Here is a 139,451-nt window from a genome sequence, read left to right as displayed (position 1 = left end):
CATTATTACATTACTGTTTTGTCTTTACCTTTGCTAATTATATTTTGTCGTGTTTTGTCTCTCTAAAAACGATACCTGTGAAAAGCAAAACTGGCAGGAGCTGGACCCTGTTTCGTTTCACGTGTTTTGGGACGTTGTTATGAGGAAAAGAAAAAAAAAACAAGAAAAAACCGCAAAAGCGCAGTGGTCAACGGGGTTAGAGACGGGGGTCAGGAGAACGACGTGTCAGGGCAGAGGGGCGCACCCTTGTACTTTGCTTCCTTTTCAGGCTGGCAGTAGCAAGCCGCTGGATGCGGGACACGTGGACGCGTGGCCGCATCGCCGCCCTCGCTCGAGTGCGTCCCCGCGCGGTCCACCCCCTGGGTCGTGGTTCCCGCCTCGTGCATGCGGCCTGCATGGTGCTGTACACGCCTCCTCACGTCCATACGTAGGGCGCAGCGTACGGCAACAGTATGGCTACGGAGTACGTACACGCGTATAGCATGCCCGGTTTTCTTTGTGTTGTCGACGGTGTACTCTGCACGAACCACATGACTGCGTGCTGCGGCGGTGGAAAACATCCTGTTGCGTGGGCCCGGGCCGGGCGGTTGGTTCGCCTTCGCCTGGAACCTGTTGGGTCCACGGTGAATTGATTTCACGTAGGCAAAAGGCGGAAGTGTGGAGTACCATCCTCCAACTCCCCCTGCCACGATGTTTCCCTGTAACGCATAAACAACGAGACAAGATTGCGTCTAGCAACAACACGGTGTTTTTTTTGTTGTTGTGAAAAATGTACATGCTAGATCTCAAGCGACTGATATCGTGAAGATCTTAGGCTTGCTTTAGTGCAGCTTATTTAGCATCCAGATTTAAATTGGTTCTATTGCTTATAATTTCTATTTATTTTGTTCAATGTTTATATAAACAAAATGAATCATTTAAATGCCCAAAACGTTTCTCCAGCTCCATATCCAAAATTTCTTGGAGCTATAGAAATCCGGTTAGTGGTGAATGCTTAATCTCTGACATACAGGACCCATGCGTTGTGCAAGCTTTCTAGAGTAGTGACTTAGCAGGCACTGGAACACAGGATGTTTATGTCGCATCTGCTAGAGATGAAACTAGTACTGATGATCTAAGACTAAGAACAAGTATAGTAATGTATTTGAGGCGGCGAGATGGGGACGGAGATGGAGAAGCAACCTAACGTGTTACTATCTCTAATTCGCGGGGTAATTCTCCACCGTATTCGCAAGCCACGAGATAAAAGGATAGCGATACTTATTTAGGGACAGAGGAAGTAACAAGTTATTATAAGTACCCATAGAAAACAGGTTTCATACCAGTAACTGTGTGAAATTAATTCATTTGTTCTAAATAAATAATGTAAGGATCTAAGGGCACTCCCAATGCAAGACTCTATCATAGAGTCCAAGACAATTAATTACATATTATTTATGGTATTTTGCTGATGTGGCACCATATTTATTGAAGAAAAAGGTAGAAAAACTAAGACTTCAAGTCTTATTTAGACTCCAATTCCACGTTGTTCGAGGTAATAAATAACTTTAGACTCCATGATAGAGTCTGCATTGTGAGTGCCCTAAGGAACCTTTCTTCAAATGCATAGAATTGATCTACGACAACAGCGTAAGGAGTAACTGTTTTGTTGCTTTTTTTGTGTGTGTGTGCAGGAAGCCTTGGACTGTGGTGGTAATCTGTTGTACTTGTACACATATAGTCCCTCCATCCCCTTGAAAAAGTTTGTTTTTATTTTTAGACTTCTTATTTGACCATTCATTTTATTCAAATTTTACGTATAAATATTATTTATTTTTTTATAACTTGTTTTGTGAATTAAAAAATTTAACAATAATTTATTTATTTTATTATTTATATAAAAAATGAATAAGACGCACGATTGAATAAGAAATGTGAGAGTAAAAAATAATATTTTTAATGGGACCGAAGAAGTAGTTGATAGTGCGGTGAATAATTGTATCATATATACATACAAACCGTAGTAAAGCTTCTTTCACAGTTCCACGTATATACGCCTCTTTCTTCCTCCCCTTGTTTATGACGATCGACGAGACTGCTCCTTGAACATACGCTACGACGTTACTACATAGCCTCGTGCGTGACACCATGAGTGCCCCTAGCTGCATGCATTGCTGCGGCGTCGTATGGCGCTATATGCGCGTAGCTTTCTAGCATGCTCCTTTTTTCCCACCCGAAACGTCGTAGCAATGTTGACATGCGGGGACAGGGGTGACTTGAGTGCCATCCATTGCGCTTGCCGCCGGCAACGGCATGCATGCCTGCTCACCTTCTCCTCCGTTGGTCTCGACTCGACAACATGGCATTACTCGACATGTGTAGGACGAGCTAGTAATGTGCAAGGTCGTGAGGATTGCAAAACAGAAGTTTCTCTCTTCGGTTTTGAGCTAGACCATATAGGGCAAGCCTTTTTGCTACAGTGCTGAGCATGTATAATAAGAGGTTATGGATAAAATGTACATTGAGATGGAGGAGAGATTTGAGAAGAGAGCGAAGAAGCAGACCGTAATGTCTAGTGATAAGAATGAAGAAATTTTGTTTGACAAAAAAATAGACAATTAGAGGGCTAGTTACTATATGAGTGAGCTGATAAATTGGCCAGCCGACATCAGCCATGTGACCAACCTTGGTCTAAGAGGGGAAGATGACACGTAGTCGAGTAGTATTCTTAGGCCTTGTTTACATGCACCTAAAAATCTAAAACTTTACAAGATTCTTTATCATATCGAATCTTGCGGCATATGCATGAAACATTAAATATAAATAAAAAAGATGACTAATTGTACAGTTACCTGTAAATAACGAGACGAATTTTTTAATCCTAGTTACTCCATGGTTGGACAATGTTGTCAAATAAAAATAAAAGTGTTACAGTGTCAAAATCTAAAAAATTTTCAAGTCTAAACAAAGCCTTATTTTAGAGGAAAAAAACGGTTGCGCGATGGGTCCTTCCCACAGCCGGTCCCCTACACTGAAACATAGAACCGTAGAGAAAAGTGCAGTAGTATGAATCTGAAATCATATTTGGATGGTCCAGATAAATAATATTGAGTATGTATATAATGCATTGTTTGAATAGGAAGCTCACGCGAGCGTGGTTCCTCCGAAACCGTCTCTCGCCTCCTTCGCGTTCGCGTAGCCGTCAGAGGCTCGATCGACTCGGCTCCCGAGTGCGAGGCCGTGGCCCATACGAGCCGCGCGGCGCAACAGATCGAGCTAAGGGCGCGTGCGCGTCCATGGTGAGAGAGCTTCTGCCATCCGTCCAACAGGCTCGTCCTGGGGCAGCTTCACCAGATCCTCGTCGTCGCTCGTCTCCGCGAACTACCTGTTCACGGTGGGGGCTGTGGTTCGGGAAGACGTACATGGCGCTGCACATGGAGTTCTACGGCGGCCGGACGACGACGACGTACTAGCGGCACACGGCATTGATGTCGCAGCCAGAGAGGAACGCCACGGGATCGGAGCCGCCGGTTTACAGCCGCCTCGATGTCCGCGGGTTCTTCGGCCTTTACTATGAGACCGGCGGCCGGCGAGGGGGTCGAGTGCTCTCGTTCGACACGTTCGTCCACAACCTCACCGGCGTGTTGCGGCGGATGACACTTGACGACGACGGCAAAACCTTCACGCGTGTTCCTATTTTACGTCAAAGTTTTGGTCCCACGTCCGATGACGTGGTGAGCAGTGTGGACCGGAGTGGATGGAACCACTGAACCAGGAGATAGGTCGATTTTGATCGATAGTAAAGGAACGAAAATCCGATGGTTGAAATTCAATCGTGCCTGCCAAAAGCGCAAAAAAAGGCTGGGCTTACCTAAAAGGGCCCTGGGGAGCCTTTAGAGCCATCGTCACGTACAGATTATCAATGCCATGCACGAATCATCAATGTAATGTCGCCATTAATTGGAACTAGGAGTAAGGACCAATAGGTTGGTACGCATATGTTCGTCTCGTCTCGTCACCATGTTTTTGTTGTGTGCGTGGTTCAGGTTGCCCTCGCTACTGGCGCGATCCATGTGCACCGTGGCCGGGGCGCGGCAGAGCGAACGCACAGCACAGCACAGCACAGCGCCTACTATAACCTAGGCGCCAGCCAAGCGGGGGTGTGGAGCAGGAGCAGCGGCAGCGAGGCGGACGACGGGGCAAATGGCTCGGGGCATGTGTCGGCCACTGCACACCCCCGCGCCGCGTAAAGGCTGCCGCCGGAGTAGCGCGGCAGAAGGCAGGAGCCATAGCGCAGCCGGTAGCGCGGCGGGCAGTCCCCAGTCCCAGTCCCAGTCCCAGCAGGCAGCAGCAGTTGCATGCCCTGTTCCGCTAGCTGCGCGCCTGCTGCATGCGCCTCTGCACACTGCACTACTGCCCGGGCCGCCATCAACGCAACGTGAGCCTTTCCTTCGGGCCGCTCCGTATATCTTGGCTTTTCGGTCTCGTCGCTCCTCATCCTCCGGAGTCCGGATCATCTCTCTCCCCGTCCCCCGCTCCCCTAGCTCCATGCATGGCCAGCTCCCGACCATCTCCATTCATGCCTTCTGATCGGTCTTTCGGCGACACGACAGCCCAGGTCGGGCCGCCATAATCACCTACTCCTAGCCAAGCATACCGTACGTACGTGTTGTCGGGGGGAGTTCGGCTCCAACTCCAACTCACTCAAGGCAGTAGTATATATCTACGAGTATAGTATACCAGTATGTACAAAAGCACTGTTGCGTTGTGAGACGATCCATGGTCCATATGGACATGGACTATGCTCTATGCATGCACGCGCGTGGTTATGGGCTTACGGCAGCAAGTAGCGCGCCAGCCAGCCAGCACGCACGCGCGTCGTCACGAGTCGAGTCGACGCGAAATCGGATCTCGCCGTCAGGCGGTCGCATCGGACGGACGGATGCATGGTTCGACGACCCGGCCGGCCGAGATCTGCCGTGCGATTATTGGAGGCGGGGGACTCCACGACCTCGAGGACCGCCGGAGCCCGGACCCGCCCGCCCAGAGGTCCGTCGGCTGCATCGAGGACCACGTCGTACCGCGGAGGCGCGCGGCAGCGGCAGGCAGACATCCCGTCCGGCCGTCCCAATCGCCCCGGATCCGCCCCGCCTGCCTCCCGATCCGCTGACCTTGCGCTGCTACCTCACCTCCGTCCCGTCCCTCCAGACCCAGAGGGCATGCGTGCTCGGGTCGCGCGCGTCGTGCGTGGCGTGGCGCGCCGGCGGACGGGACGGAGGCAGGTGCAGCGCGCTATCGCGCGCGGGCCCGATCGTCATGTCCCCGCTCGTTCCGGACTTTCCGCCGATCGACGGGATTTGAAGGGGATTGACGCGGCACGTCGTAGTACGTGGGTTTTACGTAGCCGTAAACGCGACGAGTCCGCCGGTCGGTTGCACCTTGCCACCTTCCAAGCATGCACACATGGGCGCGGTGGAATAGTGAGTGCCGTATCACCACCAGTCCTAGGATTCGCTGCATGGTAAGGCAGCTACCGACATTGCCTATTGCTGTAACTAGAGGAAAAATAATTTGTACATGCTGCTTGGCTACATTATGGAATATTGAATGCAGTGGGACAGGTGCCGAGATTCAAAATGGGACAATAATGAAACTTGTAGTAAAACACGTGACAGTACGTGTTAAGGCAGACTCAATGGCACAACAAATAAAATACAATAGAACTTGAATGAAATAACCACTCTCAATGTAGTATAGTTTTATTCTAGAGTTTTATAAATATTTAATTACATGACTTATTGCGAGTTGGTAATTGTGCCAGTAGATTTTCATCCTCATCAAACTCATTTTCTTCACTCTTTTCTTAAGTATAGTACCACATTATCAAAAATTGCATATATTACGACTTATTATATACGAACGAAACTAGGATGAGACTCTGACAAACACTGGCCTTAGGGTTCTTTAGGTTCTTGACTGTGATAACCCATCCTGAAAAATATACACGGTAGTATGAATATACATATCTCACATTCAGAAGTACATAGAGCAAAATACAGGGTGGTATAATACTATATGACTATGTAAGTGCTAGGCGCTAGCTAAAATATATAAGAAAAATATGAGGGTGATAGTTGATTTTTGGTTTGGATCAACATGCGTCCAGCCATATCCACACTGTATTTTTTCTCTCGATCAATGCAAAAGATTCGCGTGACTTTATATTAGGGTAGAGAAAAATTTAATACAACAGGCCTTAGGGGCGCCCTAAAGGGGTTAGAAGAATTATATATGAACACTCAGTCTTATCCTAATATACTAAAATCTATGGTGTTATACATTGAGACCGGGGTTACCTTCGTAAGTTTCTTCATATGGCTTGTTGGCTGACATGGACGGAGTTGACTTCCTGCTGGTTACACCATAGAAGCTGTGCGCCGCTAGGATATATAAGGATGTGGAAGAAGCTGTGCGCCGCTATCCGCCCCCTCCTTTTGGAGAGTGCGGGCGGTGGACGTCTATCGGGGGCTGAATCATGCATCTCTGGGCAAATGAAGCACGACAAATGAAGCAATGTCATAGCGCACTTGCTCCCATGCACTACAGATCGTAGTTTTGTATCTCAGCGTTTTCAGAGTGTTCACTCGTGAAAATAGACGACAAATGAAGGACAAGGACATAAAAAAGTTTAAGTGCATTACAAACCATACCACTCACTGCTTCTGGACCACAATGTGAAAGTGAACCATACGGTCTAGTGTAGACGTTTCATACATGTCGCACCAAGAGTGGGGCTGCCGTCCTAAGAATACGTACACAGTGCTACAATACCAGAAACTGAACAAGAACCCGGTATCCACAAGAACCCCACTAGGGCAAGTAGGGAATGTAAAAAGCATCTGCTTGTTTATGTTTCATTTACGCTAGAGATCTGAGCTGTGGATTGTAAACTACTCCTCCGGTCAAGTATGGCCAAGCACTGCACAAAGCCGCCTAGATGAGGTCAATATGAATGTCTTGACGGCATTAAGTAGACTTCGATCCCCTGCAAAATCTATGGCTTTGCCGCCATGGCGTGACCACCAACCTTTATTTGCATGCATGCATGGGCCTTGGCACGAAGGCTTTATATATACTTGGTAGCATGAGAGCTTTGCTTTCTCCAACCTCCTCTTCTTTAATCCACTACTCCCTCCTCTCTTAGCTAGGATGCCACCATCATGAGTGCTGAGCCCTAAAAGCAGGGTACATACACTAGAAGCAAAAGGTGGCTCGTGTCGAGTCGACGCTGTGCTTTTTCTAGGCAATGGGTTGGAGTGGGCATGATGGACTATGGAGTATGTGCATGTATAGTCCCAGAAAATTCATCATAAAGTCGATGGACGCCTATACAGCTTGTAATGTTTGCCTTGTTTGGTCCTACTCTCTTAAAATATCCCTTTGAAAGATATTTCCTGAGTTGTTTTGTCAAAGATCCTGAGTTGTTTTGTCATGGTCATAATGTTGTTCATATAGCAAGCTTGTCACCATGACTGTCGACATGTCAATTCTGTCTAGATATAGGACCTGCTATATTTACCAATAATTTTCGGTACGGTTGATTTGATTCATGTCATTTGATCTCTGCCACAGGTAGATATAGCGCAGATAAAATAAACATCCTAGTCCTAGCTAGGATGCCCAAATGTCTACTGCAGATAAAAAAAAATAACGTACTCCTACACAGTACCGGCCCTGAGTTTTTGGTGGCCCGGGGCAAAACAAAAAAATCTGGGGCCCTTTATACAAATATGTAGGTTTTGTTTAGTCAGGTCTTGTTTGGTTTATCCAAAAACTAAAAAGTTTTTAAGATTTCTCGTCACATTAAATCTTACGGCACATACATATGCACTAAGGCCTTGTTTAGATGGAAAAAGTTTTTGGATTTCGTTACTGTAGCACTTTTGTTTGTTTGTGGCAAATATTATCCAATCATGGACTAATTAGGATCAAAAGATTCATCTCACGATTTACAGGAAAACTGTGCAATTAGTTTTTGTTTTCATCTATATTTAATGCTCCATGCATGTGCCGTAAGATTCGATGTGATGGAGAATCTTAAAAAGTTTTTGGTTTTTGTTGGGAACTAAACAAGGCCTAAATATAGTCAAAACCAAAACTAATAATTATATAGTTTGTCTGTAAATCGCGAGATGAATCTTTTGAACCTAGTTAGTCTATGATCGGACAATAATTGCCAAATAAAAACGAAAATGCTTCATTACCTAAAACCAAAAAATTTTGGGAAGTAAACAAGGCCTAAGGAAAAAATTTTGGTTTTGACTATTGTAGCACTTTCGTTTGTATTTAGCAATTAGTGTCCAATTATAGACTAACTATGCCTAAAAGATTCATCTCGCAAATTACAGGTAAATTGTGTAATTAGTTATTTCTTTTATCTATATTTAATGCTTCATATATGCGTCTAAAAATTCAATGTGACGAGAAATCATAAAAAAATTTAGGAACTAACAAGGTTGTAGTTGTTGTTATTCTAGAATAAGGGTCTGATTGGTTCCCCTTGCTAAATTTTAGTCACTTTAGTAGCTAAACTTCCAAACACACCGACTAAAAAAGAGCTAAAATAATTTAGTTACACTAGTCACTCAAGAGTAGCTAAAATAGTTTTAGCTGGCTAAAATTTAGCAGGAGGAATCAAATAGGGCCTAAATATTCTACGTCGTGACCCAAAACTAAGCAGAAAAAATGCTGAATAGTACTAAACAACATTAAATATCATTCAGTATTACAAAACTGAATAACACTGAAACACAAATACTGAACGATACTGAATTCTGTTCAGTATAATAGTTCGAGGTTTAGAATAGTACATGTATATATATACTTATAAATACTTAACTCTACATGTAAAAACAATATTTATATACAACAATTCATATAAATATACAAATACCTTAAAAATTATTGTATGGTTGTATACTTAGGGGGTGGGGCCTATCTAATTGGGGGCCAGGGCGGCCGCCCCGCTTGCCCGCCTCCAAGGCCGGGCCTGCTCCTACAAGCAAAGCACGCTATTGACAGCCCATCTGCTAAGCTAGCCGTGCTTTGTTTACAGCCTACTGTACACGCCGAGCGCAAGTGCCGTCAAAAGTAGGCTTTGGTTACTCTTTGGTCTCTGACTTCCAAGAAACTGAGAGGAAAACAATGAAGTCCAAGGAGAGTGAGTGGCAGCCAATGAAGTCCAAGGCCGGCAGTGAGTGAGTGAGGTGGACAGTCGGACAACAATGCACATACAGTCGCAAAAAAAAGACTTTTGGGCAGCTTCCAAGGACTTTGGGAACCCAACGCCAACCAAACCACAGGCGTCCAGACCCCGTCATCACGGCTTTCCGATTTCCGCTCTGTTTTTGTCAGCACTTGCTGATGCCGTGACAAAGGATTTAGGATGGAGGATGGAGCAAGATGCCCCTGCTAGCATCCATTCATTAGCAGCAAATTAACGTAGCATCATTAGTATCCTGACAGCACTGGCACGTCTGGAACTGGAATCGGTGCCGGCCATCTGCAGGACGCATAGATCGATGTGGAAACTGAAGCATACTCCGATATCGTAACGGTTAACAGAGATGGAGCAGCGTGCTTGTAAAAGAAATGGTCCTCATGCACGTACGTACGTTCGTCTGGTCATCAACAAGTGCAGGGCCGTGCTGCACAACTTTGGTTGTTGCCGCTCTCGACAAACACAGTTCGTCCCTATACTGTATGCCCAGCCGTGGCCGTCTGCCAAAACAACCAGTAACGTCGTCCGTTGTACACATTGATGAGTCACTGACGCTGCGAGTCACAAGTCTCCCACAACTCGACTCGACAGAGCAGTGTGTAGTACTCCTTACTGCAGCTGAGATCGAGAGCGAAACCTGCTCACTGGCCGGCTGGTACGCACCACAGGCAAAGGTGGTTTTGTACGTGTGGATTCTGCCCTGCGGCATCTGACGGGACACGGGACCGAACGGCCGGCCAGACACGCGCAGGATGAGATCGATCTGTGCCGGCTCGATCTCGATCTCTCTCTGTCAAGAGTCACGAGGCGCGTACGTGGTGTGGGCGACGGCCGGACGGCGAGGAGGGATCTCCCAGCACGTACGTACTAGTATACGTGCTGTGGTGGTGCCAACAAGTGGCCTCCGATCCGATCCCTCCGTGCCCACGCTCGCGCGCGCGATTTGTCTGCGAGACATAGAGCGCGCGCGCGGCGCGGCGGCCTGTGCGTGCAGGTCGGCTCGGCGGTCGTAGGGTAGGCCGCACTCGCAGCCGGGGTAGGAGAGGAGTATATACCTAGGACGGACCGGCCGCGCGTGGGGGTATGCGCAACCGCCACCGCCACCGCCGCCGCGCTCGAGCGTCCTGCCAAGTGCCAACCCCTACTACGACGGCGGGCCGCGCGACCTACGCTACGCCTACACGTACGACGCATGCCGCACGGCGTACGTACGTGACGTGCGCTGCGACGACGCCACCACCTACCGCCGTAGCCGCGCCGTGCAGCAGTTCCTCGTGCCGGCGGACGTACGTCTGGTTGGTTCCTGCGAGCATATGCCTCTGCCGTAGGTAGTGCCGTTCGTTCCTCGTGGATCGTCGATGTTCCTGGTGGATCTTCCTTCAGCAGCTCATTACCTTTTGTTGCGTGCGTTTCTGCAGCAAGCAAAGCATATATTGAGTTGACACACACCCAAGTAACCGCGCGCATGGAATTCAGCAGCTCTCATGCATCATTCATGCATGTCGTTGTCGCGGGTAGATCGATCTATCTCATGCTGTGCTGTGTTGCGCTGCGACTGACTTTCACTCCAAGGTTTTGCCACTTGTTATCGGGGTCGTCCATTTTACTCCGGCTTCGCCACCTGTCAATTGCCATGGTCATGGTCCCTTTTACGTACTACGGTTTTTACCCTGAGCCTGACAAAGGCTCATCAGAAATAAATCCCTAGATGAGACCACACCCTTACGTACCTCGTACTCCTACTGGCTAGCTAGGCGGAAATAATGCATGCATTCATAGCCGTCCATATATATATATATATATATATATATATATATATATATATATATATATATGGACACATCCGGTTTTAGTGTTGCTATAATAAATTTATACGGGATCTCATCGATCTGCCGATCTAAAGATCGATCGGTGTGTAGTGCACGCAGCACTGCAGGCAGATTGGACATGGAAAATGCCAGGAGCTGCCTGTGCCTCACCACGCCCGCGCGGCGTGCGCAGATGGGATGGGCCACGTACTCGTACTGTTGATCCAGCCATGGGGACAAGAGGGACGAGAGAGCTAGCAATTGGCATCATAGGCAGCCACATTGTTCTCACGTCAGCTTGTGGGGTTTCTGTTTCTTGCATGATCTATACGCACTGCATGCTAAGTACGAACACGATCCTTTTTCTTATGTATATGCGCCCGTATAGTTGTGATTGCTTATTGACCTGCGATGAATCTTTTAATTAAGCCAACATCGATACTACTAATAACACTAGTATATTTGGGTATTATTACTCCGAGAATAATATGGTTCCCAAACTCCAAATTAGCAATGATATGATGCCAACTTTGTGCGTTTCAATCATTGAGGCCTGGTTCAGTTCGTGAAATTTTTTGGATTTCGCTAATGTAGCACTTTCGTTTGTTTGTGGCAAATATTGTCCAATCATATACTAACTAGGGTCAAAAGATTTGTCTTGCGATTTACATGCAAACTGTGTAATTTATTTTTATTTTCGTTTATATTTAATGTCTCATGCATGTGCCGTAAAATTCGATGTGACGGAGAATCTTGGAAAATTTTAGGAACTAAACGAGGCCTGAGTTGTGATGAACGGATGAAGGCTTTTAATTAACACCTGGTTGGGCATTTGACTAGCATGCAAGTGGAACACCAGGCACAGGAACCTACAGATGCACTAGATGTCTAGATACTCCAAGTGAAGACACATCCTTATATATATCCTTGCGCCTAGATCTGTACAAACAGGCTGATGGTGTTTTCACAAGGACCGTCTATTTGCGAGCCCTAAACTTTGCATTACTTCTTGTGCCTTGTTTAGTTCACCCCAAAATAAAAAACTTTTCAAGATTTTCTATCACATCGAATCTTGCGGCACATGCATGGAGTATTAAATATAGACGAAAACAAAAACTAATTGCACAGTTTACCTGTAAATCACGAGATGAATCTTTTGAGCCTAGTTAGTCCATGATTGGATAATATTTGTCAAATAAAAACGAAAGACCTTGGATTCACTGCCTCTACCTTTACCTCTGAAAATTTTCATACTTGTTACAGTACAGGATATATGTCAATGGGCGCGCGGTTACGAGTCCAAATTTACAGTGCTTGGTGTACACAGTCTCGTGATGAAAGAACATGCCCGGCCCCGTGTGATGTCTTATTGCTGTGTCCAAACGAGATGGGCTGCAGAGTCCTGGCTTGCTTGACATCAGTGTAACTGCTTGTGAAATGTCAGACGACACTACTGGACTCTGAACAAAGCACGAGGTGTTCCAAGTCAGATCAGATGCGCCTCAGCTCAGCGCTGCAGAAGAAGCACATGAACGTTGTCCAAACTCCTAATGGACGATGTATATAATTCATCATTGGCCATCGGGCTGAGATGAACTGATAAGACCTGCTTGATTAGCAATTACTTTAGCATGCACTTGATTTATTCTGTACAAGCGACCCCGCATAGTACTCTCTGCACCTGGATTTATGTGTACAAACTGGTTCTGATAGTGTTTGCAGTACCGTTTCGTTGCGAGTCTTAAACTTTGCACGCTTCTCCTTGAATTTCTTTTCCGTTCTCTGAAAATATCCTACTTGTTGCACTGTAAAAATGTCAATATGTGCGTGTCAGCAGAAAAAGTAGTAAAAGTCCAGATAAAAATAAATAGTACTATTGCTACTACAACGAAAGAGCATGTCAAGTTAGCACTACTGATGAAACGAGAGAGGCTGCAGAGTCCTGGCCTGCTTGACATCAGTATAACTGCTGATGAAGTGTCACCGTGTCAGATCTTAAACTGGAGCCAAGGCACGAGGAATTGAAGTCAAATGTTGTCACAATGCACGTATACATGACCAGCGAGGCAGTTGCTCACGAGGAATTGAAGTCAAAATGTCGTCGCAATGCACGTATACATGACCAGTGAGGCAGTTGCTCACGAGTAATTGAAGTCAAAATGTCGTCGCAATGCACGTATACATGACCAGTGAGGCAGTTGCTCACGAGTAATTGAAGTCAAAATGTCGTCGCAATGCACGTATACATGACCAGTGAGGCAGTTGCTTGATGTTTTTGATACTGCACTCGTATGCTGTCTGTCACGCTCATGCATGGAGCAGTGCAGTGCAGGCTCGGTAGCATTGTCTCCAAGATCCGGTGACCAGTGAGGCACGCAGTTCCTGCTACAGGCAGGTACAATACTCGTTGAACATTTGTTGTTTTCTTTTTTAAAAAATACATTAGTCGTCATGTTCTTCAGCAGTACTTTTAAGATTCAGAGGGTTTTTGTCTCACAGCAAATCAGCATAAGCATCAGTATAAGTTAAATTATCTCATTTTCTGAAAGAGCATTCGTGGCATTCTATTTAGTACCATCCCTGTTTAATATACAGCACCAGGAAGGGGGAACAAGTAATCAGAGAGTCTGTATGAGCATCATGCTGCATCCAAGATCCAACAGCATCAGTACTTCTCCAACACCCTGCAACCTTGGTCTGCCTGCAAGTGAGACAGCGATCCAGTCCTCCGTATGAAGAGATCACAATTGTATGCTACAGGTGAGTCGAACTGGAGTAGGTTCAATCCTGTGATGCCATTCTTGATACGCCGGTCTGTAAAAATGGCAGCCAGACACCTCCACCCAGTGCCGTCAGCATGCGGAAATTTAACTGCCTCACCGCCTGCTAGTTCGCCGCCTTCTTGGACAGCCACTCTTCAAATATCACTCTCTTTGTTGTCCTCTACTTCTTCCTTCGTCTCCCCTCCCCTGACCCCATTGCCAATACGTTGACCCTTACTGCCTTACAGGAGTTCGACCACAAGACAGGCGACCTTATTAAGCCCCGTTTGGTTGGTCTCGCTAAAGTTTATCGTCCGTCACATCGAATGTTTAGACACATCTGGTACTAAATATAGACTATTTACGAAACTAAAAACACAGATAGAGAGTAATTTGCGAGACGAATCTTTTGAGCCTAATTAGTCCATAATTGGACACTAATTTCTAAATAAAACGAAATGTTACAGTACCTGTTAAATTTTAACACCCCTAGTAAGTAAACAGATAGGTCGAAAAGCACGAACCAACAGATGGCGAAGCAAGTCAACATCTTCATTTTCGAACTAGTAGCCACAGAGTGCAGACCGTACATCGCAGTTCTGAGTAAACTACTTTAACTGAATCTGCATTTCAGCCGTTACGATTCCTAGAGAGCTCACGGCACACGCCACGGTTTTATATATACAGCACACCTCGATTAAGCAGAACATCCATTAACACCAACGGGCCGGTTAATTTGCAGATTCAATGTTCCTTGTGTGAAAGTAAATGGAACGAGATACCTCTCAGGTACTCGGGTACATGTTATATACAGGTAGGGTACAACCTAGATTGTGTTACAAGTAATGAGCCGCAGCCCCTAACTAACCGGCATGCCAACATGCAGCCGTGGACTACAACACAAGAAACAAACAGAAAATGTACATGGACATATCCTACACAACCGAACAAGCTAAGAATGAGTTGGACATATCACCCTTTTAACACTCCCCCTCAATCTCAGCCACTAACAAGGTTGAGATTGGCCCTGAATTCCTTCATCTTGCCAACACTGAGAGGCTTTGTGAACCCATCGGCTACTTGATCACCGGTGTGTATGAATCTGATATCCAAGAGCTTCTGGGCTACACGCTCTCGAATAAAATGAAAATCAATCTCAATGTGTTTTGTACGAGCATGAAACACCGGGTTTGCTGAAAGATAAGTAGCACCAAGGTTGTCACACCAGAGGCGCGCTGCTGGAGGATGGCGAACTCCTAGTTCGGTTAAAAGTTTCTATATCCACATAACTTCAGCAGTTGCATTGGCCAATGCCTTATACTCTGCCTCAGTGCTAGAGCGAGAGACTGTAGACTATTTCCTAGCACTCCACGACACCAAATTGGGTCCAAGAAACACGGCAAAGCCTCCAGTGGATCGCCTGTCATCTACACACCCAGCCCAATCGGCATCGGAGAACGCACTGACCAGAGTTGAGTCTGACCGAACAATCTTCATCCCTGAATTCCAGGTCCCATGAACGAACATCAGAATCCTCTTGACAGCGCTAAAATGGGCTGTAGAGGAAGCATGCAAGAATTGACAGACCTTGTTGACTACAAAACTGATATCTGGTCTTGTCAATGTAAGATACTGTAGTGCTCCAACCAAACTTCTGTACTTGGTTGCATCATCTGAACTGAGCTTCTCTCCCTCCTCAAGACTGAGTTTGGTGGTGATGGACAACGGGGTATCCACAGGTTTACAATTCTTCATCCCAGCCCGAGCCAGAACATCCATGGCATAGCGCCCTTGCGAGAGGACAAGAGCACCAGGTGTACGCTGAACTTCAATGCCCAAAAAGAAATGTAGATCGCCCAGATCCTTGAGTGCAAACTCTGAATGTAGATCAGCAAGAAGAGCAGCCAATGTTTTCCTAAACGCTAAACGGTAAACAGTCGGTCACCTACCGTTTAGCCATTATTCGGGCTAAACAGTCCATTAAACGGGCTGCTGGAGAGGAGCTAGCAACAATTATATCATCAACATAGACTAAAATATACATACACTGCTGCCCCTTTTGATAGAAGAACAGAGAGGTGTCAGTCTTGGATGGACGAAATCCCAGAGCAACCATCTTAGCACACAACCGGGCATACCACGCACGTGGGGCTTGTTTCAAGCCGTATAACGCTTTGTCAAGCTTGCAAACAAAATCAGGGTGACTCTTGCTCTCATATCCAGGAGGTTGTTGCATAAAGATCTCCTCTTCCAAGATGCCATGAAGAAAAGCATTTTGAACATCAAGCTAACGAAGACTCCATCCACGAGAAATTGCAAGAGACAAAATGAGTCGAATAGTAGCAGCTTTAACAACAGGGCTGAAGGTGTCCTCGTAATCAATACCATAGCGCTGTTTGAAACCTTTTGCAACCAGCCGTGCTTTATACCGATCAACGGAGCCATCTGCTTTACGCTTTATTTTGTAAACCCACTTGCAACCAATGATATTTTTGCCCCGTGGCCGCGGGACAAGATGCCAGGTGTTATTGCGCTGCAAGGCATGAAACTCAGCATCCATGGCGCCAACCCAATCTTTGTTACCAAAGGCTTCAGCAATACTGGGTGACTCTTCTGCACTCACATCAGTGGACATGCACCATCTGACCGTGCCATCAGAAAATCGCTTGGGCTTGGAGATACCCTGTTGCAGCCGAGTAACAGGGCCCTGCGGGACAGTAAGCATAGGTGAGGGCACAGGAGTAGGCTCCAGGGAAGCAGATCCGCTGCCAGTCGCCGCGGCAACAGCTTCCCCACCGACGGGATCCAGCTGTGGTGGATGTGTGCTGTCTGGCGAGGGAGAGGCAGACGAGGACGCCACAGAGGATCCAGGGTGCTGTCCGGCGGGTGCTGGCGCGGTGGATGGTGACAGCAGAATCGGATCCGCCACTGATCCCGAGACGGACACGCCGGCGCCTGATGCCGACTGCTGTTCCCGGGGATCAATCTCGACAGCCGTGTTGTCTCCATGCGTGCAGCACATGAAATCACGGATGCTTGCACTCGCGTTACCGCCTCCTGCATCTGCATTTTTTCCTGCAGGGTCACAAGCCAAGCTAGAACTTGGTGAAGCATCAGTTGTACTAGGAAAAACATCAGACCGATCATGCACTAATACATCCCCAAAACTCGATGATGGATTTTGCAAGACATCGGGTAGAAGTGCTAGCTCCGATCGGAGTTGAGCGCCAGCGTTAGGATGGAGGGAGGCAAATGGGAAAATTTTCTCATCAAAGAGGACATCGCGGGAAATATAAACCCGGCCACTAGCAGGGTCTAGACACTTGTACCCTTTATGAAGATTACTGTAGCCAAGGAAGACACATTGTTTGGATCTGAACTGAAGTTTCTTTGTGTTACATGGCCTCAGATTCGGCCAGCAAGCACACCCAAAAGTACAGAGGAATGTGTAGTTTGGCTGAGTATTGAAAAGGCGGAAGAAGGGTGAGTCATTGTTTAGAACTGGAGTGGGCAGTCGATTGATAATGAAGACCGCAGTTAAGAAGGCCTCATCCCAGAATTTCAGGGGTGCAGATGCATGAGCGAGGAGAGAAAGGCCCATCTCAACAATGTGGTGATGCATTCTCTCAGCAGACCCATTTTGCTGATGAGTGTGGGGGCACGAGACTCTATGGCCTATGCCTATGCGCTTAAAAAAGGATTGCAAAGCCTGATACTCGCCTCCCCAGTCGGTTTGGACAGTGAGTATCTTTTTGTTAAGTTGTCGTTCTATGAGTTTCTGGAAATCAGTAAAGCATTGGAAGACTTGCGATTTAAAACGCAGAAGGTAGATCCAAGTGAATTTACTGTAGTCATCAATGAAGCTAACATAATAACAATGACGCCCAACAGAGGTTGGTGCCAGCCCCCACACATCCGAGTGAATGAGATCCAAAGGACCAGAAGAAACACGAGAAGACAATGAATAGGGTAATTGGTGGCTCTTGCCACATTGGCATGCATCGCATACAGTTTTATTCTCCGAATCCCTAACGAATGGTAAATTGTTTCGACTAAGTACATGCTGAACGACTCGAGTGGATGCATGTCCTAGTCTAGAATGCCACAGGGATGTTGACGGCTTCACAACACCATAGGCTTGTTTATTCCTGATTTGATTTGATGAAGACTTCAAGGGGTAAAGACCGCCTTCACATCGGCCTGTGAGAAGTGTTTTCCTCATCTCCAGTTCCTTAACAGAGAAATGGTTTGGATGAAATTCCAAAAAGGCATTGTTATCCTTAGCAATACGATTAACAGATAACAAGTTTTTATGAGCAGAAGGAACATGAAGGATATTATTTAGATGAATATCTCTAGTTTGGGAATGTAAAGTACTGTGACCGATGTGACGAATTTCCATACCAGATCCATTGGCGGCATGAACTTGTTCACCACCATGGTAGCGGTCACGCGTGGAGAGTTTCTCGAGTTCGCCAGTGATGTGATCAGTGGCTCCCGAGTCAAGATACCAATTGGTATCTACACCGTAGGAGGATGTCATCGCGGACGAGGCAGACTTCTGCGAGGGTGGGACGAAGGTGGCATCATACCGTTTGAAGCAGTTGATCATGGTATGACCCTCCTTCTTGCACAGCTGGCAAAAGACCCCAGGCTGGAACGGTGCGGCGGGAGGGCGACTGCCACCACGGCCGCTCTTGCCACCGCGAACGAACCCGCCGCGACCTCCTTTTCCGCGCGGAAAGTTGTTGAAGTTGTTGGTGTTGCCGCCGCGGTTCCCTTTGGCGGCAAGGTTCACGGAGGACTGCTGTCCGCCACCAGATTGCATCTCCAAACGCTGCTCGTGACTGACCAGCTGCGTGTACAACTCAGTCACGGAGATGGGCTCAATGCTGTTTGACACCGCAGTCACCACCGGATTGAAGTTGCTATCTAGCCCGGTGAGAATGTAGGAGATCAGCTCATCATCTTCGAGCCGACGCCCAGCAGATGCCATGTCATCTGTGAGCCCCTTCATCTTGACATAGTAGTCGGCCACAGTGGATGACCCTTTGGAGGTAGTGGCCAGGGCCATCCTGGTGGCGATGATGCGCGCGCGGGACTGCGCGGCGAAGAGGCCCTGGATCGCCGTCTAGGCCCCAGCAGCGGTGACCTCGTCATTAACCTGAGCCAAAATCTCTTTCGACAGATTAGAGAGAATAAAATTCAGGACCATCTGGTCCTTGGCGACCCACTGGTCGTGGTCAGGGTTGGTCACAGACTGCTCCTTATCGTCCTCCTTCTTGACAACGAACTCGGGCGGCGGTTTCACTGCCGGATTGACGTACTTGAAGAGCTGGGCACCTTTCAGGGCAGACACCACTTGCGCCTTCCAGGATGCGAAGTTGGTGCGCGTCAGCTTCTCGCTCACCGGAATGAACCCGGCGAAGGAGGGAACAGCAGGAGCACCGGAGGAGGAAGAAGTAAACGCCATTGCGGAATTCCGTGTGGAGAAAGGCTCTGATTACCATGTGAAAGTAGATGGAACGAGATACCTCTCATAGGTACTCGGGTACATGTTATATACTGGTAGGGTACAACCTAGATTGTGTTACAAGTAATGAGCCGCAGCCCCTAACTAACCGGCATGCCAACATGCAGCCGTGGACTACAATACAAGAAAGAAACAGAAAATGTACATGGACATATCCTACACAACCGAACAAGCTAAGAATGAGGAGTTGGATATATCACCCTTTTAACACCTTGATCAGAAACATGGCTGCTTCAGATTGGGAGGCAATGGAGACCAGTAAGAAAGGTGAACAATCAAGGATAGAGGTGCTATTCGAGTATCTGTAGCAATGGTACTACTATACCTGCCTAGTTCCGTTGTAGATTCAATTGGCAGTTTTTATGTTAGCGAGACCAGCAAAAACCTCAGTAATCGGACCTTCGGTTAGTGACCTAATGGTCTCGACCACAAATTTTGGTTAAGGAAGCATTAGATGTTGTTTTTGTTCAAAATGCCAAAGTAATGGAAGTGACAAGAGGCTGACCTTGAGAGATGGCACTAGTGCATAAATCTCTTCAATGGTCTCAGGCCCAATATTTGCTATCATGCATATCTGTTGCAAGCACACCACAATGGTCGAGTTAGATGAGGCTGGTGTGTGTGATATCGAAAATGTAAGGAAAGGAAGAAGAAACTGAGTAACAAACCTCGCTATCATCGACCCCGCATTTTTTTTAGAGTTCTCCAGCAACTAGCTAAGGAACAGAACTGAATCACTGATACCATGCTTGTTTGAACTCAAAATAGATGCAAGTTCTAATGTATTTAGAATATTAGGATACTCCAGGGCTTGTTTTGAAGAGTTCGCAGTTGTGAAATGTTTTCCATCTTTTGCATATTGGAAAGCTTTGTCAAATGACCTACAAAAGCAACATGATAGAGTAAACTAGCCAAAGAGCTCAGAGATGTGATCATAGCTCAGAAAATGATTAGTAGGGTATAACAAATGATAAATATGAAACATTCTTACTCAGGAATTTTGATCTCGGGGTCCTCTGAAAAGATAGCCATATGCTCATGAATTTCTTGCAAGAGTTCAGCTCCTTCACAGTTCATTAGCATTCTACAATTTGGTGGGATATCTGCAACCAATTATAAGAACAATAAGATTTTTTCCACACATGCCATTGCATGAGAAACTCGCAGGATTAGCTTACATGGTTCAGTTAGAGAAGGGCTCATGGAAATCAGATTGTTGTGCATTTCAGAATTTACACAAAGCATTTTACATAACCATATACCATATACGATGACATTTGAGTGCTAAATACGTGGTGGAACAACACAAATATATAGCAAAATTCTCCTATGTTGTGCATACATCTATCGACAAGCAAGTTGCTAATCAACAACACCCACCCACTATCTGAGGCTTCTGAAATAGATATTTGCAAGAATAAGCTGACTGCAGAAATAAGATCCCATGAATGGCAGAATATCAAACTCTAAGCACGCCCATTAACAAGACGCGAGAATACCATGGTTTAAGTAGCAGGCAAAGTGACCAATTTAAGATCAAGAATCAGATTATATACAAATGGGAGTGGCAAGATTATTTAAGTGGAAAATTATGCGGGAAAAGTCACAAGACCAGTAGAGAAATTAATCCACTAAAGATACATTGGAGGCAGCAAACAAGGACAGATTCCAAATTTCTCATAAACCACTGTCTAGTCCTTGTAGAAACACTGCTTGATTCTAAAGATACAGTGAGGAAAACAGTCTATTCTCAATACAAATTCTCTCTAAGCTTAGTTCTCATGGTGAAGAAAACTGAGCAGAATGATAAAGGACTCCCAAAGCTAAGCAGCATGGGTTCTGTTTTGAGGTCCCAAACTCTCCTGAATGTGTGGAGTCACCAAAATGCACCGGGGAAATTACCACACCACATAAGTTGGCCTTCTTTTCACTAATGGGCTGCTACAGTTTGAGTCTATAATGGACTTCAAGTGAGGTTGAAAATCTTAGCCTCCCATCACCAATAGTCAATTTTAGCATATAGAGCATCAAAATAGCTGCATTTTGAAATTTTCACTGAAGGTTACTGACCCAGCTCCAGCTTCAATTCTGCATCAGATTAGTAGGCAACCCTTTCCACCTTTGTCACCACTATATGCCTTTCCTTTGCTTGCCTCTCCTAAGAAGGGAGATAAATATAGATTAACACTGAGAATATAACAAATCACAGAGATGTAACAACAGCAGAGGTAAATACCCTGATCTCTAGCATGAATATTTAAGTACCTTTTGAAGATGATGATGTGTATTAACATTGTGCATGCATACCTTTAGAAAACGATGAAGCCTTTACACCAGTTTTAGGCTCTCAGATGAAGCCTGCCCATTTGACTTTGAGTGAACTGGAGTAATCTCTTCTATGAATCCTAGAAACAGGAGGCACTATATGAGTGCTGCAGGTTTCAGCCATGCATTACATTCTTCATGTGCAGTAACATTCATCTACATTATAGATTTTAGAATTATCTTGATGTAATGGGGTTCCTTATTTTGCTCTTATCAAAATACTGAAGAAGTACAGCATATATGCATGCGGTTAACAGGAGGCACTATATTTTTCTCTTACCAGATGTAATGCAGTCCAATTGTTATCACGTGGAATCGGTCACACACACACTGATCAATCATGATTCAAGACTCAAAGAGTTTTTTGTAGTATGCTTTCCAATCAAAATGATGCATGTCAACACTTAATTGGTGTCAACGACTAGAGAGTGAATGTGTATACTGCAAAATAAAAACTAAATGGCAGTTAGAAAAATTCATCGGCAACCAGGTTTTCCTTAGTAATATATCAAGTATACCAAGCCTACCAAGAAAGCTGACGGGCACTGCCATGGTATTGGAATAAAAAAAAACAATGATCATTACAATCATGTGAGGTATTTTTTATATCCTGAATGTCCTAGAGAACTCCTTACAGTAATAAATACTAGGCAACAGAACAGTAAACATGTCATACAAGGTATGTCTAAAATGTCAAGAGTTCAATCATAAATGCAGATCGGGAGCATTTTTTGAGTTATAAAATGTCAAAAATTGTATCAACGAAACTGAATGTGCTGTTACCTTCAGATTCAGAATCTGATGAATCAAAGCACAAACTCTTCGGTTGAGAGAACCCTTACGCCCTCCACTTGGTACTCGATCCATTGGCAAACTTGCCAGACTCTTATCCAACAGACTCGCAGCATCTGTAAAATACATGGCTGGCCATCCCCTTTTTTCCGGTAGGCAAATTAAGGCTTTTTTTTAGATTAACCGGAGTTTATATTAGCCATGAGCAAGGTTACAATCATCATCAATGATAACTCGTAAGCCTTGTGGAGCTAACAGCCACTCTTCCACCGGATTGCCACGAGAAACCAATTTAACACACTCATGAGCTAACCTATTACAATTTCTACTAACAAAGCATAAGCAAATTAAGGCTTTATTTAGATGCACTTAAAAACCTAAAAGTTTACAAGATTCATCGTTACATTGAATCTTGTGGCACATAATGAAGCATTAAATATAGATAAAAAAATAACTAATTGCACACTGTACCTGTAAATCGCGAGATGAATCTTTTAAGCCTAATTACTCCGATTAGGTAATGTTTGTCAAATCTATACCTATTTATAAAAGGAGAAAATTTCAATCTGTCTACCTTCTATCCGTCATCCGTCATGTCCGCTTCTTTTGAATCAATCGGCGCTGGTAGATGTAGGAGGAAAAAAAGAATAAAAGTTTTCCTAAGGGTCCCAATATAAAATCTCCTATACACATTAAAGTATATTAAAAATAAAAAGTACAAGGTCCTAAATGCAAATTTGTCAGCACCGACCGCATCAATCGGCCCGTACATATACTATTTCATAATGCAAAATCTCCTATAAAAATTAATAAATATATAATAATTCATAGAAAAATCTAAAAATTATAAAACAAATTTTGTTCAGCTCCACATATTTAGATCCATATAGTAAACAAAAAATATGAAAAATTTTAGTATATTTTTTTTGCTGGTAGATGCTTGCCTATGCTTTTTAGTGTAAAACTAAAATTGTAGTTATCTTGCTCCAATTATTATAAAAATTTTACAATAGCCTATTTAATGTGATGCTTGATTTGTGGTAAATGTTTTAACACAATTCCTGTATATCTCACTGATTTACTAATTTAACTAAATTTATGCTTGAGGATGCTTGCACTACCTTTACATGGTATGTTGTTATGTCATATGAACACTTTATAAGTCCATAAGTTTATAATCTACATACATTTAACCCATGTGTTTATAATCTACATACATTTAACTGATATATCTTATTTCATAGAAATCCTAATCTAAATAAAAAAAATAAAGCTACCAACAAACTTCTCATGTTTTAACATAATACTGTGGTATATTAAGAGGTAATATTAAAGTAAGAGAAGGTTTGACTAATTTCTATTTTTATTATTAAATAAATATCTCTCCGAGCTATATATTATTTTAAATATTAACTATCTAATACTATAGATGTCATGGTTATCAATAAAATAAATTATGGACTTTAAATTTTATAAAAAACATAACTATAAATAGAATGTAATATTATGTTATAACTTTCTATGGTCATTTGATGCTTTTCTCCTGTTGCAACGCACAATAAAAATCAATCTCAATATTTACATAGACTTCGGCTTACCAATAAAAAGTGTATTGTTAGCTTCTTATCTTTTCACGAACAATGCACAAATTGACAGAAACTTATACAATCTATATAAAATCAAAATCAAACTAGAAATTATAATTCAATATTAGGCTCCTTTCAACTAGAGAGTATAAGGTGCCATTGCGCGTGAAATACAAATCCTAAAAAGCCTAAGAGCATGTATATAAACTATATATGGACAGTCTCCTTCAAAGTCAGTTTTAAAAGCTTAAAAATTATCAAATTTAATAAAAAAAGATAAAACACAAAATATAACAGAGTGCTCATTTTCTACAAACATCTATTTGCTCCCGTAGCAACGCACGGGCATATTTTGCTAGTTAAAACAAAAGTGGTAAAGTGTCAAAATTCAAAAAAAAAAAGGATTTAAACAAGGCCTTGTACCATAGCGTCCAGCCATTTCTTGCACCCTTGTAGCCCCTTTTTTCCTTCAACTTGTGACAGGAACAATTAAATTTTGCTGCACCGTGCATCATTCATGTGTCCAATCAAGTGACCGCTCTATTGTTCGTATCATTCACGTCTAGGCATCTGGTGACGAAGAACGCAGCACAAATAACTTGTGTTGTTTTTCGGGCCGACACATATTTTGAAGCCTAAAAAATGACGGACTCAATCAAAATTGATTGAATTAGTGCTGACGTGGTGACTTCCCAAAAAAAAGTCTGAATTAGAGAAGTCTGTTGTGGACCATATCTATTTCAAGAGTATATTATTTTAGACAGCCAGTTTAGAGAGCTAAATTTCCATTAGCTCTTGGAGTTGCTCTAAAACAATAACATTAATAAGTTCTCATATCAATAAACGAGAATAATATTTGTCATCTTATCATTCGAATCATCATTCTCAACATTCTTGTTGCCATAGGTACAATCCACATTGTTACATGAACCATCTTTATAGCAAACAGCGGCTAATAACAGCACGTAACAGCACACGCTAAGTCCATTAAACAAAGACTGGTGTCCGCTTTGAGAAAAAAATCATCAAGTTCAGAGAGATGCCGAGCACCAAATAAACATTTCCAGCCTTCCAGGATATGATGCAGCATAGCATCAAAACTCTGTTAGAAGTGGATGCAAAATCACGTCAAAATATTGGCATGACGAAGAAATATAAGGGCATGCTTGGATAGCGGCACGGGAAAGTTGCCTACACCAGCGGGCGCTCCAGGCCAGGGCTGCATCCAAACACACCCTAAAGGACTGAAAAACAGACCATCCAACAGCTCCTCAGTCCTTAAGTCCTCACTCCTTAATGACCCTGCTAGTAGTTCATACATGAATCCTTTGCTTCCTTTCTAAACCACCAGATTACTGTGGATAGCCAGCACACTTCATTCACCTTGTGTAGTCACCTTCACAATAGTATCAAGTATGAGAACATAGAACAAAGTTTACAATACTAGGATCATCAGGTGGGAAGAAGGACCCAAGAACAAGTTCTTTCTAGATCGACAGTACCACAACGAGATGCCCCAGTCCCAAATATATTGAAGTCCAGTTCAAAGAAACTTTATTTCATCCGTATGGATAACTACTAAGAGAACTAATGCATACTTATTGATAATACTAAAGCATAACAAAACACCAGCAAGAACCAAACAACTACGAGATATTATTAGCAATGCATTCGTGATTACAACCAAGGACACTAGCACTGCGACTGCAGTTCAGCCTGCTATTCTCTATGCATTAGCTCATAGTTTGTTAGCATATACAAAGAACATCACAAACACATCCGCACCCTTTTTCCGCCTTACACGCTTAAATTTCAATGTGTCATGTGGCAAAGCGACTAAAAGATCCTACAGAAAACGTATCTGTTCATACATTCCCAACTGAACTCTAAACTATAGGCCACTAGCCCACTAGCGAATTAAAGTGTAGAACAAGCACTTAACAATATTGCAAGTCCAAAACAAAAAATCATTGGTACTCTTATTTCCCATTCCACTCAAACCAAAAGACATTTACCAAATTACCAAACACTGGATGACCAGATAAGTAAGTTTTCATGCCAAAACAGACTCTGAATCACATGAGCAACTGCCCATTGTCTGCAAACCTTATACAAGAAGCATGGAAAAGTTGGATAGAAAGTTTACCACTTCATATTCTTGGTAGGCACAATGACGGTGGAAAACCAGTGTACTGTTTGGCATATAGAAGGTTCCTGAGGCCACAAATTTTCTCAACCTGCATAGACTCAAACTCAACAGAGAAGTATCCTATGTCAACGCCATGAGTAGAAGGCTCCAGGTGCCAATTCCATGGAATCCCACGAAGAAGCAAGTGCTTATCCGTTGCATCTGCAAAGCTGAAAATATATTGGGACGGCAACCTGACTCTCCTCTCAAGCTGCCAAAGGCTGTTGCCTTCTTCGTGGATTACCCGAACAGCATAAACGAGGTAAGATGCAGCGGAGATCATGCTGTTCTTGAGAGTGAACATTCCAATTCTGCCTTCCGCTGCCTCCACAATGACAGAATCTTGCTGGCCGTGACCAGACGGGATGTCAAAGGAGGAGAACACCATGGAACGCGTGTCGAGCACAAGGAATTTGTTAGTCCCAGTCACCTGCCAGTAGCAGCTGCCGAAAGCGTAGGAGGACCATGAAAAATTGAAAGAGGGGTGCACGCTGAAATCCACGGCCAGACTTCCCCATCGTCCGGTGTCCGAAGAGAAGACGAAGGCGACCAGCTGTCCAGGTTTGCGCTCCACCACGCAGACCACCCTGAACGACGTCTCCGCGTCCTCGTCACTGGCGGGGACGAGGAACGGCTTCAGACGAGCGGCTGGGTGCCCGGGGATATGGGGGAGAAAGAGATATCGCCGGAACACAGGGTCGCACACGGCAAAGTCGCCGCCCATGGCCTCGCGCTCCAGGAGGACGCGGCCGTCGCGGGCGTCGACCGGGATCCAGCGGCCGGCGCAGGGGACGAAGGAGAAGGAGAGGTCGGCGCCCCGCCGCAGAGCTCGCGCATAGGGCGCGGAGGAGTGGGGCGGCTCCGCCGGGTGGACCGATGAGAAGAGCAGTAAGCCGAGGAGGGGCACCGGGTGGACGGAGTGGAGGCGGCGGAGGAAGGTGCGGTCGGTGACGACGCGTCGGAAGGAGGCGCAGGCAGTGGCGGCGCGCCCTACATCGGCGAGGGTGGGCAGGCGGAGGAAGATATCCGCGAGGAGGTCGTCGTTGAGGCGCCAAAGCGGGGACGGCGTCACCGGCGCGTTGATACGCTTGGCACTGGGCTGTTCCGGCGAGGCCATCGCGTATTCGCGTCGCCGCCGGCGTTCCGTGGCCCGTGGATAGGTGGGATGGGGAATTGTCACTTCTCTTTTTTTTTTTTTGACAGGTCATTCCAGCACTTGTTGGTCGCCTCTGACGCTCTCCTAGTCTCCTCCTCTCTTTACCGACAGTGCTACTGCCACTAGATCATCTTGTCCAAAGTGGACCGATGCTAGCAACTCCAACAGTTTTGTCTCAAAACCAATTGTCAAGTGAGGCCTTGTTTAGTTCCGAAAACTGTAGCACTTTCGTTTTTATTTGACAAACATTATTCAATTATAAAGTAACTAAGCTTAAAAAATTCATCTCGTGATTTACGGGTAAACTATGTAACTAGTTTTTATTTTCGTCTATATTTAATACTCCATGCATGTGGCGTAACCTTCGATGTGACGGGGAATCTTGAATAGATTTTGATTTTTAGGTGAACTAAACAAGGCCTGAAAAAAGAAGTCTTCTCCAACAGTTTGCTATTTTGCCTTGGCAAAAGAATTTGGCATCCTAGGGTTTTTACCAAAATCATAAAATTAAGCCTCCAACAAGTTGACAAAACTAGTTGCCAAATTGGGATACACGTGATGCCAAGTGATAGAGGACTTGACATATTTGCCAAGTGAAGTGGAAATTTTGTCAAGCTCACAAAATTGTCAAGTAGTTTTGCCAACTTGTTGGAGGCTGTTTTTTGTGGTTTTAGCAAAAATCATAGGATGCCAAGTACTTTTAGCATACTGTTGGAGTTGATCAACAACATATTTTCCCACTTGATTACTTAATTTGGGGTTAACCTCTAGAAATCATCTTATGACAAAACTTGCAGCTCTGAAGGTTCATTTCGACTGCATATACCGCAGCATCGACACAATGTCAAGCTGCGAGTCCAAAAACTCTTTGTGTTAGTTTTGCTACTCATGCTCTAATTGTTCATCGTTTATGAAGATTCATGTAAAAGTGATATTGCAAACATCTTCTTCTGGAAATGTTATTTTTAAAATAACAATATAAGACATGTTTATACTTATATTATCATGTTATATTATTTTCCCGTTGCAACGCACGGACATTTACCTAGTCTAAATATTAATTCTAAAACATACGCCATTACCCTTGGGTGCCGAGCATTGCAGCACCACTATTGGAATTTAATTTTTCACAAAGGATCACAACCAGAACAACTTAATACCGGTTAATCTGAAGGAACATAGAAACAAGAAGTAAAGAATGGAAGTGCATGCCTTTGAGTGTTATAATGAGTTGAGAAACAACCATGAAATTTAAATTTGAGATCAACTCCTAAATGGAATAAGTAGTATAGAGTGTTTGACAACCATGCATCCATTGAAAAAAAAAATTGAAGCAAAGCACATACAAAATAAGTTAAGAATGGACACTATTGTAGGGAAAATGAGCCTATGGGCCATTAAGTTTGATTTTAGTGTTTGATGGACAAAATGACCATTTGGACTAATTTTGTTTTCTAAGGTATAATTCAAATGGATCAAGGTGGACTTGGCCTTAGGCAAATGATGATCCGGATAATCAAAACACCTTAAGACATTAGAAGACACGCAAGAAGTCCAAGACACAAGGTGGCTCCAACCTAGATGCAAAGACCATCTTGTCAAAAAAAAAAAAGATGCAAAGACCATGAAGAAACAAGTCAAATGAGGAAACTAGTTCAGTGGAGGAACATTGTTTACTTGTTTACGAAACAGTAGAGGAACACATGAAGATGTATAAACTAATTCAATAAACATAACCAAAATGGCGTAATCACCATGACGTGCCAGCCAAGGATGAAACGAAATGAGAAACACCCCTAGACGTACCATGAACGAAATGAGAAACACCCCAGGACGTACCAGGTACCACCCTAGGGCTGAACCGAAATGAGAAACAGGGATGGCACTTAAGTGACTGACAGCCTGAACCCCGCCCATACATACATTAGAGAATCCGAGGCATCAGTTCCCAATAAATACAAAAAAAAAAGAAAAAAATAGCAAATTACAGCAAAATTTAAGCAAGATTAACATAATCAGACCGTCACAGGAAACATTGGCTATCAGGAAAATGCCGCTAAGTTAACCAACTATCAATTCTGATCACAAAGGAATATTTGGTCAGAAGCCCGCAGGAGGCATTAAGTTCAACCTACAGTTCCCCCGACTACCAACTAATATTGGTTAGCAGACTTCTCCCTGTGATCACAAAAATATTCCCTGATACTCTTATGGGGGCCTAGCTAACTGCTTCAGCCATCCACGACCCTTCATTGACAGTAGCTTACAACCAGCATCAACTCTGAAAAAATGGGTGACCCATCCCCTTCCATCTTATAAATAGTGTATGGTCAGATACAGCAAGTAGGAGCAGCATCAGAGGGATGTTTTACAGTACATCAAAAAGGCCGATGGGTGCGAAGAAAGTAATCTGCTTGGTGACTGCACCCGTTGGTAATCTGTCATCAGAAGAGTAGTTCAGAATATTTAGTTCAAGGTTAAGTCTTCAGATCAAAGAACTAGCCAATAACAATATTTACACCTGGACTAGAACAGACTTACCAGGTAACAATAAATTATGTGCCTACATGAAGGCGTCCAACTTTGATCGCTTAAGATGTTGTGGTCTGAAATCAACCAACTTTAAACTTGAAGTTGACTTAACCTCATTCAAGAATGAATCCCCTTTGTCTGATTTTATGGAATCCAGAACTGCACCAAGGATGTCGGCCGCAATACCATCTTGTATTAGGTACCCAGGTTCTTCTCCACCTTCTTGAATCAATTTACCTACCTCTTGCAAAAGCAGTACGCTTTCCTCCACAAACCTTGCAAGAAGTCGTCCAAGGTATTCGGTGGCCCTTGGAGCATCACTTAGAGTATCTTCCAATGAGGCAAGAACAGATGAAAGGCTAAAATAATAATCATTTAGTCAGTAATAATACAGTGCAGACAGAATGGCAATATAGTAGAAAGTATGAGAAAGCACCTACCCATCACTGAGTTGTTGCTTGCTCAACAAATTATGTCGACCACTGCAAAGGCTGACGAGAAGTTTAGCCAACAACTCTCTTTCCATGTCTTTTCTCTCAAAGGAATCATTTACCCAAAGTGATACAACAGAAGGATAAAAACTTGGAGCATTCAACTCCACAATACACAAAGCAACCTCCTTTTCATCTTTTGCACTGCCCAAACAGAAGCATATAATGTTAGAAAGAAAATTGGACAGTGCAGGGTGCTAGAACTACCTCTTTATGACATACAGGAGAATTATAATTATACAATATACTAGATAAAACAAACAGTACAAGGAAAGCCTCAATCCATATATACTAGATAAAACAAACAGTACAAGGAAAGCCTCAAACCATAATATTAATTTCATAAACATAGTCAACGATTGTAGATATCTCTGGAGTAGAACTCTCTCTGGGAGTAGTAACACGTTTCCTCAGCTGTTTCTAAATGTAGTGTACACTCCAATACGTAAGAACAATATGCCCATGGTTTTTGAGTTGTTGCCTAGGCGTTGAGGCATATCCCAGGCGTTGCAGGACGCCACAGGGTTTTAGTTACGCCATGTTGCCTAGGCATCACCTAGAAGGCGCCTAGGCATCCAGGCGTACCCCCAGCGCCACAGGACGCCACAACACCTCAAAACCCATGAATATGCAACCTAATCTCAGGAACATGAGTAAATTAACTCTGGAATTTGTGATAAGAAAACGAAAATGCAGTAATATAAAGACATTTTAACCTAGCATAGTAAAACGTGGGCCTACCTATCAACAGTGAAAAGCTTATGAACTGTAAAAAAATTAGAAGTATTACCTGTAATATTCCCGAATGGCCGAAACAGATTTTTCTCTCAATTCATCCTCAGAATATGATTTACTTCCTGAACGGCCTTCCTGGCTGGCAGGTCTCTGTGAAGGTCCAGCAGATTGACTAGAAGCAGGAGTTCGGCCAGAGGTTCGATCTGGAATTCTTGAGCTAGAATCTTCTCTTCCAGATGATGATGTCCAATCAGCCGCAGAGTTATAACCATTAGAACCAGATACTATCCTCCGGTGGTCAATAACAGAAGGAAGTTCAGTATTTGATACTGGTGGCTGCCCTCTTATAGACATACCCCTAGCAAGGCCACCTTGTGGCCCAAGAGTGATAGCTTCATCCTTGACTGCCCGCTGGGGAAGAACAGTTCTATTGTCAAACTGGTGCCTTTCCTCATATCGGATGTCTTGTGAACCACGTGACTGTGGAGGCATTCCTCGAATGCTCCCTTGATGAGAACTTGGGGATGCTAATGCAGATGATCCACGGGGGCCATAATCCATAGGAGGTGCTCCTCTTCTTGGAACAGAACTAACAGCTGGACCACGCCCTAACCTACTCGACTGAGCATGTCTTTCTTGAGCTGCATCTCTGTGAACCTCCTCAATCTTCTTGGGACCTTCAACTTTACGCCTCTGCTGCCATTTATTTCTCCTGAGGTCAATTGAATCTCTCAGCATAAACCTTACACGAGAAGACAACTTCTGACTAGTTGACATATTCTCCATCCTAGCAAAATAGGCATCCATGTGCTCCTTTGCCTTTACATGATCAATCATCTCACCAATTGTACTCATCAATTTGCATAGTGCTTCAATGTTCTCCTCATCGGGATTATCATGATTTCCAAACAACTTTTTAATGCACTCATGCATAATCCTTTCCGTCAACATTTTCTTTTTGTACAACTCTCCAATTAACCTAATGTTTCCCAGCATGCGCCTTCGAGCACGGATCCTCTTTTCCTCCCGTTCTTCTTTGGTTTGTTTAATCTCACCTTCCTCTTCTGTTTTATCAGCTTCAGCTTCTTCTCTTTCACCCCTCTCAAACTCCTCTTGGCATTTATTCAAAAGCAATCTTTTGAATGTGATCTTTTCATTGTCTTCACTGAAGTCAGGCAAGGCACCAGCCAGATGGGAGCAAAAATTAGCATACATTTCACAGAAAGTTGGTTCCATCAAAGCTTTGTCAAATATCTGTGAAATGACCCCAGTAAGAGTTTCTACACTGTCAATGTTGACTTCCTTAACTTGTTCAAAAAGTTTTTCAAAGTTTTGCGGAGTAAGCTTGTTAAGAATAGCTTTCAACTGCCTCTGCTTCGCCTCTTCCTCATCAGAAACTTTGCCAACAACATACTTCCTCTCTGCTTTGTGCATTGCTTGCATGGGTGTAACAGGAGAAGGCATGAGACCCTTTTGCTGCCATCTATCAGCATCAGAGCCACTGCGAGATACTTGAGGTCCAACAGAATGCATGGGTCCTGCAAGAAGCCCACCACCATACTGATTTGATGGTTGGCCACGTGGATTTCTTAAAACACCATGATTACCTCCTGAGCTACCACGGTAGTTGATAATTGATGGTCCATTTGCCAGGTCCATGTGAACATCACGACCAGGACTGAGAGGAATACCCGCCTTAGTCCACCTGTCGTCAGCCATGGCAGCACCACGGCGGTCACCACGAGAAGTTGGGCGGTCCAAACCCCTTCCAGGACTAGGGTGAGGTTCCCGGTCAACAACATAAGACTTTCCTGCCAAATTATTCATTATTGCATTGACAGCTTCATTCATCTTAAATCCAACAGGAAGACCAGTCCAGTGCTGTTGCAAAGTCAACAGAAAATCCCGTGAGTATTTCTTCCTGCCGTTTGCTTCAGTTGTATCTGAATCTAACACTTGGGTGATGCCAGCCTGGTTTCCAGAATCTGATGGCAGCTTTGGAGTAGACATGTCTGCAGCATCTTCCCAATCATCAGGCTCAACTTTTTTCTTACAATCATCTGCAGCTGTACTTGCATCCCTTTCTGGTTCATCAGGCAGCCCATGAGTTGTATCAACTGTTGAAGAACTATCAGCACCCTCCACAGTACCAACAATTCCGGGCTTCTCTTCTGGTCCTTTGTATGCATTGTAAAGATCTGAAGACCCAGCAGCATCAGCCTTAGCAAGCATTTCCTTTTTCTTCTTCTTCTTCCCAGCTGCGGACTTTGTCCTGGTGATCTCAACACTAGGCTTTTCCCTGGATACTGGTCGAACTGAAATTATTGGTGCAGCAGCCTGTTGATCATCTTCCCTACTCTCAGATTCCGGTTGTCCCTCAGACGAGACTAGAGGAACATTACAAACAGCTAGGTCTGATTCTGGACTAATATCTGAGTCACCTTCATCATTCGAACTTTGAACAGTAGGCTCTGAAGTTCCAGAAGTTGTCACATCTGCAGCATTGCCATCAAGAAAATGTACTGAAGTCTCGGAATCCTTGGATGAGTTATTCATCATAGCTTGTTCCTCAGAAGCAGATGGAGCTGAATCTTTCAGCAACTGCTCCTGATTAGTTACTAGAGGTGCTGCATAAGAATCATCAGTATTAGAAGTCACTGCTGAATCCTGTTCAGTAGGGTCCACTGCACATGTGTCAGGCAATCCATGTTTGGAAGCATCAGAAGAAATAATATCCTGGCTAGGATCTGTTGTAACTTTGTCAGTCCGCTTGCTTTCGTCACATTCAACAGCCGAAACAGCAAAGCTTTCTACTCCTGCAGGCTCACCAGTACCCTCGGAAGATGGACTTCTTGAGCTATTATCTGTCCCAGGAACATCAGCAGCTGCCAAAGTAAATGAGTTAGAAAAAACTAAGAGGCACCCCTGTACAATTCTAAAGATTTAAAAGATCTCACCAGTTACTGCTGTGCTGTCAGCATTTGCTGTATCAGCCCCTGGAATGATCCTCCTTGCTGCCAGTGGAACCGTTGAGACTGAAGATGAGCTGGTCAAATCCAACTCATTGTTCAGGTTCTTAGTTTCCTGGTGATCACCATCTCCAACCTTTACAGTTTGCACCTTATCTTCAACAGATGAAGCCAACTGAAAAAAATACAACATACAAACATGTGAACAAAAGCAAATGCGAAACTAGGAAAAATGCAAACATAGCATGGCAGAAAGAGGCCAACAACAACATACTTTTGGTGGTTCAGATGAATTCCTGACATCCTTTTTAGTGACAATGTTCTTGTTATTATCTTTAAATGATCCAGTCCTTTGAATGGATTCTTCGCTTTTTCCATCAGCTCCAGCCACAGGTGAGACTGAATTCGCAGTAAGAGATGATGTCACTGAAGCTTGTGGTTTTGCACCATGAGTTGGCATTGGCAAGGACGGGCTTATCACAGTGGAGTGCTTCACAGTGACTAAAGGATCACTCCTCTCCTTCTCAAGGGTTGATTTACTAGAAACAATGATCCCAGAAACAACTTCATTATCCTTTTGCCGACTTGACGCAGCATCCTCAGCAGCACGTAACTTAGGTGGCTCAGATTTAGCTGGTGGAGCACTTATTGTGACATGAGATTTTTCAGTCAGCAACCCAACTGGGTGCGGTTTAACTGTATATTGGGACTGACCAGAGACCGGAGGCGCTGCAGATGGACTGATATATGTCATCGCTTGCCCAGACTGAGTGACGGGATAATTAAATCTAGGACCCGAGGATCCAGTAGCAACTTGGTTCACACCAGCTGGAGTAGAGTAATACATTCCTGACTGATTGTAGGAATTCGGTTGCTGATGGAAGAAGCCCATATGAGGAGCATAACTACCAACAGGCTGGGATTGTTGGGTCAAATTCGGTGCAGCTCTCTGCCCAGAAGAGTCCATCCTCTTATCAAGCTTCAACTCTTCATGAGTGTCTGGATGAGTAATTTTTACGGTAGTTTTACGTGTAGCAGCATGCTTGTTTGGCTGTTGCTGAGGATATTGTGATGCCATGCTCATAGGAATGTTGCCCAGCTGTGGGAATTGGTGAGCAACTGAAGGAACATAACCCATACCCTGGCCAGGATGCATCATTGCTTGCTGTTGCAATTGATGATGCTGCAGAGTCGGGGCATACAGCTGCTGTGGGACTTGCGGTGTACTACTGCCTGTCAATCCCATTGACATTTGAAATGAGCTGGGCACGACTTGAGGCTGCAGTTGTGCACCATGACCACCAAACTGCAAGGGAACTTGTGCCGGCGGGTGGTGAAAGGGGATCGGCATCTGAACACCAGGCATTGGTTGAACGGTAGGTCTAAGAGATGTAACATTGGGGACAGAAGAAGATGGGTGCACATCTCTTTTCATTTGTGATGTAATATGGGGATTGAGGGAGTTAGGTTGGCTGGAACCAACAGCTTCCTTTCTTGTCGACTGCTGCTGTGGCTGCTGGGGAACCTGCTGCGGTTGATGCGACAGCTGCTGCTGTTGCTTCTGCTGTGGCTGCGGATGCTGCTGCAACAGCTGCTGTTTCGGAGCTGGTTGCACAGGGGCAGGTGTAACCTTAAGTTCCTCCACAAGTGCCTGAATAAGGCATACAAATAAAATAGAATCTTTTAGAACACTGGCAGATTGAGAACGCGTATCAAATCAATACCAACAACACATGCAAAAGGAATTGGCTGTGTGCTCCGGAAGGCAAATTAGTCATGGGACATCAATATTTGTGCAAGTTCTAGCAGTCCAATAAACAAGCACTGAACCAACAAATAAGAATTAAATACATCAGAATATCAGATAAACAAGAGGAGAAGACAAGATACCTGATTACGTTTTTGTTCATCCAAGTTTGGAGGAGCTGAGCTTGTTCTGGCAGGAAATTGCTGTACAAAATTTTATATTTAATAGTTGTAATGTAAGTAGAAAGCAAAAGGTAATTGCTAATATAGAGCTTCATGTCCCAAGCTGGAGATGAAACAGGGATAACAAAATCGTACCGGTAGCCCATTCATATTTATACTACCAAACTGAAAGTTAAACCCCTTCGATGGTTCTCCTGAAACAAAATAAACAACAAGAAAAATAAGGTGGTTAACCATGCAGTGTACACCCTATCCTATATGGTCTCAATAGCCAGAGCAAAGGTGTGCAATGCCACCATAGATGGTCCCCATGCACATGTAAAAACATGTACCAGCGTATATAACATTGAAGAAAATTGAGGCAAACCTTTCGATCCTCCCTGAGGAAGCGGTGGGTTAGAGCTTTTTGGTGGAGCCCTTGGAGCAGCATGTGTAGCTTTCGGTAATGGCGGATTAGTCTGCTTCTCGCTGGCAGACGATGAAGACGACACTTGTGGATCTGGTGAATCAAAAAAAAAACGTGCAATCAAGCAAAGGAACACATCAGGTCATGTCTGCACCATTACAAACGCAATACAAGATAGCAGAACAGGACACCTCACTCACCTTGGTGCTGCGGCCGTGGCGCGGAGACAGGAACATGCACGGCCGCATTCTGAGGCGCGGGTGGGGGACGCGCAGGAGTTTGGTGGGGGCCAGGCGCGGGTGCAGGCTGGAAACCAGTGGTGTCGGGCTGGTTCACCACCCTCTGGTGCCCGCCGTGGCCATTGCCAGGCTTTCTGAAGCTGCAATCGAGATCCAAGGTTGTCATCAAAACCCTATCATCCCCGGCGAGATCAAACCAATCGTGCGGCGCAGAGACAGAGGGCAATCAGAATCAACGAGGAGTGGCAGCAATTTACCTGCGGTTGGATGAGAGAGGAGGCTGGCCTGAGGAGCCCGCGCCGCCCTTGCCCGCGCCGCCGACTCCGCCTCCGCGGTGGCCGCCGAAGCTGCTGGACCGGCCGGGTCTCCTGGCGTGCCCCTCGCCCCTGTCCCCTCGCTGGGACATAAATCCCCTTGTCTCCTCACCGATCTCCTCCTCCTTCTCCTCCCTACGACAGCCCTGATCCAATCACGCACAGGAACAATAACCAAAACAAAAGAAAAACATAAATCACCCTGAGCAACGAAATCGCAACGAACCCTAGTGCGAATCTCTCAGTCGCTCGGCGCCACGGACGGCGTCGGAACCCCGGCTGCGGATAGGCGAGAGGCGCGTACCTGAGGGCCCCGGGGGCGGCGGCGCCTAGGGTTTGGTCGTGGCCAGTGCGTGTAGGCGACACGGGGGGAATTGTGTTGGGTTTGGGTTGGGGGAAGGGGGAGAAGTGTAAGCGAAGCGAGAGGAAGGGAGAGGGCGTCCCTCTCTAGTAGTATGGCCAGCCAGCCAGCAGCTGCAGCACAGCAACAAATCGAAGGCGGATACGATTACGGAAGGAACAAAGAGCGTAACTAATCGTATCTGAGGTGAGCCTAAGCGGTCAAGGGGGGCGATCGGACGGACGGGGGGCTGGGTGGCTGGCATCCGCTCGCGGGGCCGCGTTGTGCGGCTTGGGCCTAGTTGTTGGAAGCGGGCACGCGCGCGTGCGCTCCCGGGACACTGCCTGGTTTGTGTGGGTTGGGCCGAGAGGGAGTGCACGATGCCAACGCTGCTGGGGGCTGCTTCGTTTGGTTCCGCTTTTTTTTTTTCTCTCTTCCCTCATCTCTTCGTCACAACTAAAAAGACACATTATATTTCAAAAAAAAAGACAATGATAAGACATTGTTTTGGTAGGACAATCTATCGCCTCACCTCATGCCTCTGTCCATGCGATACCCCGCACCGTAAAACAGGAAACCGCCATCACCACTTTAACCTAGCCCAATAGAAAAAGAAAAACAATCCCTCTTGCGATCTCCTCCTTAGAGCAAGTATAACATCAGGGTTATAGCCAAGATAGTCAGTTTTTATGCTGACATGGAGGAGAGAGAAAAAAAAAGAGAAGAGAGTTTAGTTCTTATTCTAGCACCAAGCTAGGCATAAGAGTATAGGCATTTGTTTTTTTTTTTTGCACAGAAGCATAGCCAACTTTATGAAATTAGTTGGTTGTTAGGATAGATTGTGATACCAAAAAAGTTTTTTCTATAAAAAGTCGTATAAACAAAATTTTCATTGAAAAAATTCTAAACTTTTTGTGGGCATACAAAAAAACTAGATACAATGAAGCAGCATAACTATACACAGTAGTGAAATTAGGTTTCTAACGTTTTGAGGTCCAATGAAGAAGCATGAATTGTTCCATACTTTTTCATGTTTGAAATGTTTTGTTATTAGTGTTTTTCGTTGTTAGAGAATCTCTAACAGTCTTTCTAAAACTCTAAATTATCATATGAAGAGTATTTGAGTAAGAATTACTTTTATTTAATAACTTTTTTATATCTTGCGTGTACTCTAGAAAGTCATCCTCACTTTTTATCTTTAGATAGTGAGAAATTCGGAATAGATGATATCTTATATTTGGAGATTTATTTAAAGAAACTATTGGAGGATATTTACCAAAATCTATATTTCTATAAATTAAGAAGGAATGTTTGGTATGGTTTCAACCGATTCTACTGAGAAATGGGACCGATTCAAGTCACCATTAATCACTAGACTCTAGACATAATATAAATTGTTTTGTGGACAAAGGGACATGTATATTTTTTTTCTCATCATCAAAGGTCATAATCAGGGTCAAGTTCATCAAACCAAATTATGAAGTCTAAAACAATTCATCAAGTCAAATTATAAAGTTTTTTAGAGCCATAGCATTCATCATCATAATTGCCATAGTTCTCTTCCTAGTTATGGTTAGGAGTCTTCACCACTACTCCTTTCTGTTACTAAAGTCAGTCGTCTTAAGGTTGTCTTAAGTCAAATATTTAAAATTTTAACTACAAATATGATTAAAGCATCGTCTTTTGATATTATCTCTATTAGCCATATGTATAATTTGACTTCCTAGACTCACATATGGTGTATATCTAGTTTTGTCCTTACAACCAGGTGCTACACACTTGACTGTGTAAGATGACACATACTATAACACAACACTCTTGCAGTTGAACCACGAAGATGTTTACACTCTGTACAAATCAAAGTTACAGCCAAACGAAAATCGGTGCATGATACACGCCCACAAACGCCTTGGAGAAGCAACAAACCAGAACTAGCCCAGCTGAAGTGCAGTGCAACAGCCTTCCTTGTAGAAACGTCAGTAGCAACACACCTAGGCCTGCGTTAAGATGTAGTGAGAAAACAGCAATATCTTTTAGGGCAGAAAATAGTGATATACTCCTACGTTCTGAAACAGTAGTATAATGTATGTTCAGTTGTCCTAGACTCCTAAGCCAAACCATCCTGTGTTTGACCAAATTTAATGAAAATGATAATAATATTTATGATACCAAATAAGCTTCATTAGATACATTATGAAATGTATTGCCTCTTTTGATTTGGTAGAAGTTAACATTATTTACAAAATTGGTCAAACCTAAGTCGATTTGACTTAGGGCAACTGAAAATCTCTTATATTTCAGAACTGAGGGAGTGATGCATTGCAAATACTTGCATTCAGAGACTTACTAAATGCCACTATTCTGTAATCTGAGCCTAAAGTTGGATTTGAATGTTTATAGCTACCTAAAGTTTATAGCTGTGCATCACTAAACAAACACCTCTCCACAAAGTTCTCTTTCAATGATCCAAACATTTTGCTAGGCATAAGCATTAGCATAAATTCAGATGCATAATATGTAAGTTTATTAGTTATAACTGTCTACTTATCGGTTTGTAACTTGTTAAAGGATAGTGCCAATCTCTTAAGATCAACCAATTTAATATATAGTTCAAGTAGGGAAAAACAATTCAATGATATGTTTGCCAATTCATATACAATCATCAAAAAGGTGGCTAAACATAATAGTACTGATTTTGCCCCTAGCCCCCAACGATCCAAGATGCTGCCAGGAATGCATCTATGCATGTTAAACAATCAGAGTGAACCACCACACACATGAAGGCAGTGTTTCAACATTAAAAAAAATAGCCCAAGTTAGGATTATATAAAAAATGGGACTCTGTTCAGTATAAACAGGTGGAACAATCTATAGTAACTACTACATGGACAAAACAGACTACCACTATATACAGGTCCGTATCACAAGCTTGTGCAGGGACCTGCACAGGGCCTCCAAATTTGCTAATGTAAGCCTTTTCCTATTACTAATGTATTCAACTAGTGTACTGATCAGCAGATAGATGATGAATAAAATAGCAATAGAAAAAAAGGTTTTTTATACATCCCCACGGTCCAACATCTAATGAGGCCCATCCAGCTATGCCCATCAATGCTCCCGCTCCCCTACCTCAAGTTAATGTCCAGCCGCCGCACGAACAGCTAAACAGGCACCACAACTCTCACCCCCTTTCATCTTCCCAATCAGTAAGCTCCGTGCCACACCAATGGGAGAAAATTTCTCCCAGGAATTAACTCCCTTCTCAATTCTCTTCGTCCAGCAACAGATCATTCACGATTTTCCCAGAATGAATTCGTTGATGGCAGCGAATAGGTACGGCGATTCTCAGTTCTTTCTCACATATGTTATAGAATTAGTTCATTCTAATTTCTCATCTTCTCAATCCTTACGCCCTGCGCTGTGCATCACAGCATCAGTTGGAGATGGACGCACGACAGGTGGGTGCTGCATCGATTGGTCATTGGCAAAGCAGCTTGCATAGTTGCCGTCCCATCTTGGTTGGAATTGTTTCAACCCTTTTTATCTTTCTCTCTATATTGTGCAGTTTCTAATACATGTTGTCTGTTCCTGTTCTTGCTTATATTTGTGTATCTTGGCATCTTGATGGTGTTTTATTTTTGTGCAATGTCTTTTAGAAATAGATAATATGAATCAGGTTTTATTTTTGAGCAATGTCTTCTTTTTCTCAAGTACGGCACTGACTATAAAGAAGCTCATCATTATCGATTGCATAAATACTCTCGGACATATTTATGAAGACACTTGCACTTTCTACTCTAAACAAAGTTATAAATGAAAAAATGAGAAAGTACAGAAATACTGACTTCTGAGATCAATCTGAAAGGATGTGAGCATGCTCATCAAAGCCACCCATTAAAACTTCTAGAAGACAGATCTAGTTACAAGCAAAGTATTGAAGACCTCTATATGGAGTACATATAGTTTGCCATGTAGAATGCACAAATGTCCTAGTAGTAAATACAAACACCTTGGTCATTGGGGATTAACATTTTTTTTTCTGCAATTTGTATTAGTCTGAAAATGGTATGCATGTTCACGAAATAAGAAAATAAACCCATTTTGCTCTTCTGAGTTTCACAAGCTCTCTGGTGTGAATACATATCAGAATATCACCTAAACACCAAACAGTACAGAACTGCAATGAAGACTGTTTGCAAGATAACTAGAATGGAAAGACACATATGCATCAGACTGATATTTTCATCATAGTGAAATGTCTTATTTTGCGCAAAATACAAGTAAGAAAGACTATGAGCACCACCTTACCATTTCATACACTTGGTGGAGACAAAGATGGTGGGTGACCGGCATACAGTTCAGCATGTAAGATGGAGTGGTTAGTTTGACAGAACAACTCAAGGTGCAGTGTCTTGACGTCCAGCGAAAAACAGGTTAAGTTTGGATTCTTTGGGGGATGCAAAAGAGACACGCCATCTGGAATCCCTTGAAGGAGCAAATATCCCCCAGCTACACCCACAATGTCATAGCGATGGTTCTCAGGCAACAGGAGCACCTCCTCAGGCTGCCATTGGTTTGCGATCTCACCATCATTTTGCAAGATGGCATACGAGAGATGAACCGTGCCATGTGGAAGACTGTAGAGAGAAAGCATCCCAACCTTTCCTTTCCCTGCCTCCACAATGGCAATCTCTCCGGTGTAGTCATGTGGGAGCTCAACAGTAGAGAACTCCATCCCACTTGTGTTGAGCAAAAGCAATTTGTTCCTCCGATGCATCAACCAATAGAAGCATCTGTGGGCATAGTAGCGTTGGGACAACTCTGATCCTGAAGCAGGATTGGCAGTCCCTGTTGAAGCTGGGTTTCCGGTCCCTGTAATCAGAGCACTCCAGTCGTTAAATGTAACAGTATGCCATCGCCCTTCTCCAGATGAGAAGACGAAGAGGACCAGCTTGATTGCGCATTGCGCCAGGCAGATCACCCTGAATGACGAGTCCTTGTCATCCTCAGCAGCAGGGGCAAGGAAGGTCTCGAAATCAACGATGTCTGGCTGATGGACAGCGGCGGTTAGGTCGGCTGGGATGGCCGGTAGCAGGAGGTAGCGCCGGTGCACAGGGTCGCAGACGGCAAGATCCGTGATCCAGAGAAGATCGCCGCGACGGTATCCCCTACCCGTGGGGACCCCGGAGAGGAGGAAGCGGCCGTCGCGGGTGTCGCGGCGGCGCCAGCGGTGCGGAATGGGGAGGAAGGAGAACGAGAAGTCTGCGGCATCGGCTTGCGCGAAGGCTCGGGCGGCGATGGCGGAGGTGTGGGGCGGCTGCGCGGGGATAAAGCCGCTGGCGAGGATGCCGAGGAGCGGCGGCGGGTGGAGGGCGTGGTAGCGGCGGAGGAAACCGTGGTCTGTGATGACGCGACGGAAGCTGGCGCAAGCGAAGGAGGCGCGGGCGAGGTCCAGGGCAGAGTCGAGGTGGAGGAAGATCTCCCCGAGGGCATCGTCGGCGAGGTCCGCAGGGGATTGGAGGCGGCGCGGGGTTGGCTGCGTCGGTGGAGCCATGGGGAATTGGGGTTTTGGCTGAGGACTTGTCCTGCCGAAATGGCTGCAGGATCCAACGAATTTTGTACCCGGTAGCGTTTTCGTGGGACGGGATGAAACTTGGTAAGCATGGGATGAATCCGTTTTGTTTTGACCAGGGACAGTAAAAGCAGGATTAGCTACTACTCCCTCCGTTCCATTAAAAAAGTTGTTTTTGACTTTTAGATTTTTTGTTTCGGCGTTTATCTTAGGCCTTGTTTAGTTCCAAAATTTTTTGCAAAATATGAATAGTAGCACTTTCGTTTGTATTTGACAAATATTGTCCAATCATGAACTAACTAGGCTTAAAAGATTCGTCTCGTCAATTTCGACCAAACTGTGCAATTAGTTTTCATTTTCGTCTATATTTAATACTTCATGCATACGTCTAAAGATTTGATGTGACGAAGAGTCTAAAAAATTTTGCAAAATTTTCTGGGAACTAAACAAGGCCTTATTCAAAATTTTTATATAAATATTATTTATTTTATTATAATTTATTTTATCAGTAAAATTACTTTAACAATATTGGAACATCATTTTGTTCCATTTTGCTTTAGTTCAACCAATAATTCGAACATCACACAATACAATGAAACATAGGACGTCCCAATCTAATTAGTACCCATATACAACACCATCAATACAGAAGAAAATTTTAGGTATTTCAGAAATATACATAACAAAAAATCCCAGACATGCATAATGATAGTTTGAGTAGTGGCACTAACCCATCCCACGACTGCTTACAAGCTGCACAAATTGTAACTATACTGGTTTATGCAGTACAATCGGATATTGTTTCTTAGTTGCTGCCATATCATCTCTCTAACCAACCAGCATGGCTACAGCTGCCGTGGTGGCCATGAGGATGTGGAAATCTAGAACACAATCTAAGAGCTTGTTTGGCACAGCTCAGCTTCAATAGTAAAGCTGTTTTTTTAGAAAATAGCTTCATGAGTGACTTTCTAGATGAAGTTGAGCTGTTTTGGAAAAAGTGTTTGGCAAAATAGCTTCACCAACTACTTCATGCATAGTTGAGAGAGAAAAATGAGGGAGAGAGCTGCAATAAGCTACTTTTTTTCAGCTTCATCCCAACTTATGTCTTTGTGATAGGAGGGGAAAAACAGCTTCACCTATAAACTGTTTTGGAAATAAGCGTTTGGTAAAAAAAAACAGCTCTCTAGGCCTAACAGTTCATACAAGAAGCTCACGCGCAATCATTTGAGCCTTCAGGGCAAGATGCTGTGCTGGCCACGCCTCGTCGGCTCCACAGAAGCTGATACAAAGAAGACAATAAATCAGGGTGATGTATTTCACACATTCATTCAAAATAATAGGAGCAAGCTAGAGCAAACATTATTTGATCTTAAATCAGACTAAGATATTGTAGCTTTCGCCAAAAAAAAAGACTAAGATATAGTAGTACTTTGGCAAATTGATTAGGAGAGAAAAAGAAAATAAGAAAAATAGCTAAAACAGAAAGTTATGGTAAATGCATGTCAAACTTGTATCTCGACAGAAAAAATTAAGCACAAAGAAATGAATCATCAAGAACTCACACGGATTCGTATGATTTTTTTTATATAGTTTAGGATAATGTAGGAAAAGAAACTGATTTCTGTAAAACTCATGTATGACTCCTATGAATTTCTTGTGTTCCAAGGGGTCCTTGGTAGTGCATTCGCTCAATGTAAAGCTTTGTAAGGATCCAGTGCTGTACAATTTTCATTCTTCTAGTTTAGTGAAACGATATGCAGCTCACCTCCATATCCAAGAAAAAAAATCATGAAGTTTTCTTGTTTCATATGGACAAACTGAAAACATCATCTTTGTCTTCAAGAATAGAGTTGAGCGATTCTAACCGCACAACACCAGCTTTTGGAAAAATTACTACACACATCATACCAAAAGAATTCAGAGCAATGTCTTAGTTCCAAGCATTTTCTTATGTAGATTATTTTGATTTTCAAATCAACATCATGAAGTAAATTTGTATACAAGATCATGACAAAAAAAAACTAATAAGTACTATAACGCTTCCTTCTGCAGTAGTTTGATTAAGACGAACAAGTTATTTCTAGGGTGAAATTTTTCCATCTAATTTAAATGATCCCAACATAAAATTAAAATGGCTTCAAAGTTTCAAGCTCTTCTCCAATAGCTAGAACACAAAACACTCCACCAAAATGGTGGCCTTACTAAATGGTAGATATATTACTAATATAAAGTGTAATATGGACGAGTCTGATTCACTTGACTGATGACCATTGAATAGAGATGTTAATGGAACAGTCGAGCAATAAATTACTAAATGTTCCTGCTATGTGGTAACAAAAACTACAAACCACAGAAAGAAACACTACTAAATTTTGAATACACAAGATTGTCACTTACAAATTTACCATGTCAATAGAATTAGCATCAGAAAGAAAAAAAAAAGCTTTGAGATAAATGTTTGTGGAAGAAATTTACCCATTTAGATACTCTGCGGCGACAAGGATGGTGGAAAGTTGGTATATATGTAGGCACGCAAAATGTGGTGCTTCAATTCGCACACTCTCTCAAGCTGCAAAGTCCTGCTGTCCATCGAAAAACATTCCAAGTCTTCAATCTCCGCCGATGAGCTTACATGCACTCCTGCTAAGCTTAGGTGTTCAGGAAACCTTAGCAGGAGCATGTACCTCTCCATAGCACCCCTGATGTAATACCGAAACCCAGGATCCAGCGGGATTGTTTTCTCCACCTGCCACTGGTTGGAACCATCGGCATCGTCTCGCCTTACAGTATAATGGAGGCTAACTGCACCATCTGCAACATGGTCGCGGAGCGCAAACATCCCAACCCTGCCTTCCCCTGCCTCCACAATGGCGATCTGTCGCCTATGGCAGCCAGGTGGGACGTCAGCAATGGATAATTCCATCCTCCCAGCGTCAAGCACGAGAAACTTGTCCCGCCAATCCATAACCCAATAGAAGCAGCCGCGAGCGTACTGGCGCCCGGAGAACGCAGGGCTCCTTGACGACACGCCCAGGCCGGCCATCAGATCGCGCCAGGCCAGGGACGCGACGGCTCGCCATTGCCCAGTGGTGGAAGAGAAGGCGAAGGCGACGAGCTTGGCTTTGCACTGCACCATACAGATCACTCCGAACGAAGTCTCATCCTCTGGGTCCCCGCCGTCGGCACCGCGGGGGGCGAGGAAGGGCTCGCACCAACGGTCGAACTCCAAGCGGAGCGGGTGCTCCACCGCTGTGGCCAGGTCGTCGGGGATCAGGGGGAGAAGGACGCTGCGCCGGTGCAAGGGGTCGCACACCGCTATCTCCGTGAAGACCTGCGGCTTGTCGCCTCCGTCCTCGGGGGTCCGGTCGAGGAGGACGCGGCCGTCGCGGACGTCGCGCACGACCCAGCCGCGGCCCGTGGAGGAGGTGGGGAGGAACGAGAAGGAGAAATCCGCGGCGAGCGAGACGGCTCGCGCAGCGGGGGCGGATGCGTGGGGTGGGAGCGCCGGGTGGAAGCCGTTGTGGTCCAGGAAGCCGAGGAGCGGCGCGGGGTGGAGCGAGCGGAACCGGCAGAGGAACGCGCGGTCGGCGACGAGGCGGCGGAAGGGGACGCAGGCGGCCCCGGCGCGAACGAGGTCGGCCGGCTCCGGAAGACGGAGGAAGATGTCCGACAAGAGGTCGTCGGTGAGCTGCGCCGGCGAGGCCATGTCGTGGCCGGCGGGAGAGAGAGGGGATTTGGGGTTGAGGGTTGCTGGGGAATCGGGATCACCGGTCAAATTTATGGGCTGGTCCGTTGGTCCGAAGTTCGAACAGTTCAACGATGGCGCTCGGTTGGTGGTAGTGAATTGTCGAAAGGGATTGAGAGGGCTATTTGAGCCAGGTCAAATCTCAGCCCACCTGATCTCACTCGACTCGACCTGCTCACTTCTTCTGGACCGAATGGGCCTCAAGGATTTTGGTCCATATCTTACAAGGCCCCATCCCTGATCCAAAGCACTTTTGGGCCTTTTCTGGTCCGGTTTTAGCCTAAAAATGCTTTAAGACTGACTCGCAACTAGCAGTAAGATTTACACAACGTGTTGAAAACAGACTTTTGTACCGTGACGTGTTGGTCAAACTATGGTCTTATGTTGGAGTTACTCCCTCTATCATAAATAAATGCACATCTCGTCTCTCAAGTAATCAAATTTTTTTAAATTTGACCAACTATATATAAAAATATATTAATATCTACCATATATAGCATGTATTATTTGATTAAGCATGAAATATACTTTCATAATATACTTATTCGTAGATACAAATATTAATATTATTTGATATATTTCTAGTCAAATTTTAAAAAGTTTGACTCCTCAGGAAACAAGATGTACATTTATTTGTGGAGGAGGGAGTAGATTGGAAACATGGTCTCATGTTGAATTTGGATTAGAAACATCAGGTTTATGCTTATTAAATAGTTTTAAAATAGTTAAAAGTGTGTAAAAAATAAACCTAAATAAGTCTATGTCTCAGTCATACATGATCGAATGAGTATGACATTTTTAATAACTCTCAAGTATACAATGATTAGTCCACCATAAAAAATCACCATAATATAGGCATAGAAACTGCAGCTATGAATTAATCACAAAAAAAGCATAGATCTAAAGATAGAGCAGAAGTTTTGTACTAAAACATCTCATATCATATATTTAATGTGTAGATGTACTCATTTGAAGTTCAACAAAATTAGTTTTTTCTATTTTGTGATTTTATGTAATTTACCATGTTTTTTTCAAAGATTCAACCAAAATAAATATAAAGAAAAAATAATAAAAACCACCTAAAGAAACAACCAAGGAGGTCATACATTCGGTTTGAAAAGTTGGGGGAGGAGTTATGTTCGGTTTTTCTAGTTTAGAGTTGAAAATATGACTTTTGCGATAGTTGAGGGAGGCAAAGTAGATTTTTTCCTTTTGGTCCCTCTCTTACAAGGCTTCATCCCTGATTGAAAGCACTTTTGTGCCTTTTTTGTCACGTTTAGCCTGAAAATGCTCAAGACTGAGTGACTCACTAGAACTGAGTGAAGAGTAGCTATAAGATTTATGTAACGATCATGCTATATGTTCTAATACATCTTGGAATAGACTCTGTACCGTGGTTAAACATGTTGGTCAAAATATGGTCTTATGTTGGAGTTAGATTGGAAACGTGGTCATACGTTGAATTTGGAGGCTGTTTAGTTCCCAAAAGTTTTGCAATTTTTTTAAGATTTCCTGCTATATCGAATCTTTTGATACATGCATGAAGCATTAAATATAGATAAAAAATAACTAATTGCACAGTTTGTCTGTAATTTATGAGACCAAATTTTTGAGTCTAGTTAATCCATGATTAAACAATAATTGTTAAACACAAACAAAATTGTTGAGTAGCCATTTTACAAATTTTTCATTGACTAAATAGGGTCTTGGATTAGAAACATGTGTGGGCGTCAATAGTTAGATGTAGACGAGGAGAGTGATGTGCATGGAATCACACGAATTTATAACGAGAAATGACTAGAATAAGAAGTGCATTAAAACTTTGTCATTAATATAGACAATACTCCTACTCAAAAGCAACATTATCCATACGAGCAAAAGTATTATTAGTTGGATACGTTGTACATGGGCTACAATACGCTTAGCACAAGTTATTATTTCTATGACTAGAGTTTGTGTGCACCTAAAGAGTTAGGGTGACGACGTGGATAGTCGTCGCATCAGATAGACTATTGTTAATGCGTGTTAGCGGGGGTTTAGTTTATATTTGAGCTTGCAGGCTGCAAATGATTTGCTTGAACGGCCCCTGTGATGCGTCACGCTTGTGTACGCGTAATATAATACACACAGGCAGAGGCAGCACCACTGATGGTGCACGGTGCACGGCTGGGATTGCCGTCCCTTTCCGCCCGCACTTCCTTGTGGGGGCACGACATCCCTTGCTTCATGTATTTTACTAACTTGCCCGCCATTATACCGTGTGAAAGCAAACAACGTCACGAGTTAAAAGAAAACGCGAGCAACAGCACCGTGACTGCTTGCTTGTTTTTAACCATTGCTATGGGTACTTGTAGCTATATATACACCTTGCCACTCAAAATGCAGACATTAAGTTAATCAGACTAAGGAAAATGCTAGTCCCTATATTCTACTTTGTAAGTTCCAAATTATAAGACATTTTGACTTTTCTAGATTCATAATTTTGTTATGCATCTAGATATATTATATCTAAATACATAATAAAAACTATGAATCTAGAAATACCAAAATATCTTATAATTTAAGACGTACGAAGTACTATTTTCTTTCCACAACGTTAGAAAAATATATTCCACAATGCATGTCCATCGACAATATCAATAATGTAGCTATTGATATTTCCACCCTATCCCTGGCTAAATGATTTGAAATAGGAGAAGAAATAGAACAAGATAAGTGGTTTTGTCTATTAAAGGTATAGATGTCCATTCACTTTAATCTTTTATTGCCAAGATATTTCTTTTAGTTAGGTCGAATCATGTGTTAGACAAACATTGCAAAACCACTGGAATAGCATTTTGCAATAAAAGGAAAAAAAAACTACTTTTTAAAATCATGTTAAGGATACACCACCTCATCTAAGAAGGCTCCCGGTTAATGGTAGACAAGTATGTAACATATAATCTTTAAGGTGAGGTTTTATGCACGATTATTCTATTATAGTTTCTTTGTGTTGGCAAAGAAAAACCAATATAAAGGTCAATATATATCACATGATGATTAGCGACACATACTGATATTACCAACTAGGTACCGAAATAGCAAACCAATAAATGCATTGTGCTATGACACAAATGATTATGTTTTTTCCCCTAAAATCATGTGAACACTATGTGACAGTAATAGACCTTACCCCTTCACTCTGAATTTCAAGCCACTTGATATTCATTCAATGTCAAATCTACAAGTCCAAAAAGTTTAGTATCAAAACTTATTCAAAGAGATTTTAGTAAAAAAAAAATTGATCTTATAAAATTGGTCAAAACAAGAAAAATAATTCCGAACAAAGTTAAAGTTTTGAACTATAAGGCACTTTATATTCATCGTAAGTCAAATATCTCTAACTTTGAGCAAAACTTTATTAAAAATATATCAAATCTACATGTGTCAAAAAGTGCATTATCTAATCATATAGAAAATTTAGTTAACTAGTTCGATGTTACAAACTTGGTAAAAAAGGGACTTCAATAAATTTGAAAGGAGCACTATAAACTAGGACCTCCGCGCTGTACAATCTTATTATGGGCATCCAGTTTGGCATCTCTATTTTTTTTCTTGCTCGCCTAAAATGCAAAGAATGAGCGCCGGCCGAATATAGCGTCACCACAGAAACCAAAACCGGCCGAATTTTAGCTGATGCATATGCATGCAAGTTTTCAGGTAGACGTTTGGTGCCCCCGAAGCGGCGGCTGGTCGGCTGCCGCCTCCGCCTGTTCGTCGTGGTTCCGTGGGCCGCGGAGGCGTGTCCGCAGCAGTGGATAGGAACGCAGCCACCTACTCCCGCTGACACATGGCCCCCACCGACCCACCACCAGTCTGGCTGGCGGGCCGTCCCAACCACCTCTAAACAACTCCAATCACGCGCGCGCGGGGGTTATTATTGCAACCGGCGTTCCCACGGGTAATCGCCCGTTTTAACCAGCACCCCTCGCCCCGTCTACCTCTTCTGCCATTACATAACTGATAGATGGGCCCGGAAAACAAACCACGTACCTGGTCCTCGCCATGGACCCACCCGTCGGCGGGTGAGGTCGATTGGGAGCCTTGGTCTTGTATGTCGAAGCGCCCCCCAAGATTTACCGATCCAAATGTGCGCTTCCCTCCCTCTCGTAATCGGAGGCGATTTATTTAGACGTTAAAAACCCGACGCGATACGGAACCCCGCAGCTTAGCGGAAAGCTTCAAAGGGAGGAAGAGGGAGCCTGAGAGGAGGTGGAGGAAATGGCTGCGGCGGCGGATGTGTCGACGGCGGCGAGGACTAGTAGCAGCCCGGCGGCGGAGGAGGGGGGGCAGCGGGGCGAGCACGAGAGCGAGAGCGAGGGGGAGGAGGTGGGTGTGGCGGCCGTGCTGGACTTCGACATGCTGTGCGCGTCCGTGGCGCTGTCGGCGGAGAGGAGGAAAGGCGCCGCCGCGCCGGAGGGGGCGGCTGGCGACTGCGGCGGCGGAGGCGGAGGGGTGCAGAGGATGTGGGAGGGCGACGTCGTGCTGGATTGCTTGGAGGACCGGCGAATCGCGCTCGAGGCGTCCTGGTAGGTGGAACTAACTCTTCTTCCCCGTCGTTTCATACAGCTGTAAGTCTGTAACGGTAGTGTCGGTTGAGGGGGCAGAGCTCGGTTGTTGGGCGTTTCATTGAAGGTGGATTCCTTTTTTTTCTAACGGATGGACTGATTTCGGTGCGGATTTGGGAACGGAGGGGGTTGTTATTCGTCCATAATTTTACCAATGGAGAAATACTGTTTGAAATGGCATCCTTTTTTAGTAATTTGGGCGGGGTTTTCATGCAGAGGAGGCAGCTTCTCCACTGAGATTTGTCAGAATTTTTTGCTGAAAATTTAAGCTGTCTCTTCAAATTGCACCCGCCAGAATTTAGTGAGGAATTGGACTTGACAATTCTATTGCTGCAGTCGTCAATGCAAAAAATCTTCAAATTTTAAAATGAACTGTTGACAACAGGGAACATTCCCCAAAATGGTGTCGTAGCCTCTGCTTTGATACTATTCTAGTGTTTGTGCAAAAATATTCCACCTTTCTTTGTTATACAACATTTTCTTCGTCAACTATGATTAAACTTTGCTATGATTGATGATTCGTTTTAAAGTTGTTGTTTGCCTGCAACTGTTTGCAGCTGCCCATGCTATCGGTTTGGTAAGAACATGCGGAGAGCCAATCTCGGATCTTGCTTCCTTCAGGTACGGATAACCCATTCACCAGAGAATGAGCATATTTCGTCCATTTTCTGCTGTTATTACTTTCTTGTCCATAACGTGTAGTCATATTGCTGTACAGGTATGTTATGTAAGCTGTAAGTGACTATGTTTATTGTTGTGTTCGCCACCATGCTATTTGGACAACCATAGGAAAGCTGCCATTTTCTCAGCCTTGTGCTTATACAATGTAGTGGCTGATGTGTAGCTCGTTTGAATTGACTTGTCAATGTGAACAGCATTTTGGATAATCCCTTATTCCTGTGGCATGTCTTAGACCTGGTCTAGCCTGTCTTTTTTTTATTTTAGCTGCATAGAGTGTATGCTCCAGTAAAATGTGCGCCTATCATTCTAAATATTCTATGTCGGAGGGAATCAGACTGCATCTTGGAAGACCAACTTGATTTTATCTTTAGCTCAGTCAGTGTTTCTTTCATAAAATTGTCGTTGGAGTTTCTTCAGCATCGATTATGTGCAATATTATGTTATTATATGGTCAGTTTGTTATCCTTAACAAAGTGATTAAAGGAGATTATACTCTTCTTCAACATATCTCCTGGCATATATATTAAGGGTGAGGACACTGATTCTCGCCTAAACTAGATGGCTCTAACCTCTCTGTCTGCTATATACATCCATAGTTGCGGTGTTGTGACAATCTTGTTGCCATTGATTTTAAGTTTTTCTTGTTTATTACAACTTTATTTGAGTGTAGCTCCCTCTTATGTTGTTAATTTTAATGTCTTACTCTTATTCACCTTGCTGATGCTAGATGAAATTTCTTTCAGGGAATGGTTTACTGCATTCTGTTAGCTGCTGTCCTGATCAGCCTAATTGCCTTTTCTGTAACAAGGCATCATATATATTTATATATGGGACTTGGCTCTGTCCTCTTGATAGCGATCTATACTGGTTATTTCCGGAGAAGAATCAGGAAGCAATTCAACATTCGGGCAAGTATTTCTTGGGATAGCTATTTTCAGATATAGTATTCAGAAAGTTTTCTGTTTACTGCAAGAGCCAAGATGTAGCAATTATTGCAGTTGCTTCAGTGCTCATCTTTTCTAGAATTGTACCATCATTGATGTCCTTGTGCAATTGCTGTACCATTTTGCAAAGCTAAAAGCCTAAAATGAAAGTAACTGAAACTTGGAGGTATATCGATGGCGAGGTATAATCAAGGTCATACCTATCAACATAAGTATGATGTCAACATTGGAGAAATATTAGTACATGTACTTTAGTTCTAGAACTGCAAACATAAAATTTAGGGAGATGCCATTCACATTGACTTGGAATCTTCATTCTGAAGAAGCTGACTATTCACCGTTTTGCACTTATTACAGGGTACTGAGAGCAGTCTGGACGATTGTGTTCTCCATCTCATATGTCCCTGCTGTACGCTGTGCCAGGTTATATCTACAAAAGCCCATCATCATCCCAATATTACTATCTTCTTATTTTTGGCTTTTGTAAACTCGCATGTAATGTTTTCTGAATTCAGGAGGCTAGAACTTTGGAGATGAACAATGTCCAGTGTGGTGTCTGGCATGGACGAGGTGATACCATTTGTTTAGGGCGCAACGGTGAAGGAAACAAGGCTTTCGCTGCCCTGAACAAGGCCTCTCTTGTGCCTATAAAGTCCCCAGGGTTGTGTGGCATGGATAGAACGTCAAATGCTGCTGACGAGCATGAGCCACTTGTCCCACCAGACCAACTGGAGCAGGTTTAGGTATTCTGTATTGCCACAACCTCTGCACTTTCCCAGAAGGGCTTCGACAGGGCTGAGAAAAAAAATCATTGGTGCTTCAATTCTCTGCCGGCTTATTTAGGTGCCTGCATCCATTGATCCCAAGAACTGGACTTTGCAGCAACCATACATGGGTGATGATGGGCGCAATCGGCCTGCTGCTGCTGTTATAAAATTCAGTGATAGCTTTTTTTTCGCGCAGTCGAATTGTTAAGGTCCAAGACAGTACCTGCATAATGTCCCTACACGTGCTCGGGCCTTTTGCCTGAATCCAACTGTAAATTTCAGATTCAACTTAGCAGTTCGAGTGATACATAGACACGAATGAAATGGTAATGTTCTCATCACCGTCCGTGCTTGTTCCCTATATGTTTCTTAGGCTGTCCCTTGTCATACTTGTTTCCAGGAGCTCGATTAACTCTGTTTCCTTGACGAAATTTCATTTTCTATCACAAATGTGTGCACAAGAACATACTAAACAGGAATTGCCTGCGTTCGTAGCAAAATTACAGGGCTAACAATCTGAATTTTAGACCAGCACAAAAGGCGACCTGAAATTTGATTCCAATTCAGAAGACATTTGCTGGAGATCTCAGAAACATGTGGCTTTATTTATTTTTTGTCAGGATAAGCAGAGGCCTAAGTACAATTATTGAAAGGGATTATCCTGACAAAAGCCTTGCAAAGTTGCAGGCCAGCTGCTTGGTGGGTGTCTCTCTCTGCCTACCCTTCTTTTTTCTCTGTGGGATGGCCTTTTGAGTTGTTAATATTTTTGTGGGATAGTGGGCTGTGGGCGTGGGTCAGCTTCAGCTCAGTCACTGTGTGGGGGATCCGGGCTCTGGATCTGAAGTGTGGTTTTCCTTTTGCTAACCAAACCATTATAGCGTCTCACTCTCACGCTAGAAAGAATACGTTTGCGTGTGCTTCTCTGCGTGTCCACGGACTATTGACATCTTTAGTTCATGTGGGGTGCTTTTCTGAATTATCTTTTGTCTCCTGCAGATCAATCATTATGTCTACTTTGTCATGACCAACCTATTTTGGATTTTTCCACTCTAGCTTTTCCTTTACTTGACTGACACCGATGATTTGAATAAACTAGTGCCACTCCGAGGTAGAACACCGTGAGCGGTTACCTTGCCAAGTTCAAAAAGAAAATGAAAAATATAGATATTAATATTCAATTGAACAGTTATCTTGCCAAATTCCAGAAGAAAATATACCAAGAGTACTGTAGATCGATATTAAAAATTCACTGTGCGATCCTCCTTTGGAATGCAGTTAAAACGTACTGGTCGCTGATAAACTGGTGATAAATTTGCTTCAGACAATTAGACGACGGAGTTAGGACAAAATTGACCCACATCAGGCCATCCGTTTGCATTTCGTACATATTCTGACGCACAAGCTAGGCAAGGTCTCCGCTGATGAACCAAAAGTCCACCTGATGCTTCGTTCATGGCTCCATGCTTATATTCTGATGCAAAGAGACCCTTTAAAACGTTCAGGTGTATGTTGACTTCGAGCACGCGTGCATGTGAAGATAATGCATGCCCCAAGAATCTTTCAACTAATAAAAAAAGCAATTATGCATGTGTTCTTATTAAGCCACGTTTAGCGCGTCCCGTTTGCATATGCATGCACTCCACGAGGCCACACATAATCATGTTAGTTGATTAGGCTAATCAACCAATCATGCTCATCAGTCGTCGTGCATATTCCAGCTTTGGTAAATCGTTCCCGCCAAATTGTCGATCTCAGTGGACGGATGCTAGCTAGTAGAAAGGAGAAAGCCATGCGTCTTGTATACTATTGTTTATCCATCTATCATATAGTTTAATCACAAGATCAGGCGAGTGCTTTTAGGGTTTCCCAAGATCGGGTCCTGCCCAACCCGGTTCCATTTCTTAGCAACGAAGCTTACTATGCATTGTTAGAAGCTGCGGCCGGCCGGCGTAGATAGGCCTCGCTCTTGGCATCACTAGCAGAGAGCTTCCAAATTAAAGCGCCTTTTGTAGATGTGCACTGTGAAAGGCGATAGATGCACACTACTGTCTCTGAACAACCGTACACCACACATATTCATAATTCATGGATAACCATCATGGATAGCAGCAGAAATCTGTACGTACTAGGCCTTTAAAACTTTCATTATTGGGTTAGTTAGCTGCTACGTGTAGGATCGGAGCAGCTGCAGCTCCCCTGCATCAACCTTCAACTTCAATTTGGACAGGTCTGTGTGTCACTCAGCCACTCCACACTCTATCTAAACAAGCACGAAAAAGCAAAACTCATGTGATGAAGCTGTTTACAGCACATCACATCAGTATACAGGACAGTGGACGCACCCATTAACATAGGAACTTGATTTTTTTTAATAGTGAGAGTGTGTGCTTTATCACCCGGTCGTTTCACTTTTACTCTATGCACCAATGATGGTTATACACAATTTTATACAGGCAATGTCATAAGGGGCTTGTCAAGCAATAATTGTTGTGGTATTTTCCTGGCAGTGACTGCATTTTCCTAGTTCAACATAGTAAATTAAACTAGAGAACTAACCTAAAAGAAACAAAGTTTTTATACACTACTATTCTTGACTAAGGTTGGACTACTACGGCATAACCTGTTTTGAATTTTGAATATAAATTGTTCCCCAAATATAAAACCGAAAGGGCCTCTTTGCTTATGTTCCAGGGAAAAGTTGCCTGTGGAACTATGAGCTCTCTCAGACGTCAGATTCTAGACGTCCGATCCAAGGACTAGAGCTAGCTATATATGATCTTTGCCTAGAGCTGTTGTTGCCTAGCTAAGCAAACAGCTCCAATTTGACACATGCAAGATAACTCTAGCCTGAACCATGTATGTGTTATGTACTTATGTGTACCATTGCACGCTCCACTACACCATGGCCCAAAACAATCACATATGTTTTTTTAGGGGACAGGAGGGGTTTTACCCCCTACTGGATTTTATTAAAACAATAAATAAATAAATAGTACAGAGAGTTACAAGTCTCGTTTAGGAGACGAAGAAAGAGTAGAAAAAGATAAATAAATTATACATAAGCTTGTAGCCATGTCGTCAACATTGGTTTCATATCAATTTTTGCTCTTAGGATAACCTGAGCAAACTCTTTTTTAAAGATCTCCTTGCAGCGGCGAATAGAATTGTCAAAGCCTCTGAAAATCTTGTCATTGCGCGAGGACCAGATTGCTCAACACATTGTTATAATTACGTCCATGAAAAAAGGTGCAGGAAGCTGAGATTTAATACTTTCCATAATTTGGAAAACATTCGTACTGTTTGGCACTGTTACCTGAAGACAACAATCACATATGTTACATACATAAGGACATAAGAGCCACTTATTAACGGCGCTTCAGTCAAAAAAACTTATTAACGCCGCACAGAAAATGGATTGGGAGATTATTGTGAGATTACAAAGTTCTGGCGTTCCGGGTTTTTTTATCTGGTTTGTATTGAGTGTGGTCGATGGACTTTCAACCGAACTTCAGGGCGATTTCCTTCGTTCAACATCACATATATATACTTTCACTCAACATTTCCATGTGAAGTATATAAAGCAGACGCAATAGGAATAGGGAGTGCAAAGCACCAATAATCATTCATGAGTTCCTCGAAAGTAGCTCGTTCTCGAGAGCAGATACACTTTTCATATTGCAAAGCTCACCAAAGTTTCATTGCCACTACTAGTAGCTTTTCATGCCGGGTGGCTGGATGCTACACGTATACTCGAATGCGTAATTATGCATCATGGGATTTGTTGGCGCCCACAATTGTTCTTACATAATTATAACTGCTTAGCCTTTTGAAGCTAATTTTCTTTTCTGAAAGCTAAGTTTCATTGCAGTAATTGGATGGAAGTAAATAAATAAAGTTAACACATGACTTTTACTTTTCAACCTTTTTTTGGCATTAGCACAAATATCATGCTGTGTAAACTGCCTTTGCATCTCTATAATTACATAAACAAAGAGGGTATTAAATGATATTTTGTTATTTTGGAGCAATCTAACATTCGAATTTTTCTACTAATCCCTCCGACACGGACAAGATTAAAGTGTCGGGTTTGGGACTTAACGTTTGGTCTGTGGATTAACTTCGTCTGGTTTAGGTTCACTCTGCATATGCAGAATCAGATTGTGTGCCATTTTTTTTTAACGAATGGACCATTTCTGAGATTGTCTTGCAGAAGTTACTAAATAGAATCACTTGGTGACCAACGATATAGATTGATAACATGAACCAAACAAACATGATAGGTTTGGTCTTAGGATTGTATTATTCTGAATCCAACGATTTGCTAAACCAAACATGCTATTAGCCGAGTCTGTTGAGTTGAATTTAGAGGGACCATAGTGCTAATGTCAAGCACAGGGGTCATAGGCGGTAGTGCCGAGGAGGAGGGGCGACAAGGGCGATGGGTACAATAGGGGTTGGGTGGGTGAGGACCGAGGAAAGAAGTGTAATAAGATAAGGTAGAGTGAGATTTGATCTGAATCTTTCATTTCAGATATAAGAGTTGAAAAATCAAGCGATAATTATCCTTGATCATTCAATTATTCACAACAAAATATCATACTATACATACTATTTTTGCATTTTTGTATATAATACAAGTGTGGTCACATTTGTCATTGATTTACAAGTACATAAACCCTTGGGCAAAAAATAATTAGTGAGTACTGCAAAACTATTCCTTCTCATCCAAACAAAAAGAATCAGTGATTCCTCAAAAAAGAAAAAAGGATTAGCAGGAACGAAACAACGGGTATCATCGCTTCACTTGTTGCGGTTCCTCACCGAGGACCCCTCCATAACCACCTTCCTCTTCGCCGTCTCCTCTTCCTCTGCCTCGCTTGCCGACGACGCGGCGTCGCACTCCAGCGAGTCGACGGCGCCCTTCTTCTCCTTACGCGTCGTCGTCGCGGGCCGCCACCGCCGCGGGAAGAGGTAGAGCGCCGTGGACGTGAGCAGCGTGGCCCCGACGCGGCCGCAGAACACCACCATGAGGAGGCACAGCACCACGGCAGCCGCGCCCGCCACCGGGGACGACGACGCGGGCCTCTTATTATTACTCGCCTGCCGCTTGACCGCCGGCGGGTAAAGCACCCCCGAGACCGACGGCGAGGACGAGGCCGTGGAGGAGCAAGACGACGCCGACGACGCCGATGATGTGTTCGAGTCCAGCGACGACGCGGAGCTCAGCAGCGCCGAGGACGCCACCGACGACGCCCTGGACACGCCGTAGACGACGTCGTCTGCTGCGTCCATCCCCCGCTTCTTTGAGGACGCCGCCGACGGTTTCTTCTCGTTGCCTCCCTGCTTGTTGTTATTACCGGGCAAGAACTTTCCCCGGAACGACAGGCTACGGCGGCCACGACGACGCTGCCCCTCCTGCATGTGTCTGGCCGCCACCTCGGCCGCTTCGTCGTCGATCACGGCCGCCGCCGCGCCGCCGAAGCACATGAAGAGCTTCATGATGGCGCGCTCACGGGAGAGGAGACGAATCGATGGATCGATCGGAAGGTCTCGATCGGTCGGCGTAGTAACTGTAACTCACGGCAGTGGGGGTGTTCTGCTCGTGTGCTGTGGGTGGATGTCTGGAAAATATGGATCGACGGATATATAGCAGGATCGCCGATCGCGCGCGGTCGCGGCGTGTCGAGACTCGAGCGTCCGCCAGGCCGTGTCTGCTTCAGATCGGAAGCGGCGCGCCGCTGGATATATAGGCGCGCGTCCGTCAGCGTGCGTTTTAGTGCGTGTGGACACTGGACACTCTCTGTTTGTGTTTGATGCGGGAATAGGAATGGAAGCCGAGGGGGGGCCACACGGTACTGACTGACTTTGACTCATGTCTTGGACACAATCACAAAATAGCTGGTGATATCGATTTTCCGAGATATCAATTTTCCGAGGAGTTCATTTCGTCAAATTTGAATAGATTTATAAAAATAATATCAACATTTTTTTTTCTCAAATACACAAAAAGATTGTGTATCTTTGTATTAAAAATAGGAAAAAGGTCTTACAGACACGCAATAGCGCTGGACAGGGAAGGATCTAATATGTATTATAAGAAACAAAATCTCTCCTGTCTTGTGTTTCAAGCCTATTACTCACGAATAAGACAATCCAAATAGTATCAACATTTGTATTTTCTAATATTTATTATAAATATATACTTAATCCGCATGCATGATAAGTAAAAATATTTTTATATGTATTTGACTAATTTCAAAATGTTGAATTCATCGGAAGAAAACGAGATGTACAGTTATTTGGGACGAGAGTATTTGCCAGCTGCACTAATGATGCACTGCCAATTGATAACCATCTGAAAAACTTTTCTTTTGCATTGGAAGTAATAAAAGTCTCGTATGGCTTTATCCGGCTCTTTGCTACAGGCCTACAGTGCACGAAAGAAGAACAGGTGTTATCAGCTCATAGTTCATTCTTTAAGGGGAAAAAGATAAACATCTCTTTCCTACATCCCTTGTTTGGCTTGGAGATGAAAATTTTTTGGGTGTCACATCGGATGTGTCGAAAGAATGTCGGTAGGGGGTTTTTAAAAACTAATAAAAAAACAAATTTCATACCTCGTCTGGAAACTACAAGATAAATCTATTAAGCATAATTAATTTGTCATTAGCACATGTGGGTTACTGTAGCACTTAAGGCTAATCATAGACTAACTAGACTTAAAAGATTCGTCTCGCGATTTTCAACCAAACTGTATAATTAGTTTATTTTTTATCTACATTTAATGTTTCATGCATGTGTCCAAAGATTCGATGAGATAGATGAAAAAATTTTGGGTAGGGAACTAAACAGGGCCTAAGAAAACAGTCGATGCTGATTTGTTTTAAAAGAAAAAATACTAGTATTTCGAAAAATAATATGACTGATAAATTCAAGTGAACAGGGGTGATTATGGCTACAATGCACAAAGAAATGAGTAGAAGAAAGCCACCAAAGCTGTACCAACCGAATATGTCGAGTGAGAGCCTACAACAGTTTGCAGAACAACAACAGAGGTAATCAAAGTCTAGGCCTTGTTTAGTTCCCCAAAAATTTTGCAATTTTTTCAGATTCCCCGTCACATCGAATCTTTAGACGTATGCATGGAGTATTAAATATAGATGAAAATAAAAACTAATTGCACAGTTTGGTCGAAATTGACGAGACGAATCTTTTGAGCCTAGTTAGTCTATAATTGGACAATATTTGTCAAATACAAACGAAAGTGCTACTATTCCTATTTTGCAAAATTTTTTGGAAGTAAACAAGGCCTAGAGCTACCCTACTGTCCAAAAAAAACTAATATTATTAAACTTATTTATTATTTTTTATATCTCTAGGTAAAATTACTATAAAAATATATTTCACAATTAATCTTATATATACTTATTTGATACTACAAATACTGGTGTTTTATCAATGTTTATATAGATTTGATTAAAATTATAGTCGTTTGACTCCTTGAACGAGAATTATACGACAGAAAGCAATAAAATTAACCCGGCCGGGCAAACTGCACGCCCCACACAGCCACACCCTGGTATGGCAGTCTCACTCTCCAATGATCGCTTCCGCTTCGTTACTCGGTTAGCTCGCGACAATTAACTAGGTCTTGTCAGTATCACCAATATCACGTGGTCGAATCCATTGGGCCTGGGGACAGTGACAGGCTCACTCTCAACTCACTCATAATAATTCAAAAAAGCTAGCAGCATAAAGCATCTGTCGTCCAAGCTTTTCAGACTTTCGTTTACTTGTTCTCAATTCTAATTGGCCTCGTTTAGTTGGCAAAAATTTTAGATTTTGAATACTGTAGCATTTTCGTTTGTTTGTGGCAAATATTATCTAATCATAGACTAATTAGGATCAAAAGATTCATCTCGCGATTACAGGCAAACTGTGTAATGCATGTGCCACAAAATTCGATATGACGGGGAATTTTAAAATTATTTGTGAACTAAACAAGGCCTAAAGCAGCAGCTGCCGCGCAACGTATTCGGCACGCACCGCGATAATGACAATGTATAAATGCATCTTCTCTCTTTTAGAAAACGTTGAAGTGAAGAGATTATTCGGTCAAATTGTACCTCAAGATATATTTGCATTGGTACGTATGGAGGGGATCCGGAACGGTCCTGTGTATAGCAGTTTCGTGTTTGACGGTTACGGCGACTCCACTATACTACGAACATAATACAGAGAGATCTGAGTCAGTACGTGTGTGTTCCAAGTTCAATTCCCGTCGTCCATGGCTTTTATGTTTCGTCTAAGATTCCGACGCTTTTGAAACCTCTAGGTAATTACACTCGCTTTGCATTGCATGTAGAAAGGCGGCTCCGAGACCTCATGGTCATGGACTTAAGGCGCCCAAAATTATTGTGATTAGCTAGTAGTCACGGACGTGCATTATGCATGCAGCTGCTTTACTCTACCTGCATGCAGGTTAGGTCAGCTAGGAAAAACGATACAAGGATCACCCTGATGAGTAGCATGGACGCTCGTGAATTGAAGTCGTCGCGTCCGTGTGTTTTCCTATTTCTAAGCCACGTTTAGCGCGTCATGCGTGATGCACCCACGAGCTAGCCACATAATAACAACACCCTACTTCTTTTATTTTAATAGACTTTTAGGACCGGCCTAGTGGCGGATATAAGGCTAGGGCCAATATGGCCGTGGCCCTAGGTGTGGGAAAAATACTAGAGTATTTTCTTTGTTTTTTTTCAGTTAAATCTATATATTAGCATTACTTCTATCCATTAGCATGTGATCCGATGTTGGTGGTTCATAGTATTGGCCCTAGTCGTGAAAGTTCTCCAGCTTCTTCTAAGTCCACCAGAGTTGGAGAATAAGAGAGGTAGAGAATGAGAAGACAAAAAAAAAATCACGTATTCCAACACGAGTGCTGTATAGTATTTCTCAAATTTTGTGTTTTTCTTCTCGATGAAAAGTGTGCTGAGAAACAGTTGTGTTAGAAAGATATTAACTGTAAGTAATAAGTTCATGCACGGTGCTATATATGTATATTTTTTTTGAATAATTCGCTATGTAGTATAAATTATATATATAACCAATCATATATTGTGGACAGTGAGACGGGCTTGAAAAGCTAGAAAATGTCAGGCGTCTTTTTCAATATAGCTTAGTACTCCCTAGAGGAGATAATGTCTAGGGCTTTTACGTTTTTTAATAAATAATGCTTTTTGTTATGGTGTGCCAAGATTGGCCCCAGCTCCATTTCTTAGTACCGAAGCTATGCATGGTTAGAAGCTGCGTATAGGCCTCTTGCCTCTTGGCATCATTACCCAAGCTTCATCTAAATTAAAGCGTCTTTTTCTTTTCCAGTTGCCAGGCTGCCAGTAGGAACGATGTCCCCTGTAGGCTTGTACACTTTTCTTTGGGCTAGGCGGCGGCTAGCTTCGACCTTTGGACAGGTTGTGTCAAGAGCCTCTTCTGCAGAGACGTGTTGCATGCAGATAGGATCAATGCATATATATGCATCTGAGTGAAATGGTCGTGTGCCGAAACCACCACCTGAAGGCTGGACGAAGCTAAGCCAAATCGTGTCCATGAGGCTGTTTACATTACATTAGGACAGTGGACGCCCCCATTAATCAAAAAGCTGAGATTAAGTTAACGAGCACTGCTTTTATATGTACGTCCTTGTACATCACTGGAACTATTAGGGACAGGATGTTTGACACTTCTACGGTATTCTCTTCTTTATAAGTAATCACTCTTCAGGCCTGATAAGGGCACTTCAGTCATTTCTATATAAAAGCATAACCCCCCACCTCCCTCCCTCGGTCCCGGGCAAGCAACCATGGCAATGACGAGCTTCGTTCGAGGGAGAATCTTTGCCAGTGGAGCCTTCACAACTTGAATCTTCGTAAGCTTTGTTCGTGCTTTGCTGTTGGATGAAGGTGATCATCCATCTTGGCGTTGTGCTCTAGTTTGTCTCCCGAATCATTGTTATTCTCATCATCTTCGTAATTATCTAGTGTCATCTTCGTATCCATCCTCTGAAGGTTCCATCCTTCATGACCTTGTGCTGAAGCCATCCTAAGAGCAAAAAGAATTGATCGCATTCAACGTCGACTAGGATATGATTTTTAGGGACTGTGACATCAAAGATTAAATCCCTAACAATCAATAATGGCTAGACACCACGTGCTTACCACTCCCATCCATTCTATGCTTACAAATAGTTTTATAGAATTAAATTCCACTTACATTCTTAATACCACCTTTTCATATTTGCAGATATACTTTCATATTTGCAAAGGTCCGCCACCTTTTCATTTCCTCTCCCTATTCCCGTGGATGGAACACGTAAACATTTTAGAATTTGTTAGGGCCCACAGAGGGCCATCGGTGTGCAAGTGCCACCGTTCTTTCCTCAAACACTTTCCATTGCAGTAATTGGGTGGAAATAAATAAAGTTACAAGTATATATGCAACACCCATGAATTTAGTCTTTGACGTTTACCTTACAAAAGAAATCACACACAAACTAGTACTGACATCCTTGCTTAAATTTGATTACTTTTTTTTTGCGAACGTAAATTTGATTACACTTAACACCACGATCTGTTTAAATAAACAAAATAGCTAGCATGCTACAAAACTATCTATATCTTATCATCTCGTTTCTAATTTTAATTAATTACACTACGTACGTCCGCGGCATGTAATTACATAACTCTTGGACCCCCCCCAAAAAAAAAAGTCAAAAGTGCAATAAGCTTCTTCCCCTCTTCATCCTCGGAACGAAAAAAAAAAGATGGGAAGAAAAAACGAAGGCGATCAGTTGTCAGACTTGTGGTTTCTCCTCACTTCCTCAGCGAGAACTACCGTACCCCACGACCACCTTTCCTCTGGCTCTGGGACGGACGTCTCCTCCTCCGTCTCGCACTGGAGCGAGTCCAGGGCTTCTTCGTCCCTATGAGCTTTCGCCGGCCACCGCCGCGGGAAGAGGTAGAGCGCGGCGGGCGTGAGCAGCGTGGCCCCGACCGGGCCGCAGAACACCACCAGGAAAAGGCACAGCACCACGGCCGCCGCACCGGCCGCCGGCGACGACGTCCCCTTGGCGTGCCGCCTCGCAGGCAGCAGCGCCGCCGGAGATGATAGTGCCCCCGAGGCCGTCGGCGGCGACAGCGAGCACGACGAGGCGGCGGAGGAGCGAGCGGGCGTGGCGGAGGGGCAGGGGGAGGAATAGTAGTACGAGTACAAGGACGACGACGCGGAGCTCAGCCGCGACGAGGATGATGAGGAGGAGGACGACGACGACGCCGTGAACGCGCCGAACACACGCGGCCGCCGCCCGAGTCGTCGTCCATGGCCATCGTCTCCCGCTTCGTCTTGGCCTCGGCCGCCGGCGGCGGCGACGATGACGGCCTCTTCGTCTTCTTGCCTGCCTGCAGCTTCCCGGGAAACAAGCACCTCCACCGGAACGACGGCAGCCTCCTCCGGCCGCCGGCGGCGAGCAGCCGCCGCCGCCTGCTCCGCAGCCGCTTCGTCGTCGGCCACAGGCGCCGCGCCGCCGAAGCACATGAAGAGCTTCATGGCGGCCCCGTGTCTTGGGACCGGATGGATCGGGGTGATGATGGTTGACGGCGGCCCTGTGGCCTGCAGTTTTAAGGAGAGTACTCGTTTCGTTTGGCTCGTCGGGTTGACTGCCTTTATTTGATTGACTCGGCCGCGGCAAACCACACCTGCACTCGGAATCCCTCCTCATGGCATGGGGCGTGTTGGTGTTGGCAAACCACACCTGCACTCGGCTCGGGTATTGTGTGCTTGTGGACTCGCACTCTCGCTTTCGCTACTCGGTTTCCGGTACGCCTACCAGCCACACGCCCCTGTCCGAGATTCCACAACAGGGGACGGGGACGGGGACGTGGACAGCACATGTGGACAAGCTTTTGGACTTGCGTGGGAGACCACTTCTTTTTAAATTTTAAATTCAAAAAGGACGCGGCAGAGAGTAGTATATGATTTGAGAGAGAAAGGCGGCTTCTCAGTATTTAAAGTGGAAACAACGTTTATGGGAAGACTTGTGGTCAAAATTTAACTATCCACATCTGTACATGCATGAAGGATTCGAAAGGTTTTTTTTTTCTCTCTTTAAAAATAGATACTACACGACGCCAAGGACGAGAGGAACGAACTAGCAAGGTCGTTTCGTTTCGTGTTTGACGGTTGCGACTACTGCGCGTGACGATTCGATTCGAAAGAACAAGCAACACTGCTATGTATAGCTAGCTATAAGATCATACCTACTGGTTCCGTGCCTTCCAAATTTGCGCTCATGGTTTTTCCGTTGATTCTACATTCTACGGAAAAGCTATGTATAAAGCTAGCTTTTCCGTTGATTTCTACGACGACCTCATAAATTAAGACACCACTTCGTAGTGTGTTTTTTCAATAGCTTTATAGATAGCTTCACCTCTTCCCCCAACCAAACGGGATGAGAGGAGACAGAGGTGGCATAAGGAGCTAGAAATTGTGGCTTCCTCCTGCTAGGAGCCAAGGCTGGCCTATGTCTGTCGAAGCGGCCAAAGGAAGCCGTATAGAGGGGAGGTGTCGCGAGCGCATAAAGAGAGAAAAAAAGAGAGGAGAGAGAAAGAAAGGAAAAGAAAAAGATATGAGTATTTTATCTTTTTTAATCTATATTGTGGGAAATGTTTTAACCAAATGTTTGAGCAAAATATCTAAGCTGCTTAGAAAGCCGAATCTATAGAAAATTGCCCCACGCTGAAACAAAATTGTACCCAACGACTCCCTCTATTACAAATAGTCATCTTGTATGTTAAGAAGTCAAACTTTTAATATTAATTAGATTTATAGAAAGTAGTTTTTTATTTATGTAAATAAATACATTTTGAAACTCTTTTAATAATAACCTATTATGTATCATAAATATAATATGTATCTTGTTAAACTTTTTCTTTTGCGAAGATATGTTAACTCATAGAAAACGAGGCATGCATTCTCGAGCACAAAAAGGCTTTCCCCATTGTCGTGGCTGTCACTATACATCGCATCAAGCTCCTACGTACTTTGCTCCACACACACCAAAGAAAAAGCAGAAACACATCGGGTTAGTAGTAGTGAACTAGCAGGAAAATTGGCAACCAGCCGAATTGCTCGTTGGTATTCCGCACGGGATCGGACGGCCATGAACGCGGTAGCTAACCACGCGGTCCGCCGTGTACGTAGCAGGCCGCGTTCACAGGTGTGAGTGACCAACAGACAAACACACAAGACAAGTTGCCCCGCCGCGGCGCGTTCGGGTGCCGGTGGTGGGGAGAGTCGAAGAAAAGGGAGGGAGGCCAAGCGGCGGCGGCGGGCATGCGTTTTCCTCGTGTCGTGTCGGGAAAGGCAGGCAGCAGGCACCGCAGGGCATCATATTCATCAGACGAGCCAAAACTTGAAAGTTGAAAACACATACAAAACTCTGTACTCGCCTGCCTTGAACTGAAAATCGACACGTACAACTCCACCGCCAGCCTCTTATCGCTGCAGGAGCTTGGAGCCAAACAGCCACAGTAGTATGAACAGCAATGGAACAAACCTGGAAACAGACCGAGGAGCATCGCGTTTCATCATCAGTTTCATAGAAGCATGACACCGCGATAGAACCAAGTAGGCTGTATGCATCATCATTGTCTGAAACCGTCAACCCTGGTGTCCTCTCAGGTCACCATTACTGCTTTACCTCCTGTAGTAGTAATACAGGTTAAAGGCCACCCTTATATGATGTCAAAAAAAAAAAAAAAGAGGCCACCCTTATCCTACTACTAGTAGTCCATAGCCGACGAGCCCGCAACCACCACCAGTCCACCACAGATATGAGTACGTGACCGATTGGCCATGCCGATTGAATGGCAAAGAAAAAAGTCTAGCTTATGCATGTTCATGACAATAAGGAGTAGCTCCAGATGGGAAATGGACAGAGATGCATCACGATGTGTTGCAAGAGTTGGCTCGGCGAAAAACCAAGTGTTCCAAAATGTGGATTGGCTTGAACAACATGTAAAGAAACAGAGAAAGCTTAGAGCATTATTTCTTGTATCTGCATTATGTGTATGGAAGATTATTACTATGGTTCCTTCCTACTACCTTCTTGGTTGAAATTTTGCACCGTTCATGAATGCAAAGGGAACAGGGAAGTAAGGAACGGGTTCCTATATTTGATAAAATGACATCTAAAATCCATAATGAATTGGGACTGACTCCAATCTGTATGGTCCTCCCCTCAATCGATCATTCTTGTTTGTCGTCATCATCCTTCGTGCAATGCAGTGCGTCATCATCCTTCGTGCGACGCGGCGGTTTCCTTCTCATCAGAAAAGTAGTCTTGCCTGCAAAGGCAGCCAACATGAATCATTGCTTGTCTTACTCGTCATGAGTTTGAACAGTAAAAGAGGAGACACGGCTTGGTTTCATAGCAAACCTTATTTTGCGTGAAAGCTGATACAAGCCTGTACTGGCCATTGCAACATTAACACTGAACAGGTTCCAGTTTTTCTGCAATTTCATAAGATTATGAAGCAAGATGAGCAACAAAGAAAGGAACCAACATGGCAACTTCTTATAATCAAAACCCAGTTAACCTTACAGAAGTATGATTGCTCATAAAATCCAGGATGGCTTACTGATTATTAAAGGAGGCAGACAAAGAATTAGTACAATGCAACTATTTTCAACTTTCTGTTCATTACTGTAAGCTATTTGTCCTTTTCTGACATGAAGACTGCATAGTTAGGGGGAACAGGAGAGCTAGAGAAAGTAGATACAATTAGCATCTTTGCATCAACAGAATAGTTCACTGATGATTAGAAAAGTACAATATGATTACATTGCTAGAAGAATTATATAACTAAATCGATGCCACTGCAGTAAGAAAGGTGTAGGTTTAAAAGCTGATTTTTTTCAAAGAAGATATACTCTACATCGCTTCACAGGTTTCAGAGCAGAACAGTCACAAAGGATTGTGCATTTACACAAGAGGGCTTACTGGTGTGATAACCAAGCTGTAGCGTGACCAAATGATCCCAGTGCAAGCCACAGCTATAAGCAATACAACAAAATAAGGATACTAACATCGCATGAGGAAAAAGTAGTGGTCTTGTAATTCCACTATCCGAAAGTCAAGAAAAAAAAGATGAATCAATAGGAAAGGTTATACATACCAACTTGCTGAGGATAGGATATCTTTTCAGGTGGTTTTGCAAAGTCTGCAACATTGGCGATGCTGATACCCCATTTAAATGTAGGAGCCCAGAAATGAACTGCAGTAGGGAAGCTTTGATTGAAGTCACAGGAGATGCAAAAGCATAGCTAGTCAAATGCAGCATCTGATATATGCATCCCATTCCTAGTAAGGAACTGCAAATTATATAGGCTGCATAAATTGTTCCATGGTTTACATCAAATGCGCACTTTCTTCAGTCCAGACTAGTATAAGGATAAATTCAAGATTCAGTAACTAATAATGCATTTAAGGAATGCCAAGAAATATATATAAGCTAGCTTGAAGTCTAGAACAATAATTATATAGTCTGTAAGTGTGTGTAATGAGAGCAAAGCAGACAGCCACAATCAGAAACGACGAAATAAGATTAAGGAAATATAAATGCAATTGATCATGGATACAAAAGAAAAGCAAAAGATGAGAATATAATTAACTGGTTTTGGGGCCAGCAGGATGGTTCCAAAGGGCCTGGAGCTTTGAAGCCATTTAAAATAGCTCACACTTTTCTGTCCTTTTGAACGACCTGTTTACACTAGCTCCTAGTGTACCCCTACACACATAAAAAGAAAACCATCGTTGCCACCTTCAATATTTCAGAAATGCCATAACTATAGGGGGTGCGTATAAATTTCTAAAGAGACCATTTAAGCACAGGGCATAAACGGCCCCAAGAAGAATATGGTGGCACAACTTGAACATCCTACCATATCATATGGACAAACCATCAGGACAAGGTGATCACGAGTCCATAACACAGCCCATGAAAAAAATATCATATTCAACCACAAACTCAGGACACGATCAACTCTACGTTATAATGTTTTTTTTTAATCACTGATAACTATATTGGTTTATGTAACTGGAATAGGCACAAAGACAATAGATTGATTGTAGAAGATATGATACACATATATAGGCAAGGATGACCTAGGGTTTATAGAAATAGAACCAATCAACGGTGAACTTTACCTATTAGAGATAAATCTATCTATCATAGCCATATAGGGTGTATGGGCCCAATAGGGGCGATAGGCCCAGAAGGAGAGCACCAGGCAACAGTGCAGGGGCTGCCACACCCTTATCTCTAACAGTTTAGATTCATTTTGATATAGGTTTGCAAATAAATTCAATTGAGAAAATGAAATAAGTGCTGCCAATATGTAATTGGAGAGCTCCATTTAGAACAAAACCTGTATAAATGGGACTGGTAAATGAATTTTTATTATTTCTGGGAACATCAACATTAGTAAAATGGCATACAAGATCAGAACTCTAGGAAGAAAACATTAAAAGGCTGATTCCAAGACTACGGATCAAATATATCCTGCAGGTTGTTCAACTAGCAATCAGAACCTCAGCATAATTGTTGTTTCTTTCCTCAATAAAGATGGCCTTCTTGCTTGACATTCTAATTGAAATACCATGAAAACAGGTATATATATTTCTGAAGAGGCCATTTAAGTATAGGTTTGAACAAACTAGAGCAGAATATGCTAGCCAGTACTGCTAACACAACAAATTGGATAAACGATTAGGACAACTGGACAAGGAGATGAAATTCTTGCACAACAGAGTATGGATATACCAGGAATTTAGGATACAGGAACCCATATAATTTTTGCAGTACAAAAGCCCTATATCAGAATAGAATATACCAAAATTCTTTTCCAAGAGGAAATAGTATACTCATCAATCACCATGAACATCAAATACAATAAACTCTAATTTATACATAACAACTGGAACCCCCTCGAATGGATGGTAGCTATGTGATTGAGAATCATTCTTATATAGGAGCATGTTACGTAAGTACAATTTAATTGCTGAAACAGAAAACAAGATATACACTGCCAACACGTAGTTGGAGTATTCCAGCTAGAAGAGACAGCTAAATGAGTTCTCACTTCCCACTGTCACATCAACATGAAAATATCAGGACTATTGACATATGCAGGAAGGGGTGGAAATGACAAGATTTGTTCCATGTACGTAACTCAACAAGGTGCATCAAATATATTCGAGCCTTGGTACTATTGTTGTTCTTTTCTTAACAGGAGCGTTTTACCATTTCAATCGAAATAGCCCTAAAACAATTCAGAGACAATCCAAACGTTCCAAGAACCGCGCAGATTTCAAAATGGGAACGAGCCCAAATGGGAAGATTAGAACGCGCGGGCGAAAAAGGAGATACCAGCGACGGGCTGAGAGGAGGCCGGTGATGCCGGCGACGAGCTAAGCGGGAGGGACGACTTCAGCGGGGCGCTTGAGGAGGGGGAGGAGTCGATCGTGAACCGTGACAGACACACGACGAGGACAGGAGACGGGTGGCTGCCGCCTGCCGGTGAATCCGGGAGCGGCGGCAGGATACGCCGGAGACGACCAGGGGCACGGGAGGGGGGAGGGCAGGTAGGTAAAAGCTGGGGGAGGAGAACAGACCAACGGGTTGGGCCGGGGACCATAGGCTCGCGACAACACGTTCAGCATCAGTCGTATTCAGGCCTGCTTGGCACGGCTCTGCCTCCCGAGTCATGCTACACATTCTGGTCCTTATTATTTGAACACTCTCGTATCTTAATCTACGCAAGTAGAGATGGATTGGAATATAAATTAGTTTAAATTTTCCCATCCATAATACACATGCAAGACGCCTATTTTTTGCATATGGATATACTCACTTTTACGAGAACACGCACACTACTTTATCTGTACGAGTATCTTTAAAATACTAACCCAATAAATCTCGTTAATTAAGAATGTCACCAAAGGTGTTTCACTGACAACGGATATTTAGCCTACGGGAAATAGTAGCATTGTTGAAATAAATCAGGAAAAATATAAGTACCTGTGTCGTTATGTTAAGTCAAAAATTTAAACCTGAGGCCTTGTTTAGTTTGCAAAAATTTTGGTTTTCATATACTGTAGCACTTTTGTTTTTATTTAACAAACATTGTCCAATCATAAAATAACTAGCCTCAAAAGATTCATTTCACAAATTATAGGTAAACTGTGCAATTAGTTTTTATTTTTGTCTATATTTAATGCTTCATGCATACGACTAAAGATTCGATGTGACGAGAAAATCTTAAAATTTTTTGCGAATTAAACAAGGCCTGAGTAGATAGATTCTACCACAGGAAATCTGAGTATCTGACTAGTATTGTTACCGTATTGTGAACTACCATTCACCAAGGAGCAATGGAAATCTCTTAGCCTTAACTAAAGCCCATGTGCAGTACTAGGCTGCCAGCCCAAAGCCACAGCCCACAAGGTCCAATGTGAAAGTAACGGTTCGTCTCTCTGCACCAGGCCCATCTGGAGGAGACGACGGCCCAGAACCAGGCCGATCCTTATCAATTCAGGTTCCTTTCATCGTGGAATGCACAGACTTGGGCCTTGTTTAGTTCCTCCCTAAAACCCGAACTCACATCGAATGTTGGATACATGCATAAAATATTAAATATTGACGAAAATAAAAACTAATTACACAGTTTATCTGTAATTTGCGAGACAAATCTTTTAAGCCTAGTTAGTATATAATTGGACAATATTTATCACATATAAACGAAAGTGCTACAGTGTCCATTTTCCAAAAAAAATTGGAACTAAACAAGACCTGACCTTGTTTAGTTCACCCCAAAAACCAAAAACTTTTCAAGATTCTCCATCACATCAAATCTTGCGTCATATGCATGAAGGATTAAATATAGATGAAAATAAAAACTAATTACACAGTTTGTCTATAAATCATGAGACGAATCTTTTAAGCCTAGTTACTCCATGATTGAATAATGTTTGTCAAATAAAAATGAAAGTGCTACAATATTAAAATCCAAAAACTTTTTCATCTAAACAAGGTCTTGGTCACCTCTTCAAGTCTTCAGTCTCCCTGTGAATGCCTGATTGCAAAGGGCAAGGCAGACCTGTCCAGCTGTCCTCATCCCTAGTGGATTTTCAGCGATTAAGTACTGTACTCGTTTTGAATAAGGTTTGGATCAAACATTAAAAATATAAATCATTAATAAATTTTAAATTGTTGAGTTTATAAATGTGAAAATTATATGAATAGTCTTGAAAAATACTTTTATAAAATTATACATATATCATTTTTTCTAAATACTTTTATAACAATAAGAGGTTAAATTATATTTTAAAGAACGTATCGTCGTTTTAAACGACTTCTAAATCCTAACCAATGCCAGGTCTCCCCCAAAACTAAGAGCATCCACAATAGTACTAGCTATGTAGCTAGCTTACATAGAGTTAAGATATAAAAACAAAAACTATTTTATACATTCTTATTTTATTTATGTATTATTAGATCCACATATTTCTCTTTCAGATTCTTAAACTACATAAGGGCTTGTTTAGATCGGAGATGAAAAATTTTTAGGTGTCACATCAGATGTGTCGGAAGGATGTCGGGAGGAGTTTTTCGAAATTAATAAAAAAACAAATTACATAGCTCGTCTGAAAACTGCAAGATAAATCTATTAAGCATAATTAATCTATTATTAGCATATGTGGGTTACTGTAGCACTTAAGGCTAATCATAGACTAACTAGGCTTAAAAGATTCGTCTCGTGATTTTTAACTAAACTGTGTAATTAGTTTATATCTATATTTAATGTTCTATGTATGTGTTCAAAGATTTGATGTGATGGATGTAAATTTTTTAGGTGGGAAACTAAACAGAGCCTAAGAATGCTCAAATAGTTAGCTGTTGTCTTTTCTTAAAAAAAATAGTTAGCTCTTGGAGACGTCTTGTTGGTCTAGAATTGAATGCACGAAAAGACTCCTCCCAGAGAACATGCTTTTGACAGGCAAATTAAGGAGGATTGCGACCAGACTGTCAATAATCGCCAAACTCGTTGGGCCCGCGAAATAATCTCATCTCTGTACATGTATTCCTGTACCACCAAATATCTCCTCGGTTGAAGGGCAAAAGAGACCAGACCACGGCCAAAAACTAAAACGTAACACATTCGTCGGCGCCTCAGTCTCACAAACAGCATCTCTTTAATCGATGACAATGCACGACACCGGTATCATGTGACAAATGACAGCATTAGCATTGTACAGAGACAGGCACCCAAAGCCCTGGTACCGGTAGTCCGGTACTCACCGTGTTCTTTGGGCTCGTCCGACCGTGCCATTCTAGACGACCTCATCAGAGAAAGCAGGAAGACAGTTACACCAAGATTGTTCAACAGTAAGGAGGTGACCAGATCAAATATTGACTAATCAGCCGTGAGCACCTGACCTAGCAAAGTATTAGCAGGACACGATGACGAAGTCCTGAAGGATTGGCCGCGAACGACCGTGCCGTTAAACTAGTCCAAGTCAACCCTGCGCTCTGGCTCTTCAGCCACCCGCCAGCCGCAACAAATCAGCAACACGTCCTCTTCTCTGGCTTCACACCATTCGCTCTCAAATTCTTTCCTAAAAAACAATTTCAACCAACGGTCAGCATCACATAACAGATATTAGCGTTTCTGTTCACAGGTATGAATCAAGAAAAAAAATACTATAATAAAAATAATGTGTGCCGTGTTCCACAGCACAACAAAACCTGCAAAAATCAATTAAAATGACCGGTGAGTTTTCAGCAGATAAAAATCCAAGAACACCTTTCTTCTTACCTATAATTCATCTCCTTGTGTAATCATTTTCAGCGCAAGATTGGAATTATGTTAATCGATCTTTCCACAATAGAAGGGCATTGGGTGTGTACCTGTCAAAAAGCATAGCACCAGGTCAAATACGGCACCTTTTGTCATTAGTCCATGAAGTGGAGCCTTGCTGTCCATCAAAACCTCTGTATCCAACTACCACCACCGCAACCAATTTACTCCAGAAGTCCAAACTCCTCTCCCCCCAGAATCCCAGCCCTGGCTGCTCCACCGAGCTCCCATCCATGGCTCCTGCCTTCTTCCTTCTACCGCTCCTACTCGGCCAGATCCTTCTCTGTGCCGCCGTCGACAGCATCAACTCCTCCACACCCTTGTCCGGCGCGCAGAAGATTGTGTCTAAGGGCAACAAGTTCACCTTGGGCTTCTACACCCCACCCCAAGGTACCACCACCTCCTCCAATCCCAGCAACTACTACATCGCCATATGGTACAGCAACATACAACTGCAGACGACGGTGTGGATGGCCAACCCCGATGTGCCGGTGGCTGACCCAACCACTGCCGCCTTGACCATCGGCAGTGACGGCAATCTCGTCCTCCAATCCCAGAATCGCCTGCTGTGGTCGACGAACGTAAGTATTAGCTCCAATTCCACCGTCGCTGTTCTCCAGGACATCGGTAGCCTCGACCTCATAGATGCCACCAATTCATCCATGGTTTACTGGCGAAGCATAGATCATCCCACAAACACTTGGCTTCCTGGGGGCAAGCTTGGACTGAACAAGACCACTGGTGTGAGCCAGCGGCTTGTTCCATGGAGTAACACTGCCAACCCCTTACCTGGGCCGTTCTCACTGGAGTTGGATCCAAGAGGCACGACACAATACTTCATTCAGTGGAATGATTCCATAACATACTGGACCAGTGGTCCTTGGAATGGAAACATCTTTAGCCTTGTGCCAGAGATGACCTCTGGTTACAACTATAACTTCCAGTTCATCAATAATGTCACCGAGAGCTACTTCATCTACTCAATGAAGGACAACAACATCATCTCGAGGTTCATCATCGATGTGGATGGGCAGATCAAGCAGCTGACATGGGTGCCTGCCTCCCAGTCATGGATCTTGTTCTGGTCCCAGCCAAGGACACAGTGTGAGGTGTACGCACTTTGCGGGGCCTATGGTAGCTGCAACCTCAATGCACTGCCATTCTGCAACTGCATCAGGGGGTTCAGCCAGAAGGTTCAGAGTGATTGGGACCTCCAGGATTACAGTGGCGGGTGCCAAAGGAGAGTACCACTGCAGTGCCAGACCAATTCGAGCTCTGCACAGGCTCAGCCTGATAAGTTCTATACCATGGAAAGTGTGAGGCTACCTGATAATGCTCAGACTACTGTGGCGGCGAGCTCTCAAGACTGTCAAGTGACTTGTCTGAACAATTGCTCTTGTAATGCATATACTTATAACAGTAGTGGCTGCTTTGTTTGGCATGGGGATCTGATTAACCTTCAGGATCAATACAGCGGAAATGGAGGAGGCACACTCTTCCTCAGGCTTGCAGCTTCTGAACTGCCAGACTCCAAAAAGAGCAACACAGTGACCATTGGTGCAGTTGTTGGTGGAGTTGCTGCAGTTTTAATATTGCTTTCTATTGTGTCCTACTTCTTGTTTCAGAAATACCGCCGAGAAAGAACTCTCAGGATATCCAAGACTGCTGGGGGCACAATGATCGCCTTTAGGTATAGTGATCTGCAGCATGTCACTAACAACTTCTCGGAGAGGCTGGGTGGAGGTGCCTTTGGCTCAGTGTTCAAAGGGAAGCTCCCAGATTCAGCAGCCATTGCTGTGAAGAGGCTCGATGGAGTTCAGCAAGGGGAGAAGCAATTTCGTGCTGAGGTGAGCACCATTGGCACAATACAGCATGTTAATTTGGTCCGCCTCCTTGGATTTTGCTCAGAAGGATCACGGAGGCTGCTTGTGTATGAGTTCATGCCAAAGGGCTCCCTGGACCTGCAGCTATTCTCTGGTGAGACAACAACACTGAGCTGGGCTACCAGGTACCAAATAGCACTTGGAACAGCAAGGGGCTTAAATTACCTGCATGAAAAATGTAGGGATTGCATTATACACTGTGATGTCAAGCCAGAAAACATACTCTTGGATGAGTCCTTTGTGCCTAAAGTGGCTGATTTTGGTCTAGCGAAGCTCTTGGGCAGAGAGTTCAGCCGTGTATTGACAACAATGAGAGGAACAAGGGGCTACCTTGCACCTGAATGGATCAGTGGTGTGGCAATAACAGCAAAGGCAGATGTCTTTAGCTATGGCATGATGCTCTTCGAACTCATATCAGGCAAGAGAAATGCTGGTCACGGAGAACAGCATGGATCCACCTTTTTCCCAACCTTGGCTGCAAGCAAGCTTCATGAAGGAGATGTGCGGACCTTGTTGGACCCCAAGCTGAATGGAGATGCAAATGTTGATGAACTCACAAGAGCTTGTAAGGTTGCCTGTTGGTGCATCCAAGATGACGAAACTGCTAGACCTACGACTGGTCAGATTGTTCAAATCCTCGAGGGATTCCTTGACGTTAACATGCCTCCTGTTCCAAGGTCATTGAAAGTTCTTGGCGAAAGCCCTGATGTTATAAACTTCTTTTCAGATATATCTTCAAGTCAGACTTCCCAGACACAGAACAGCACGACAACTTCCCAGACGCGCAGTGCTACTTCAGGCAGTTCACACCCCCAAAGTCCATAAATCAAATAACCTGGAATTTGTTAGGGCAATAGTTGAAGAGTATGAGTAAAGCTGTACATGATTAGAACCTAATATGCTCAGCTTTTGTATCACGCTATGCTTCAGTACTGTAAATTTAGTGCAGAATGTCAACCGATACAAGAAAGGTACTACTGTTGCATTTACATTACACATGCAAGATCCCCCATTTTCTCTTACTAAATGTAAAATATCAAGTTGCGTTCACTTTTCACCGTCTACTGGAATCTGAATATAGGTGCTTTTGTTATGTTTGGAAGCTACACTTATGTTTTGACTAATTGCTTCTAAAAAAGTTTAGGGTGTGCACATCCTTCTTTCGTGAGTGAGGCTGAGATTGCTTTCAAAAATAAAAATACAATACTAGAAAAAAGCAAGTAACCCCCAAAAATTTATGTGCACATCAATTTGTGTTACTATTTCCTTGCACATAAGAAAACTTAAGCATCTCAATCAATCAACTTCGATGAGATAGCCAGCTAAGTGAGCAAAAAAAAAAAAAAAAAAAAAGAAGAAGAAGACTACATCTGTAACTTGGATATGTATCTGTTAACTGAAGATTTTCTATTTCCAACAGGGGCTGAATAGTCATAGCTTGTCATCATTATAAAATAGGGTGGTGTCCATAAATGACAAAATCACTCTTGCACTACTCACAATGGTTCCGGTGTTACTATGCTAATGCTTTAAAGTATTGCTCATCGAGTAGTTTCAAGATGTATGTAGAGTCATGGGATCATTCAGAGAGTGATGAAGATTTGGTCAAGTTATTCTGGACTTCAGATCAAGAGCTAGTAGGTTGTAGGCATGGAACAATGAGAGAAACACCCAAAACCCTTTTCTGAATACAGCGGTGGACACAGCAAACCACTGCTTCCAAGATCTCTTAGACATTGGTAAAGAACATACTTAAAGAAAACTTCCTTGAGTTTGACAGACAATGGTTTCCCACTATCTCTAACTATCGATACCATAGGGAACATGACTAAAAATATTAGGAGATATGGTACAAAGCAGTTTCTACTCAACTAAATAAACAAGGAACTAGTTACTGATTAATTATCTTATCCATGATTACGGTTATGCACACTTCAGATTTTTAGCTTTTCCACTAACTAATTAGATGGGGGTACCCAAAGATATGATACGTAATTAGAAGTTTAATGCATTAAGAATCCCATGTGACTCCATCCAATAAAGTCGTAGTAGCATAATAAGTGAAAGACCATCACTGAAATGACAGTCCCATGTATCTAATAACATTAACAGGCTCCTTGTTTATACTAATCACGTTGGTACTATTAACTGATGATCTTCTAGCTTATTGGAGGCATAGAAAATATTGCAACTTAAAGGAAGATATACTACTATCTGATCAGGTATGGCAGTCACACCTTACATTAGTCAGATTACAAAAACATACTTTTTTTATTAAAAAAAAGGTGAACTCGTCACTTTTACCAATGTGCATAACACATCATAGTTGGAAAGGAAATGCTATTTTCACCAAAATAAAATAACTACACAGCGAGTGACATCAAAGCACACTTTGCTTCTCCAGCGTATCCTGATGCATAAACCTCTTGAACACCAGACATCCACCACTTTTGTACAAAGTGATGGCTTTCCCCAGAAAGACACATCCTTCCTTTGCTTTTTCCCATTTTCTTCATCTTTGCACAATTACATTTTGGCGCGACTGGTACAATCTCCAGGACCCAACCTCTTTCGGATGATATAACTGTAGTGTCAAAATAAGAGAGTTTTGAGCTGGGATTCTTTCTCCAGGTAATAACGGAAACTTTTATGCTGGTATCTGGTTCAGAACTAAATCAAAGTGTTATGGAATGGCTACAGATAGATGGATTAGTAAAGAGACCCCAGATAGCCACCTTTCCTCGGGGACTATCTAGTATTCTTCTTGCTTGTCTCTAACTGATACATGATGGTCCCTTTTATAGAGAACAACTTACTTGACCCCTAAGTAATATCCTAACTGAATCAATCTATTTTATTCCTTTCCTAACAAACCAAAGCAATCTAATCTAATCAGATCTAGTACTGTTCACAGTACCGCGTGGGCCCCTGGACCGGCTCCACTTGCCATATCACTAAGATGACTATTGTTTGGGTGGCCATTTGGGATATAGCTGTCTCAAATGCTTCATTTCCAGAACTTACAATATCTATGGATGGAAATCTAGTCCTCAACTCTCTAGGAGCACCCATATGGTCATGAAATAGCACAAGGAAGCTCAGCAGATCTACCATTGTAGTTTCCTTGATACTGGAAATCTTATCCTGAGAGATCAATACAACTCTTCTGATATTTTCTGGCAAAGCTTTGATCATCCAGTAGACACGGTAGTGAACGGAGAGGCCCTTTCTCCTTTCATGCAGATCTAATCACAATGAGCCAATATGTCTCAATATGGAATCACTCAGAAGTTTACTGGCAATCTGGGAACTGGACAGGCATCCATCCCGGGAATGCCAGTAAGAGTGACTACAGATATGATTTCATTAACAACAGTCGCGATCTTAAGTTTAGGTGGGCCATGAAGAATGTGTCAATAATCAAAAGAATAATTCTAAGCATTGATGGTCAACTACAACATCAAACATGGTCCAATGATTCAGAGGAATGGGTATTAGAATGGTATTTTCCTGCAGCTCTATGTGATGTATATTCTGTTTGTGGGCGTTGTGGAGTCTGCAGGACAGGTTCTGATAAACAATGCTTCTGCTTGCCAGGTTTTAGACCAGCTTCCTCAAGAAGTTGGGATCTTCGAGCATGGAATCAAGTATGTTTCACGGAAACAAATACCAATGTGCTGACTCAAATAAATCAACTGACATAAAAGAGGAAGATTCATTTTTCAAGATCACCAACATCAAATTTTCACGGAACCCAGTAAAACTAAAAGTCCAAAGCATAAGCAACTCCAACAGTTTGCTAAAATTACTTGGCATCCTAGGATTTTCGCCAAAACCACAAAAAACAGCCTCCAACAGGTTGGCAAAACTACTTGACAATTTTGTGAGCTTGGCAAAATTCTCTCTTCACTTAGAGCATCCCCAACCGTTTTACATAATTGGTTTGGCAAATGAGGGAGTTTGCCAAGTCTAAAAAAAATATGGCAAAGGTGAAAAGAGGCAATCTCCAATGGTTTGGCATTAATCACTTCGCGCCAATTTTCCAATGCCAAGTGTGAACAAGTTTGGCATATATGCCAATCCTTCCTCTCTTTTTGCCAAGTTAACAAAATTGCAAAGTCTAAATGCCAAACCGTTGGATAAGTGTTTTTAAGACTTTTTTGCAAATACATGAATGCAAAGCTTATTTGCAAAACGGTTGGGGATGCTCTTAGCAAATATGCCAAGTCCTCCATCGCTTGGCATCACGTGTATCTCAATTTGCCAACTAGTTTTGCCAACTTGTTGGAGGCTTAATTTTGTGATTTTGGCAAAAATCATAAGATGCCAAGTTCTTTTGCCAAGCCAAAATAACAAACTGTTGGAGAAGGCCTCTTTTTTCACTTGGCATTTGGTTTTGAGACTTGGCAAAACTATAAATTTGCCAAGTGAGTTTTAGCAAACTGTTGGAGTTGCTCTAATATGCAGATATATATGCCTGAGCCTTGCATTGCATATGCGCACAAACAAGAGTGCAATATCTGGAATAGTGAACTGTGGGGTTTCAAACAATTATACAATGGTAATAATGATGGTCTAGATATTTATATATGTCTTGCAGCATCTGATCCTCTAATTCAAGATAGTGAAAAGAAGGCACACCGTGTGAGGCTTATTGTGTTGATTGCAGTGCTGGGTAGTATATTTTACAGCACTATGTGGTCTCAGCATAGATGTTTCAAAATACTTATCAGCACTACTTTTCAGCCATGTAATAGTATTTTTCTCTCACAATAAATCAGCATCAGCATTGGCATCATCCTTTTTTTCAGCCAGCCGAACAGGGCCGATAAAAAAGACTTTCTCATAATGACTCTATCATCGTCTATGGTTATTCTTTTTTTACAGCACTGCACAGATAATCTGGGACAACATAGATTTGATTCAGTGTTCAAAGGATAGCTCCCAGATTCCAAACTAATAGCTGTCAAGAAGCTTCAAGGCATGAAAAAACGGAGAAAACAATTTTCACACAGAGATGAGGGCTTTAGGGAAAATTTACCATAATAATCTAGTCCACCTCAGTGGGTTCTGCTTGAGAGGAGACGAAAGTCTGTTGGTGTATGACTTTATGGTGAATGAATCTATAGATGCTCATCTTTTCAATGATGAGAAGATATTGTATTGGAACACAAGATTCCTAGTTTAGGTGTTGCAAAGGAATTACTTTATCACCATGATGAATGCTAGGAGTGCATCATACATTTGTGGCATAAAGCCTGAAAATGTACTTCTTGATGCAGACTTCAGTCCAAAACTGGCTGACTTTGGTAGTTTGGTTTCGGAAAGTTTATGGATCGACAATTTAGCAGGGCCTTGACAACTATGAGAGGTAACAGGCGTGTATGTCTACCTAGTTTCTTGGTTGTGTTGGTGTGGTGTGTTTTGTAAGGGTTCTTGCCCATTTTTTCTTCTTAATATAACAGTACACGGCTCTCCTGCGTGTTCGAGAGAAAAAAAACAATATGGTATCTTGCACCAGAATGGATTGGAGGTCTTCCCATACACCAGAAGCAGATGTGTACAGCTATGGATGATGCTATTTGAGATAATGCCTGGCAGAAGGAATTCAGACTTGATGGAGAATGGAACCATAAGGTATTTGCCAGTTTGAGCCACAATAGGGATAAGTGAAGGTGACATTTATGAAATTTTGGATCACAGACTAAATAACGTGAATTTTTAAGAGCTAGAGAGACCATGCAAGGTTGCATGCTGGAGCATTCAGGACGATGAGGTTCACAGGCCAACCATGCGGCAAATACTTCAATCTTGCAGGACATTCAAGATGCCAGCGTAGCTCCAGACTGGTATTTCTAAAACAACTTCTGGAGGGAGAATTCATTAACTCATAATCCTGCAAATTAGCTATAGCATTCGTAGTAAAACCCCATTGCAATGTTTCAAAGTTCAAGTTGGGTGAGTACAGACTACAGAGTAATGCTCAGCAATCATTATGCTGGATTGCTCATCTACCGCAGTGTAATTAACTACGAACTTCTATTATTTGATTTTTATAATTTTGCCTTTATAGAAATTACAATCCTATAACAGACAGTTAAGCCACTGCAATTTCATTATTTCATCACAGATAAGTGTCATGACGAACAGGACATATCCGGTGGAGATTCATCCTAGTTCCAATGTGTGAAGCCATAGATTCAGAAAAGTGTAGCGCTACCGTATCTGTCCAAATACCTCTTTGCAACGAAGAACAAACAATGCGCCACCTGTTGGATGCCAAATTTATCAGCAGTCTGGAAGGATTGGAAGCGCATATTGGAAGGATATGAGAGGCAAACCTGGGATTGGAGGGAGCCAACTCGAGCGGGGTGGTTGATGGCGGAGGCAGTCACTGACTCACGGCTGCAACTTCCAGGCGACGGGTGAGCCGGCGCGAGAGAGACAGAACGGCGCGTCGGACGCACCGAGAGAGCGCCTGTGCGCCGTGGGAGGCGTGAACTCCGCAGACCGGCGGACGACATGAGGTTCGAGTGTCCGGCCGGCGGGAGGCGAGTCGAAGATGACTCCGGTCTCCGGCGAGATGATCCCCTCGCAGGGCCGCATGCCGCAGCCCGGGCCCAGGCTGCCAAGTTGGGTGACACCTTGCACTCAGGCCTTGTTTAGAGCATTTGCACTTAGACGTTGTTTAGATGTGAAAAATTTTTGGATTTCGCTATTCTAATATTTTCGTTTGTTTATACTCTCTCCGTCCCAAATTATAAGTCATTCCAAGAATCTTGGAGAGTCAAAGTTTTTTAAGTTTGACCAAATTTATATAGCAAAATAATAATATTTTTAGTACCAACCAAGTATCGTTAGATTCTTTATTAGTTATATTTTAATAGTGTACCTATTTTATGACATAAATCTTTATATTTCTCTTTATATTTTTGGTCAAACTTGAAAATGTTTTGACTCTCCAAGATTCTTGGAATGACTTATAATTTGGAACGGAGGGAGTAGTAAATATTGTCTAATTATGGACTAACTAGAATTAAAAGATTCGTCTCGCGATTTATACTGTGCAATTAGTTTTTATTTTCGTCTATATTTAATGCTTCATGCATGTGCCAAAAGATTCGATGTGATAGGGAATTTTGAAATTTTTTTGGTTTTTGGGTGAACTAAACAAGGCTTAAATGAGACTACCTAAATGTCCAGCCACCCATTTTAATACTACCTAAATTTTACTCTTAACTTCAGCAGTACTAACTAAAACTAGCTGCCCATTTTTGTCTTACTAGAGGATAACTTCTAGGTCCCACAATCAGAGCATGAATGGGAGAGAGAGGCGCGTGGGTGGGAGAGAAGATTTAGATAGTGTTCTTGACCCAATAGGAATGGGTATTGGAGAAGGAGATTTGGGTAGCCAACAAATCTCTTGAGTGGAATAGGTAGTCTGCTGGAGTAGATTTCTAGCCCTCCACTACTCAGATTGGAGATAGGTAGTCTATTTAGGTATCATACCGACTTTTTTTTTATTTTGGGTAGCGTAGCACTTTCGTTTTTATTTAAGAATTATTATTTAATCATAGATTAATTAGGTTTAAAAGATTCATCTTGCAATTTATAGGTAAACTGTACCGCAAGATTCGATGTGACGAGAAATCTTAATAATTTTTTTAGTTTTGGCGTGAACTAAACGAAACCTAAACAAGGCCTCAATTACACAAATCGAACTCATACTCCACTCTCTGTAATAACCCCCAAATCCCCATTCCTTCCAACCACCCCCAATTGCCTCACCGGCCCCCATTCCCAAAGCCTCACCGGCCCCGGCTCCCGATGGCGTCGCTGGCGGCGGCGGGTGAGGCGCTGCCCTTCAGCGACGACATCCTAGCAGAGATCTTCATCCGGCTCCCCACCCTCGAGGACTTGGGCCGCGCCTGCGCGTCCTGCCCCGCGTTCCGCCGCGTCATCACCAGCCACTCCTTCCTCCGCCGCCTCCACGCGCTCCACCCGCCGTCCTTGCTGGGCTTCCTCACCTTCTCCTCGTGGTTCCACCCCACGGAATCGTCACGCTCCTCGGCGCGCGCCGCCAGCGCCGTCGCTGAAGCTGCCGATTTCGAGTTCTCGTTCCTTCCCACCAAGACCAAGGGTTCCTGGATGGTCCGGGACGCCCTCGGCGGCCGCTTCGTCCTCGACTGCGACGACGGTGCAGGTTCTACATTCACCACCATAGCGGTTTGCGACCCCTTGTTCCGCCGCCACGTAATTCTCCCGCCACTCCCCCAAGGCTTGGCCGCGGCAGTCGAGCAGCCGCTCGAAGTGGATGATGAGCGTAGGTGCGATGTTTTCCTTGCCCCCTGCAGCGAGGAGGGGGCACAGGGAGCGCCGCAAGCGTTCAGTGTGATTTGGATGGCGCATTGCCAGACTAAGTTAGTGGCATTCATATTCTCCTCGGCAAGCTGGCAGTGGCGAGCCATTGCACCTCGCAGTTGGCGTGATCTGAACCCTGCCATGCGTCGTGTCATTAAGGAGTCCCCCTTGCAGTCGCGCAGCTATGCATATGGCTGTTTCTACTGGTGTTTGTCAGAATTCCACTCCCGCAGCAAGCTGATTATGCTAGATGTGGGCAGGATGGAGTTCTGTCCTGTCAATCATCCATTCAGCCACAGACTTGGGGAATTCGCTGTTGTGGAGTTAGGGGAAAGCAGACGGGGGATGTTCATGCTTGGTGATAATACCAGCAATGAAGGCCGTATAGTTCAACTATTTAGTGCAAGCAACCAAATTCATGGTGAGGGTGCCAGTCAGTGGGTGCTGGAGAATACAGTCAGACTGTATTGCTCTCGTAGCTTCAAAATGCTAGGTGTTGCTGATGGGAAATTACTATTGCAAGGAGCAAGTGAACATAAGTCCGAAGAAAAGTCTCTTTGTATTTCGCTGGACTTCAAGACTAGGCAGGTTCAGGGGGTTCGAGGGATTATTCACAGTGGCCACTGTCCTATGGTAGTCCGATATATTGGTTACCCACCATCACTGTCATTACCTACTATATGAAATGGTAAGCTTGCTCACATTTTATTTCTTTGTATGCACTGCTGTTTAGAGGCATTGGGGCTCTTAATGTGAAGGCATTTTAGATTTGTAATGTGTCTTGCTTTCCCATTTATTAGATATCTTATTGTAGTTACGTCAACATTGTGTCCTTTATGATTGACTTTTTATATATCCTTTCTTTTGCTTGATTGTTAGGTGGTCTGGCAGGTAATTCTTGTTTAGATAGTTTCTTTACGTGTATTTTGCTTGGTGGGTGGTGGTGTTGGAAAGCATGTGCCCCCCCCCCCTCTCTCTCTCTCTTAAACTGTGTACCTTTTCTTCTTTAAAATGTTGTTCAACAGCATTGTGCTCTAGCGATCTGTGGTTTGTTACTCCCTTCGTTCCAAATTGTAAGATGTTTTGTCTTTTCTAGATACAAAGCTTTTACTATGTATCTAGACATAATATATATCTAAGTGCATATAAAAAGCTATTTATTTAGAAAAGTCAAAACATCTTACAATTTGGAACAAAGAGAGTACTACTCCCTCTGTTTTTTAGATACCGTATTAGTTTTGTCCTAATTCAAATAATTGTATCTTTGACTATTGATTTCAAAAAAAAAAAATATAGGTTCATGACATAAGATTTATATTTTTAGGTTAATACTTCCATAATATATAATAATGTATATGTTGTGGAACTATAAGGATTTTTTGAAATAGATGGTCAAAGATAGTAATGTTTGACTTAGAACAAAGCTAATGTGACATGTAAAAACTAACTGAGGGAGTATATATAAGTTTTAGTGTTGGCACATGTTTCCACCTATAGGTTACAGTAGCTGATTCACTCTCCAACCGACTGCATAAGTAGGTACAGTTCTTTTTTTTGTACGGATTTTGTGTAGTACAACAGCAAGGTTTTGTATTTTCCATTGGGAGCAATGGTTTAAGTAGTGATGAGCTTCTGTCTTGCCTTTATCGCATTCACAAGTCCAACATGCTGTTTAAGTGCTGATTTTATACTGAACTTGTGAACTCCAACCCAAAGACAGTTTTCCCCCTTTTCTTCCCACCACTGAAGAGAAACCTGAATTTCATTACCATTTAGCAATGGCATTACAAAGAATTTTAAAAAGTCAGATCCAGCCACCTATCACACACAAACGATGCTGTCACAACTAAGCATCCAAGGCCCAATTTGTGAAGCAAACAACAAACCAAATGACTGATTAGAGCTGAAGCTCACCAAGGAGCTAAGCACTGTCGGCAGGTTAATACTATGTTTTTTTTCTTCCTATTCCACTATTGGTTGTTTAACAGTGTGAAGTTCGTGGATCTACTGCTTGGCACTTAAACTAGAGATAGGTAGTTCTTGCTTAAGAGGCGTTCTTGTGGTTAATTAGTTATTGCTCTGGTGCTGGGAAGTACATTAGTCATCTACAGTACATAATACTGGTTGGTTTGCAGCCTTGATCATCAGCGCTGTGCTCTGCAATCTTAAGATGTCGTTAGATGCCCAAAGGGCTAAGGATGAGAATCAGTTTTCATAGTGTCACACATAAATATAGCTATCATTGGATGTGTATTGTATTCCCTACTTAAACCATACTGATCTAGCAACTCACTCAATGAAAGTCAATATTCGTATTGCATCAAACAACAACCTTTTCTTATTTATTCTTCAACTTTTGCAGGGCCTAATCTGCATGTTTCAGCTCCTTTTGTGTCATGCTACTACTTGCATGCGCTACCAGTGCTAGATGGATGTCACACTAGGTTCAGTGCATGGGCAGATGGATGTCGTGCTAGACACTGCATCGACCAGTTGCTAGATATGCTTCAGTCTTTGTACTGATAAAATATGTATCAAGTTAGTGGTTTGATTAGCTTTTAGATGATGTGATGCTACTGGCATGTAATCTGGGTAGTTAAACCAGTTATCTGCACCTGAACTGATGTCTGGTGACCCTTTGGTTAGGTATTTGCAGAAACTTGGTGCTTTCATGTACGCAAGGGTCTTGTGATGTTATCATCCTTTTCCTACGTCAAATATGAATGTGCTGTGAACGTGGATGCAATTTACAATGTGGTGTATCAGAGAGGGAAAGATTGTGGATAAGTAATGTGAAGCTGGTAAAGTTCAACGGCTGTGTGCGCATGGGCTACCAGATTTTGAATGAGAGGAAGATTATGAATATGTGACAAAGCAGGTCTGGCCTGGTTAGGACTTGGCAAAGCTACTCAGGCTTGATAAATATAATGAAAAATAGTGTATAGTGAGTCATCCTTACTGCACACTCCCATGGCGAGTCCAAAAGTGTCCGGTAGAAAAGTTTTGCTGGAGCACACTGTACACGATCGTGTCCAGATCTGCCCTATTGTTTTTTTTTTTTTTTTGAGCAAGAGCCCTATTGTTGTTACAACTAATATCCTCTATACTAGATTGATTGATGTGTGGGTCGGAAGAGGCCGGAACGGACAGATCAAAGGATCGACGACTTTTCGACCCACCAGGCACAAACATACTTCGCGCTAACCGGGCCGAACGGCCTTGGCCCTTGGGCCACGTCAAAGGTTGAACCGGACTAGGCCGACATGGGCCATGCAAATGGGCTGGAGCGGGGGCGTTTTTGAAACGAAAAGGAAATCTTGAGTTGTGAGCTATGCTTCGTCTGAAGTCTGTACATCGCGTTGAAGTGTAAATAAAAGAATTAATCACAGTAAAAGTTTGGATAACGACACACGATCAGATGCATATAGCAACCTAAAAAACTAGACTTATAATTTAGGACGAAGTGGTATGAAAAAGCTTAGTGTGTAGCGCTACAAACTTGATTAGAGTTAAAAGATCTAACTTAAGGCAAAATCAAAACGAACATACTACATTTTCAAGATTTTTCATCACATCGAATCTTGCGGCACATGTATGGAACATTAAATATAGATAAAAAAAACTAATTGTATAGTTTTTTCCTCTAATTTGCGAGATGAATCCATAGTTGGACAATAATTATCAAATACTGCTCAACTCAAACGGTTAGTGCAATGAGGCAGTATGTAGGGTGTCGGGCAGTGTTCGACTCCTGGTGGCCACAATTTTTTGCGGGGGTTTTGGTTTTGCATGGACTCGTGGACGCTTGGACTGCTTTTGTGGATTGGTTTGTAGAGTTAGTTTAATCAATGTGGCTTTTATATTGGGTATCATGATTGTCTTGTTTACATTGGTAGCTCCATGATTTCATTGGATATCATACTCAGATGCCATGCTTGTCCTGTTGATTTCAAACTCTGAACTGCTCATCTTCTGGTATCGAGTGACATATCCTGATGGTTCTGAACTTGCAATGGCATGCGAAGTATCCAGGCTCCTGATTAAAATGCAGAGAAATAGAAAAACCGCGAGTTCCATTTCATCAGAAGAGTAAGGCCCATGGTTCTGTGAAATGTTTTGCTTTTAGAATGCCATGACGTGCTAGTATGCAACAAACTTTATCGTTTTGAAAACTATATTGTTAATAAAACTGTCATTTTTTTTAAAAAAAAAGTTTTATAAACTCCAATCCAGACTTCTTTTTTTTCTGAATGGTTTTGCAAATCTATGGTTTCTAAAACTGCAGTTTGTTTGGGTACGGTGTACGGAGTACTGCATCCGCATGCACGCGTACGTGGCCGAATCGTGGTCCAACCAGGAGCGAGTGGTGGATTCGAGCATCCGATCCGATGAGCTAGCTAGCGCTACAGAGCTGTGTCTTGCAGAAGGTCGCATGCCAATGGCTTTCGCGTTTCCTTCGCTGTCTCGTTCGTTCACTGCTTATTGTCTTCAGTACGTGTGTCGCATGTGTTCATTGTGATCTCTGGGGAGCTCAAAATGATGAGTGGACTTGCTTGGATTGGTTTTACGTCCCCTGTTGCTGTCGCACGAATGATGTAGCTTTGGATGACGTGCTGGGGATGATATCAGCCAAGATCCGGCCAGCTGGCGTTGCACTTACTTTTATCAAGCATCATATTGAAGGGAGCAACACTCGATCACCGAGCATCTGTAGTAGTAGTGTAGTGCTCCTAGCTAGTTGAAAGTGAAAACACTAGCATTCATTCAAGTATAATAGCAGACTATAAATGACCAAATTTACATGATAAGATAATAACATTTATGCATGATATCAACTAAGTATCATTAGATTCTTCATTAGTTATATTTTTATAATACTACTCTACTATAAGTCATGTGCTCTATTTGTGTATATCTCACATTTTAAAGAGTCAACTAATCTTAAATTTAAATATTTACAAAAAATACTTATACTCATGATATCAAATAAATATTAATCCTATTAGATTAATCACATAATATATTTTTGTAATAAACCTATTTAGAGATACAAATATTTATATTATTTTCATAAGTCTAGCTAAAAATGAGATTGGTTGGCTTTTTAATGTGATATGTGTATTAGTTTTAGGACGGAGAGAATATATGCCACCCAATCTACCATGCTAATAAGTTGATGGGGTTGTTTTGTTGAAACGAGGTTGTCAATCGTAATTGACTTTGTTTTGGTTTTACCTCACTTGTTGCTGTCGGCCGAATGATGTCCCATTGGATGACGTGCTGGAGATGATATCAGCCAACATATAACCAGCTGACGTGTTGTACTCTTATCAAGAGTCGGATTGAACAGCAACACTCAGTGAGCATCTGGTTGAGAGTGCAAACACTAGCTGCCATGTCAGCAATAACGAGTCACGTTTGGGCTAGCGTTTTACACTGAGGAGATCTATGACGCGCCGATCGACAATTTGTCAAGTTGCTAGACAGATCACATATATATACAGTGAGCCCTGGTTCTTATATGTCCAATAATGTTGGCATGTAGCTAGCGTAGAACTCTACTATATTGATTATTAATGACTCATAAGTTGCTTGGCATATAAAGTTATTAGCTCTGTTTTTTATATGGCCAATAATGTTGGCATGTAGTTAGCTAGCATAATACAACTCTATTTTAAATCACGTACCCCCGGTCTCTTTTTAAGCGTAGCTACGGTATCTATTTTGGCTAAACTTTCTTTTGTTTGACTAAGTTTGTAGAAAATATTAGCAACATTTATATTTTTAAATAAATTTATTATAAAATTAGATTCAGTGATCCATCTAATGATACTAATTATATACTATAAGTATTAATATTTTTATATATATTTGGTCAAGTTGAGTACGTTTGACTTGTCTGGAAGTAAAATGACAATTAAAAAGAAAAGGAGGAAATATTACTGTAGCATTTATTATTAGTTTCATTTCTAGCATACGTGTGAATGCATATAGTATAGAAAAGAAGAAAAGAGAAGTGTGTATGCAGTATGCCGTCTCCCTAAACCCTATGTTAAATGCAGTAAACAAATAAAACCTCCCATACGTGTGAATCTATACGTCCCAAGAACCTGGTTAGTATTAACCCTAACCCAACCCCCAGTCTGGCTTGATTGGTATGCAACACAAGACGTCCTCATGCACCGATGCCTTCCATCCACTCGGAAAAAGGGACACGGATGCACAGATGCCTAGAGTCATGGTATAGTATACATGTGCAAGCGTCTCATAATTAGCAAAACCATATAGGACATACTGTTTCTCATGTGTGAAATTAAACCCACAGAAAAAAAAAACTTGTAAGTTAAAAAGTTTACCGTATCTATTGTTCATATATGTGAACAGCAAGGACTCCATCTAATCTGTCTCACATGTGATTCATGATCATCCCAGTCGGAGAAAGGGGCCTCCATCCACTAGGAAAAAGGGACCCAGCTTTTCTGCCTTTTCTCCAAACGAAAAGCCGAGCACAAAAACTCCATGGATTCGCATTCAGCACTTCTCCACGACGGAGGAAACTTACACGTACTACTGTTCAACAGATTTGGCATCTCGCTCGAGACTCGCCATCAGCCCACCTCTGCTTTTTGAACTTTTGCGGTAGACACCACACGTCCACATGCACTTGTCAAATGGCGCGCAGACAAACCCCTCACGACCGGAAGCTCAAGACAACAGAAATGATTACGATTTATTTCTGCTCAGGTAGATGCAATTTGATTCTTGTTGTTAAATCTATATCTATATACCTAATATTTTTTGAACTAAAAAAAATATTATTACAAATAAATAATATTCTCTCAAATGTTTTTTTAAATTTCCTACAATGACCTTACGCCACTTCTTGTTGCCGCATGTGCAATGACGAATCTAGCTGAGAATATCATCGGAGTCACCTTCATTTCTTGTTTCCGCATGTGTAGTGGCGAATCTAGCCGAGAACATCATCGGAGTGAGCTTCACTACATGATATAGATTTTTTTGAACTTTAGCCGTGTTTTGCTAAATGATTTATAAATTTTATTGAGATCGATGGAACCCGATAAAGGCCCCTAAATTTGCCCATGCGTATGTGTCCCGTAGTCTCACAATCTATGCTCATACAAATTATAACAATGAATGTCCAGTAACGGTGCTGAGTCTGATTCCAAGATGCATCCAACAATGGTATGGGTATTGGAACAAATAACATGGTCGTTGAATAAATCTTTGAGATGTAAATCATTCAAGTGATCGTTTTAACCAGCAGTATGTTCCTCTGCAATGCACAAGCACATTCGCTAGATGGTATGGAGTCCAGTTCCGAGATGTGTTCAGCGACAGGATGAAGTTCGATTCCAAGACATATTGAAAACTATAATGTGATTGTTGGATAAATCTCCAAACCGCAAATCATCTATGTGACTGTGCAACAAGTTGTATATCACGTTGAAAAGCAAGGGCATGTTTGCTAGTTACTCCAAAGAATAATCAAAGTGGTTCTATAAGGATGGACATACATGAGAAGACTGTGGCCTAAAATTGCTGGATGACTAGGATATCAACTATTGAAGCTTGTAGCATGGCCTCCTCGTAGAAAAGCGTCGTGAAGCCTTGTGATGTTTGAATCCTAACTCAAGAGTTTTTCCAACTTGCTTGATGCGCAAAGCATGTTGATGTTGCTTGCTCCCCTTATGCCATATCCCTTAATGCTCCGCGAGCGACGCCACTATTCTACGAACGTTCAGCCGAAACCAAACCAGCGGTCAATTCCCGACAATCATTTTCTTTCCTTTTTTGGAAAGTGCATATGTTACTTTTTATTTTTAGACAGAACAAGAATCATTTCTATTTTTCTTTTAAGACATTCGATTCTCTTTTCACTTTCTTTTGCTAGATCACATGTTCTTTAATATTTTTTTAATTTTTTAAGGAGAATGTGCTCATAACTTATAAAACGAAATTAAAAAGCATAACTTTCATGATAAACTTAACAGTACTAACTTAGCAGTGCTTCTAGACAACATAAGTTTGAGGAATAACTCAACATTGCTAACTTAGTCGTTCTTAAAAAAGTTATACTATATAACTTATGTACATAAGTTTACTCCCACTTTTTCAAATTATAAGGCATATTGACTTTTCTAAATTGAATTTACTATGTATCTAGACACAATTATATATGTATACACATAACAAATTCAATATATGTAGAAATATCAAAACATTTTATAATTTAGAATAGAGGGAGACAAAATTTACACAATACAACTTATGTACATAAGTTACACAACTAATACACTAGTGTATATAGAAAGTTACGCAGTTATTATACACAAACAGAAGTTATACAATACAACTTAGCAGAATAGGTTAGCAACATAACTTAGCAGAATAAGTTAGCAATATAACTTATATGTTATAAGTTAATATACATAAATTACTACTAGAAAAATAAAAATCTTCGAAACATACAGAAGTGGGGTCTAGTTTTGTTCGCCTCGTCGCGTTGAACACACCGGTGTAGACGGAATTAAAAATAGATACATCATTTAAAAGTTATAGTAATTTGAAATAAATGTTTTGCTTTTTTCATGATGACGTCAAGCAGAAAGAGAAGTGGGAGGAGGGGGAAAGAGGGTGGGCGACCGGTAGTATCGTTCGCTAGATTCAAAACTAGTGAACGACCGGAAGAATGGAATTGTGCTCCGCGAGCCTCCACCTCTGCCACCCTAGTCTACCCCTCCATCCCCTTTGATGAGTTCACCATAATTTTGGAGGGGCTAGGATTCCCTTGTAGCATGTGAGACCTCTTCACCCTCTTTACACCCTACTCGCTAAATTGACTGGTGACTCTATGAGCCATCAACAACCATAGGTGCTAGGTCAGAGCTTGTCATATTTGGATCAACGACATGCTACAGAACGGTTACCCTCATGGATGGTGAGGCTATTGTCACATCACCTCGTTCCTCCTTGTCTCGCCCATATTGTCACCTCAGTAGAAATGAATGTCCAACATGGTCACCACTCACCACCGCTCACCACCATGCTTGATGTCAAGGAGACCTACATTGCACCTTGGCTAGGTGAACTCGTCCACTGCCTCCCATTGATGACACCTTTTGCCCTATCATGACAAAGCTGCAACAAGGATCCATCATGCATCTTCGCCTTTAGTTATGTTTTGGTTGTTGTTCTTGTTGTTAGCTTGCGCTTATCGTTCAATGAAATTGGTACAATCCCATGCCCATTTGTTAGAAAAAAAGAGTTATATGGTGTTATAATTCTCCTCACCGATCTTCTTTCATACTGCATACAACACTCGAAATTAATTCCTAACTTGGCTGATTTTTTTAGAGAAGCATGGTTAACTGATGAATAGGCGCCGTCATACCTTTGTTGCCACCATATATTATATATTATTATAATAATATATGTTAAGTACCACTACCTCTCACACTCGTGAGTCGTGACAGCCGAGCTGTAGAAATTTGTATGTATGTATATATATATGCCCCCGTGGCATGCTGTTGCGTTTGCTCAGCTGCAGGGTACCGTACAAATCCGGGCCCTCCTCTAGGCTGTGCGTGCGACCGGCACAGTCCTCACGCTCTCCACGTAAGCAATTAATCTCTGTGTGCCTAGTGACACACAGCCTTGGCTCTCATACATTTGTGGCGCCATGTCGTCCTCGCCGGTGCCCGGCACCGGCGGTGCTGCTAGCGAGCACGATGCCGGCGGCGGCGGCTTCAGAGAGCCGCTGCTCGCGAACTGCGCCTGCGACGACGGCGGGTTTCACGACGGAGCACTGGCCGCGGTGGTCGTGGCCAATTCTGCGCACGGTGGCGGGAGCAGGGCCAAGGAGAAGGACGCCGTGAAGAAGGCCAAGGACGGGTACTGGGTGGACGTCCACCACCGGCCGGCCGTGGCGGACGTGGAGAGCGGCGGCGGCGACCGGCCGCTTCTCTTCTCTAACAAGAAGGTCACGGCGGCCCTCCTCTACCCGTACAGGTGCGTGCTGTTTGCACAGTTGCACACAAAACCTGAATGATGCCTTAGAGCTTAGATGGATAATAATAGTGTAAACAAAGGGAAAAGCTAGACAACCGGATGTTTTTAACCTACATCCATGGCTTGCATTCAGTTCGCAAAACATGAATATTTGTGACTTTTGCACCGTAATGCAGTATGAGACTTGGGGGTGGGGGGTGGGGGGTGGGGGGGGGGGGGGGAGGTTGAAGGTTGCAGCAGTGCCCCTCAATTACTTGGTTAATTTTTAATTAGTTAGTCAATAACAATGCTAATTATTATTTTAATTTTTTGCCTTGCTCAGTTAATTTTTAATTAGCTAGTTAACAATGCTAACTAGTGTTTTAATTATTTGTTCTTCTTTAGTTAATTTTTTATTAGCTAGTTAATAATGCTAATTAGTGTTTTCCATTGTTTGCTCTTCCTTGGTAATAACTCTAATGGTATCCATATTAATGTATGATTGGTCTTTTTATTTATCTTTATTATTATTATTATTCCTTTTGTTCCCTGTACGCTATAATTCTAGCTAGCAAGTTAGCAAATGTAATTAGTGCTTTACTTGTTCGTGCTCCCACCGTATTGATCTTTAACAATATTATTCATATTATTCAGGATTAATCTTCCTGATCTCCTTTGTTCTTTTTATTACCATGATTTTTTTGGCCTAAGAATTAAATAGATTTGGTGGATGTTAGAGACTTAGGGATAATTAAATTGTGTCCCCCTTTTCTTTGTAATTTTCAACTTTTTTATTTTTTTACTATGAAATAGTTTATTTTCTTATTATCCATACCATTGCCATGTATACTTCATCACGTATGATTGTTGTTAGCTCGAATGGCCCTTTACATTGAAGAAAAACTTTTTGAAGACGTCACCGGAGGGTGAGAGCCCCACCTGAAAGAATTCCATTGATGCCGGCGAGCCGGTGCACGGAATGGTGCCATAGAGGCACAAGTCTAAGAAGTTTTACAGCCTTCTATGTCCAAATTCAGGCTCGTTATATGTTCAAAACGTTGAAATCGTGCCGAGCCACATTTGGCAGAACTCAAAATATTTTCTTTGACGGGATTCAAACTTATATGTGGTGGAACATTTAGAAGGAAAAGAAACCAAAGAACATTCCAAACATAGCAATTCAACTTTGTGTCTTTGTGATGTGATCGGAAAGCTAGCTCTTTTTAGTTTTTGTTGCTGTTGTATGTGTTTTATTTCGTTGGTGGTTGGGGCTGTTTTTGGTTGAACCTTTTTGTTCGTTGGTAGTCGTGGCCAAGCCGTTTTATGTTGTTGTATCTTGCTCTCCTTTTGTTTCCCCTTTTTTCTTATTGATAGAGTTCATGGCAATTCGCCAAGACAGAAAAGCATTGAAACAGAGTTTGAAGGAGTAAAAGTTGACTAGGCATTAGTTAAAAGATGAACTGAGGCAAAGAATATGAAACCAGAAAAAGACCACCAAGGTCGTTTGTGGGTGTGGGTGTGGGGTTGCGGGGGGCATGGAAATTTGCTGAAATAATTCTGTCTGCAAAGCCTCATGCCTTTACTGAAAAGCAGAGCACTGCAGCTGAATCTGATTCTGCATTTCATCTTAAACGAAAACGTGCTGATCTATTGTAGCCCATACATTTTTTTTCCTTTTCTGAAAATGGTATCTTATTAAAAAAAAATAAAACAGCTTTGTAGAACCCATAGCTGTACGAATTGAAAGCGGCATCTTTCAGGAACCAGTTCCCTTTATATGCATGCCACTTTCCACTTGTGACAAACAGGGTACTGATTCTGGTGCGCCTCGTCGCCGTCATCCTATTCATCGCATGGCGCATCAAGCACAACAACTCCGACGTCATGTGGTTCTGGGCGACGTCCGTCGTCGGCGACGTCTGGTTCGCGCTGTCGTGGCTGCTGTACCAGCTCCCAAAGTTGAGCCCCATCAAACGGACACCCGACCTCGCCGCGCTCCGGCGGCACTACGACGACCTCCCCGACGGCGGCGGCTCCATCCTCCCGGGCATCGACGTCTTCGTCACCACCGCCGACCCCGTGAGCGAGCCGGTGCTCTACACCATGAACTGCGTCCTCTCCATCCTGGCCACCGACTACCCCGTGGATCGGCTCACGTGCTACCTGACCGACGACAGCGGCGCGCTGGTCCTGTACGAGGCGCTGGTCGAGGCCGCGAGCTTCGCCGCCCTGTGGGCGCCCTTCTGCCGGAAGCACTCCGTCGAGCCCAGAGCGCCGGAGAGCTACTTCCAGCTGGAGGGGATGATCTACAACGGGAGGTCCCCCGGTGAGTTCATGAATGACTACAGACATGTGCAGAGGGAGTACGAGGAGCTGAAGGCGAGGCTGGAGATGCTCCCTAGCACCATCAAGGAGAGGTCAGACGTGTACAACAGCATGAAAGCTAAGGAAGGGGGTGCGCATGCGACTTGGATGGCTAATGGCACACAGTGGCCTGGCACTTGGATTGAGCCAGCAGAAAACCACAGGAAAGGAGACCATGCTGGCATTGTCAAGGTATGGATTATGATGAGTATGATCAATTGCAAGGTTCACTCTAGTGTAATTAAGTGTATGACATAGCTGATAATTCAGTTCCTAAATAGTAAGTAATCTGTGTGTTTTCTTGCTGTGACTGACAGATTGTGCAGAGCCACCCGAGCAGTGAGGCTCCTCCACCAGCAGAGGGCGGCAACAACAACAACATGAACCCCCTCAACTTTGACGGGGTGGACACTCGGGTCCCGATGGTCGTGTACGTGTCTCGCGAGAAGAGCCCAGGCCGCGAGCACAACAAGAAGGCGGGCAACCTGAACGCGCAGCTGCGCGTGTCGGCGCTGCTATCCAACGCGCCCTTCACCATCAACTTCGACTGCGACCACTACATCAACAACTCGCAGGCGCTGCGAGCCGCCATGTGCTTCATGCTGGACGCCAGGGAGGGCGACAGCACCGGCTTCGTCCAGTTCCCGCAGCGGTTCCAGAACGTCGACCCCACGGACCGCTACGGCAACCACAACAGGGTCTTCTTCGACGGCGCCATGTACGCGCTCAACGGCCTCCAGGGCCCGACGTACCTCGGCACCGGCTGCATGTTCCGCCGCCTCGCGCTCTACGGCGTCGACCCGCCGCCGCCTCGCCGGAGTTCCGACGTCGAGGAGCACGGCCACGGCGGCGTCACGGTCGACATTGACACTAACAAGTTCGGTAACTCGGTGCTCTTCCTCAACTCGGTCTTGGCAGCTCTGAAGCAGGAGCGCCGCATCGCGCCTCCTGAGCTAGACGAGGCGGCGTTCCTCGCCGAGATGACCATGGTGGTGTCGTCGTCGTACGACCAAGGGACGGACTGGGGCAGCAGCGTTGGGTACATCTACAACATCGCGACCGAGGACATCGTCACCGGCTATCGCATCCACGGCCAAGGGTGGCGCTCCATGTACTGCAGCATGGAACGCGAGGCCTTCCAAGGCACTGCACCCATCAACCTCACCGAGCGCCTCTACCAGATCGTCCGGTGGTCCGGCGGATCCATGGAGGTGTTCTTCTCCCCTTACAACCCGCTGCTCTCCGGCCGCCGGCTCCACCTCCTGCAGCGGGCGGCGTACCTCAACTTCACCATCTACCCGGTCACGTCCGTCTTCGTCCTGCTCTACGCCTTCTGTCCGGTGATGTGGCTGATCCCGGCTGAAATCATCATCCAGAGGCCGTTCACCAGCTACGTGCTCTACCTCGTCGGCGTCGTCGGGCTGATCCACACCATCGGCGTCTTCGAGATAAAGTGGGCAGGGATCGCGTGGAACGACTGGTGGCGCAACGAGCAGTTCTTCATGATCGCCTCCATGAGCGCGTACCCGACGGCGGTGCTGCACATGGTGGTGAAGCCCATCACGGGGAAGGGCATCCACTTCAGGGTCACCTCGAAGCAGACGACGACGACGGCGGCAGCTGACGACGACGGCGACGGCGGCGATGACAGGTACGCCGACATGTACGAGATGCGGTGGGTGCCCATGCTGATCCCGCCGGCGGTGGTGCTGTTCTCCAATGTCATGGCCATCGGCGTGGCTCTGGGCAAAGCGATCGTGTACAATGGAGTGTGGTCTGCGGTGCAGAAGAGGCATGCGGCGCTGGGTATTCTCTTCAACGTGTGGATCATGGCGCTCCTCTATCCGTTTGGGTTGGCGGTTATAGGCCGGTGGAGCAAGAAACCTGGCATCCTCTTCGTCTTGTTGCCGCTGGCATTTGTGGTCATTGCAGCTGTGTATATTGGTGTTCATTTTTTTCTTGTCAAATTTCTTCCATTTATGGTGATATAGCAAACTCGTTGTAATTTTAGTTGACAATAATATATATATATACTACAGAATCATCGACGTGACTAAATCCAATAATTAAGTAAATTATATATATATATATATATATATATATATATATATATATATATATATATATATGTATGTATCACAGGAAAAAAAATGATTTTAAGCGAAATTTTGTGCAGCGGCTACTGTGGGGACCTACCTAGTAGGTTAACTAAGTTAAACCGAGTGTTATCTACTTAACACTAGGTGCCGAGTGTCATGCGTTTTACCTAGTGTTTTATATCAGGCACTCGACAAAGGAGTGATTTGCCAAGTGTCACTCTCGGCAAAGAGAAACACACGACAATTCAACGGTTTTTCTAGTGTCAGACACTAGACAAACACAGACACTCGACAAAATTAGCTCTTTGCCACTCGAGCACTAGCTCTCGGTTCTCGTCCTTTTACATTTGCTATAATAAAAAAGGCGATGTGGATGGCTAGCGCAACAAAACAACGCATCATATCAAACAATATATGCTACCCGTGTCCTGCTCATGGTTACAATGGCAGGTATATCACGCTGCCGATTCGTCAAATAACGACGCACTCTGACGGAGCCACGGTTCCAAATTCCCATCATGCATAGCATTTTGTGAGGCCTTGTTTAGTTGTAGTACTTTTATTTGTATTTGACAAATATTGTTCAATTATAAATTAATAACTAGACTTAAAAGGTTTGTGTCGCAAATTACAGGTAAACTGCGTAATTAGTTTTTATTTTCGTCTATATTTAATGTTCTATACATGCGTCTCAAGATTCAATGTAACGAAGAATCTTGAAAAGTTTTTGGTTTTTGAGAGGAAGTGAGTGTATAGGAGAGGACCATGCATGAAACCAGCGAATCCGTCCCAGTACGTTCTCGTCCTACGTGCCTACTTCCCTATACTTTTTTTACTAATAACGTGCACGTGCAGGAAAACGGATACTTAGACAGGGATGTAATATAATTGTAGTACAGCATGCCCGGAACACTATGACATTAAGGACTTTGGAGTTGTTTGACAGAGCTCTATTAGCTTCACATCCACCTATACATTAGATTCACCTTGATCCACACGAAACGATTCTTCTGTGGATCTGAGATTCGTCGAAGTATTTGGTACAACTTCATGTTGTCTCTATCTTATTGTGAATCTAATCCCACACGTTAGGGGCATAATAAAAAATACAAAAAAGCATGACCTCTTCTTCCTCCTAACCCACACACACGCATAGGATGAGTGGAGGTCGCGGCCACGACTGAGCGTGGACTGGCATGGCCATGGGTGCAAGGTGTGGATCTCGCATGGCGAGTCTAGGCATGCAAGGCGCGATGGAGGACACTCCTACACAACGGCGAAGGAGATGCGTGCAACGGGAAAGGGTGCATGCGGCCAATCTAGGCGCGCTAGGGGGTGGCTCCCACGCAGCCGAAGGTCACAACATAACAACAGTGGAGGCGTGGCGTGGGCGTGGCCGACATGGAGGTTGCAGTCGTGGTCGGGGCTAGAGCGACCATGGCGAGCAGGCATAGGAGAATAATGCCAAGGTCAGTAGTGGCAGTGATTGGTAATTTTCTCAACTCCACCAAATTTGAGTTCGATGGAGCACCTCTTAAAGTGCTCCACCAATTTGGTGGGCCTGAAGCCAGATTCATGGTTTTAGTGAAATAGATATGATCCATGGTGGAGCTAAAAGTGGTTGGCTAAAAAATTTAGATTTAGATTTGTTTTTGTTGGATGTGGAGCAGGTGAAACTCTCCCAAACACTACACCACAACACTAATATAGTGTCACATGTATGTCGTTATAAATATATTAATATCATTGAATTGTTGGTCGGTATAGTGTCAATGTCAATGTTTTATGCTCATATTAATCAATGTCCATGTATGTATGGTTAATTTATATTGTATCGAATGTTTGTGCATTTACAATAGATAATTTACTAGGATTCATTATGTACTATGGATTAGCAGTATTGTTTCTGTGAATGATTCACATTGGACTGTTAGTTGCTAAAAATATTTATAGCCTCAAATAAACCTTTGTGTTGGTATTTATAGCCCCTAAGGCATCAGACTGTCGGTCGCTAAAAACATGTCGGTCGGTATAAGCTATACCAACACCACTTTCATTGGCTCCAAGTAAGTGTCGGTATAGATCTATACTAACCAATAAAACCTTGTTATATTGACGTATACCAACTAATGGTATGTCGTTATTCTAGGGCCATGGTGCAGTGAAATAGGCCTTTCAGTTGCATTAAGCTGATGAGATGCATTGAGTACATGCATCCTCCAACATGTTGTCCCGTACTTATTAATCTTAAACATACATACCATCTGACAACTTAGAGGTCATCATGCGGTACTATTTCTGAATCACCCCTGCTACAGTTCAAAGGTATAGCAGAGAGGGTGAGCACCTCTTGCTCTAGTTTTCCATTTCATACTATACAAAAGAAACAGAACTACAGCGTCCTGCGTTCAACTATAGCTGGTGAAGAGAAGGGACTGGTTTCACCTCGCTCTTCCCGTTGTCCTCGCCCTCTTGAATTTTTATTGACGATGTGCAGAGTGCATGAGACGATATCAGTCAAGACAGAGCCAACTATCGTGTCCTAGCTTTCTTACCTATCCAAGAGGCAAGAGTCCGACTGAACACAGCTGCACTCAGTGCGCATGAGCCGTGCATATATAAGCATGTATCCACTCGTACACTAAGGAGGGGGTTCTGTACAAATGGATATCCGCAGTTCTTCTCTCGTGTAATTTTATAAACTAAATAGACAATTATTTTTCTTATTTTTTATTTATTTTATTTAATTACACTAGAGAAGAACCGTAGGTATAAGCACCATATCTCCATCTTACCGTACACGCATGCATGCGCCGCTGCTGACGAGATTATTGGCAACGACTTGCTTTGATGCAAGTCAATCTCTCTAACTACCTCTACTAGTATAATGCCCGTGCTAACGCTCCGGCTTAATTTTGGAATGCTTCTAAAAACAAAAATTATAGTTCAGAAATATTTTTTCATGTAACAAGACATAACAGAGCTATTTGTCGTATTATGAGCATCTATGTTACATTTTGTCTAACTCTTTAATCATGTATTGGACATCTTCAGGGATGTTGTCGAAACATTCGTTTGCTTTGCTCGTCAAAATGTGCGCCAAAAATTCCATCCTCAGTGAAGTTGAGTGCTGTGCATGGCAAATGATAATTAGTTATTATTATTTTTGTAGTGTAAGATATATATTGTTATAGGCCATATATGCTTACACGGTTGATTTGTGGCAAATTTTCGCCGTTCCACAACTTTATGAAGTTGTATACAAGAAAGCCTCCCAATTTCCTGGACAAGAGTAGTTGTTATTGATGTGCACAATGAATGAAATAACCATTTTACTGACAAATGTCATCGTTGATCTCATCTGAACCTAGTTATTTTTTGATGATTTTGTAAAAAAAATCAAACATCTTAAGTAATTATACAACTAAATATTGTAAGTATTTGAAAAATTATAATTTTTTATTTCAACTTACAGCAAATCATATACTGATAAATTATAATTTTTTATTTTAACTTATAGCAAATCTGAGTTCATGAAGTGGTATTTTAAATCCAAATAGCCATATTTAAGCATTCATGATCCATCTCTTGTAACACTCTCGTGTTAAGCGAACTAAAAACGGAACATGTCATCATGAGCATTGCATCGTAAATTCGTTAAGCACACACTAATGCATTAACTTAAAATAAGTTTAAATTGGAGGAATGTGTTTAGGAAGTAAAGTGTGTTTATTTTATGTGTGGATGCTTGTTTTGGAGTTTAAAAACCTTGGGTGAAAGTTTTTCTGAAAGGCTTAAGGGGGGGGACCCTAGTTTTCAAAACCCTAGATTTGCCCCCTTTTGTGCAATTCAAAAACCAAACAGAATTTGTAGTTGAGTTTAAAAGAAAAGTTGTAGATCTTGTCAAGATATACAACTTTGGTGTTTTGAGTTTTTGGAGTTTCCATACAAAATTCAAAGTAATTTTGAAAATACAGATTTCCGGAAAGTGTCCCCTTTTCAAACTTAAATCTCCAATTCAAAATCTGTTTGGAATTTTGAAATTTGGTCAACATGAAAGTTGTAGGGCTTGAATATTTGAACAACTTTCATGTTGGAAGTTTTTCAAGTTGTTATGCAAAATCAAAAGTAATTTTAGAAATTCTGTTTTGCCCCAATTCAAAAATTTGGAATTTCTTTGAATTGAGTTCGAATTTTAAAACTGTTTGGCTCAAATTCATCCCTTTCCATTCGAAATCAGCTTGGGACACCTAAATATGTTTTGTAGCTCACAAAGTTTTGCACAAGTTTCTTTTTGGTGAAATTTTGGCTTTAGTTCAACTTTTGATTGAATTTTTGCAAAAAGACAGAATGGGGAGGATATGGACGTCTACAGTAGCCCGGTGTGCACCTCGGCGTCTTGTCCAGCGCGACCACCGCCGCGCAGCGCCGCCTGCGTGCGTGAGGGCACGCAGCTGCTTGGCTGCCAGAGTCGCCAGGCAACGTGGACGCTCTGACCTCGCTCCTTCCTCCACTTGAGCACCAACGTGGACGCCGCCGCTCAACCTCTCTGTCCACGGCCGAAGGGACCCGACACCTTTTCTCCTTGAAATTCGTCGTGCTCAACACCTCTCTCACCAAATTGAGCTGTCCACGATGTTCGCCATCCCTCTGCGAACCCAGCGCACCCCTAAGCTCACCCTATAACTCGCTCGAGCGCCGGAGTTTCCCTGTTCTTCTCCAATTCCGACCGAGACCGCCGCCGTGAGCTCTCTCCGTGGCCAAGCCGTTCTCGAAGGTTTCATGTCAATCTAGCTGGTGTTCCTATCTCTCCTTGTCACTCTGGTGCTCATGCGCTTGCTACTTTTCCTTGGACACGAGCAGGTTCACCGGAATAACGTCGCCGGAGCCGGAGCGCCCGCCCGACCGCACGGCCACCGTCGCCAAGCTTCTCTACTGCTTCTCCCGCTGTGGTGACGTGAGCATCGTGTTCCCTAAACCTCCTTGAACCTCTCTACACCTTTCGTTTGCTCTCTACCGGGCCCAAGTGGCCGGCCGACAGTCGGCCATGGCGGCCGTCCGCCAGTGATGCAGTGGAGATGGAGAGGAGGCAGTAGAGCGTTAGCAGGTCGTGGCAATCGGTTCGCGAGGTTGAGTCGGAGCTGATGCACGCGCGCGCGGGGGCCGAGGGCCTCGCTATCGGTCGCCGGAGTCGCGGCCGAGCCGCCGTGCCGGTGGGAGAGGAAGCTGACGGGTGGGGCTACCCCGTCAGTGGCTGTGAGAGAGAGAGAGGGCGCGGGCGTGCACAGCGCGGATGCGGGCCGGAAGCAGTGGGCCGGTCTGCGGCCCAGTTTCCAAGCAGCCCACTGCGCAGTAATCGTTTTCTTTTTCTTTTTCTGCAGTTTTTGAGTTATGTTTGATATTGTGTAGTAAATTTTGTGCTAATCCAAAAATTATGAGAATTTTTGTATGGCTTTCTTAAAATGAGTAGAACACATGAAAAATTTTAGATTCCATTTTCTGGCAGTTTGTATATATATGAAAATTGCCCCTGTTTAATTATAAATAAATCTTCCATGATTTTTAGTAAATTATGGGTATATCCAAAAATCATGAAATTTAATGTGTGAGCTTGTGTTAATGTTATTTAGCTTCATGATTAATTTCAGCTCTGTTTGATCAAGTATGCTCTGTTTCTTAGTAAAACTATTTAAAATGCTTATAAAAGAAATAGAAATAATTAATCCCTTTAGGATTTGGGTGATATTTTGGATTGTTTGACAACCATGGTTACTTAGCATGATATGCTCCCTGGTTATGGTTTATTTTCATATAAATAATCTTTATGGTATGATAGATTCACAATTATTGCTTAATAAAAATAATAAAGTTTGTTTAGTAGTGATTTATGCTTTGATAGCTAGTTTTGTTTGTTTCTTTACCATGAAGGTAATTTGTACTCGAGATAGTCATGTTTATTGTTGTCATCCAAGAACATGTAACCTGTCTTTATCATGCCATACATATATCATAATCATGCATATGCACTTTTACGTATAGAATACGCTCCGGAAGAATCTGATCCACAGTGGGTTTCTTCCGAGTTTGTGGATCCTTCGGGTGTTGTTGAATTGCCGAACGTCTCCTCCGACCAAGGCAAGCCCCGGACATTAAACCCTATCCTTGTATTTTCATAAAGTTATTTATATCACTTGAGTTAATATGATGCATTAGGTGAGTAGGAGTTGAGTGAATCCTATTTGCTGCATTATCTACCTTGATGATTTCCATATTAACCTTGATACTTGTTTTATGAAAAATATTTAGTATGCTTAGCCCTGCTTATGAGATAGGTTTTCAAATGAGAAAGTTTGAAGGGTTGTTGTGAAATACTTTTATGGTTAATAATGTTTAAACTTGAGACCGGTCGGTGGACTTGCTTTAAGAATGGAGTCTTAAAGTAGTGTCTCCAACTGTGTCGATTAAGGACCGTTCCGTTGTTGGCCTGTTGTGATTGAGACCTTTGAGTACAGCCCACATGCGCTGGTAAGCCTTACCTATAGCTATTCCGATACTTGAGAACGGCTAACCGCGTACTGGGAGTGGAAAGATGGCGAGAGTAGCGTGTACCCACCTTACGGATCTGAGATGACCGGGAAACATCTAGATTGGCTGTAGGATGGTGGTGTACTGTACTCTCGGGTGACGCTGGACCCGTTCTTGTATGGGAGGATCTATAGAAAAGGTTGACATATGCAAGATTAAGTTCTACATATGTCGTGTGGTACTGAATCCCCAGCTGGGTTTAATCGATTCGAATCGCCGTGTTTCCTCGGATATGGAGCCTCAATCCTCACCCCATCATCGTAGTAATAAGTGAATCTTTGGTATAAGAAAGAGGTGTTTTGCTTATGGAAGTTGGATAATGATCTTGGCTAGCAATAAGTGATAATCTTGAGTTAAAACTTGAAAGTAAGCTTTACTCTTAGTAAGCTTTTATGCAAAAGAAATATTTGATCTTGATAAAGCTTTACCTTGAATCCCTATAGCCTGCATACCTGAGTCTTCATCTCTTTTATAGTCGGTTAAGTCTTGTGGAGTACTTTTGTACTCAGGGTTTCTTAACCCATGTTGCAGGTGAGTCTGTTGATAATCCTTTTGATGGTCATGGTTATTTTACTCTTGTGGAGGAGAGTGATGATGATGAACCTGATGTGTGACCTTGGGCAAGTAAAAACTTGTTGTGTGATCTATGGTTTATGTAATATAAAGTTCCGAAGCTTTTATGTAACAAATACTTATGGTTTGTAAACTATGAACTTAAGTTTCAATCTATGTTATGTAACCTTTCCGCTTTTACTCTGATTTCTCTTATCTATGAAATGTTGTAATACTGTGATACTTGATGAGGGAATTCCTGAAAAGATTGTTACGTGGATGATTCGGGTTTCCCGAGGACACCCGACAGTCTTCTTGAGTCATTTGGAACTCGTGCACGTCGATCAGAAGTCTTTGGGACAATGATGTGTGCATGTGGGCCACTTAATTCAGGAGGTTCTGCCACATCTCTCGATCCTCATTTAAAATATTTTTAATCTTTTTAAGATCTAAAAAAATTGAGTACGGTCTTGTACTCCGTACGGAGTAAATATATTTAAATGCTGATTACCTGCGTTATATTTGTTACAATAAATATTAAAATAGAGTGACATCTCGTATAAATAAAATTCATGTCATGTATCCGATATTTACCAATGGCCGCAGATAGTCTACTTCCGGACGTGGTTGTTGTGCCGATGCTAGTATCGTTACGATCCCTATATGCTGGTGGTTGGATATTTTCCTTGTCCAAACAAAGTGCAGAGTTCTGGGATTCAGTCTTCTTCCTTTATAGAGGATACCGACGCAAGTACCCACGTTGTTTCCTTCTCACTTCTTTCTTTTATTCGTCGGACAAATACTATACATGTACCCTGTTTGGCATCATACATGCGACGTTAGTGATATCACTTAGTGCATTGGGCATATCTCGCGGCGTCGACATTGAGTAGGTGAGGAGGCAACACCTTTTGATTTTTCAAAGGATCGCGGTTGTTCACAACAGAACAATCAGAATGCACAAATTTAGAGAGAGAAATTGAACAATCAGAATGCACAAATTTAGAGAGAGAAATTTTCGTCTATATTTAATACTCCATGCATGTGTCTATAGATTCGATGTGATAGGGAATCTTAAAAAATTTTGCGTTTTTGGGTGGAAGTAAGGTCTTGTTTAGTTTCAAAAACTACCCAAAATTTTTCAAGATTCTTCGTCACATCGAAACTTGCGGCACATGCATGGAATATTAAATATAGATGAAAACAAAAACTAATTGCACAGTTTGCCTGTAAATCACAAGATGAATCTCTTGAGCCTAGTTAGTCCATGATTAGACAATGTTTGTCAAATAAAAACAAAAATCCTACAGTATCCGAAGACAAAAATTTTGCGAACTGAACAAGGCCTAAACAAGGCCCGAGCACATTTGACATTTCAACCTCCCTGCGTCCAACGGTGACATGGAATCGCACCACTCGAGCAAGACGAGCAACTGCAGAGCCATGGAGGAGGACCGGCTGAGCAGCCTCCCCGACGATCTCCTCCACGCCATCCTCTGCGGCCTCCCGCTGAAGTAGGCCATACGCACCAGCGCGCTCTCCCAGTGGTGGGGGCCATAGTGGCTCCGCGCGCTCGCCGCCTCCTGGGTGCTCGACCTCACGGACCGAGACTTCGCCCGCGACCAGTCGCCGGCGCGGGCCGCGGCCACGGTGAGCCACCGCCTCCGGCTCCACGCCGAGCACGGCGCGCCGCTCGACGTGCTCCGCGTGGCGCTGGCGTCCCCGCCGTCGTCAGGGGCAGCAGGGCCGAGCGACGGCTCGTTCAGGTGGGACGTCATCGGGTGGATCGCGGCCGCCGTGAGGAGGGGCGCCAGGGAGGTCGAGGTGGACGTCCTGCACCTGACGGCGTTCCTGGAGCTGGAGCTCCCCGGCGACCTGTTCCAGGCCAGGAACTCGCTGGAGCGGGTGGCGCTCGGCGGGCTCAGCCTCCGCGTCGTCCCTCTCCCCACGGCGGGCCTTGCTGGCCTCCGCTCGCTCTCCCTCAGCCACGCCGACGTCACCGACGAGGTGGTCCGGGGCATTCTCGCCAGCCACGGCGGGCCTCGCTAGCATTCTCGCCACCGATGAGGCAGTTTTCTTTTATTTGTGTGATCGGAAGAATCGATCCCAAGACGCGGCTGACGGAGGTTTGATTTGACGCGAGACTGAGGGTGTGTAAGATCGTGATCATACTTCTAATCTGGGCCGTTAAATCTGTAGGACATGTGCCGTGAGTCGTTGATCTTGCAGGTTGGATTTGCCTGGAGAAGATTTCAATTATAGTAGAGATTTACTCCTACGTAAGCAGTACAAACTCTCAGTTTTCTTAATTAATTTTCAGTAGATGCGCAACCCCTCCTGATTTCTTAAATACTCTACTCTTAATGAAAAACTTATGCTCCGACACATGTTGGTGAAAAATAAAATCTTAATAAACAAATAAAAAAAATCTAACGGTCCAACAACTCTGTCGATGCAAGTCGAGCAAGCAGACAAACAAATTAAAACAAGCTCTCTTGGCCTCTTGGGAAAGCGGATCGTCGCTGATCTGCAGGCGATTCTCCAGTTCCCTCCTCCTCCATGATAGGCCGCCGGATTGGCGACACATGACAGCCCGGATCGGCACAGGATGGATACGGTGTCCGCCCCTCGTCGGAGACCCCCCGTATTCTGGGGATCACCCGCGGTTAGTTGCTGGTACTGATGGTCCGATGAGGACAGGGGGATATACGAGACAGGAAGGTTGATAAATGCATGAGGACGACGCCGCTACTTTCTCAAGTGTGCTGTCAGAAGAGTGCACTCATTACTCATCAGCACGTAATTATACCTCCATGCTTGTGGTATGCGGTTTGCGTGTCCCACGTGCCACAATCAATTGACAATGCCATGCATGCATGCATGGTGCCCGGACGGACGGAATCCCCGAAAGGCATCTGCAGTCTGGCTCTGGTTTTCCAACAACGCACGATGTGAGCCGATCGAGCCAACAACCTGGCGGCACGTACGGGCTGCCGGAGCCAACAACCTCTGCGTCAATTCGAAAAGACGATGGTAGTACTGACTGTGGTTTTTAGGTGAGACCTCCATGACTGGCGGGCTTAGAAAGGGAAGGGTTCAATGGTGGTGATGGATTGAGGGCGCAAGCAAGGCGGCAGTGCAACCGTGAGCGGGCGGTACGGTGGAAGACAATCAGATGGGAGGTGCCAGCGGCGGGGGTGAGGACTGAGGAGTTGCCAGCGAATTCTCCAAATGGGATTATGGTATGACGGTATTGTCCAGTGGGAGTGGACGGTGGGCGGGGAGAGGTCTCTGGTGCCTGGTGGCCCAAATGATGGTCGAGGACTCGAGGTAGACGAGGCGGGGGCCGGCTGGGTCTGGAGGCGAAGAAGATGGTGTGCCGGTATCCATAGCGGCACCCACATCGGGTAAGAGGTCTGTGTGGAGAAGGTCATGCCGTCAGGGAACATGTGCCACACTTGCCACTGAATGTTAACGGTGTGCACAATGGAGGCAAGAGCTGGAAAAGCAAAGAAGGACGAACTGTAGGAGAGATTACGACCATCTACGCGAAATCTATATAAGATCTACTTGGGTCGTAGCAATTTTACAGAAGTCTTGCATTATAATTCAGTTTAAATAACGTAAGGGACTGTCTAGGTGCCCGGACCGGAGGGCCCAAGTCCTCCATGCCAAAGCATAATCACTAGTAGTCCAAGAAGAGGACAAGAAGCACAGGAGTGGCAAGCTCGTCGTGCCGAGCGCTCTCAACAGGAGTAGTTCAGCTTGAGCTATTAGTTACAGTACGTAGTTTTGCTGATGCGTTTTGATCCATTAATTAGAACTATTCTTTTTTGCGATCATGCCCATCCCCTAGGCATGTATTTTATTAAGCAGAAAAGAGTCCAACCCTAAGCACAGCAGCTAAGGTAACCGCGGTTACCTACAGAAAAGAACCTCACCCCTCCACTCGCCAAGCCGAAGTTATTACATTTGAACTAATTTGCTACCCTTTGGACAAACCGAACAAACAATCAAGCCGCCAGAAGCGCCGCCGAGCGCCGGTTACCAGCCAGGAACCACAGCTCCGCCTCCTCCTCAATCTCTGTAGCCAGCTGGACCGCCTGTGTAGCAATACCATAGAAGGTTCTCTTGTTTTTTTTAGAACTAATTTTGTAGCTATACTCACTTTCTTGTTGGAATACAGTGTATCCTAGAGATTTCAAGGCATACTACGAGAGAATACAAAGACTTGTGTACCCTTACTTCGTTTACTAATCAATTTGATCCTCGCATAAACTGCTTCATAGTTGTCAAGTAATACTGTAATAGTATAGTATCTATCTAATTTGTGCACCTAACTAGTGCAAAATGGTCCTTTTGCCTTTAAATTCTCTTGCATTTGGGTATGATTTTAGTGTTCATGTAATCAGGCAATGATTGCCATCCATTGGATCTAAATCAGATGGCTTAATTTGGAGCTTCTTCTTCCTTCGTTTGTTTCATTCAGCCATTGTTAGATGCATTTGGTTTTCCGTCGTCAGACGCCTACACTATAGGAAGCGTGCAAATGTAACACTCTACCGTGTTTCACCTCTCTCTCTCATCTTCATCTGTCCCCATTATTGATGATCAATAATTGAGCCATATACTCTACAGCCCTTCAACTAAGCCATTCTTTTGCATATATATATAGCGGTGTGGTACCCTGTTCTGGAGTATCAGAGAAGCGTCTCTCTTCCATTACGCGCAGCAGCAGGTCTCACGCATTACGTACGTGCGTAAGCACAAGCAAAACCTGTTGATCTATCCCATTATTATTTGCACACACACATATATAGTCTAGTGGCAAGTTTATCGAGGCATGCACTAACCTCCTCATGCTGCATATATGCATTGCTTGCAGGCTCCATGTCTTCGCCTGGAGCCAACGGAGGAGCGGCTCGCGAGGACGACGATCCCACCGGCCTCGGCGAGCCGCTGCTCACGAACGACGATGCCGGCGGCGGGTTTCACCCCGAAACGCTAGCCACAGTGGTCGTGGCCACCACCACTACTGCACCCAACGGCGGCAATGCCAAAGTGATGAAGGGTTCCATGAAGGCGGAGGCGAAGGACGACAGGTACTGGGTGGATGTCCACCGAGAGGTAACAGCTGCGGCGGACCTGGAGAACGGCGGCGACGGTGGCCGGCCGCTCATGTTCCGAGAAAAGAAGGTCAAGCCAGCCCTCCTGTACCCCTACAGGTAACGTGAGTGATGATATGAATTTCATTAACAAATGTGCGTACAACACCTTAATAAAAATTTGACTTCTGTATTGGGACTTGCATCATGCCATGCTGTGGTTTTGGCCTCCGTCTGCACCTCGGACACACTAATTACTTCTGTTTAAAATAAAAGGTTCACTTAAACATGGCTAATTGGTACTAGCTAGCTAGTGGATCAAACTTGACTGTGGATGTAGTAATTCCTTTGACGCTCGACATTTTATAGTGGCAATAATGCAAACACCTTACAGATTTTTTTTCTTTGTGCTAAACACAGGACACTAATTCTAATACGCCTCATCGCCGTTATCTTATTCATCGGATGGCGTATCAAGCACAATAACTCCGACGTCATGTGGTTTTGGACGACCTCTGTCGTCGCCGATGTCTGGTTCGCCTTCTCGTGGCTGCTCTACCAGATGCCGAAGTTCAATCCCATCAAAAGGTCCCCTGACCTGGATGCTCTACGACAGTACTACGACCTCCCTGATGGCGACTCCATCCTTCCAGCCATTGATGTCTTTGTCACCACCGCTGACCCCATCGATGAACCGGTGTTGTACACTATGAATTCTATCCTTTCCATCCTCGCCGTTGACTACCCCATTGATAGGTATGCATGCTACCTATCTGATGATAGTGGCACACTGATCGAATATGATGCTTTGGCTGAGACGGCAAAATTTGCCGCTTTGTGGGCACCCTTCTGCCGGAAGCACTCAATTGAGCCGAGAGCTCCAGAAAGCTACTTCCAGCGAGAGGGGATGATCTACAACGGCAAATCACCGAGTGAGTTCATTAATGACTATAGGCATGTGAACGTGGAGTATCAACGGTATAAGGCAAGGTTGGAAATGCTCACCAGCACTATTAGAGAGAGATCGAACTTCTATAACAATATCAAAACAACAAAAGGGGATGTAAACGCGACTTGGATGGCGAACGGGACACAGTGGCCAGGAACATGGCTTGAGCCAATAGACAATCATAGGAAAGGACATCATGAAGGAGTTGTTCAGGTATAAAATCAACTTTATGGTTATGAATAAGTTCATATAAGACATTAGCAAAGTACTTTATATTTTGTAGTAGTTAGATACCTATAGAGTAAATTACACGTGTGGTACTTAAACCTATTCTTAGAGTCTAATCTATGTCTCGAAACTCTAAAAAGTGCAGATCTAGATCTCTAATATACCCCAATTTATGTAGCCCACCTATATAGAGATCTAGATAAATAGGGGTATATTAGAGATCTAGATAAATAGGGTATATTTATTGGTAATTTAGGAACCACCTATATAGTTTATTGATAATTAACATATGAAATTCCTAAATAATGTGGTTCTTTGTTTGACAGGTTGTGCTAGAGCCTCCAAATGGTGGTAAGACACAACATGACAATATTGTGAACCCACTCAATTTTGATGGCATTGATGCACGCCTCCCAATGCTTGTCTACATGGCTCGTGGAAAGAGCCCATGTTATGACCACAATAAGAAGGCGGGTAACTTGAATGCCCAACTACGGGTTTCTGCTCTACTCTCTAATGCACCCTTTGTCATCAATTTCGACTGTGATCACTACATCAATGACTCTCGAGCTTTGCAAGCTGCTATGTGCTTCATGCTAGACTCAAGGGAAGGAGATAACATAGCCTTCGTTCAATTCCCCCAACGTTTTGAAAATGTTGACCCAACAGACAGATATGGAAACCACAATAGGGTTTTCTTTGATGGAGCTATGTATGCCCTAAATGGTATCCAAGGACCTTCTTATCTCGGCACTGGTTGCATGTTTCGCCGCCTTGCGCTCTATGGTATTGACCCACCACGCTGGAGACCTAATGACATTCTGGTTGATAGTAGCAAGTTTGGTAACTCCATACCCTTCTTGAACTCAGTGTTACAATCCTTAAAACAAGAAAGCCACATCTCACCGCTAAACCTAGATGACTCATTTATTGCTGAGATGATGCTGGTCATATCATCTTCCTTTGATATAGGGACAGACTGGGGGAGGGGTGTTGGGTATATATATGAGATGGCAACTGAGGATATGGTGACTGGCTTTCGCATCCACAAGCAAGGGTGGCACTCCATGTATTGCACCATGGATGTGGATACATTCTGTGGCACTGCACCAATCAACCTAACTGAGCGTCTCTACCAAATTGTTCGATGGGCCGGTGGTTCTGTAGAGATGTTCTTCTCCCATAACAACCCATTATTAGCTGGATGTCGGCTCCACCCAATGCAACGGATTGTATACCTCAATTATAATATCTACCCTATCACATCACTTTTTCTCCTACTCTACGCATTATGCCCAGTGATGTGGCTTCTCCCCGAGGAAATACTGATCCAGAGACCATTTACTCGATATGTTGTATTCCTCATCATTATCATTGCATTAATTCATACCATAGGCATCATGGAGATAAAGTGGGCGGGTACCAAATGGCTAGATTGGTGGCGCAATGAACAGTTCTTCATGATTGCCTCATTGAGCGCGTACCCAACGGCGTTGTTGCACATTGTTGTGAAGCTCCTCACAAGGGGTAAGGGGATCCGCTTTAGGGTCACCTCGAAGCAAACAAAGGTAGAGGACAATGAAGACAAGTATGCTGAGATGTACGAGATGCGCTGGGTACCTATGTTGATCCCAGCTATGGTGGCCCTGTTCTCTAACACCATGGCTATCGGCGTGGCCATAGGAAAAGCAATCGTGTATGGTGGGGTATGGCCTAAGACACAACGTTTGCATGCGATGCTAGGCCTGTTGTTTAATGTGTGGCTCATGATTCTCCTCCAACCATTTGCTTTGGCACTCATAGGACGTTGGAGCAAGAAGCCTAGCATCCTTTTCATCTTGTTTCCAGTGGCATTTGTGGTCTTTGCACTGGTGTACATTTGTGTTCATGTTTTTGTTGTCAATTTCTTTCCATCCATGGAGATATAGCAAAATAATTGTACCTTTAGCTGATATAATTATTATGTATAATAATTGTCGATGGGACAATTTAAACCAAGCAATTTGTAAAAGGGTGATTAATATCTATGGTAGTTAAATTCATAGTCTGGAATATTTCTATAGCTTGGTATACTCACGAATGTCTCAAAGTAGCTCAGGTCTTGTTTAGTTCCCTACCTAAAAATTTTTCACTCATCATATCGAATCTTTTGATATATGCATGGAGCATTAAATGTAGACGAAAAAAACTAATTACACAGTTTAGTTGTAAATTTTGAGAAAATCTTTTAAGCCTAACTAGTCCATTATTAGCTATGAACCAACATGTGCTAATGATGGATTAATTAAGCTTAATAATTTTTATGGTTTCTAAGCGAGCTATGTAATTTGTTTTTTGATTAGTCTACGTTTAATACTTCAAATGTGTGCCGATATATCCAATGTGACATAAAAAAATTTACTTTTCGCGAAATAAACAAAGCCTCAGTTCCCCAGGGAAAAAAAAGAAAGGTTGTCTGAACTTCAGCCCTACACATGAAACCATGAAACCAAGAGAAAAAATAGGTGTGTTCACAATGGACCCCAAGAGATGTCGTCACCACACCAGCCAAGTCATTCGCACCCCTGCCAAATCAATTGATAGTTCATTTTGGCAGTATGTCACGTATATATATATATGGACGTTTACACATACATATATATATGAAGAGAGAAGAGAGGGCAATTACACCATCAGGGATATTCTCATATATGGATTAAAGTGGATATATGGGCATTCAAATAAACTCTTATATTCATTTGAATTTATCTACTAAATCTATCAATTATTCAGCAGTATTTTTCTCTCATAACAAATCAGACAAACAGTTCTCTCAATCATGTCTTTTGAGCCAAACCTTCTACTGCACTTTCCACCCCTCTCTTTTTTTTAAGGCACAATGGGGTTAGATGAACAGAGCAGAACATACAAGAACAGACGTGCAGGGGCGCACGTGTAAGGGCAGGCCATACATCCGCGAATGGAGTCCTTATTTCTTTTTTTTTCTTTCCCATAAAGTTAAAAAAACAAATCATAAAAGCAATAACTAAATAGCTTGAACTCCTTGTTTCTATAAAAATATTTATCAAAAAATGGTATATGTATATTTTTACAAAAGTATTTTTCAAGACATATTTATCCATATAGTTTTCACATTTTTAAACTTAACAACTTAAAAGTTATTTATAATTTATATTCTAATGTTTGACTCAAAACTTGTCCAAAACAACTTTTTTATGAGTACGGAGGGAGTACACCTCTAGATGCCAATGCAATCCACGATGAGTGTTGACACGTGGATTAATAGAGACATGTATCCCGTCATAACTCCTTGTCGGTTTAAATAAAAAAATAAAATTATAGATCTCAAATATTATCAATAGTGACTAATAAATTTTAAGGTAATTTCAAGTAACACTTTTGTACCATCTCAACTAGTACAAGTAAAGTATTACTTTTATAATTTTTATTTGTCTTTGTGTAATTTTTTGTCGTTGTTTTCCTAAAGAAATAATTGTAAATTATTAGTTGTCTTTGTGCCAACATAAATTAGATTTTGTCGGGTTTATGATTTTTTTTCTAACACGTCTTTTATTTCAGTACCAAAAATTGCAGATTGCGACTTCAGAAATTACAGTAAATGAAATTTGCAATTTTATAATATAAAACATATGCAATAAACGTCCCCTGAAAGAAAACTACAATTTAGGCACCTGAATTTTAGTAAATCTTTATATGTTATAGGTGTCATGATCATCACAAAATAAATTGTAGTTTTAAAATTTTATAGGAGGATAAAATAGAAATAGCTATATGACATTTTTATTCTCATTTTTCATGAATAATCGATAGTTTATTTTCTCAGCATTTTTATTCTCACTCTCTCTTTTTTTTAAATATTCGATAGCTTATTTTTCTCTCGTCGCAAGACAAGGCAAGGCACTGACATATTTGCTATCTCAAACAATAATCAGGTAAACCCACCAGAACGCCGGAGATATGGCGCCTATGCCTGGCCATCCTCCCAGCCACTCAGAGCGCCGCCACAGAACCTGGAGCAACTACCGCCAGGACCGCGACGTACGCGGACGCGATGATAACGAGCATGGCCACGAGCAGGACGAAGAGCAGGTAGGTCCTCTTGCTCCATCGCCCCATGATCCCGAGCGCGAACGGGTACAGCAGCAGCAGCACCCACACGTTGAAAAGCAGCCCGCTCGCCGCGCCGGCGACCTGCGCGAACGACCACCCGAAGGCGGCCGCCCTGCCGACGGCCACGCCGATGGCGGCGACGTTCACGGCGATCACCAGCACGGTCGGCACCAGCAGCGGCGTCCACTGCACTTGGTAGAGCTCCGCAAACCTCTCCCCCGCGGCAACGCCGCCGCCGCTCGCGGACACCAGCTTCGACGTCAGCTTGAACGGAATGCCCTTGAGGCCGACGAGCCTGAGCAGGCTGTGCAGCACCGCCGCCGGGTACACGCCCGTCGCGCCGATCATGTAGAACTGCTCGTTCCGGCACCAGTCCAGCAGCGTCAGCCCCGCCCACTTGATCTCCACCATGCCGCTCACCTCCATCATGGCGATGCCGACGAACATGTACAGCGCGTAGGTCTGGAACGGCTTCTGTATGTAGAACTCGCCGTCGCCGGGGAGCCACATCAGCGGGAGAAGGTCGTAGACGAAGATGAAAGCCGCCGAGATTGGGTAGGCCGTCATGTTGGTGTAGGCGGCGCGCTGCATCGGGTGGAGCCGCCGGCCGGCTAGGAGCGGCGAGTTGCGGGAGAAGAACATGTCCAGGGAGCCCCCCGACCAGCGCAGGATCTGGTGGAGGCGCTCCGTGAGGTTGATCGGCGCCGTGCCCCGGAACGCGTCGGGCTCCATGGCGCAGTACATGGACCGCCACCCCTTCCGGTGCACCCGGAAGCCGGTCACCACGTCCTCCGTCGCGATGTTGTACACCCACCCGACGCCGTCGCCCCACTCCGTCCCGTCCTCGTACGCGCAGGTCGCGACGTCGGCCAACTCCGCCACGAGCCGCTCGTCGTCGAGCGACGCTGGCGGCGTGAGGGGCCGTTCCTGGTGCGCGGCCAGGGTCACAGAGGTGATGAACGGCATGGAGCCGCCGAACTGCCTGCGGGGGTTGTTGTCCAGGAGCTTGGAGGCGCCGTCGCCGGGCTGCTGCCACCGGGGCGGGTCGGCGCCGTAGAGCGCGACGCGCCGGAACATGCAGCCGGTGCCGACGTAGGAAGGCCCCTGGATGCCGTTGAGGCCGAGGGAGGTGGCGTCGAAGAAGACGCGGTTGTGGTTGCAGTACCGGTCCGTAGGGTCGACGTCGTCGAAGCGCTGCGGGAACTGGACGAAGGCGGTGTCGTCGCCGTGGCGAGGGTCGACCATGAAGCACATGGCGGCGCGGAACGCACCGGAGTTGTTGATGTAGTGGTCGCAGTCGAAGTTGATGATGAAGGGCGCGTTGGAGAGCAGCGCCGAGACACGCAGCTGCACGTTCATGGCGCCGGCCTTCTTCTGGTGGTCGTACCCCGGCCGCTTTTCACGCGCGATGTACACCAGCATAGGGAGGCGCACGTCCACGGCGCTGAAGTCCAGAGCGCTGGAGGAGCTCGCCGGCGTGCCAAGCTGAGGCTCGTCGCCGGGATGGTTCAAAATAACCTGCGTCATCAATATAGCAGTTTGATCCTCATACAGTCACTCTCGTGTACAAACAGCCATGTCATGTACTACCTGGACAATGGCGGCGTGGTGTCCTTTCTTGTGGTTTTCAGCCGGCTCAATCCAGGTGCCAGCCCAATGCGTCCCATCGGCCATGTACGTCGCATGGTCACCACCTTGTTTGGCCTCCGACCTCTGGGGAATGACGGTGAACAGCGCATCCACCCGAGCCTTCAACTCCTCGTACTCCTGGCGGACGTGCCGACGGTCGCCGACGAACTCCCCTGGCGCGTCCCCAGCGTACGGCCCGTCCGCCGTCGCCGCGAAGTAGCTCTCGGGTGCCCTCGGCTCGACGCGGTGCTTCCGGCAGAACGGCGTCCACAGCGCGGCGAACTTCGCCGTCTCGAGCAGCGCCTCGTAGTGGACGAGCGACCCGCCGTCGTCGGAGAGGTACGTCGCGTGCCTGTCCACTGGGTAGTCCGTGGCGAGGATGGACAGGACGGAGTTCATGGTGCAGAGCACGGGCTCGTCCACGGGGTCCACGGTGTTGATGAACACGTCGACGCCCGGGAGCTGGCTGCAGGAGCTGCCACCGCCGCTGGGAGTGGCCGTGGGAGGATCAAAGTGTTGGTTGAGGAGCGCGAGGTTGGGGACGCGCCGGATGGGGTTGAGCTTGGAGGCCTGGTTCAGCAGCCAGCTGACGGCGAACCAGAAGTCGCCGACCACCGTGACCCACCAGAGGACCATGCTGTCCGAGTTCCGGTGCCTAAAGCGCCAGATGAAAAACTGGACGATGACAACCATTCTGGCCAAGGTCAGTAACCTGTTTCACGGCAATTGGAGAAACATAAAGAATATTAGAAGATGAAAATTGTATTTAAATTTCTGTTATTTTCTGGTCAATTCTAACGGTGGTATTATAACATTCAATACAGGTCGTTGATTAAACTATATCTAGCTAGATTCTTTTTTTTTTAAGAATATATAGTGGAAAAACCTCCTATACTTGAGCAAAACAAGTCCGGTGTCCGGCTCTCTCAAAACTGATTGGGCCGTTTGTGACGCTGGTTTTGAACTTCGATTCCCTGTGGAAAAATCCATCCAGCTAAGCTCGGCCCAGAACAATAAAAAACACTTCTATTCCATATTTTAAATGGCGAGTTAAGACCAAAGTGTTTAGCGTTTTATAAACCGTAAAGCAAAATTATGCACAAACACAAATGGTGGCACAATTTTTTTCAAGCTATTTCGGGCTATAGCGGCAAAAATAGCTCCATGCTTTTATTTAAAAAAAAAAACTATTCTTCCTTCCTTAACTATCGTAAAACTCGACTTTTCATCCCTCAACTCTAAAATTAGAAATAATTCCTCTCTCATCTCTCAAAACCGATCACTTGACCTCCATGGTGGTTTTTCGTTTTTTTAGGTTTATTTTGGTTGAATCTTTAAAAAAACATAGTAAATCATAAAAAAATCATAAAATAAAAAATTCAACTGTGTTGGACTCTACATGATGGTATGCTTTAGAACAAAGTTTTTACTATAACTTTAGATATATTTTTCTATAATTAATTCATAATTACAGTTTCTCTAGTCCAATTGTAGTGAAATTTTTATGATGGACGAATAATTGTATGTCTGAGCTGTAAAAAAATTCATGTTCATTGGATCATATATGACCGACTTATAGATTTATCTATTGATTTATCTAGATAAATCAATAGCTCGGTCAGACATGATCTAATAAACATAAAATTTGTTCTGTGTAACAAGGCCTCAGTTACATGTGTTTGTTCTATGTACAGGGTCAGTTCGGTCAGCCTGCAGCAGCATCAATGCAAATTGCCTTGATTCATCCTACGCACAGTAGCCATTAGAAGTGTATTGGGCCAATATATGTGTGGACGCAACAAAGCGTGTCTATCATAGATCAGTTAGTTGGGTCTCTTGTGGTGAAATGTGTACATCTGAGTTTAAGCCCTCGGTTTGACATGAGTGTTCGTATTTTCTTGTATTTATTTTAGGAATTCACAGTACTATGCTTTAAGGTGTAGGCGGCGTCCACGTCGACACCGAGAAGTCTATGGTGACTTTATGAATTTCAAGATCTGACAGTTTAGTCTTTCGGAGATACTCATCGAAGTAGGGTTTGCGTATGTGTGTTCATAGAGGTAAGCGTGCGTGCATCTTGTGGGTGTCTTTGTGAATTTCGAGATCTTCTAGTTCAGTCATTTAGAGGTGCTCATAAAGGTAGGATTTGCGTATGTATGTTCATAGAGCTGAGTGTATGTACATGTTATGGGCGTCTATGTTGTATTGTGTAATTTTAAAATTCTACCAGCTCAGTCTTTTAAAAGTGCTCATAGGACTAAGGTTTATGTACATATATTTATAAAAGTAAGTGTATATGCATGTTGTGATGTGTAATTGTTAAGCGCCCCCTACCTGTCTTTACCCATACGCATGCATGCATGCAGCTTTGTGCATGCTATGGATATGATGTAGGTTTTCACTAATACTGTAGTTCATGCATTTTAGTGAGGTCGGAAATAGTATATGTCGTTTCCGACCGGAGGCTGGCATGTAATCTCTCCGTACTCCGTATACTGGGCCTTGTTTAGTTTAAAGAAAATTTATAAAATTTTTCAGATTTTTCATCACATCAAATCTTATAGCAAATACATATTTATATCGAATCTTACAACCTATGTATAAAGCATTAAATATAGATAAAAATAACTAATTATACAGTATATTTATAATTTGTGAAACGAATCTTTTGAGCTAAACATAGGTGCAGGCAAAAGCTACACGTCGAACGTCGTCTAGTTACGACAGAAGGAGGTCGGACTAAACTTGCATCCTAGCTAACTGTTAGGTTGATCTCAGGCCCAGCCCAACGGCTGGGGCCTCTTACCCCCTGGATCGCGCCCTGATCGGGGGCGCCCAACCGATCCATGGTTGGTGGGCCCCCGACGCGCTGCGCTATATAAACAGGAGTGGGGGCCGCAGGCACGTTTGACGAAGTTCGCCGTGCACAAAACCCTACTCGACAAACCCTAGGCCATCCGATCGGCTTGCGCAGTGGCGTCGGGAAGCACCACTGCGCCTCTCTCCTACCCCGCCGTCGTCGGTCAGTGCCGGTGGAGGCCCGAAGGACGACGGGATCTACTCCGCCACCGCGTCAGCACTCTCGACATGGACGCCACCGGATCCGCACTCGCCGGGAACGCTGATGACCAAGCACTCAATGCGATGCACTTCATCAGTGCAATCCCAAAGCTGACGGGGCAGAACTATGTTCTGTGGCGCGAGGAACTTGATGCTGCTCTAGCACTTGCTGAGATAGATTTGGCTCTTCAGGAGCCAAAGCCCACTGAGCCAGAGGAGCCCGAAAGGGCTCAGAATGAGACCGATGAAGCTTTTGCTAATCGGAAGCGAGACTTTGCTCCCATCAGAGCAAAGTATGATCTTGAGAAGTACAAGTGGGAAAAGTCAAACCGCAAGTGCAAGATTGTCATCAAGAAAACCATCACAGAGGGCCTAAGAGGTGCCATCCCAGAATGTGAGACAGCAAAAGAATACCTTGAGAAAGTGAAGAATCAGTTTACTGGTTCCACCAAAGCCCATGCTTCCACCCTGATCCAGAAACTCACTAACATGAGGTTCACAGGGGGGAGTGTGAGAGAGCACATTCTGAGCATGAGCACCATGGCAGCCAAGTTAGAGAAGCTAAAGATGCCCCTTGCTGATGGTTTCCTCATTCACCTAGCTCTAAACTCACTTCCTAAAGAGTATGAGACATTTGTTGTTAACTACAACACACAGCCAGAGGAGTGGGATTTAGAGAAGGTGATTGCTATGTGTGTGCAAGAGGAAGAAAGGCTCAAGAATGCAAATGGTGGTTCTGTGAACTTTGTGAAAGGAAAGAACAAGAAGCCATTCTACAACAAGAAAGCTCCAGATGCCTCCACCTCCCAGAACAAGGGAGGAAGCACTTCACAGCCTAAAGCACACCCAAAGCAAGACAACCAGCACAAGCAGGAGGACCCGGATCGCTGTAGATGGTGTAATGAGACAGGGCATTGGAAGCATGACTGCCCTAAGTTCATGAAACATTGCCTAGTGAAAGGTGAGGACATTATAACTTTTGTTGATGAATCCTTATATCTAAGTTATGCTAGATCCACATGGTGGATTGACTCAGGTGCAACTGTTCATGTTGCAAACTCTTTGCAGGGATTCAGTGGAGGGAGAACCCTTCAAAGAGGAGAAAGACAGATTAAGGTGGCCACTGGTGTTGAAGCTGAAGTTCAAGCTATAGGAAATTTATCTCTAGATTTAGCTAGTGGCTTCACCCTTGAGTTGCATGATGTTCTTTATGTTCCCTCTTTAGCTAGAAATTTAATTTCAGTTTCATGTTTGTCAGACTATGGTTTTGATTGCCATTTCAGCAAGAATGATTGTAAGCTACAGTTAAATAATAAATGTGTGGGTCTTGCCTTCCGACAAGACAAACTTTATTTATTATCTTTGTCTGAGAATGTGAATGCTGAATGTAATAATGCTGAGAATGCAATACCCGCAGATGCTAGCAAGAAAAGAAAGAGAATTGATTCCTCATCGAAATTATGGCACTGTCGTTTAGGCCATATTTCGAGGGGGAGAATAGAACGCTTAGTCAAAGAATCAATCCTCCCACCATTAGAACTCTCAGAGTTAGAACAATGCGTTGATTGCATTAAAGGCAAGTTAGTAAAGAACATAAAGAAAGGCGCTAAGCGAAGCATGGGAGTACTAGAATTGATCCACACAGACATCTGTGGACCTTTTCCAGTGACATCTGTGGATGGTTTTGATTCCTTCATCACATTCACAGATGACTACTCTCGTTTTGGATACATCTATCCAATCAAAGAACGCTCAGAAGCTTTAGACAAATTTAAGATATTCAAGGCTGAGGTTGAAAACCAACTAGACAGAAAAATCAAAGTAGTAAGATCTGACCGTGGGGGGGAGTACTACGGTCGACATACCCCTTATGGACAAGTTCCTGGACCTTTTGCAAGGTTCTTACAGGAAAATGGCATAGTAGCCCAGTATTCAATGCCAGGGGACCCACAGCAGAATGGAGTAGCAGAAAGGCGTAACCGTACTCTAATGGATATGGTGCGCAGCATGATGAGCTATTCCACTCTGCCATTGAGTTTGTGGATGGAGGCCTTAAAAACCGCCATTCATATTCTCAACAGAGTTCCAAGCAAGTCAGTACTTAAAACCCCGTATGAGTTGTGGACCAGCAGGAAACCCTCAGTCAACCATCTGCGTGTCTGGGGGAGCCCCGCTGAAGCAAAAGTGTTTAACCCAAACATAGGAAAGCTAGACCCCAAAACAGTAAGTTGTCATTTCATTGGCTATCCAGAAAAGTCGAAAAGTTATCGTTTCTACTGCCCTGGTAGACATACCAAGTTTGTGGAAACGAGACACGCTAGTTTTCTAGAAGATCAGATGATCAGGGGGAGCAAGGCAGCGCGAGAAATTAACCTTGAAGAGAAGCGGGTGTTCGTGCCCATTCCCATGGTGCAAGAACCCTACTTTACGCTGCCTGTTGTCGTTGGATCTACACCAGTAGTGACAACACCTGCTGCTTTTTTGCCTATGGCCAATTTGGAACCTGTCCCTCAGGAGCCGAATGAACCCATAGTCGAAGAACAACAGCCCCAACAAGAGCAACCTCAAGAAGAAATGCCAGTAGCAGAAACTTCTGGCAGACCTCAAAGAGCGAGAAAGTCTCCTATTCCAGATGACTATATAGTCTATGAATGCGAAGAAGTTCAGATGGAGGATGAACCCACTTCATTTGAAGAAGCCATGAGGAGCACCGAAGCATCTAAGTGGCAAGAAGCCATGGAAGATGAATTAAAGTCTATGAGTACCAATAAAGTTTGGGACCTAGAGAAAATTCCTGAAGGAGCCAAAACAGTAGGCTGCAAATGGGTCTACAAGGTGAAACGTGACTCCAAAGGGAACATAGAAAGGTACAAAGCAAGACTGGTAGCCAAGGGTTTTACTCAGCGAGAAGGGATAGATTATAATGAAACATTCTCTCCCGTCTCGAGCAAAGACTCTTTTAGAATCATAATGGCCCTAGTGGCACATTTTGATCTAGAATTGCATCAAATGGATGTGAAGACAGCTTTCCTCAATGGGGATCTAGAAGAAAGTGTATACATGGCACAACCGAAAGGTTTTGTTGTGACAGGAAAAGAAAGAATGGGCTGTCGCCTGAAGAAATCCATTTATGGATTAAAGCAAGCATCCAGGCAGTGGTATTTAAAGTTTGATAAGACAATCAGAAAGTTTGGGTTTACAGAGAACGTTGAGGACAATTGCGTATATGCAAAGTTTAAGAATGGGAAATACATTTTCCTAGTACTGTATGTAGATGACATTCTACTAGCCAGTAGTGATGTCACTCTACTGCAGGAAACCAAGAGATTCTTGTCCTCAAATTTCGATATGAAAGATTTAGGTGAAGCTTCCTTTGTCTTGGGCATAAAGATTCACCGAGATAGAAGTCGAGGGGTATTGGGATTGTCCCAAGAGGCATATATAGAGAAAATATTGAAGAAATTCAATATGCATAAGTGTAGACCTTCACCTGCTCCTATTGTAAAAGGTGACAAGTATGGGGAACATCAATGTCCCAAGAGCAAGTTCGAGCGCGATCGCATGCAAGCCGTTCCATACGCTTCAGCTGTCGGAAGCTTACAGTATGCTCAAGTGTGCACACGCCCAGACCTGGCCTTTGTGACCGGGTTACTTGGTAGATATCAAAGTAATCCAGGTATGGAACACTGGAATCTAGTAAAGAAAGTCTTAAGGTACTTGCAAGGCACGAAAGGGCTCATGTTAACCTATAGAAGATCTGATGACCTACAAATAGTAGGGTATTCAGATTCTGATTACGCGGGAGATGATAGAAAGTCTACCTCAGGGTATGTATTCACTCTCGCGCAAGGAGCCATATCATGGAAGAGCTCAAAACAAACAATAGTCACTGCATCGTCCACAATGTATGCTGAGTTTATTGCTTGTTATGAGGCATCAGGACAGGTGAATTGGCTTAAGAAATTTATACCCAGTTTAAAGGTGGTCGACAGCATCGATAAACCACTAAAGTTGTATTGTGACAACGAGCCAGCAGTGTTGTATGCTCACAACAATAAGTCAAGCAATGCAGCCAAGCACATTGACATAAAATATTATGTTGTCAAGGATAAAATCCGGGATCACGTCATAAGTCTTGAACATATAAGCACAGAAAAGATGCTAGCGGATCCGCTTACCAAAGGCTTACCGCCCAACGTGTTCAGAGAACATGTAGCCGGCATGGGTTTAAGGGAAAGCCTGTGATTCCTGGATAGTAAGGGGCCCAAGGCGAGAATTCATCTCTAAATAGAAAAGTGTTTGTGGCTGTCTAATCTAGCAGTGATAACTGTCAAGATGAAGCATGCTCAATACACTGATTTGTGATGGGGTGAGTTGACAAAGCGAGATAGCACAGTTGAGATCAAGGGGGAGAATGTTAGGTTGATCTCAGACCCAGCCCAACGGCTGGGGCCTCTTACCCCCTGGATCGCGCCCTGATCGGGGGCGCCCAACCGATCCATGGTTGGTGGGCCCCCGACGCGCTGCGCTATATAAACAGGAGTGGGGGCCGCAGGCACGTTTGACGAAGTTCGCCGTGCACAAAACCCTACTCGACAAACCCTAGGCCATCCGATCGGCTTGCGCAGTGGCGTCGGGAAGCACCACTGCGCCTCTCTCCTACCCCGCCGTCGTCGGTCAGTGCCGGTGGAGGCCCGAAGGACGACGGGATCTACTCCGCCACCAGCACTCTCGACATGGACGCCACCGGATCCGCACTCGCCGGGAACGCTGATGGTCGAAACCCTAACCTATCTGTTTCTCTGTTTCTAGTAGTAGATTAATCATATGCATGTGCCACTGTTTACTGCTATATGTTATTTGTACCCCGACTCGATTCACTGCTAGTAGATCCTGTTTTTATCACTAACTACTTGCAGGGATCAATCCACATTCACAACATCTTTATCGTCAACATGGTAAAATGTACATTGCCTCTGAAACTCCTACTAATCGGCTGGCTATTCCGATTAATGAATAAATCGTCTGACGAAACTCCTGACAGCTTTATTACCAATAATATTAGTCCCATAATAACGTACCTGTAAGTCTGCAGGAGGATGCCTTTAACCTTGAACGTCCGGTACAGCAGCGGCCGGCGGCGGCAGTCCTTGCCGCCGTCTTCCTCCGCCGCCAGCACCTCCTCCTCCTCCTCCTCCTCCTCGTCGACGGGCACCCAGTACTTGTCCTCGCTGATGCCGCCGGCCCGCCCCGCCTTGCCGTTGTCGTTGGCCAGCAGCGGCTTGGCGAGACCTCCATTATTTCCAGCCGCCGGCGAGAGCATGCCTTCCATGACCTGGTGGACTGCTAGCTGCTGCTACCAGCGCACTTCGAATTCGACGCAGTGTGCGCACGGATTGGAGGGAGCAAGTACATGGCACTCACTCATTTTATACGCAGATCGAGCTGAGCCGTACGTGTTTGGTTTGGTCCTCCTCCGGCCGGCATCAGGTGAACCCGCCGAAAGCCCGAAGCCATAATAATGAATTCGTCTATTATTGGTTCCTCACGATCGCTTGTGCTTAACTGCTTAATGGAAGCACTCGATCGGTGATATGGACGTTGCGGTTCAACACTGATCGAGAACCAATTAATCAACAACATTTTTGCTTTAGGGATGCAAGCAAGGCAGCTTATTCACAAATGTAAACCCTAAAAAGTTAAGCCTATTTACGGGTTCACAGAAAATCCATCTTGCATTTTTCTATAGTCAGCCTCGGTTCTAATAATATCAGATCATTCCGGATCACCTGAAACCTTGCACACACAGCTCTAGGTGCAGTTATGTGCTACTCCTACATATACATGAAAAGTTTCGACACCAATTCGATCACATTTGAATACAAGGAATTAAACCTTAAATCCGCTTCATTCTCAAGAGCGACTCATGCAACCCAATCTTCGTTCCGTGGGCTAACGAGTGTTTCGTTAGTTAGTATATGTGGACTAGAATGGAGGCAACCCGGCAATGCATGCATGCATATGGCTGACTCACCGCCGTTACAACAACTAATGAAAGGCAGCAGAGATTGTGCCACACTGCCACTCCATGCATGCTTAGGTGCATTAACTATATATATATGTGTGTGGCGGCCCTTGATGACTAGTGCCAGTTTGGGGTATACACAGGCAAGCCCTTAGCTTGTGTGCCGACGGTATTATGGATCGGTTGGTTCAGTAGCATCTCCTGTGATTGCGACTTATTATTACTGGGGTTGTTGCCTTGGCGGTTTGTCTCTCCTGGCAACTGCAAGTTCGGCGCCTGAGACCGGCATTGATGACGTCTCCAATGCCACAGTCCTCGTTAATTAGAAGCTTTCTCGTGAGATCCTTACAACCTCGAGTCTCGGTTGAAACATCTCAGCTATTGGGTCCGCATTAGCCACATATGTCATATGTGGACGTCTAGCTTACTCCTCCTTAAAGACATTCTCTCGTATCCTAAGCTTTCTTGCTTGTTTGCTATGGCGTGTGAGGTGGCATTATTTTTTTGTTTATGCTTTGTTGCATGGCTTCGGTATGGCTATACATTGCTAAATGAGTAGCTCGGCCTAACACGACATGGATCCATTTAAGCACGGCCTATTTAAACATGGGCCTAATAGGCACGAATAAGGAACACATTGTATCAGGCCTGCAGCCAATGGGCTCAACCCGAGGCCCAGCTTCAAAGATTCGTCTTGTAAATTCATAAATAATCTGTATTTAGTAGTCTATACATGCAGTAGTGAAGCTAGAGCGAAATAGAGGAGATGCGTCGCATTAGTTAGCAGCAAAACAAAAGCATAAATCTATGTATGTTTTTAAGAAATATAGACAAACTAACCGGTAACATCACAATTCAAAGTGAGATATATGAAAACAAATAATTTAGCTCTTTTAAAAATGTGGTACAAAGATTTTTTTAAAAAAAACTTTTCATTTTCATATTTTCTTTATTTGTGCGAGCGAGGACAGCCATAAAAAAACTAAAATATATGGCATGTTTGGATCAGCTAGGACACGTAAGAGGACTAGTTAGAGGCTTGACTAAAAAATTAATAATCTAAAAAAAAACTAAAAAATTAGTGCATCTATTAGCTCCTGATCGAATGAACTAGAGTTAAAAATTAGTTGATTAACAATTAGATTTATGTATCCCAAAGTTCCAAATATGTCCTTATTCAAGCCATTCGGTGATCAAACCATCAACAACAAATGCTTCTTATGCACGTCCTTTCATGAAAATAATAAAACAATATGATCATTTACTATATGTAATCAAATATGGTTTATCTTTTTTATATAATTTACTCATTTTATTCAATTGAACATAACTCGACTTCAAAAGTTCAAAAAAGAATATTAATAAAGAACAAAAGAAAAAGAGACAAGAAACCAAGGCCACCCATCAGCCAACAGTCATGTTCTTCTTACGTACTATCCAAGAGTCAGACTGAACAGCAACACTCTGCGCCTGATCGACAGCGAAAACGAAATGAAAACCTGATAGCGAGCCATGCGCATAAGTAGCTAGGCATGCATCCACTCGTACAGGCACGCATGCGCCGCTGCTGGAGAGAATTATCGGCAAGGACGACTGGTGCAAGTCTAATAACTACCTTTCTTGCGCCGGTCTTGTTTAGATCCAAAAAGTTTTTATACTTTGACATTGTAGCACTTTCGTTTTTATTTGATAAAAATTGTTCAATCATAAAATGATTAAGCTTAAAAGATTCGTCTCGTGATTTGTAGGAAAACTGTACATTAGTTTATGTTTTTATCTATATTTAATACTCAATGCATGTGCCGCAACATTCGATGTGACGAGAATATTGAAAAGTTTTTTATTTTTGGGTGAACTAAACAAGTTGTTTAAGCAGGACACGTATTTATGGTACTGATGCTGGACACTGTTCACTTTACACTACTCTGGCCCTGTTTAGTTCCCCACTCAAAAATTTTTCATCCATCCCATCGAATCTTTGGACACATGTATGGAACATTAAATGTACATAAAAAAATAAACTAATTATACAGTTTGGTTGAAAATCGCGAGACGAATCTTTTAAGCCTAGTTACTCCATGATTAGCCTTAAGTGCTACAGTAACCCATATGTGCTAATGATAGATTAATTATGCTTAATAGATTTGTCTTGCAGTTTCCTGACGAGATATGTAATTTGTTTTTTTATTAGTTTATAAAAACCCCTCCCGACATATCCGATGTGACATCCAGGAAATTTTCATTTCCAATCTAAACAGGGCCTTGGTCAAAATTGACAATAGCCGTTAATATGGCAGATATATTCAGAGTCTGATTCAGTTATTTATTGCTCCAGCTTGCTCTTAGATCCATCGGCGGGTTGTTTACACGCGCGAGAAATGTGCGTTTCGAAGCAGTCCATGCATTCCCCATCCTGTTCCTCCGTGCAGTCCTGTGTTGAATTTTGCACCGCACACCGATCAAGTGGTCGATGAATGATGGTTTGATTTGACGGACGCACGTGTTCAGCCAACTTCCCTTTTCTTCCGGCGAGTACACTCTGCGCTGATTTTCAAGCAGCGCGAAAATCTCCATCAGTTGTTAGTCGTTTTCTGCGTTTTTATTAGGCACTGTTTAGTTCACCCTGAAAACTAAAAAGTTTTCAAGATTCTTCGTCACATCGAATCTTTTGACACATGCATGAAACATTAACTATAGACGAAAACAAAAACTAATTACACAGTTTAGCTGTAAATCACGAGACGAATCTTTTGATCCTAGTTACTTTATGATTAGATAATATTTGTCACAAACAAACGAAAGTGCTACAGTATCGAAACCTTTTCACTTTTCGGAACTAAACAAGGCCTTACACTCTGTAAAAAAGGGTTCTTTTCTCTTTCTTTTACCCATCTAATAAAATTTTGGTAAAGCTTTGCGCTTTTTTCTAAAAAAAAACATGTTCCATATTTGACTTTTTAGATAGTCTCTATTTTCTGAATATTGTCTCCAATACCATTACATACTACAAAAAACATGATCTTCTATTCTTTTTCACTAGAACCCCAAACAATTTCTCAATCCTCTTAGCACTTCAAAAATTCTACCCACTTTAAACCATGCACCTCTATTCTTTTCTTTCCTATATATCCTTCTTCCCCTAGGAATACAGAGTGCACCGCACACACGGGAGGGACCTCAGTCGACGGTGCCGAGTGGGGAGGAGGCATTGTGTAGGGAGAAACCAGGCTTGAGGAGATGTTAGGTGAGGAGGAACCGAAATCGGATGAGGAGGAGGTGTTCGGAATGAAAGTAGTAAGATTGGTAGATTTGAGATCTTGATCATATTTTGTCTGATAATGCTGATTCTATCGGATTATACACAATATATAAGTTTCTTTATTTGATAAAGTTTAAAGACTATAACAGTGAATTTGATTAGTTTCATAAACTTCAATTAATTAAGGTGCACTTCTTGACATTATTTTCAATGCTTCTTATTCTTAATTTAAATATTATTTTATTGCAGCCAATAATTTGAATTTTTATTTGTATCAACTACTCCCTCCGTCTTCAAATAAATCAATTCCTAAAATCTATACTAGTCAAACTTTAATTAACTTTATATATATAAAAGGGTAACAACAGTCAACCCTGTCGTAACTATGTTCATTTTGTAAAAGCTGTAGGCTGTCCAGACTTACTTCACCAAACTGTCTGAACTCTCTCATTCTAAAGTAGTAACTAGATAAAAATATTAATTTCCTGTTAGCTAAGAAAGTTTGCCACCAACCGAGAGACATAGTAGACAAAGTCACAAAGCACAATGAAAATTAGTTTTGCAGTCGCAAATAATTGCAGTTGAAATAGTTATATCAAAACGTTTTTTCCTTCTTCCATGACTGAACCCAGGATCTAATTTTTGTTAGTCACCGAATTCAAGTACCCCTAAATGATGAGTCCCTCATATATGTTATGCTTAGAATCTTAATCTATGACTCTTGTATGCATGATTAAAGCCGCAGCCATATATATAGGCCGTGTTTAGTTTTTTTTTATTTTGATATTGTAGCACTTTCGTTTGTATTTGGCAATAATTGTCCAACCATGGACTAACTAAGTTCAAAAGATTTATCTCGCAAATTACAGGTAAATTGTGCAGTTAGTTATTTCTTTTATCTATATTTAGTGCTTTATGCATGTGCCGCAAGATTTGTTGTGACAGGAAATCTTGAAAAAAGTTTTTGGATTTTAAGTTGAACTAAACAAGGCCATATAGCTAAGCAGAGATCCCGCTACGCATAATAGATGCATAGATTCTCCTCATTTTTTGATTAGCACGTGAATTTACACCCTTATTTTTCTGGGATCAACTGGACAAATTTCTATATCTCCCCCTCCTATCGATCAATACGCACCCGGAATCACAGCAGAGCACCCAGCACTTAGATCTGATCTCAACCGCTGCGAAAGATATTCCTGTTTCCTGACATATATATTAAAAAATGGATTCATAATGCCCTCGCACAGTACTAGTGTGGGGAAAAAAACCAACGGTAGACAGGAGCATGCAACAGATCATGATATAAACTAACTAAATCCAGCCATCCAGGCCAAACGTCTACTTGCACTTGAAACTAAGTGGCCTTAGATCTGAAAGGAGAAGCGAACAAACAACTGCGTCAAGAAAATGGTTTTCTTTCTCCCCTTCCATGTCCATGGCAGCTGCTGCTGATGCTTGGCTGCGTGCCCAAGCAGGCAGATCCGATCATTGCAACTGCGCTACCCACTTGCGTGGTTGCTCCAGATAAAAAACGGAAGGAGAGACAAATTCATCTGGTTTCCATCTTCCATTCCTCCTTCGCCGATGCAGGGAGCAGCGCTAAAGAAGCTCACTTTCACAGCGCCCAACCTCGCACACCGCCAATTGCATGCCCAGTAGTAGAAGTTACAGAACCAGCAGCTAACTAATCAGCCACAGAGGCACAGACGGTGATGGGTGACGAATATGCCTGACACAGATGCAAATGTATAACAGCGCTAGCTCCAGCCTCACTCTAGCTACTTGCACCACGACGTGCACTCCCGTGAATTCCGGCCGTTGCGTTGCGGTCAGCTAGCTCGCAGTCGCAGCGGCACATATGGACGGGGCTTGATCTGTGCCTGTCCTCGCTGTTCACTGTCCATAGTCCACGTTTTCTGCATGAGCTTGTGTAGTTTTTAGTCTGTACACACCGCCGGATCGAGCGATCCATTGCCCACAGCTCGCACACGTTGCCGCCGCCTATATAAGCGCGGCTAGCTCCTGTCTTCCTCCCGTCGTGCCCCACTGCACTACCTAAAGTGTCAGTGTCCCCACGGTACCAACCTCTGGTCTTGGCAAAGGAGAGAAAAAAAAGTAGCAGTTACCTAGGGACCTCACCTGCTAGCCATGGCTTCACCGGCGCCGGCAGACGGTGACAATGGTGGCCTCACTGACCCACTTCTAGTGACCGCAACCGGCCATGGTGCCACCCCGAGGAAGGCTGGCCTCGGTGCCAAGGGCAAGTACTGGGTGGCCGCCGACAAGGCCGAGAGGATGGCTGCGAAGGAGGCCGGCGGTGAGGACGGCCGCGCGCTGCTGTTCCGGAAGTATAAGGTCAAAGGCGGCCTTCTGCACCCCTACAGGTAAAGCCAGCTCTGCAAAATCGAATGTGCATGGCATGAACAGCAGTCCAAATATGTGTACTTAGTTATTTACAGTTTACTATGTAAACAGGCTGTATTTTTGCTAAACGCGCATTTCCTAGTTGCTTGTTAGACCTTTGCCTGCTTAGATCCTAGTACTGGCTTAATAAAAAATTGCCAGAAAAAATTTCTTTAGTGGACAAACCGTTGACCAGAGCATCCACCGGGGGCTCATCATCATCCAAGCACTAATAATATAGTAATATGGATTGCCAAAAGGAGATGAAAGGATCTTGCAGTAGGATTGCAATTTCCTATTCTGGCTAGCTTGCATTTCTATGGCCTGAGAACTGACGACATGTTTTCATGTTACAGGTTGCTGATCATCATCCGATTAATCGCTGTCCTCGTCTTCTTCGCATGGCGCATCAGGCACAACAAATCTGATATCATGTGGTTTTGGACAATGTCCATAGTCGGTGACGTCTGGTTCGGCTTCTCGTGGCTCCTCAACCAGCTCCCAAAGTTCAACCCCGTCAAGACCATCCCAGACCTTGCAGCCCTCAAGCAGCAGTTTGCCTTCTCTGAAGGCACCTCTAGGCTCCCCGGCATTGACGTTTTCGTGACCACTGCCGATCCCATTGATGAGCCCATACTCTACACCATGAATTGTGTCCTCTCCATCCTCGCTGTTGACTATCCAGTCGACAGGCTTGCCTGCTATCTCTCAGATGATAGCGGGGCACTCATCCTCTACGAGGCATTGGTCGAGGTCGGAAAATTTGCGCCTCTGTGGGTTCCATTTTGCCGCAAGTACTCCATTGAGCCAAGGGCGCCAGAAAGCTATTTTGAGCATGTGGCGCCACCACAAGCTGGAAGGGTGACGCAGGAGTTCTTGAATGATTATAGGAGGGTGCAAATGGAGTATGATGAGTTCAAGGTGCGCCTGGACATCCTCCCTGATGCCATCCGCAAGAGATCTGATGTTTATAGTAGCATGAGAGCTGCAGAAGGAGATCAAAAGGCAACTTGGATGGCAAATGGAACACAGTGGCCTGGCACATGGATTGATCCAACAGAAAACCATAGAAAAGGACACCACGCTCCTATTGCCAAGGTATCAATGTTCAGATTTGTTGTTGTTGAAATTCTGAAAATGAGAAACTCATGCAATCCAATTACTTCTTGCATCGGAAATTCTGCATAATGTTTGCTTGTTACAGCAAACCACTAATGGTTTCATTCCTTCTTTAACAGGTTGTGCTGCACCATCCAAGCAGTGGACAACATCTTGGTTCACAACCCATCACTGAAAGCAATCTCAGCATTACCACCACTGACGAGCGCCTCCCAATGCTTGTTTATGTCTCTCGTGAGAAGAACCCAAGTTATGACCACAACAAGAAGGCAGGTGCCCTGAATGCACAACTGCGGGCCTCTGCTCTCCTCTCTAATGCCCAACTCGTCATCAACTTTGACTGCGACCACTACATCAACAATTCTCAAGCCCTAAGCTCGGCTGTGTGCTTCATGCTAGATCAACGAGATGGTGATAACACCGCTTTCGTTCAGTTCCCACAGCGCTTTGACAATGTTGACCCCACAGACCGCTATGGTAACCACAATCGTGTCTTCTTTGATGGGACCATGCTTGCCCTTAATGGTTTGCAAGGACCCTCATACCTCGGCACTGGTTGCATGTTCCGTCGCTTAGCACTCTATGGTATTGACCCACCCCATTGTAGAGCAGAAAACATCACAGCCGAAGCTAGTAGGTTTGGTAACTCCACAATCTTTCTAGATTCAGTGTCAAAAGCCCTGAAAAATGACAGGTCAATCACACCACCACCAATTGATGACACATTCCTTGCTGAGTTAGAGAGGGTTGTGACATGTTCTTATGACCAAGGTTCTGACTGGGGCAAGGGTGTAGGGTACATCTATGACATAGCCACTGAAGATATAGTAACAGGATTTCACATTCACGGGCAGGGGTGGCGCTCTATGTATTGCACAATGGAGCATGATGCGTTTTGTGGTGTTGCACCGATCAACCTAACAGAACGCCTCCATCAAATTGTGCGTTGGTCTGGTGGGTCTTTAGAGATGTTCTTCTCCCACAACAACCCATTCATTGGTGGTCGCCGGATTCAACCTCTTCAACGTGTCTCCTACCTCAACATGACAGTCTACCCAGTCACATCAGTATTCATCCTGATCTATGCTCTAAGCCCAGTGATGTGGCTTATCCCTGACGAAGTATACATCCAGAGACCATTCACTAGGTATGTCGTGTACCTTATCATAATCGTCGTGATGATTCACATGATTGGCTGGCTTGAGATAAAGTGGGCGGGGGTCACATGGCTGGACTATTGGCGCAATGAGCAGTTCTTTATGATCGGCTCGACGAGTGCATATCCAATGGCAGTGTTGCACATGGTAGTGAACCTCCTCACAAAGAAGGGCATACACTTCAGGGTCACTTCCAAGCAAACAGCCGCAGATGACAATGACAAGTTTGCGGACTTGTATGATTTTCGATGGGTGCCAATGCTCATCCCAACAATGGCAGTTCTGGTCTGCAATGTTGGTGCCATTGGTGTAGCCCTGGGCAAAATAGTGGTAAACATTGAAACATGGACAGCGGCGAAGAAGATGCATGCTGCATTGGGTCTGCTGTTCAACATATGGATCATGTTTCTCCTCTACCCATTTGCACTAGCAATCATGGGGCGGTGGGCGAAGAGGCCAATCATCCTTGTAATCTTGCTGCCAGTTGTCCTTGTACTTGTTGCCATTTTGTATGTAGGTCTCCATATCTTACTTGCTGGTGTAATTCCACTCTAGGCGATATAGAAGGCAATGTAATTCCTTGTGTAGTTACCAAGGAACCAATTATTTTCCTTTTATCAATAAACATTGCATTCTTACTTCTAATAATATAAAATAATCCTAATTAAATTCAGACCATTTGGATTTTTGCTCTATATAGCTTCAACTGTACAGTACTGACTATAGGCTAAAAGTACAATTTTGCTATTGATGTTAGGATTTAATTTTCCTACCACTGATGACTTATATTATAAGCCATAATATGGTGAACATATCCTAAAAGGATACAATCAACTGTTTTTTATCCGAGCTTGCATTTCTTATTATTAATTGGTACACTAACCATGGTCCAATAACCCCACGTACACAAGTAATGGAGTGATAGTTTCTTTTCTTTCCCTCTTTCATAAGGGGTATGTCATTATTTTTAGTGGGCACTCTATAATGCATAATGGTATGTTTTCACGTATGACTTTTGGTGGATTCCAAGAACAAAAAGGTTCAGATGATCCTAATTTATGGGAAAAATCCTAACGGCGGACAATTTGCAAAAAAAAAAAGACAAAAAAAGAGGATGGCCGCACTAGAAACACTGTGTTCTTTGCAATGGTCTCTTGGAGACCGGTCTTCACTTATGTATATGTTACCCTTTCCCAAAGGCGGTTTGGAACCAAGTTCTCACTCGGGAGAACTTTGACGGTATATTGGGTCAACAACAGGAAGTCCCATTACAGATTATGCCTTGGTGGGAGAAGGCCACTAGCAAAGCGCCTCCACCTGATCGAAAGAGTTTCAATGGCCTAGTAATATACACATTCTAGAACTTATGGAAAGAGAGGAACAGGCACATTTTCAACAACACTTTAGAAATAGTGTGGCAGGTAGCTATCAAAGACAGACATTGAACAGAGGAAGAAAACGTTTCGCTAGGAGGGGTTTCCTTCCATTGTGCCCACAGGGGTGTGTATTTTTTTTAGGAAACTGGAGGGCCATGGCCCCTAGAGAGATTATATTAAAAAAAAGACAAACAGAGTTCAAAAGTATTACAATCCAAAATTAGGGCACAGAGAAAGAATGGAAAAAAAATAAAAAGTATAAGAACGCCAAAGCCTGATTCCCTCTAGCTCCTGCTAAAGTTTTAAAAAAATGATCATTTGCACCAATCCGAGCAGACAACTGCTACCGTGCTGTAGGTGTTTTTTTTTCTTTTTCTTTTTTTGTAATGATTACGAGTCGAAAGCAGAAAATTTAAATGATTTCAGATTTACCTTAAAAGAAATGCAGTTTGGGTAATGTTCGTCCTGCAGTTTGGCAATCCACTGCGCGAGGAATTAGAAGTTCATATTAGCGGATCCAGGCTGTTCTCTAGCACACAAAGACACGGAGCCTGATGAGAACTGTCTCCAGGTCAGCTTGGCGCATTGCCCCTGACCCTGACCTGACAAGATCTGCTGCGCCTATTGGTGGTCGGGACGGAACTGGACGAAACCAACCGGCCGGGATGGCTGGCTGGCTTGGCTCAGAGATATATGTATGCGCTTGATCGCGATGCGAGTACGGGCACCGTCTGTCAGATTTGTTGTTTCCCAAGCACAACTGCACAAGCAGCAGGGGCTCCCTGTAGCTCCATCTTCCACTGCGCTGGGCGCTGGCCTATGCGGGATGTGCGCCTGTGCCTATGGCTACAACGGCCATTAGCGTTCGTCGAGCCACTGGCACTCTGAAGGACCTCAATTTCCAATCATCCAATAAATTTTCTTCTTCAACAAATCTGTGGGTTGCAGTCACAAAACGGTGGTGCTCGCTTTTTTTTCTCTGTTTAGTTCCCACTCAAAACCTTTTTATCCTACTCATCGAATGTTTAGACATATGCATGAAGTATTAAATATAGATAAAATAAAAAAAAACTAATTGCAAAGATTAGTTGGATTTTATGAGACGAATCTTTTAATCCTAATTAATCTAAATTGCTACAGTAACATATGTGTTAATGATAAATTAATTAGAGTTAATATTTTCAGGCGAGCTATGTAGTTTGTTTTTTATTAGTATCCGAAAATCTCTCCCGCCATCCTACTTATACATCCGATGTGACACTCAATTTTTTTTTTCATAAACTAAACAAGGCCTAGTCATTCCAAGAATCGAATCTTGTACAAAGATTTATGATATCAAATAGATATACTACAAAAATATATATTTTTTTAATAATAATGAAGAACCTAATGATACTTAGTTGATATCATAAATACTATTATCATATCATATAAATTTGGTTAAACTTGTTATTCTTAGATTCTCCAAAATTCTTAAAATGACTTATAATTGAGGATGGAAGGAGTACCTTTATTATTATAGGACCAGCTGCCGAACACCGTGATCGTTTGTTCGTCACAAAATGGCCGATGGTGGCTTCTCGGACCAGCCGATAGAATATCCCGAGACATCATTCCAATCAATGGCGTGAGAAGCACCGGCTGTAGTGTGCACATGGAGCTAGCCCTCGTGCCTGTTCACTAGACTTCTAGTAGTATAGAAGTGTGAAGCATGCGGGATCTGAATCAGGCCTACCCTCGGAAGTTTAATAGGCATATGACAAATAATAAGACACGAGACGAAAGAACATGATTACAAAAAACATCGTATGAGGTGTACTAGAGCAGCTGTGCAATATTAGTTACACACAAGTTAGATGCGACGACTCTGAACACTGACATCTTTCGGTTGTCTATTCCTTTTGAGTAGAGAACAAGATCGATTGATGTGGAAAGTTTTCATGCATATATGTCAATTCATCATGATCATAACAATATTTTCATAGATAAAGCCCATATATATAACTATAAGTAACTTCTAATTTACCTGACGGTAATGTGCGGGCTGGACAAATAACTCGTTGAGCTGGCTCGGCCGTCTTATTCGTTTGGATGACAAACCATGACAGAAAGTACTATTGACTAATTTATTGTGAGAGAAAAACACTATTAAATCAAGAGCTCCTTCTAAAAAAAGAAAGGTTAAAAAAAAGAGGAGGTACATGTAAAAGATGACATTGGTACTCCGTTTTACTATATACTCCGCAGCAGAGCTGCATCAATGAATGTGCTTTTTGCTGCTGCACAGAATGACTGAGTCCAAAGCAAAATTTGTCAAGTAACAAAATTGTACTCCCTCCGTCCCTAAATGCATGTCTGCCGTTTTCGCTTCATGACAAACAACTTTGACTAAATATATATTAAAACATAATAATATTTAATTAGTATCATTAGATAGATATTTAAATCTAGTTTTTAATAAATTTATTTTAAGATAAAAATATTACACGTATTTTCTAT

The 139,451-nt window shown here is 43.5% G+C and overlaps 14 protein-coding genes, 1 long non-coding RNA gene and 1 pseudogene across 17 annotated transcripts; 7 read left to right on the top strand and 9 right to left on the bottom strand.

The window, feature by feature from the left end:
* On the bottom strand, positions 19,447-22,554 carry LOC110432780 (annotated as a pseudogene).
* Positions 24,902-27,594, bottom strand: LOC8081738. Its single transcript, XM_002460801.2, has 2 exons — positions 26,212-27,594; positions 24,902-25,461 (listed from the first exon to the last, which is right to left on the bottom strand). The coding sequence occupies exon 1, from the start codon at positions 27,368-27,370 to the stop codon at positions 26,216-26,218; it is 1,155 nt and encodes a 384-aa protein (XP_002460846.1). The 5' UTR covers positions 27,371-27,594; the 3' UTR covers positions 24,902-25,461; positions 26,212-26,215.
* Positions 29,301-37,505, bottom strand: LOC8081737 (eukaryotic translation initiation factor 4G). Its single transcript, XM_002460800.2, has 12 exons — positions 37,329-37,505; positions 36,968-37,170; positions 36,672-36,850; positions 36,433-36,564; positions 36,201-36,259; positions 36,027-36,086; positions 34,411-35,787; positions 34,125-34,311; positions 31,223-34,052; positions 30,382-30,576; positions 29,951-30,300; positions 29,301-29,847 (listed from the first exon to the last, which is right to left on the bottom strand). Exons 2-11 carry the CDS (start codon positions 37,114-37,116, stop codon positions 29,973-29,975), a joined length of 5,496 nt encoding a protein of 1,831 aa, XP_002460845.2. The 5' UTR covers positions 37,117-37,170; positions 37,329-37,505; the 3' UTR covers positions 29,301-29,847; positions 29,951-29,972.
* Positions 39,008-43,122, bottom strand: LOC8081736. Of its 2 annotated transcripts, XM_021452696.1 has the most exons (3): positions 42,346-43,122; positions 41,673-42,236; positions 39,008-39,361 (listed from the first exon to the last, which is right to left on the bottom strand). In XM_021452696.1, the coding sequence occupies exons 1-2, from the start codon at positions 42,916-42,918 to the stop codon at positions 42,141-42,143; spliced, it is 669 nt and encodes a 222-aa protein (XP_021308371.1). In that variant the 5' UTR covers positions 42,919-43,122; the 3' UTR covers positions 39,008-39,361; positions 41,673-42,140. The 2 variants fall into 2 exon arrangements, with proteins under 2 accessions (XP_021308371.1, XP_002460844.1); XM_002460799.2 differs by having other exon boundaries at positions 41,673-43,085.
* On the bottom strand, positions 44,017-47,066 carry LOC8056317. The gene is made up of 2 exons (XM_002460798.2): positions 45,412-47,066; positions 44,017-44,215 (listed from the first exon to the last, which is right to left on the bottom strand). Exon 1 carries the CDS (start codon positions 46,640-46,642, stop codon positions 45,416-45,418), a length of 1,227 nt encoding a protein of 408 aa, XP_002460843.1. The 5' UTR covers positions 46,643-47,066; the 3' UTR covers positions 44,017-44,215; positions 45,412-45,415.
* LOC8081735 lies at positions 50,792-54,037 on the top strand. The gene is made up of 5 exons (XM_002462961.2): positions 50,792-51,249; positions 51,846-51,909; positions 52,713-52,877; positions 53,271-53,336; positions 53,429-54,037. The coding sequence occupies exons 1-5, from the start codon at positions 50,942-50,944 to the stop codon at positions 53,654-53,656; spliced, it is 831 nt and encodes a 276-aa protein (XP_002463006.1). The 5' UTR covers positions 50,792-50,941; the 3' UTR covers positions 53,657-54,037.
* LOC8081734 lies at positions 58,230-59,416 on the bottom strand. The gene has a single exon (XM_002460797.2). The coding sequence runs from the start codon at positions 59,177-59,179 to the stop codon at positions 58,481-58,483; it is 699 nt and encodes a 232-aa protein (XP_002460842.1). The 5' UTR covers positions 59,180-59,416; the 3' UTR covers positions 58,230-58,480.
* On the bottom strand, positions 67,671-71,488 carry LOC8056316 (mitochondrial pyruvate carrier 4). The gene is made up of 6 exons (XM_002460795.2): positions 71,164-71,488; positions 69,407-69,522; positions 68,911-69,009; positions 68,736-68,788; positions 68,172-68,245; positions 67,671-68,079 (listed from the first exon to the last, which is right to left on the bottom strand). The coding sequence occupies exons 2-6, from the start codon at positions 69,456-69,458 to the stop codon at positions 68,028-68,030; spliced, it is 330 nt and encodes a 109-aa protein (XP_002460840.1). The 5' UTR covers positions 69,459-69,522; positions 71,164-71,488; the 3' UTR covers positions 67,671-68,027.
* LOC8056315 (G-type lectin S-receptor-like serine/threonine-protein kinase At2g19130) lies at positions 74,616-77,634 on the top strand. Its single transcript, XM_002462960.2, has one exon. The coding sequence runs from the start codon at positions 74,887-74,889 to the stop codon at positions 77,359-77,361; it is 2,475 nt and encodes an 824-aa protein (XP_002463005.1). The 5' UTR covers positions 74,616-74,886; the 3' UTR covers positions 77,362-77,634.
* On the bottom strand, positions 78,720-83,201 carry LOC110432837. Of its 2 annotated transcripts, XR_002450109.1 has the most exons (3): positions 82,878-83,201; positions 82,774-82,805; positions 78,720-79,120 (listed from the first exon to the last, which is right to left on the bottom strand). It is a non-coding gene; the product is annotated as an uncharacterized LOC110432837 (long non-coding RNA). The 2 variants fall into 2 exon arrangements; XR_002450108.1 differs by lacking the exon at positions 78,720-79,120 and having other exon boundaries at positions 82,624-82,805; positions 82,878-83,197.
* Positions 84,269-87,709, top strand: LOC8056313. Its single transcript, XM_002462958.2, has 2 exons — positions 84,269-85,585; positions 87,260-87,709. The coding sequence occupies exon 1, from the start codon at positions 84,364-84,366 to the stop codon at positions 85,579-85,581; it is 1,218 nt and encodes a 405-aa protein (XP_002463003.2). The 5' UTR covers positions 84,269-84,363; the 3' UTR covers positions 85,582-85,585; positions 87,260-87,709.
* Positions 94,469-99,326, top strand: LOC8086448 (probable mixed-linked glucan synthase 3). Its single transcript, XM_021452426.1, has 3 exons — positions 94,469-94,929; positions 96,717-97,464; positions 97,590-99,326. The coding sequence occupies exons 1-3, from the start codon at positions 94,601-94,603 to the stop codon at positions 99,261-99,263; spliced, it is 2,751 nt and encodes a 916-aa protein (XP_021308101.1). The 5' UTR covers positions 94,469-94,600; the 3' UTR covers positions 99,264-99,326.
* LOC8081732 (probable mixed-linked glucan synthase 3) lies at positions 111,214-114,842 on the top strand. Its single transcript, XM_021454665.1, has 4 exons — positions 111,214-111,260; positions 111,394-111,733; positions 112,034-112,775; positions 113,117-114,842. The coding sequence occupies exons 2-4, from the start codon at positions 111,399-111,401 to the stop codon at positions 114,716-114,718; spliced, it is 2,679 nt and encodes an 892-aa protein (XP_021310340.1). The 5' UTR covers positions 111,214-111,260; positions 111,394-111,398; the 3' UTR covers positions 114,719-114,842.
* LOC8084114 (probable mixed-linked glucan synthase 9) lies at positions 116,567-119,244 on the bottom strand. Its single transcript, XM_021452834.1, has 2 exons — positions 118,512-119,244; positions 116,567-118,439 (listed from the first exon to the last, which is right to left on the bottom strand). The coding sequence occupies exons 1-2, from the start codon at positions 119,241-119,243 to the stop codon at positions 116,802-116,804; spliced, it is 2,370 nt and encodes a 789-aa protein (XP_021308509.1). The 5' UTR covers position 119,244; the 3' UTR covers positions 116,567-116,801.
* LOC110432428 lies at positions 121,674-122,969 on the top strand. Its single transcript, XM_021452833.1, has 2 exons — positions 121,674-122,571; positions 122,679-122,969. The coding sequence occupies exons 1-2, from the start codon at positions 121,695-121,697 to the stop codon at positions 122,723-122,725; spliced, it is 924 nt and encodes a 307-aa protein (XP_021308508.1). The 5' UTR covers positions 121,674-121,694; the 3' UTR covers positions 122,726-122,969.
* LOC8084113 (probable mixed-linked glucan synthase 3) lies at positions 132,913-136,234 on the top strand. Its single transcript, XM_002462954.2, has 3 exons — positions 132,913-133,281; positions 133,657-134,398; positions 134,539-136,234. Exons 1-3 carry the CDS (start codon positions 133,046-133,048, stop codon positions 136,129-136,131), a joined length of 2,571 nt encoding a protein of 856 aa, XP_002462999.1. The 5' UTR covers positions 132,913-133,045; the 3' UTR covers positions 136,132-136,234.

Source organism: Sorghum bicolor, chromosome 2 (genome assembly GCF_000003195.3).
Source record: "Sorghum bicolor cultivar BTx623 chromosome 2, Sorghum_bicolor_NCBIv3, whole genome shotgun sequence".
NCBI lineage: Eukaryota > Viridiplantae > Streptophyta > Magnoliopsida > Poales > Poaceae > Sorghum > Sorghum bicolor.
The sequence above is the reverse complement of the archived record's forward strand: the minus strand, read 5'-3'. Positions and strand labels throughout refer to the sequence as shown.

Bases quoted from the DNA above. Each gene is read 5' to 3' on its own strand.
- LOC8081735 (XM_002462961.2), top strand. From the start codon at position 50,942: ATGGCTGCGGCGGCGGATGTGTCGACGGCGGCGAGGACTAGTAGCAGC. The intron at 51,250-51,845 runs GTAGGTGGAACT...AACTGTTTGCAG, and splicing joins ATCGCGCTCGAGGCGTCCTG to CTGCCCATGCTATCGGTTTG. The intron at 53,337-53,428 runs GTTATATCTACA...TTCTGAATTCAG, and splicing joins CCTGCTGTACGCTGTGCCAG to GAGGCTAGAACTTTGGAGAT.
- LOC8056313 (XM_002462958.2), top strand. From the start codon at position 84,364: ATGGCGTCGCTGGCGGCGGCGGGTGAGGCGCTGCCCTTCAGCGACGAC.
- LOC110432428 (XM_021452833.1), top strand. From the start codon at position 121,695: ATGCACTTCATCAGTGCAATCCCAAAGCTGACGGGGCAGAACTATGTT. The intron at 122,572-122,678 runs GTGAGGACATTA...AACTCTTTGCAG, and splicing joins GAAACATTGCCTAGTGAAAG to GGATTCAGTGGAGGGAGAAC.
- LOC8084114 (XM_021452834.1), bottom strand. From the start codon at position 119,243: ATGGTTGTCATCGTCCAGTTTTTCATCTGGCGCTTTAGGCACCGGAAC. The intron at 118,440-118,511 runs GTAGTACATGAC...TTGATGACGCAG, and splicing joins ACCACGCCGCCATTGTCCAG to GTTATTTTGAACCATCCCGG.
- LOC8081736 (XM_002460799.2), bottom strand. From the start codon at position 42,918: ATGGCTCCACCGACGCAGCCAACCCCGCGCCGCCTCCAATCCCCTGCG.
- LOC8081734 (XM_002460797.2), bottom strand. From the start codon at position 59,179: ATGAAGCTCTTCATGTGCTTCGGCGGCGCGGCGGCGGCCGTGATCGAC.
- LOC8081737 (XM_002460800.2), bottom strand. From the start codon at position 37,116: ATGTCCCAGCGAGGGGACAGGGGCGAGGGGCACGCCAGGAGACCCGGC. The intron at 36,851-36,967 runs GTAAATTGCTGC...TCTCGATTGCAG, and splicing joins CCTCTCTCATCCAACCGCAG to CTTCAGAAAGCCTGGCAATG. The intron at 30,577-31,222 runs GTAATACTTCTA...CTGTTTGGGCAG, and splicing joins GCCATTCGGGAATATTACAG to TGCAAAAGATGAAAAGGAGG.
- LOC8056315 (XM_002462960.2), top strand. From the start codon at position 74,887: ATGGCTCCTGCCTTCTTCCTTCTACCGCTCCTACTCGGCCAGATCCTT.
- LOC8056316 (XM_002460795.2), bottom strand. From the start codon at position 69,458: ATGGCTTCAAAGCTCCAGGCCCTTTGGAACCATCCTGCTGGCCCCAAA. The intron at 69,010-69,406 runs GTTAATTATATT...TCCCTACTGCAG, and splicing joins TCCTGCTGGCCCCAAAACCA to TTCATTTCTGGGCTCCTACA. The intron at 68,246-68,735 runs GTAAGCCCTCTT...ATGAAATTGCAG, and splicing joins ACAGCTTGGTTATCACACCA to AAAAACTGGAACCTGTTCAG.
- LOC8084113 (XM_002462954.2), top strand. From the start codon at position 133,046: ATGGCTTCACCGGCGCCGGCAGACGGTGACAATGGTGGCCTCACTGAC. The intron at 133,282-133,656 runs GTAAAGCCAGCT...TTCATGTTACAG, and splicing joins GGCCTTCTGCACCCCTACAG to GTTGCTGATCATCATCCGAT. The intron at 134,399-134,538 runs GTATCAATGTTC...CTTCTTTAACAG, and splicing joins ACCACGCTCCTATTGCCAAG to GTTGTGCTGCACCATCCAAG.
- LOC8056317 (XM_002460798.2), bottom strand. From the start codon at position 46,642: ATGGCCTCGCCGGCGCAGCTCACCGACGACCTCTTGTCGGACATCTTC.
- LOC8081738 (XM_002460801.2), bottom strand. From the start codon at position 27,370: ATGGCCTCGCCGGAACAGCCCAGTGCCAAGCGTATCAACGCGCCGGTG.
- LOC8081732 (XM_021454665.1), top strand. From the start codon at position 111,399: ATGTCTTCGCCTGGAGCCAACGGAGGAGCGGCTCGCGAGGACGACGAT. The intron at 111,734-112,033 runs GTAACGTGAGTG...TGCTAAACACAG, and splicing joins GCCCTCCTGTACCCCTACAG to GACACTAATTCTAATACGCC. The intron at 112,776-113,116 runs GTATAAAATCAA...TTTGTTTGACAG, and splicing joins ATCATGAAGGAGTTGTTCAG to GTTGTGCTAGAGCCTCCAAA.
- LOC8086448 (XM_021452426.1), top strand. From the start codon at position 94,601: ATGTCGTCCTCGCCGGTGCCCGGCACCGGCGGTGCTGCTAGCGAGCAC. The intron at 94,930-96,716 runs GTGCGTGCTGTT...TGTGACAAACAG, and splicing joins GCCCTCCTCTACCCGTACAG to GGTACTGATTCTGGTGCGCC. The intron at 97,465-97,589 runs GTATGGATTATG...TGTGACTGACAG, and splicing joins ACCATGCTGGCATTGTCAAG to ATTGTGCAGAGCCACCCGAG.